Here is a 142,161-nt window from a genome sequence, read left to right as displayed (position 1 = left end):
ACAGAATGAGCACTGATGCAGCACTCTGAAATTCAGCATGCTTTTTAAAAACTGTCAGATTTAGAAGCTAATTTTTCGCAAGTACATGGCAACAAAAGCCTAGATGAAATTACATTAATTTAAAGCAGTTAAGTTTGAACTACATGACAGAGAGGCCTTGTTGGAGTAGGTGGAAGAACAGACAAGTTTCACTTATTAACCAAATTGACTGTTTGAGGGAAGTTGCAAGATGTGGGAGGCCCTGAAGGCCCTGATTTTAATAAAAGTTATACAGGACTCACAATGGCAGGGCCCTGGCTCAGGGTAAGAACAGTGAGTCCAGTTCCTCTATAATCGGGAGAAAGGGCACATTTTATCAAGATCTTGGTTTTGTCAGTAATCTACTGCAACAGAGTTGTAGGGGGAAAAAAAGAAAAAGCAGACAAGTCCAGAGTCCTTCTTAAAGGAACTTGCAGGGAGGGAGTATGGAAGAGTGAGTGTGGCTGCTACCTGTATTTGTGGCTCTAAATCAGGAGTTTCAGTTTCTTGTTCACTGATTTATTATTTTATACCCAGTCCTGTCGGCTGAAAGTAAAATTTGCATTACTGCAAAGCACAGAGCTTCATTTACAGGTAACAGTAGCTATGGGAGAAGGCAAATGGAGGGAGAAAGGCAGGGACACGATGCAGTAAAGACCATTAAAATTCTGCTATGGTCATGGTAAGGTTATTCCATACCTTGTGGAGAGAAGGTAAAAGACTGCAGAGGTCAGCTTTGTTGTAGGTGAGGCAGTAAACTAAAGCTGTGGCAAAAAGCACTGTATTTCCAGTATCAGCTCTAGGCTACAATTTCTGTATCAGCCCAGTACAACCACAGCTACCAAGTACTGCAACAGCTGAAAATACTATCTTTGCATTTCAAGGCTGTCTATATAATTAGATGGTTTAAGAGCAGGTAGAGTTGGTCATCGGCTAAGTTTAGTTTTGATCACAGGAAGACCACTACATTAGTGGTTCCAGTAATCCTGCCCTTAGGCCTGCACACAGCCCTGGAGTTCCTAAAAAGCCATGATTCATCATTTATCACTCAGGGTTCCTGCCCATTATAGAATGAAGTGCAAGACAACTTAGTCATCAATTTAAATTTATCAGGAGAACTTTCTTTACCTTTCTCCCAAAGCCACAGTTTGGCCAAATGAAAAATATTTTTATTAAAAGAAATGGATACTTTTTTCTCTATTGAGGTATTATCCCATTTCCTTTAGAGTTCGTCTCCCGTTCAATTTTACTTCTGTGTTAGAAGAATCAGGTTCATCATATACCAAAGACTCTAAGACATGCAATAAAAAAAATGTTTGAGATAAAGATCCCGCTTCAGGTCTTGTTCATCCATAAGTTTTCAACACAGAGCATTATCGCTCAATATTAAGATGTTGTAATTCCAGCTCTGATATTAGTTTCCATCTTCTGTGCCTCTCTTCCTCCTCTACCTCCTACCTCAGCACATTAGTAGGAAATAAGTGGGAGACAAATCCCCCTTGATCTGAAGAAAAGCAATCAGAGTTCAAAAGGAGCAATTTAGGAGGGTGAGTAAAAGCTGCTGCCATCCTGTTTTCCAGCTGGAGATACCAAAATTGTTTACATTCTTTCCCCACCTTGTTGGGCAGAAGAGCATCCCCCTGCTTTCCAGGGACACTGTGCTTTACCTGTTCATCAAGCACTGGCTACAGCATCGTGCTGCTAAACAATGGTAATGTGAAGTCTAAAACGAAGTGGCACAAGAACAGCAAGACCATGGAAGTCTCATTTTGCCAGCCTACTAGTCTGTAAAGATCACTGCAACATATCCTCACCAAAATCCACAAGAACAAAGCCTGTGCCACTATGCCGAACCTGAAACCATCATATGCATCAAGAAGAGAATGCAGGATTCTGAGCCTATCCTTCCACAGAGCACAGGTAGGTCAAAGCTCCTTGTGAGCCACTGAATCGTTACCAACTTAGATGCTGGGTCAACAGCTTCAGAAGCCCTAACAGGATGCAGAATGCTTATCCAAAAAAAAAAAAAAAAATTGATTTAGGGGAATCATTTTAAGCCTCTGCAACATAAGAGATAAGATGTACTTCAGCCAAAGCCACTCTGGCCTAGTGGCTGGGCAATTCTCCAATTTAAGCATTTGCGCACTTTTTGTTGAGAAGAGTGGAGTATTCCAGTTTCCATATTAAAATCTTAATCATCAGTTTCTGCTGCATGTCTTGCTTAAGAGCTTTCTGGCCAAATATCCTAGAGCAGTACCTGAAATAAGAGTCACATAGCCTTTGTTTCAGAAGGTGATTATAAGGTTACTTCCTGATTCCCTTCAGGAATGCTAGGTGTGACACAACATTGTACCAGCAGATGGTCCTACCTTGAAGGTCTCAATCCTGCCCACCCAAACGAAATAAAGGGATACCTTATTTATTTTATAGCAAAGTTTTACAGTATGAGCTAGCTCAGAAATAAGAATGGCTTGCCCTGAACATTACTTTAGAACTGTAAGAGAGAGCAGAATTGATCTATGCATTTTTTTAAATTCAAAGCTGAGCGTGTCTCAGCCTCAGCAGCCCCACTGGGCAGGTTCAGGAGGAAGCACAGACCCCGCTGTGCGGGATGCGGCTCCGTTTTCCGCGAACAGCGACATCCTGCACTGCAAGCATCGCTGCCTTCTGCCAGGAGGGGTGTCCGCAGCCTCCGCCTTGGGCACAGGGCTGAAGAGGCAGCGCATGGAAAAGGGGGATAACAGGGAGCCCTCAGACCGGTCAGAGCCCACCAATACATCACAAACCCGACTGTTGCCGAGTCCCCCCGCCAAGGGAGGCTGTAAACCAGGCCTCTACATTTTTAAACGACACCAGAGGTTTAAGGAGGGACGGGGAGAGAAAAGGGGAAAGGGGAATGAAAGAGGGTAAGGGGAAACGGGGGGAAAGGGGGAAAGGAGAAAGGGAAAAGGCAGCTCCCCCGCCCCTGTACTTTCACATCCCGCCCGGGGCTGGCCGGGACCTTTCCCGTGGCACCGGGCCGGGTCGCAGAGCCCCCCGCCCGGGGACTGGGGCCACCCCACCCCGCCCCGGCCCGCCGGCCCTGCCCGGCCGCACCGCGAGGCCGCGCACTGACCCCACGATGGAGACGAGCGCGGCGGCCACCATCAGGTAGTTGGTCTGGTAGTAGAGCAGGTTGCTGACCACGCGGTTGTTCCATTTCGAGATGTCCTTGAGGTCGGGCAGGGCGAAGCGGTCCGAGCCGGGGAAGAAATCGTCCCAGGCCCGCAGCGGGGCCACCTGCACCTCCATGGCCGCCGCCGCCGCCGCGCAGGCTCGGGAGCGCCGGGCACCGCCCCGAGGCGGCTCCGGCACCGACAGCGGCACCGACAGCGGCACCGACACCGGCCCCGCTCTGGTCCGGCGCCGCCGCTCCGCGCTGCTGAACCCGCGAGCGAACGAGCAGCAGAAGCAGCACAAGCGACCGGCGTGTGTCACCGCCCAGGGCTGGCAGCTGACAGGGGCTGCTGTCAATAATCGCTGTAAATTCATTGTTCCTTCGGCAAGAGGTGATGCACGTTGAGCATTCACGTGGCGAAGCCACTTGGCATCATCTGTGAAGCAAGGGATGGGTGGGGAGGGCGCCACGAAAAGTGTCAGCCCCAGCCAAGGAGGCACTGCGGGGCGTCCCATGGCAGGGGGCTCTGCTAGTGGGGTTGATGTCTTCGAGCTGAATTTTCTGTCTTCAGGCTGAATTTTCTCACCTTTTGAAAACGTAACTGATGTCGTCTGATAATTTCTATAAAAGAATTTGCCTAATGAAGAAAAGAACTTTGGGTTTCAGGTATTACCTAAGATTACATCACCTAAATAAATATGCATTAGGAAGGCGGAGAATATGTATTATATAGGCGTGTTCATGTAAATTTTACTATAGAATAGATGGAACATTTTACCCCTTGGGGTGCTTGATTTGTGGAAACTTCTGCCTTGCACCCTGCGCAGATTAAACAATGTCTCCTTTCTAAACCAGACTCTGTGTTCAGAGAGCTCATGAAATGGCCAACAGGATGACCATGCCTTTGGAGGGAAAGGTTGGTGCCAGCAGCTGTTGTTTTGACCCCAGTTGGAACGCTTGTGTTTTCAGGCTGTCACACTTCAACCACCATGGCTCGAGCACAGGCTGTCTGTGCATCACACAGCATCACAGGTATGATGCACTACCACGCCAAGCATCAAAATCCCTCTCAAAATGTAATATAGCAGTAAGAGGCTGGCACTTGCTTCTCGCAGCTCAGTCCATAGAGGATTTACATCCCTACTTGAGCACAATCTCTATTAGTTCTGCTCATCTGCTTCCTGGCCTGCGATCATTCTGGTTTATGCGCGGTCCCTGTCCAGCCCCTGCCCAGGGAGCGCTGATAAAGCAAAAGCCATTGTGGCTGGCAACGTCCAGCTCGAGCCTGATCACATTTGAGTTCCAGCCCTCCTGGAAGCTTTCAGGCACCATGATCTCCACACACTTTGTCCCTGAGGATGGCCTCCATGGGTCCCAGGAAGTTCTGAGTTCAGAGGAGGCCACGAAGATGATTCAAGGGATGGAGCAGCCCTGCTACGAGGAAAGGCTGAGAGAATTGGGATGGGTTGGCCTGCAGAGGAGGAGGCTCTGTGGTGACCTAATTGTGGCCTCCCAGTACCTGAAGGGAGGCTGCAGGAAAGATGGAGCAAGACTATTTACGAGGGCCTGGAGTGACAGGACAAAGGGGAATGGCTTCAAACTGATGGACGGTAGGTTTAAATATTAGGAAGAAATTTTTTCCTGTGAGGGTGGTGAGGCCTCTGCACAGGTTGCCCAGAGAAACTGCCCAGATGGCTGTCCCATCCCTGGAAGTGTCCAAGACCAGGTTGGACGGGGCTTGGAGCAACTTGGTCTAGCGGAAGGTGTCCCTGCCCATGGCAGGGGGTGGAACAAGATGAGCTTTAAGGTCCCTTCCAAGCCAAACCATTCCATGACTCTGTGATCATCAGAGAGGTGGGCGCAGGGAAATCCCTCGGGTGCGGGCAGGCAGGACGGGACGGAGCCTCTGTCTCAGAGACCGGGGGTGTCCGGAGGGGGTCCCCGCCGTGTATCCTTGGCGATTATCGCGGCTATCGCCACCCCCGGGCCGCGCTCAGCCCGGCGGGCCCGGCCCCGCCCCTCGCGGGGCACTGTGGGAAGCAGAGGGAACTATGGCGGATGGTGAGGAACCGTAAGTGCCCTGTATGTGTGTGCTCGGCCGGCCCTGCCCCGGGCCCGGGGTCCCCTCTCCCTCCTCCCCGGTCTCTGTAGCGCGATACTGACCCTTCTTTTATTCTCTCTCTTTTAGGGAGAAGAAAAGAAGGAGGCTAGAGGAGCTGCTGGCGGATGGGTTAGTGCGGGGCTGCGGGCGAGCGGGGCAGGGGCAGCGCTTGCTGGGCCGGGGGTAGGTGAGGGCGAGCCGCAGCCCCGCAGGAGCTGAGGGCTGGGAGGAGGCTGCGGGGCCCGCGGGAGGCGCGGGCAGGGAGGAGGGAGCCTCAGGAAAGGTGGCGTAGGTGGGGCAGGGCCCTTGAGCAGCGTGGGCTCGGGGAGAGAGAGGAACCTCCCGGGGAGAGGAGCAAGGGGCTGCCCCGGAGCGGGGTGGGAGTTGCGGGCTCGCAGCTTGGCATGGTGTGCTGAGGAGCTTGGTGACGAGAGGGGGAAAAGCTGCCTTGCCGGTCAGGGACCTGGGAGGGCCTCTAGGCTAGAAGCAGGTGACTTAAGTTTTGGCTGAAAATTAAAAATTCAGACTGCAGAACAGTTGTCTCTGCACATTAAAACTCTTAAAATCTACGCACCTGCCTTAAAGGCCGTGAAAACTAATGTTGAGAAATCTTTAACATCATCTGCTTACATCCCTTAATTTACTCCATTCCATGTGCTTGTGTCCCTCTTCCCCAGGATCACCAGGCAGGCCTGCCTGGGCACTGGCAGTGCATGTGTGTCGGGATGAGGGTCACAACATTGCCTGGGCATGTTGGATGGGAGGGGTGCATGCCAAGTCCCCCAAAAGCATGGAGCTTTGGACATGTGAAGCTGGCAGGGAAAAGTCTGAGCTTAAAGCAATATAAGGACTGTGGTGCTCTGATATATGAAACAAAATTTAAAATGAAAACAACTCAATGAAATAAATAAGAATTTTGTTAAACTCTTTTGATACCTGGTCATGCTGTTACAACACAAAAAATAAACACTTGAAAAAATGGTCTCTGAAATAAAACATAAAATCTCAGGTTAAGTTACTGATGTTTTTCAGATCTCCACAATGTCCAACCCTCTAAAAAGCAAACTGTAGTATAATTGCAAAAGTGAAACTAGATCTTATCGTTTTTATCACTTAGGAAGGAAGATATGTCTCTAAACAGAAATACACATCTAAACAGAAAAAGAGTGCTGCTGCTTAATGGCTGTTTATAGGGACTATATAAAAGAATGAAAAAAATTGTTATTAGTGTCACCAAACGCAGCTTCTACACTCATTTCCAGAAAAGCTAAAACCTGTAATATCCATAGAAGCAGTTTTTGTGATGTCTGTTGACCCATTTTATTTGCTCAAGTCAGTGCTTAATGCACCTCCTGAAATCTGGTGTACAACAGATGAGGGGTTCTGCAGAGGGAGTGTTGTGTTTATTTACACCATTTCCCATTATGTGGAATATGTGTATTTTCACATTATTATGAAAACTGGGGGAGGTACAAAAGTGCAGCTCAGGTCAAAAGACCATTATGAATTCAAATAATTTTTGTAGGTCTTATTTGACTGCTCATGTAGTAAGTAACTTCCCTCAACAGTTAACTAGGAAAGAGTTCAGTCTGCAATCAAAATTTCATAGAATCCTAGAATGGTTTGGGTTGGAAGGGGTCTTAAAGATCATCTCGTTCCAACCTGCTGCCATGGGCAGGGACCCCACAGGTGAATTATGATTTATTTATTCCTGCAGTTCAGAGAAGTTTTTCACTGTTAATGAAAATTTTTTGCAAAATCAGTTGCCTGTAAGTTAAGTTACTATAGGCATGCTGTGTTATCCATGTCCTGAATTCTGTGAAGATAAAGGAACTCACTCTCGATGTTTTCACCACATTTACCTTTTATTTTGAGATGAGTTACGAGGAAGTTGTAATAAATTCTAAACATTACCCAGCAGTTATCAGACAAGTGCTTTTCATAGTGTTTCATAGGAGAAAGCAGATAACACTTTATCAGTGGTGGCACATCCTTTCCTACTCATGATTTGCAGAGCTCGTTTATAACGAACTTAGTTTTATATTAACATAGAGTGTAATCATATTTATTGAGTGGAACTCCTATTTAATAGGGAAGCAAGTGTTGATCGTATAGTAGAAAATTACTTGAGAGCTGATTTTGAACTATTCCAGTAAGTCTTTTAAGAATTTAAATCTATACTTATGTACTACTAAAAGTGACCTGCAAAAGGAGAAAAAAATCTGTAAAATCTGTAAAATTCTGCATTGGAAATTTAAAGGAAGATAACTACAAACATTCCTTTTTTTCAAGTGAGACTGTTACTGCAGACAGGCTCATGGGTGACTGAAAAATGGGGCGGTTCTAATTCCATGGTACCATTTGAGGGTGAAGAACATTCAAGATTCATGTATTTTTTAAATATTTATTTAAATAAACTACCCTGAAAATTCAGAGGATGATGTTGGGGCACGTTGCTGTAATTTATTCAGAGCCTCACAATTGCAGTTACAGACTGATGAGTCTGTCAAAAAAAGATACAAGACTTGACTTATGAAAAAACCATCACCCTCAAAATCTAAAGGAACAAGCTCTCTTCCTGTGTCCTCTTCAAATATGAGGGAAATAAAAGTAATAAGACTAGACCCTTTTTTCAGTGCAGGTCAACTTTTACTAGTAACAGTTAAATTGGTGGGTTTATTGAAATGCCTGGGTTGTTTTTCCCCTCTGTGCATATTTATAGTATTGCTTTCTAGTTCCACAAATAAAACCCACTCATGCAAATGCTCATGTGCACAACTTACAGGCATAAAGAATATGCAGATGCATTTGTATGAATGGTCAATAATTTAGGTGGTCTTTGTGTAGAAAGTTGGAGGTGTGGCATTTTTCTGTCTGATTTTGCAGCTGAATTTACTGTGTTCTGTGCAGAATGGCTGTTGATGGTGGGTGTGGGGACTCTGGAGACTGGGAAGGTCGCTGGAACCATGTAAAGAAGTTCCTCGAGCGATCTGGACCATTCACACATCCCGATTTCGAGCCAGGCACTCAAGTGAGAAAGACTTAATTTCAATCAAATATCTGTAGAGTGTGTTGCAAATTAATGTGAATAGGTTCATTAATTGACCACCAGCAATGTGTGAGTACTACAGCTTCATGTAAAGCTTGTGTTGTAATCAATTGAACATTATGGTCATAGAATATGTTGTGTTCTTTTCATAACTTTGTATTTTTAAGTTGTACACTGTCAATTTCAAGCTTGCTGTCATCATATATAAATATTTAACATCATATGAATTATGCTCTTTTTGAGTTTCACATGAAAAATAGCAGCATTTATCTCTCCATTTTTAAGTAATTTTATACAGTGAGGAATTTATTGTACTTAAAGAAGAAATTAATGTTAATACGAGTACTTTGAGAACTGGGTAAGATGTGTAGTAGGGTAGACTTCTAAGTATTTCTCCTGTGTTTTTTCTTTCATTGTATATTTTGTTTCAGACCTTATGGTTGAAAGTATTTTCCTGTTACCTTTTTAATGTACTATTCAATTATTCACTAGTTGGAGGCTGGGCTCAAGTAGAACAGTTCACAGAAAGCAGTTATATGCTTAAAATTTTCAATTCTTTTTGTCCAGCAAAGTTGTCTGTGTCTGTTTAGATTTATTTTGTATTATGTATCAGTGAAATACTTGAAGATGAAAAGCATTATCACCTTAATCCAAATAATAATAAGAGTGGACCTTGCTTTTTTCATGGTCAAAAGTAATACAAAAGTAATATACTGATATCAGCAAAGGTCTTGATTTTCTCCAAGTGGGGATATAGGAACTGCATGAAGTGAACAACTGATTAAAGTCCAATATGTAATTGCTCCTGCTAATGCAAAGTTGTTTTATCTGTAACTCACTAGGCACTGAAAACTAGGCACTGAAAATTTATGGTAACACATTTGTAAGGGTCATGAAACAAAGGGCAAATTGTATTAATTTTTTGTTTCATGTTTTCTGCAGGCCCTTGATTTTTTGTTAAGCACATGTAAAATACTAGTTATTGGAGCAGGAGGATTAGGATGTGAACTCCTGAAAAATCTGGTAATTACTCTGTTTTAACCCTTTTCTTCTTAGAATCTTCTCTTTTTTTTTTTTAATTCTCTTGACAAAACTGTATTTTTTAATTGGCTAATATTGCAGTTTTGATTGTATATAGCTATTAGAATTCTAAGTACTAATCAACGTGTGTAAAATAGGTGTTGATACAGACAATAAACATGAAGAATGCACTTGAAAGGTGGTATTTTCATATGTTGCATGTTATTTATTCAGCTATCTCAGAGCTTGTCTTGAGGGACAACAGGCTGCTCTTTATGAAAAGTAGCCAAAAGTTAATGTGCAGCCTTAGATCCAGTCTGATATTGGTGATTTTCCCTAATTGCCAGATCTAGGGAAATGAAGTCAACTAAGAACAAATCATGCTCATAATGGTACAAGGAAGTGTTGTTTGGAATGCAGTAGTTTAATTTCTTTTTATTTTGGTTTTTATCCTCACAAGCACTCATATTCATCTCAGTGTATCACTGTTATGATCCCATTTGAGTTTGGTACTTTGGACTATTACTCTACTTTCCCATGTTTCTATTTAAGAACAAGGATTTCTGTCCATCCCTTACTCTGCGTGGGATAGCTCTGTTTGTTCAGAAAATGTAAAGGGAAAAATTTCAAAATCTATATATACAAAAAGATTGAGTCTTAAAGGAAAAAACATATTTTGTACATGACTCAGTTTTTTGGTCACTTCAGAATATCACAACTCATTTCTCTAAACCCTATGTTTTACAGTATTCATTTCCCTTTAACTGCAGTTCACATTGTTTCTTTGTGTGTGATAGATGTCACTACTTTTTCAGATCAGACCCACAATACAGTTTTAAGTTAACTTTTCTGTAAAGTTATTTGCCAGATGTAGTGATGGCCTGCATGCAAATGGAGATGAGGCAGAGTTTCTGTCAGAGGTTCGGTGTATTCTTAGTTAGGGAGATGATTTTGGTGTTTGCCTTCTGTTCCAGCATTGAATGCCATGAGGAATGCTGCCTTATTTTGAACTGTGATTTCTGGGTCAATATGCCAGATTCATTTATGCCAACTGTGAAAATAGTCTATGTCCAAAACCTTAAAAGGAATTTTTTAAAAGCCTTTTAAAGGAATTAAACTTCGTTTTTTTGTTCCCACCAAGCAGGGAAGTGCTTATGGTATTTGCTTAAATTCTGTGCTTTTTTTCCCTAATGGATCCTTTTGATTTATCCCAGTTGTGAGGAAATCCTGCAGTTTCCCCTTATAGATCAGCCTACTGTTGGCATCCCTGTGTTAGGATTAGGTAGGCCAAAGCAATATTGCCTTCAGGAGGACATTGTCTTTGGCTGTTGAAATGTTACTAATTCCATCTGTCTAAATGCCAGCATTAGCAGCCCAACAAAACACCTTTGAACAAAGAATGACCATGTACCTGTCTGCACAGGCAATGAGGAGCAAATACATTTGTTCCTCCAGAGGTTGCTTTTTTGGCATGTGGAGTGAATTCTGGAGCTTTGTAAGCATTTAATTTCCCATTAAATGAAGCTGACCTTCTCTTTTCCCAGGCACTGTCTGGCTTCAGACAGATCCATGTTATTGACATGGATACTATAGATGTTTCTAACCTTAATCGACAGTTTTTGTTTCGGTGAGTGATAATTTTACATTTTCACAGCTTAACTTGTTTTGAATGTACCCAAATAAAACATGTTAATATGTTCATTATTTTGGTTGGACAAGCTGTCAGTAAAGATTACTGGGCCTTCATGTCACAATAGTACTCAGAATTAACTAAATGTTGCATTTGATTCCTTCTTGTTTTGGGATCTGTGGCATGAAGAAAATCAACATATGTTCCTTGCCATTCCAGTACAGCTAATGACTAATGGAAAAGGTGACACCAAGGAATAAATGCACACAGATGGAGGTTTCAGATTTTCTGGTACCTTTTTCATCCAAGTACAGTGAAAAATCATTGGATTTTTTTTGGTGCTGATAACTGTAGTTAATTCTGAGGCTCTCATATCTGATGCTTTAAAGGGATCATGGAATGATTTGGGTTGGATGCCTTAGTATTATCCATATCAATAAATTGTCCTAAAGTAACGATTAGCCACTTAATTCGGTATTGCAATGCGCAGAGATTGGAAAGACAAAATCTGCTAAAATAATGCATTTGGAATTGCTTGGGTTTTTCCCAGACCGAAGGATGTGGGGCGACCAAAAGCAGAAGTTGCAGCGGAATTCCTGAACAGCCGCATTCCCGACTGTGCTGTTGTACCGTATCCTTTCACAGAGAAGCCCTGAGGGCTTCAATATCCTAGAAAACTCTGTAGGTGGTAAGAGTATCTGAAGTATTTTGCTGCCATCCTGTTTCTCATACAATAAAGAACACATTCATTCAGCTGGTGAGTTGAAAATTCTTTCTATGTGCCATTAGCATACAGGGAATCTGCATGGGAAAGGCTTGGAAATTATTTTGTATTTTTCCATTGAGTTTTTATTCAGGTGCAGTTTTCAATGAGGTACTGGAATTATTCACCGGTGAGTTTTGCATAAGTACTGGTAGGAGGCATTAGTTTATAAACATAGAGCAGTACTTACTGATAGAGGACTTTGTGAGAGCATGTGTTTTGAGCTTCCTAAATATTTCACCTGCTGAGCTTTCCCATTTGTGACAATTCCACTGTGCTCTTTACTAGTTTTGTGAGATGTTACAGCTCCAGCTGTGGGAATTTGACTCTCAGATCACATAGTTTTTTAGGAGGTGTTGTATAGAACTACAGTAATAAATTAGATAATATTTTGGCTTTAGGTTAGCAAATAGAAAACAGTAAACTTAACTAAAAATATATTCCTTTACTGGGTTTGCATTCAGATATTTTAAAAAGATTCAAGACATGGATGAAAGCTTCTATCGACGTAAGTGGAATTTGTTTGCCTGACAAACACCCACTTGGTGCTTTAGGGGAACCTTGCAGATGTTGCTGCTTACTGCTTTTCCTGGTAGTTTGCTTGCTAATTATTTTAGTCTTCCGCAGTATACTGGAAATAGAAGTAACACATAGACAAAATTTAAGTACATCTGTGATACAGGTAATCTAGGGGAGATAGCTAAGCTACAGTCACTGTCCCTGTTATGGACAGAATACTTTGCTTGTCTTAGGAAGTCTGCATTAGTATAGATTTTGAATAATGTTTTTTTCTCCCTAGAGTTTCATATTATTGTTTGTGGGCTGGACTCTATAATTGCAAGAAGATGGATAAATGGCATGCTGGTAAAGTCTTCAATCTTCTTAATGCCTGATTATTGCTTGAGTTTAGATAACTGAAATTAAACATACTTGTGTAGAATGTGTCATTTAAATGAATGAGGGCTGTTGAAACTCACAGCTTACTGTACCTATTTCTGTTTTCTTTCTGTGAGCTCTCTTACCTGCCCTTTTCTTGAGGTGTGTTAGCCAATATTTGTGCAGTGACTCACAGGGGTAGTTTCAAAGTTAGGTTACATTGCTTCTGCAGTCAGCTTTTGAAAATCAAGAAGGAAAGTTCCAGAGCTTCTCTGGATGCTCCCATTGTGATTTTTTTCTTCATTACCCAAACAGTATTTTTTCAATGACCAGAAAACTGGTCATTGAAAAAAAACTAGGTAGTTTTACCATTGTGAATTTGTTTATAAAACAATGATCTGGAGTATCTACCTCTATTAAAAAAAAATAAAAAGACAAAACCAAAAAATCGGGAATCAAACCCTCCAAATCCTTCAAACCAACCAATCAACCAACCAACCAACCAACCATTTGTTTTGATGAACTCTAAGAACATATATAGCAAATAATAGCATTTATTGGGGAGGAAGGGGAGGAGGTAGAGAGTGAAGGAGGTTGATAAAGTCTTGTGCACTGACAGATAAGTAGTGTTTTATATACTATGCACCCCTAAAATAAAGTCTGTATTAAAACTTCAATATTATGGTGTACCAGTAAGAATAAAATGTTAGGATTTTTTTTTCTTCCTGCAACTTGTTTAAAAAATCAAACCAAACAAAAACCAACAACCCCTTCCTTTATTCATTAGATGTCATTTTTGCATTATGAAGATGGTGTCCTGGATCCAAGCTCCATCATACCTCTAATAGATGGAGGGACAGAAGGTTTCAAAGGAAATGTTCGTGTGATTATTCCTGGTATGACAGCATGTGTTGAATGCACACTTGCGCTTTATCCACCACAGGTAATTTAGCCAGTGAATTCATTCATTTTTCATAGTCCTCTCATTTTCTGGTTTCTTTTCCTCGTGCTATGCCTAGTGTATCATGGTTTCTTCTGGTTTTCCTCCCCTGCCCAACCAGGTCAATTTTCCCATGTGCACCATTGCATCCATGCCCAGACTGCCAGAGCACTGCATTGAGTATGTCAGGATATTACAGTGGCCAAAGGAGCAGCCTTTTGGAGGTAATTAGTGTATTGTGCTGGTGCTAAATGAACATTTCTCCTTTTAATTAACTTGAGTTGGGTGTATACTTTTAATAATGCAATCCTGTCCCTTAACCTCGTGTGGTTGATGGTCATGTTGGCTTTAAGCCTCCTCTGAGCTGGAGATGGATTTTCTTTTCTTGAACTCACTTTCCAGTTCCATCTTTGCTCATGTTTCTCACACTGCAGTGTCTTTCCCGAACGAAAATGTAACCTGTAGCAGCTCTATAAATATGTGCAGTGATTATAGTTTGTGTATAGGGTGTGTTAAAACTAAAAATGTTTGTAAAAATAATACTTTGGTTATTTAAAATGTCTAGTTTCAATAGCTTCAGGGGGTATTCATTTCAAATTAAAACAAAGGGATTTTTTTAGACAAAAAGAATGCTGTGTTTCTGAAGAACTTTTGTAATTGCAATTTATCTGTAAATTCTTTACTGTAGAAGGTATTGCATTGGATGGGGATGACCCTGAACATATACAGTGGATTTACCAGAAGTCTTTAGAAAGAGCATCACAATTTAATATTAAAGGTGTTACCTACAGACTCACCCAAGGTAAGGGGGTGGCATTTTACCTAGTTGTGGCATTTGCACCTGGGCTGGATTGGCATTCTTTGTATTTGTTATGATTAAGCTGGCAGCTGTGCTGAGAAAGAGTTCTCTTCGCCCTTAAAACAGTAACAAGCAGCTTGTTTCCTGTGCCAGCACAAATATTTTTATGACGAATCAGATGTTCAGGCATTCATGATGAATCAGAGGAACTTATCTGGGACAAAACGGAACATTTTTTTTGCCATTTTATTTTTAACTTGGAGCAGATCCACAGTTTACATTACACGGTGACCACTCTTGCTGGGTCAAAGAGCAGGAACAAAAGGACTTGATTGTCTTTTTTAGGAGTAGCAACATTTTGTGCCAGTTCAGGCTGGTTAAATCTATAGCATCTGTTCTTCTGCTGTCCATGCCTCTGTTCACATGCAAGTGCAGTATGCTGTTGCTCATTTCATCAGCATTTTAAACACTAACCAAAATGAAAACTCAACTGTCTTTCCTTTATGCATTTCTCCAGTTAAACAGGAATAGAACAGAGTTTTAAATTAATTTCCAGTGCTAAATACAGAATACTTGCATTTAGAGTTTGTTCAGTAGTTCTCTTTGCTTGATAGCTGCCTTTTTTCAACGGGCTTGATCCATTCCTGAAATAAAAAAAGTGCCCAGATACTGGAGCCATTATACCCGTTTGTTACAGAAATTCCTGGACCCTTTAAAGTACCTTCAGACCCACCCTTTGAAATTATTCTATCTAAAAGTAGTCTCTCAATAGAATTTCTTGGAAAACCCAGAGCTCTATGTTTTGTCTTTACAGGGGTGGTTAAACGAATTATTCCAGCAGTAGCTTCTACAAATGCAGTAATTGCAGGTATGCTGAAAGAGCTCATTTCACTTCTGCTTTACTGACTTAAGAGTTTTGTAGGACAACACTTCAGAATTGAGAACTTGGGGAGGATAATAGTAATTTTTAAATGTGTCTGATCTATTCTTACAGTCTCATTTCTGTTTTCCATAGGGAAACTGTATGACTGGATACATGTTATGACTCTGGGAGAGAGCAAAAGCATTTGAGACTGGGGAAAAAAATAACTGAAAAACACAGCTTGACATAGTCTCAGATTAGTGCCAGATCTTTGGTGTTAATGCAGCCTGCTGCCTTCAGATGTTTATTTTTCTCTTTATAGATTGTAATACTTGATTTTTTTTTGTCACTTCTTTGGTACAGCTGTGTGCATTAATGTCTGCATGTCTGATAGAGCTAGAAGGTGAAGAAATTGTCTTGTTTTTTTTTTCTCATTCCAGCTGTTTGTGCCATGGAAGTTTTTAAAATAGCCACAAGGTATTTAATTTCTTATTAATAACAGCCATGTTTTCCAGCAGAATGCCATGTATCAACACTGACATATTTGTCATTACAGTGCATATGTTCCTCTTAACAACTACTTGGTGTTCAATGATGTGGATGGATTATACACATACAGTTTTGAAGCTGAAAGAAAGGTTAGTGCCATTAAAAGCTGGAAGGGTTGTTTCCTTGATTTGTATTTATGCAGTTGTGCGTATTTCTGAACCTCAGCATTGAATCAATTTGCCCCTAGCACTGAATGATAATATTTCTGAAGTTTTAAAAGTGGAAACTACAATGTTACTGGTCTGCTACTTCTGCAGAGTAGAACTACAAAAAAAGATCCTCAAACCTAAGACAACTCATGGGCAAATCTTACCAAAAAGAGGTTATGGCAAAAATTGATCTGAAAAATTGGTGGTATTGGATTTAGACGAAATTTGTCATTCATAAATACCTGAGTGCTATTGGGAGTCAATCAGTGACAGACTTCAGAAGGAAATGGGTTTTGTCATTAATATTTGCAACTATTAATATTTCTAGAGCTAGAACTTTTAAAAAACACAACACAAACACTTTTGAGATCTTAGTAGCAGCATTTCTAAAATCATATTTAACATAATGTGTATTCTTGTGCCGTTTTGTGATAGGAGAACTGTCCAGCCTGCAGCCAGCTTCCCCAAAACATAGAGATTTCCCCATCAGCTAAATTGCAGGAGATCCTGGATTACTTGACAAATAATGCTTCATTGTAAGTTGCAACCATTCTGACTTACTTGATAATTTGTTAGTTTAGTGTTTAAAAATCGTATTTTCTAAATGTATTTTTGAGCTGATTGCCTGGTTTGTGTTTTGTTTGTTTTTAAATGTTTTATTTATAGGCAGATGAAATCTCCTGCTATCACAGCAACTATGTATGGGGGAAATAAAACACTTTATTTACAGGTAATCTGAACACATATAATTGTCTTTAATAATCTGAATTTACATTTACTGAATTTGAAAGAAAATATTTTTCCCTTTTTTTTTTTAATTTGCAGACAGTAGCTTCAATTGAAGAACGAACCAGGCCAAATCTTTCCAAGACACTAAAAGGTATCATGGAGCTGTCAGGTGTAGATTCTCAAGTTACAGAAAGTCAGTTTCACCCCTCTGTATGGATGTTTAGCTTTATCTTGCATTATGGAGTAGAATATGCTTCATTGTCCTTTTACATTCAATACTCATTCAATTTTACTTTCATATTTCCCAGGTATATCAGTTGTTTAAAGGTGAAGTGCAGGTAGATGCAACAAAGCAACCTGATAACTGCTGTAAATTAAACATACTTCAGTAGAGTTTTACATGTATTTCTTGACGAGGTCTGTTTCCTGGTTAAATTAGATTAATATTAATTTAGCCAACGAGCTGTTTGCAGCTTTATTTCATCATACTTATGGTTGGTGGGAATAGCATTCCTAACTTTTTTGGTTTTTTTGAAATTAAAAAAAAAGGCAAAGCACATGGGTTTAATTAAATTAATTAAGCTTTTCTTTCTGTTTCAGAACTGGGGCTTGTGGATGGCCAGGAACTTGCAGTTGCTGATGTTACTACACCACAGACTATGTTGTTCAAGCTTCACTTTACCACTTAATTTATTTATAAGTTAAGTGCAAATACAGCAAGAGAAATCTGTGCCCACCTTATAAAAAAAACATACTCTGTGGGTGTTAAAGCAGCCTGAAATGTTCCTGTTAGTGCCAGCATGGTTGAAGGTTAGGAAATCTAAATGAATCACCGTATTTCAGAATTGTATGTAGAAGCCAATATTTGGTGGATTATATTTGTATAAATGCTTATTCATGTACAGATCTCTGATGTATAGAAATACACTTTTCCCTGGTTTTGTTGTCAAAATGTTCAAGCTAGTGTACTTCCAAACACATGGAACTTTAAGGTGGCTAAAAGTCTTGTTTTCAACATGTGTGTACACATATTTGCAGAGAAAAAACATTTTTTAAAGGAACCACAACAATCTGGTTTTAAGTTGTAGCAGTCCTGAGACTTGCTGAGTCACCTTAAACCAGAGCAGGCAGTAGATGAAAATGAGCATTTCCCTCTTATTGGGTATTGATTTGATCAATTTTATGAAAGGTTTTAAATATGGAAGAGATGGATTAGTTTACAAGAAAGACAAAAGGAGAAAATTATCAACTGTACATGAAAATACAGACGTGTCTCCTCATTGTCCCCAAGCAACTGCCGTGCACAGCATTGCAAGGTTATGTTCAAGTATCATTGGTGCTGTTAAGGTATTTATTAATAAAAAAATCAGAAAGACACTTGAGTTTGTAGCTTTTATGTGGGCATTCAGGAGCACTTACAACCTCGATTAAAAAACTTGGGGCATCATTTGGTTGCTTTAGTCAGAGACTAAGCAGTGCTGAGTGCCGCAACCTGAATTCTAGTCTGATGCGTTAGCTGTGTTTGAAGTTTACATTTTTTTAAACGATGAACTGCATAGTTTAGAAGGACAAGGGTTAATGGGTACAAATTGATACAGGGGAAGTAGGGGTACATGACAAGGAGTAATGGATACAAACTGGAAGAGGGGAAATTTAGGCTAGATATTAGGAAGAAATTCTCTCCTGTGAGGGTGGTGAGGGACTGGCACAAGTTGCCCAGAGAAGCTGTGGCAGCCCCACCCCTGGAAGTGTTCCAGGCCAGGTTGGGCGGGGCTCGGAGTGGAAGATGTCCCTGCCCGTGGTAGGGAGCGGACCCGGACGGTCTTTAAGGTCTCTTCCAGCCCTTGAGCTAAGGCGTTCAGCTCGCTCTCGAGGCGCTGTGAGGGAGGGTGCTCCCGGCCCCGCCTCCCGGACGTGTCGGGCCGGATGCGGCTGCGCTGGGCCCGGGTGCGACGTGGATCCGGCGGCGCCTGCGCGGGGCTGCTCTCGCTCCGCTCCGCTCCCTCAGCGCCGCGCCCGGCCCAGCCCGCCGACCCCGCCGACAGCGGGGGGAGCTGCGGGGAACGGGCGCTGCGGAGCCGCCGAGGATGAGCTGGTTCAACGCCTCGCAGCTGTCCAGCTTCGCCAAGCAGGCGCTGTCGCAGGCGCAGAAGTCCATCGACCGGGTGCTGGACATCCAGGCCGAGGAGAGCCCCTGGCCCGACGCCGTCATCCCCGACTACGGTGACGGTAAGGGCGGGCGGCCCGAGCCGCCGTGCCGAGCCTCGCGGCCCTTCCCCTCGCCCGGCCCCTCTGCTGTCTCCTCTTTACCTTGGGAGGTTTAACCGGCCCCCCTGCCCAAAGTCCCCCTGGTTAATACAATTCAAAGCCCCCCGGTTTATGTAATCCGCGCTCTGGTCCCTCCCGCGCCCCCCGTGCAGGGTGACACCGGCACGAAGTCGTCGCAGGCTGAGCTCAGAGCCTGGCTGGTGTCACCAGTGTCCTGCTTTTATCGCATGGGTCGCTCTGAGCTTCTTACACCTGCTTCTCAAGGCGTTGTTTATTTTTATATATATATATATATTTTTTTTTTTTTTTTTTGTTGAGGGGCTAATAATTAGTAAAAACCGCTCAGTAATAAAGAAGGGGGAATCATGTTTTTTTCAGAGGTGTGCATGGATTTGCTCTTTCCAGCAGGAATGGCAGAGTAGAAACTGAAAGTCTGGTCCATGTAAACCAAGTGAAGTTTCCACTTTTCGTGGCTTCCAGTTCATAATCCTGTAACATCTGTTGAAAGGAATGTGCTGGTGGAAAGGCTGTTGCGGCTATGGGGAAGTGTCTCCCCTGTACGTGTGCTAATGGAGAACCTGACAGAATGGTCAGCCCGAAGTTGCTGTTTGGAAGAGAAAGAACAAAAAGGAGACCTCTTAAAAGAAACTTCCCCCCCCCCCCCCCCCCCCCAAATAATATCTTAAGAATAAATAAAAAAAATGGTGGGAAACAAAGTCATTTCGAATCAGGGTCCCTCTATATCTAGAAGAACTGTGTGTATTTGGAGGAGGAAGTTATTTCCAGGTGAAGCCACAGCAGAGTGAGATTTCTGAAAACTGAAAGCTGTAGCAATTGAAAGTTGGTTGCTCAGCAAAGGTTAGTTTTGGATGTCTTTGTCCCTTTGTGGGCTTGGCAATCATGTAAGTAGTCTGATGTCATCTTAAAATGCAAAAATTGTTTATTGAAAACTCTGTCATGCTTAATTTCTCAGAGCTTTAGACTTGTCCAGTCATTTTCAAAATTTGATTTATATCTTAGTATTTATGGTAGTTCTGTAATTCATAGGAAGAGCAGCAAAGATCAGCCTGCATCTGGTTCTCAGGGAAAACATACTTGTTTTTAAGAGATGTCAAATGTGTTCTGAATGTTAGTTCAGAGCTTTTTCTGAAGCTGTTGAATCATGGACAAGGTAGCAATAAGTCAGATGTTTGTAACAATAAATCACACGTTTGTAGTATTTTTGGCAATGAAAACAGTAATTATCTGAATTTGAGATTTGAGGCCAACAGCTATCAACTGTTGTGAAAGTGGAAGCCAGCTTTAAATATTGTAACTCAGCGTTTTTAATAGATGCTGCGGTATAGAGTGAGTTTGTTTTTAAGTAGCCTGAAATAGTTATGTTACCCAGATTATGTTTGTAGGTACAAAATTGGATATTGTTTTTTGATTTATCTTTTTTACCTCAGATGCTTCTGAAATCTGATGCTGAAATTCTTGTTCTTGCTGTTGACAAGTCTTGGAAAACCCGTAAGAAATACAATAATAGGAATTGTTGATGTAGTTTTAGGGCAGCTTCAGAACTAAACATTTCAGTACTCCTCCACAGGAGAAGAAAATTCTCAGCTGGGCTGCTGCTGATTTTTAGTGTCAGCTCCTTGCTAATGCTTGGGTGTGTGAGGAAAAATATGAAGCCTGTCAGAAACTGGAGGGCAAGAACCCTTCTTGTAGCGTAAATTCTGAAAATACTTAAAACCTTTCCCCTCTGTTTTCTGTAATGGTGTATGAAGTGTTTATGTGCTGTTTGCAGATAACTGTTAAGACCTAGTCATTTTTCCCTCCTTTTTAAATCTGTATAGTTCTCTTAATGCCAGCTTTTCAGATTGTTTTGCCTGGACTCCTCTCACTGTAGGAAAGCAGGAGGCCACATTTGCTTTCAGAGTGGTTTTTTTGCCTATCTCTCTTTTTTCCTTTTCTTTTAGGAACAAATTCTCTCATAAGTGGAGGATGGGACACATCTTCCTGGGGCTTAAGCTCAAATACAGAAGCCCAGAAGCAGCCGATATCGCCCACAGCCATCACTAAGCCGGTGAGGAGGACGGTAGTGGATGAATCCGAAAACTTCTTCAGTGCCTTTCTCTCCCCGACAGACGTTCAGAGTATACAGAAAAATCCAGTGGTGTCCAAACCTCCAGCCAAATCACAGAGACCCAAAGAGGAGGTGAAAAGCACTTTAAAGGAGTCTCAACACTCCAGTCAGCTGGAAGGGCTGGTGACAACAGAGGCAGAAGGGAAGGATTCCTCCGTAGCTGTCCTGGACTTGAAAAGCCCTGATACTCCCAAGGAGAAATTAGAAGAGAATGCTGTGCTTAAATCTGATGTCCAGCATGAGGCAAGCACAAATGAAGTTACTGACAAAAAGGTGTCTGCTCTAAATTTGGAAGAAGCTGAAGATTCTTCTACTGAAAAATCCAGTGTAGGAGGGGATGGAACAGCAGGTGCACCCGAGGGCACTTCTCAGCCCCTCGAAGCAGCCGCAAAAGACCTGGGTTTGGAAGGGAAGGAGAGGAAGACTGAGGACAGACAAAGCAATACCCCATCCCCTCCCATCAGCACCTTCTCCTCAGGCACTTCCACAACGAGTGATATTGAAGTCCTGGACCATGAAAGTGTGATAAGTGAGAGCTCAGTAAGTTCCAGACAAGAAGCTGCAGAGTCAAAATCCAGCCTTCACCTCATGCAGACGTCGTTCCAGCTCTTATCCACGTCTGCCTGTGCGGATTATAATCGCTTGGATGACTTCCAGAAAATGACCGAGAGCTGTAGCTCCTCGGATGCTTTCGAAAGAATTGATTCATTCAGTGTGCAGTCCTTGGATAGCAGGAGTGTAAGTGAAATAAATTCAGATGATGAGTTATCAGGCAGGGCTTCTGCTTCAGCGTCTGTCGCTGTCAGTCCTTCCGTGCCGAAGACAGAAACGGTTGACACCCTGAAAAATAAGTCTGAAAACTTGAATGATGCTCCGGTGTTACATGCTGAGGAAGCTGAGATGGAAGAGAGTGGCAGAAGTGCAACCCCTGTTAATTCTGAGCAGCCAGATGTTGTTTCGGTTGGTGCTGTGCAAACGGTTGAAGATCAGGTTGTGAAGGAGGAGGCTGAGCCCCAGCAGGATGCTGGGGAACAACTGGTAGAAGAGGACACTGAAAAGCAAGAGCTTAAAAAGGTAACTAAAACATGAATTGCAAATGCACCCTTTAATTACAACTTAAACTCCTGACATTTCTTTACATTGTTCTGTATCTCTTATATCAACTTACTTGAATGAATTAATCAATGCTGAACTACCTGACCCTGTAGAAAACTCTCCTTGATATCCTGTAGTGGAACAGTTCTGGTGAAATTTCTGGTCAGATAGTTGTGGGTTTCACCTGATCCACCTGGTTGTCATTGTTGGGAATTGCGAGTAGGGGTGGCAAACAGGAAGCCTTAATAGGTCAAATGTGTTACTTTAATTCTTTGGTGTTTATATTTATATATTTTCTTGTATTTTTGTTATTTATCTATATTCAGCTTTCCAAAATCTGGCATTAAGTGATTTTGAGGATGTGAGCTAAGAGCTTTTGACCCCGAGTGAGATTTCCTCCTTCATCTGAAGCTACTCTGCTGCTCTGTGCTAATGTTTCACAGAAGAGACCTTCCCATAGAAATTATTCTGTAAAGAGTGGTCAAAGGAACACAGGCAGTTTTAATGCTTGATATAAGCCATAGTTTTATAGGCTATCAGCTCTAGTTAAGAACTTCATGCATTATTAAATATCACTGTTGATGATTTTTTTGAGGAACTTGCTTGGACCACAAGTGCTGATTTAGTAGGATTTCTACACCTGAGAAAACAGGTGTCTTTATGTTCAGCTATATGGCAGAAATATGGTAATCCTCGCTGACTCCTACCTCAAATTCCTGGAAACACTGACCAGTAAATAATCTTGTGAGGGAATGGGGTGGTGGGGGGGAAGGGAAAGCCTGCCCTTCTTGTGTTTTAATTGTCCCATTCATCTGATCTTTATCTGTAAAAACCTTGTCCAGATGATTGATTCATTAACTGAGAAGCTGGAGAAGAGGGAAATACAGTTATTAAGTACTAGTAAAGAAAGGGCTCGCCTGGAAGAAGCTTATGATAACCTCAAAGAGTAAGTATGGAAATACACTCAGTGGTGTATCTGTGACTTTGCTGTAATACAGTCTTAGACAATAGATAAAACAAGGAGCTTTATGACTAGAGCAGAGGTTACAGGGGATGTGCACTGTTCAAGAAAGGTGGAAATAATGATTGCATGTGCTGTGATGGGATTTTTTTAAAGATGTGTTATTTCTTGGGGCCAAAATCTCTTTTGGGAAGGAGCCAGGGAAAGATTTTTCAGTAAGCAAGCTGTGGGAATGACAAATGTGGAGAATCAGTCTTGGTTATTAATAAACAATAATAAAAAATATTTATTATAAGACTGGATTCAGCTATTAAGAAAGACTGCGTTTCCTGATACAGAGGGATGAACCTGATTTACTAAGTAATTTGTTGGCTAAAATGTAGGCAGTGAAAGTATGGAAGAAGGGCTGGTTGTAGGGAAAAACCTGAAATCATTATTTAATTTGGTTAAAGTTGAAAGGGGAAAAAATGGAAAGTTGTATTTACCAGCTCATTGATCAAATATTGAGTTATAAAATTTACAGATCGATGATCCTGTTGTTTAATGACTAAATTGATCCTAACTTAAATTAAGTGATTTACCCTTTATATGATACAGACTATGGTTAATTAAAAAGTGCTTTATCAAGGGGCAAAACATTTAAGATAAATCAGGCATTTAGTTGTTTTCATGGGTAAACTACTGAATTAATAAAGATCTTTGATTAGGATTTCTAATACAGATGTGAGATTTTTTGACTTTTGCTTATCATGTGTAATACAACTAAAATACTTTCTAAAACCATGTCACATAACTGTGCAACTGTTCTGGAATGTTCATTTTAAATGTAGTGAAATGTTTAGAATGAAAGAAGAGAGCAGCAGTCTTTCATCTCTTAAAGAGGAGTTTGCTCAGCGAATTGCAGATGCTGAGAAGAAGCTCCAACTAGCCTGCAAAGAGAGAGATGCAGCTAAAAAGGTAATTTGGCTTTTTTTGGTGAAATTAATATTTATTATTTTATGACACAGTTGGATTTCTTGAGGAAAATCAATAAAAATTAACCTAGGGAAAAGCATGAGGCTGAGAGGTGCTGTCATGTGCTGTTAGTAACCAGCACGAGCTGTTTCCAGCCATCCGGGCAGCTTGCTGGTCACAGCTGTGTTCTTGCAGCCATGCTGTGAACCAGCTTAGGGAACTCATTTAAGTTGGTCTGCTTTGGGAAAAAAAGAGATTTAATGTGTGCTCTCATTCACCTTGTACTAAATATGTATTTGCATTGGTGAGGGACAATGGCCTGGGGATGTGAGGAGGGGGTGAAGAATGGGAATGGCTTCTTTAGAGGATTAATGGGTAGGAAAATTAAGGGCTGATGACAGATTGATTTGGAATGAGCAAAGAAATCTACAGCAGCAAAGTTTATGAGGTTTAAATGTTCTTGATGTGGTGTCACAGTGTTTCATTTCTCTACCTTAATGCAAAAAGGAAACTCAAATCTGTAACTGGAAAACAAATATTTTTCAGCTGTTTATCCCTGTGTTGACACAGCAGTGCGTTGAACTAGTAAACTTATCCAGTATCTATGTGAGAATAGGACTGGTTGGTTTTTCTCTGTTGAAGAAGTTTCAAGAAAATTAAATGGATGGGGCAGTTGGAACAAATTGTACAGAGGATTTACAGAGTCTGTCCTTGGAGGTTTTAAAAACTTGATGCAATAAGGCTCTGAGCAATCTGTTCTGATCAGATAATCTCCAGAGTTCCCTTCCAAGCTAAATTGTTTTCCAAGCAAAGTAAGAGAGGAAAGGCAGAAGAAAAAGGTGCTCAGTGTAATTCTGCATTTTTCCCTACATGTATTTTAATAAACAGTCCTGAGTATTCTATCCTATTATTTAGGAAGTAAAGACTGTTAAAGAAGAATTGGCTACTAGACTTAATTCCAATGAAACTGCTGAATTACTGAAAGAAAAAGAAGAGCAAATCAAAGGATTAATGGAGGAAGGTGAGAATTAACTTTTTTTTTTTAGTGTACTGGCCTTGCATACAAGCCTTCTTTATGTGGGCAAAAGTGCTAAATTTGAAGCATGTTGGATGTTTCTGAACTTTTGAAGCATTTAGTGAGTAGCAAAGAGCAACAGGAGGGGTCAGGCAGGGACAGATGGCTGGAGAGGTGCTTCCTGCAAGATGCATTAAAAGGTGCTGAGAGATAAAACCAGCACGTGTGGAACAACACTCTGTGTTCCATTCAGAAGAAATCTGATGAGGGCATTGCTCATGGCATTTGTACAGTGTCTCCTTTAATACTTTTCAGTTTTGGAAGTAAAATATAGTTTCTAAACAAACATGCCATTTAATTTTTTTTTCTAACACGATGAGCTCACTTGCTTTATTTTCAAAGCCTTTTATGTCCTATCCTATCCTATCTCACTGTAGCTCAGTGTAGCAAGGGTATCTCAGGATAAGATAGATTTAAACTTAAGAACTTGCATGAAAAAACATTGTAAGAATAAGTATTTCCATAATTGCTGGAGTATTTTTTTCATGGGACTAAAGGGCAAGGAGAGGTGCTTCCTGCAAGGTGAATAGAGAGAATCCATAGAATATCACTTGTATGCACTAGCTTTATGTTCAATTTCTTCACAGGAGAAAAGCTTTCCAAACAGCAGCTGCACAATTCCAACATTATTAAGAAATTAAGAGCCAAAGAGAAAGAGAGAGAAAATATTAACACAAAACAGAGCAAAAAGATTAAGGAATTTGAAGAGGAATTGCAGCATTTAAAACAGGTGAGATATTTGGGGTTTTTGTTGGTTTTTTTTTTTTTTAAGCTCTTTATATTAGCTGCAAAGTTCCCTTTTGGGAGGGCTCTTGATAGATTGACTTTTTTTTTTTTTTTTTTTTAATTTTCTGGAGAGTTCTCTATTTCATAGAATCCCAGAATGGTTTGGGTTGGAAGGGACTCTAAAGCTCATCTTGTTTCACCCCCTGCCATGGGCAGGGACACCTTCCACTATCCCAGGTTGCTCCAAGCCCCATTCAACCTGGCCTTGGACACTTCCAGGGATGGGGTAGCTCTCTGAGCAGCCTGTGCCAGGACCTTCCCATTTCACATTATTGGAGCACTGAGCTGTGATTTGTATGTGTATTCCCTGTAAAATTGCAGTGAGGGATCTTTTCAGCTGCTTGTTTGCACTTGCGCTCCTGTTACCATGTGAGCTGGAAAACCTGTACCACCAAAATTCGAGCAGTTAGTGATTGAACCAAGACCTTACAAATTTCAGATGTGGTATGTGGAGTTGTGTGAAACTGTGGTGAAGAGCAGCTCCCTCCTCTGGGGAAGGCAGGGAAGCAAAACCCTTCTCTTCTTGCCAAGTGTTAGATGGGTTTAATCACTTTGTGTGAGTTCATCCCAAACTGGTTGCCATTGTTGTCACTGTCCTCAGAGTGTGTTGTCAGCCCCATGTCCTGGGGTTTGTTTCATGTTTCTTATTTGCATGGACAGGTGCTTGATGGCAAGGAAGACCTCGAGAAGCAGCATCGAGACAGCATTAAACAACTGAACAGTGTTGTGGAGAGACAAGAAAAGGACCTTGCTAAACTTCAGGCAGAAGTGGAAGAGCTTGAAGAAAGGAACAGGAGTGTGCAGGCAGCACTCGACAGTGCATACAAGTAAGCAAAGCAATCACACCTTCAGATTGTGGCTCTTTCTTCTGCAATGCTTGTGAAATATTTAAAATAACAAAGTTATTTGCCAAGCTGCTGTTGGCATTGTATAAATTGTAAATGCATTGGGTTTTTTGTTTGTTTTTTCCTCCCCAGGGAACTTGCAGATCTTCATAAAGCTAATGCTACGAAGGACAGTGAGGCTCAGGAAGCAGCCCTAAGTCGGGAAATGAAGGCAAAGGAGGAGCTTGGGTTAGCACTGGAAAAAGCCCAGGATGAGGCTCGGCAGCAACAAGAAGCTTTGGCAATTCAGGTGGGTCTGAAATGCAGTCAATCAACTCTTTAATTCAGCAGGTGACAGTGCTGAGGTGCTGTGTACACCTGACGTAATGAACCAGGTGGAGCTCATTTTTGTGTACTTAGCAAATACCCAGTGGATTTCTTTTCCATGGAACTTGTTAAGTATTGAGGGCTGGTAGTGCTAACCTTTAAAATACTAATTTTATTTAAAAGTACTTATAATTTTACTTGTCTAAATGAAATTACTTTGACAGGCTCTGTTCTAAGTTTGTAGTACTCCTACCTCTTAGGCAGAATTTTTAGTGATAAGGAAATCAGTGTAACTATTTGTGTACATGCAAAAATGAAGCCTTTACTTGTAAACAAAGTTATCCTGTCTAACACTGTTTGAAAATGGTGTAGGACTGTGTCAAGGAATAGGTGATGATATAACTTTTGGCAAGAGTTTAGTAATAATTTCTGGTTTATTTAGGTGGCAGACCTGAGACTGGCACTGCAACGTGCAGAGCAGCAGGCAGCAAGAAAAGAAGATTATTTACGGCAGGAAATCGGTGAACTACAACAGGTACTAAAATAAACAGATGATGCCAGCTTGTAACTGCAAGGAGGGCTTCTAAAAACCCAAAAATAAAATGGCATGAACAGCCTGAAAGAGAGGCTTTATTTTCCTGGTTACCTGCAGTGGTTATCCTTTACAGAGGAGCAATGAAATATTAATGGAAGTGTTTTTTTAATCACATAGTGGAAAAAAAGTCATAATTTGTTATGATGCCTCTTAAATAGAATGCTGTCCTTTTTAAATATGAGACAAAATACAGGCATTCATTTTCTGATAGTCATCTAAAATTGATGGCAAGTACATTTTTGAATGACTCTTTGTCTGCTTCTTAAGAATATTTGTATTGTTCTTAAGGGCCAGAATGTATTGTTCTTAAGTTGCCAGAATGTTTCAAATGATGTCCAGAAGTCTGGAATTTCTGGGCCCTTGCTCTGTTATCTATCTAAACATATTTAACTTCTCTCTTGGAATTTCACAGTTTACTGTGAGTTTGAACCACATGAATGCTAGATTGTAAAGCAATCATTTTAGAAGGTAAAGCAGCTGCTATTTATTTAGATGAATTCTGTATTAATCCTCCAATCCATCACATGATTTTAATTATATTTAATTTGTGTTTTCAGAGACTCCAGGAAGCAGAGAGCAGGAACCAAGAACTGAGCCAAAGTGTCACCTCTGCTACGCGGCCCCTTCTGCGGCAGATAGAGAACCTGCAGGCCACGCTGGGAGCACAGACCTCTGCATGGGAGAAGCTGGAAAAGAACCTTTCTGACAGGCTGAGTAAGATAGTTCGAGCTTTTACTGAACTGTGAAGCTCTGGGTGAAGATACGAGACACCTCAAGGTCAATACACAGTGCTTAACACTTGCCCAAAGTGCAGATGGTGGATCAGGAGAGATGAGCACCAAGTGCTTTCCTCCAAGGGAAGTGGTGTGGGGGGGTTTGGCCTAGGTTCTTGGACAGGTAATCCATTGATTCTCTTTAAAACACACTCTTAACATAACATTGTAAGGTGGAGGGGTTCAGGTGTACATGTCCTTACAGCATCTAAGGGTGTTGAGTATTCCAGTATGGAGCCTGGTGCTGAGATTCCAAATTGTAAAGTTTGGAGTAATTTCCTTACCTAACTGCATAGGTGATGATACATACATTGGTTGATACAGTTGTTTTAAATGAAAAATACATTAAAAGCCTAAAGGTGGACCCAAAGAAATTATTTCCTTTCTGGAGGCCATATGTAGTTGTATATTGCATTCTGAAAGAGTTTGAAGTAGCCTCAATTTCCATTGCTTTGATTCTCTGTGTGTGAAAAATATTTAATTTCCCTCACAAAAGAAATCAAGATATGTTTTTTAAGAAATATTGGTTGCATATAAAAAAAAATCTCAAATTCAGTTTTGATGCATAAATAAATGGTCCATATTATAGATGTTTGATCAAAAGAAGTTAAATTCCATGGTTTTTTTTACTATTAGGTGAGTCTCAAACTCTTCTAGCAGCAGCTGCTGAGAGAGAACGGGCTGCCACAGAAGAACTTCTTGCTAATAAAATTCAGATGTCTTCTTCTGAATCTCAGAATAGTCTTTTAAGGCAAGAAAATACCCGTCTCCAGGCTCAGCTGGAAGTGGAGAGAAACAAGTTGAAGAAAATGGAAAATGAAAAGAGCAGGTGAGTTCATTTAGGGTTGACAGCATTTCTTTGTAACTGTAGCAAAATGGAGCGTTAATATGGCTGTGCAACATGTTTGCAGAATGTTACAAAATGTTGTTAAGGATACTTTTTTTCATACTAAAGATTGAAAGTGTTACATTCATAACATTTTGTAGCCTGGCAGCTATGTTTGTTTTAAAAGCATCTGAATCTACAGAGAATGGAAGAGAGAATACTTATGTAGTGACTTTCTCTGCCTCTTTCCTTCCTCCATGTAGGTATGAGGTTGAACTAGAAGGGCTCAAAGATGAGTATGCAAAAACCTTGGAAGATGCAAAGAAAGAAAAGGTATTGCCTAGTTCAGCTTTAATCTCTGTTGTGGTTGGAATCTGAGCTGGCAGGAGGTTAACAGCTTGTATTTATCTTTACAGACACTGCTGGCTACTCAGTTAGAAATGGAGAAGATGAAAGTTGAACAGGAGAGAAAAAAGGCAATTCTTGTGCAAGAAGCAGCAAAGGACAAGGTACCAAAACCTCGTATTTCTAAGTCTTATTGATATTGTCTTTATTTAGTAGATATCTATACCTGAAAGTTTTAGTACCTGGCAATATCTTTCCAGTGAAATAGGTGTTGTGTTAGACTCACTGAAATAAGTTTTAAATATTAGTCTATTTAACCTGTGAAAAGATAAAATATGGGTTGTTGTCTTAATCATCTGTGTTCTTTGAGTGCTCTTAGGTAGTTTTTCTTCTGAAGCTACTTGTTTTCTTTGCTTAGACTACCAGCATTGCTTCCACTGAATTCCTGTTTAATTTCACATGACTGTGTGTAATGTTCCACATGCTTTCCAGCTGAAGTCACAAGTCATAGAGCAATCCTCAGTAGTCATTAAATTCATTATCTCTAATTAGCAGTTAGTATTCAAGTAAAACAATTTCTGTTATTTGTTTCTTACTGTTTCCAGTTCTAAAACCTAACTGCTTTCCCCTTCAGAGGTTAGTATGCTTGTAGACACTGCCTGGAAAAAGGGACCAGTCTGTTTTGAGGACATATCAGTAAATCATTAGCATGTGAGAAATCCTGGCATTTAATTCATACACTTTATTTAAAAAGAAGAAAAAGGCCTTAACATTGCTCATAACATTCATTCTAAGAAGAGATATCTTCTGGGTGTGAAATATTCTTTCTGTGATACATTTGGGCATACAAAACTGCCTCTGAGTCTCACTTGGATACTTGAAAGAGAACCTTTCTTGGTGTAATTTGCAGCTTTTGTCTTAATTTCCTGAAAGGTCTGAGATCTTGAAGATAGGCTGTAAGTGTTACAGCACAGAAATTCTTTGTTGTTGAGCTGTCACGTTTTTTAGTGATAGGGCAAGTAGAAAATCTGTCATATAGTGTTCTGTAGTTGTTGGTGGAAAAAAGGAGGCTATTTATAGAATCTGGTTTTTAGCATGTTGTGAACATTTTTTCTTTTTCGAACTGTGATATTGGATGTCTTTGTTTGTTTTTAAGGACCGGAAGTCATTTACAGTTGAAACTGTATCAAGTACGCCGTCAATGTCCCGCTCCAGTTCCATAAGTGGGGTGGACATGGCAGGTCTTCAGACGTCTTTCCTCTCACAGGTAGGATAGATCACCTGTAATGGCTTTTTTTTTTTCTTGACAGGCCACTTACTTTCCTCCTCAAGAATTTTTTACTAACATAGAAAATGACTCTAAGAGCGTACTGGCCTTAGACAAGGTAACGTCCTGTGCAGAAACATCTAAAACCTGTTTACATGATACCTGTGACTGTAGAACATACAAGTGATTCATTTTGACTGCACTCCTGGTTTAGGATACACCCCTGCTCCCTAGGCAGCATCACTGACTGCTCCTTCCCTGTCAGTCCAGTTCATGATGTCAGAGTTAAATGGCACCTGCATAAGAGTCAGAACTTGCCAGTAGGGAGCTATCCCAAATGTACCTATTCACCTTAAGCTTTTGTTTTGAAAACAAGCTTTAAGCATTGAAATGCTTGTCTAGCACAGTGTCATTTTAAATCTTAAATGATGTCATATTTAGGAGAGGGAAGATTCCAAAATGGACATGTTTTTCTCTTAATTTTCAGCTTCTCTAACCTTCTGTTTGTAGGATGATCCCCATGATCACTCGTTTGGACCAATAGCTACCAGTGGGAGCAATCTCTATGATGCAATAAGGATGGGATCAGGTTCAAGTATAATTGAAAATCTTCAGTCACAGCTAAAACTAAGAGAAGGAGAGATTTCACATCTACAGGTATCTTTTCAGAAATCTTGGTCAGTGTTAAGATAATTCTGTGAACCAGCACAGCTGTGTGGGGATGAGCATGAGAAGGACTTGTTGCTTCCTTTTTTATTTTGGCAAGGACCTAACCAGAAAACTTATCTGTCTGAAAAGTAAAAAACCCAAGCCATTGAGATGTGAGGAGAAAGTGAGAGTGGATCTGAAATGTGCTGTTTCACAGTCTGGCTTAAGAATAAGGCTTAATTACTGTGTATTTTGATATGGTGTTTTATAAATACAGTAAATTCTTTCCTTCTCCTACTTGTTATGTGTGTTTACCTTAGCTGGAAATTGGAAACCTGGAGAAAACTCGATCAATAATGGCAGAAGAGCTGGTTAAATTAACAAATCAAAACGATGAACTTGAAGAAAAAGTGAAGGAAATACCCAAATTACGCACACAGTTAAAGGTAAGTGTATTTCTGATGTAAATCCATTGTGAAATGTAGATAATTGCATTTCTTGAGGAATAATCCTATCAGTTTAGGAATATATTCAAATCTATCTCTAAGCATAAGTGACTGAAGAACCTGATTTTGGTTGGTTTTTTTTGTATAGTAGCATCTAAAAATGCCCACTCCATTGTTAGGGAGTCACTTCAAAACACAGTTGTTGGAAACATGTGCTGTGCATAGGACTGTGTACTAAATCAGGGAGAGACCATTTCTGTTTCTATCATCTAGGCACTTGTCTGGAGCTGGATTTTTTAGTAGAGGGAGTGTTGTGATAAATAGAATGGGTTTATGAGAGGTTGATGCAGAATCTGAATATGTGTCCAGTAGACATACAGGAAACAGGAGAAATAATTGAATCTTAATGTTTAACAATTGAAACTGAAATATTTGAAATTTTGGAATAATTTTTGACAACAGAATGTTCAATTTCCTCTTGAAACATTTCACAAATTGGTCATTCTTGTAGTAAAACAGTGTAGTCTTCTAACTGATTTTAATGCTTACAGCAATTGAACTTCAAGGTGCTTCAGTATGTCCTCTGAAGCCAGCACTAATTCTTTGTAGGATCTTTGGAATATCTTCCTTTAACATCTAGAATAGAAATCTAGCTGTATTCAAAGCACAAAGTATTTTTGAAGAGTTTACTGTGTACTTCACTGTAGTCACACTTTGATAAAGTAATGCTGCACATGTTTCCCCTGGTAGTGTAAAACTCTGTCCCAGCAGCAACTTGTCTGAAGTTGAAAAGCAGTGAGATAACAAACTGTGTCCTTGCAGGATTTGGATCAAAGGTACAACACAATTCTCCAGATGTATGGAGAGAAGGCAGAGGAGGCTGAGGAACTCCGACTGGATCTGGAAGATGTGAAAAACATGTACAAGACTCAGATAGATGAACTTTTAAAACAAAGACAAAATTAATTCCTCATGGAACTCCTAACGTTATATGGTGACAGACTGTAAAGATAATTGTTTATGTAAATGCTGAATTTAAATGTCTTGTAAAAAACCCTGTATTATAGAAAATGTGACTATATAATAGAGTTCATATGTTGACAGAAGAATCAATGCTTTAAGTGTCCTGTTCTGTCTGCAGTTAAATTATTTGTGCAATATTTAATTTTTTTTCTTCAGTCATCCCTTTATTTAAGTTTTTGCTAAATGGTGGGTCTTTTTACTTGTAAACAGCAGAAACTATGGTGGTTACCTCATGAGATGGCACTGGAAGGCATGAGTAGTATTAAAGCAGCCCTTGATTCATAATCCTTGTAAACCTATGAAAAACACTTTAGAAGTCTTTTTTAAGTGTTCTTCATATGAGTTTTCTAAAATCTCTTCAGTTAATTTTTAATAGCAAAGTAGCAGGGACTTGCTGTCTGAAGCATAACTGGTGGTTATTTTTATGACAGGAAAATCTTAGATTCGTACTTGCAACATCTGAACGTGTCAGGGTGATTATTCTTAGACAAATTAGATTAGTCTGACTACTTTACACTAAGTACTCTAAAGCAGAGTGTGAGGTTCAGATGAGACTTCAAATCACATCTTCATCTTGTATATTGCTTGTGTTCTCATGAGCAGTCTGGAGACAACAGCTCTGCTTGTAATTATGTGTTCAACTTTAAACACCAGAAATCGGAGCTATTAAAGTTCTGTTCTAGATTTAGTAGCTGATTTTTTAACGGTAGCTAAAACAGTTCAGAAGAATGCAGAAAACGGATTTTTTTTAAAATAAATTGCTGCAGATCTCATGGTTCCTTTTATATAAGAAGCAAGGGTTAGACTTCTTGCAAAATTGAACTGTGGCTTAATAATAGTTTTCAAGCAAGTCTCCAGTGGTTGCAGAGTATTTCTCATGCCATTCCTTAAGCGAGGTATTGGTCAAACAGCACTCACGTGACTTGGAGTTGAGCTGCATTTTTGGTAATGTCAGAGGAAATGTTTGAATTGGACCCTTGGGAGTGCTGAGAATCGCGGGAAGAAGCTTTCGTCTTCCTCTCGGCATTCCAGAGAGCAAATATTTTGCTGCATCTCAGAACCTACTCGTGTGAAATGCTGGGCAGTTGAAATTCTTTGCTTATCACACCAGTGCCTCTGTTGGGAGAGGGGTTTTTTTCCCAGACCAGTGCACATTGTAATTTGGGAACTCTTTCCTGCCTGGGTATTCGGTGGCCTGACAGACAAAAGATGTGAGGATGAGGAGCTGCTTCTGGAGAAATGCCTCTCGGTAATATGACTTTACTATGGGGGTTAAGGATTTATTCCTCACTGGGAGAACAGTTAGTCACTAAAGTTGCATAGGCAAGGGAATGTTCATGGAAAATGCTAGTCTAATTTGAGATTCAGGCAGTTACTCTGTGAAGATTTCATTAAAGCCATAGAGCAAGAACACTAAAATTTGTTATAACTCCCCATCTGTCATAGAAACTTTCAACTGCTTTAATAAAAATGCTTTTTTCGTTTCTTTTCTTTTTTTTTTTTTTGTCATTGGGAGGTGGTAGGGAATTACCCTCTTGCCTTCATTTCAGTTTTGGAAACTATGGTGGTACGATTTTTCTTCTAAAAACCTCAAAATTTAACGCTTTGCCTTCATATTGAAGCATGGTTGGTTGCTCTAAGTTTCAGAAAAACCCCAAACCAATCAACCCTAAACAAAATTCAGTCCATATTAAAACACTTCGTGGAATTTTACTGATTTATTTTGTGTTAGAATTATGATGTGCAAAGATTAATTCAGCCTTTTCTTAAGAAAACAACTTTTTATGATGGTTAAAGATTAGGAATTCTGTTTAGCTTTTATCTACTACAGCAAGTCAATAAATTGCTGGTTTTCACCATTTCTTTTTGCAGTCTTGGTAGACAAATGCAGCAGTAAAAAAAAATTATCCTTTGAACTTTTATTGGGATCTCTTGCTGCCAGTGCTTTTGAAGGTAACATTTCCTGTGTAATGTGAGCACATGCTCCAAAAGGACTGAGGCAGTTCTGAGTATGTCTTGGGCTATCTTGGGCTTTCAGGAAGAGCTTAGGTAAAAGGGAAATTTTAACATGCAATCAGCATTAACTGTTTTAGATGTAAAAATGCAAAAAGTATTAGATTTTTAAATTTTACTAAAGTAGATATAAATATTTGTATTGACTATTTTTGGATTCTGTATTCCATTGTAGTGCAACCTTTACTGTCACCTGAGAATCAGATGGCCTTCTGTGTCTTACTCATCAAAGCCTTAGAAAACAAAGTGGCTGTTGGAAGGTAACATGGACTTTAAAGTATCCTGGTTTGCTCATCTTTGATGTAATTGCTTGTTTTGGAGAAACATTAATGTCTGCTTAGACACAATTCATTGCTCTTACTGAGATTGCCTAGAAGAGTAACATGCAAAATGAAATGAATCAGGTTAGATTTCTAGTACTCACATTTGTCTAAATTTATTATTTTAGAACATTCCTTCTGAAAGCAACTAATTTAGCTCTCATTTTCACTGCATATGCAAGTATGAAGAAATGTTATTTAAAGGTTACTCGGTGTAGTATTCAGAGGGAACTGAATTGCTAATGGAAAGGCCTCTGTGGATCTAGGTGGGTTTGGATGAGGAATAGATTACTCTGGTACTCAATTCCTTTAGGAACTCAAGAGCCCATGTTCAAAATCCCATGTCAAAATCACATGAGAGAAGAGTTCTATTTTTTTTCCCCCTGCTACAAGTTTGTTGTACATTATGTGCTTACATTTTACTAAGGGCTATAATGATCCTTAATATGAGGTGAAATGGTTATTACAGTGAAATTAAACCCTTTGGTTTCTAGTTGTAAAATATGTATAAACTGTAAAAAGCACGGGTCAGGGTAAAATAAAATTTTCCGCTAACAGTGTGCTCTGGTTCTCTTTTAGAGAAAAGACTTAAAAATAGTTCTGGGGTGAGTGGGTGGGTGTGGACCTAGTGCTGTGAAAGGAAAATATTACTTAAGGTAGAAGATACCAGATGTAGTTGAAATTCAGAGTCACAGATGCCAGTTCAACTCTTGTGGTGCCGTGGGTACTTAGATGCGAGGGGCTGGTTTATTTCCAAATGCACCGCAGTGATGGGGTTGTGGATAATGTGAAATGTAGAATAATCCGCTTTATTCAGGTAAGCGGTGTCCCTGTGGGATCAGCACATCTGCCGGCGCCTTCTGTTCCGCGTTCTCCCGCAGGGTTCCTGGCTCCGGCTGAGCGTTTGTTCCTCGTTTTCCACCTGGGAACGAGGGGAGAAGAGGCCTGGGCTGTGCTGGAGGATTAAAAGCTCTTGAGTGTTGGCGCTTGTGCCTCCCTCGGCGCTCGTCACTGCGGGAATTGGGTCAAACCGGAGGAGGGTGCGGGGTGCCAGCCCAGGCAGGAGCGCTGCCGTGTGTCAAGGAGAGCCGGGCATCGATGAACCTCTGTCCTTGCGCCTGGGAGTGTTCGTGAGCGCGGCGGTCCCGGGCCGACCCCGGCCCCGCTGCTGCCGGCCGGGGCTCGGGGGGGGACGCCTGGAACAATGGGGTGCCGGAGCCTGCGCTTCCTGCCGGGCCGCGGCAGGAAAAGGCCCTTTTCCTCCGCATCCTGCGCTCGCCGCTCCCGGGGCGGCAGCGCTTAATTTCCGGCAGCAGAAGGAAGACGCGGCTGCTCCGCCGCTGCTCCCCCGCGGGCAGGTGCCCTTCGCCGAGGGCCCCACCTGCGCCGCGCCGCCGGACCCGACCCGCACCCGGGCGCCGCGCCGCCGCCCCGGCCCGCCGGCTCCCCCTTCCTGCCCGCCTGCCTTCCCTCCCTGCCTCCTTGCCCGCTCCCGCCGCCCAGGGCGGGGCGGTCCCGGCGGCCGCGGCTGCTCCCGGCGGCGCTCCCGGGGCGGGCACGGCGGTGCCGCCCGCCCCTCCCTCACACCCGCACGGCGCTTCCCCGCGCAGCCCGGCGGGGCCGGGCCGAGCGCTGCCCCCGGACATGAGGATTGAGACCGGCGGCGAGCGCCGAGCAGGAGCAGCGGCCGGTCCCGTGGGCCGCGGGGCTCCCCGGGGCCGGCGGGGCTGAGGTGCCGTGAGATACGCGGTGAGACGCGATGCTGTGCCGGGGCGGGGGAGCGCGGGGCGGGGCGGCTGAGCCGGGTCCAGCACGGGCATGGCCAGAGTGGGTCGGGCACCAGGTCCGGCTGGGCCAGAGGCTGGGTCCGGTTCTGGGTCTGTCGTGGAACCAAGCACGGCCTGGCACAGCGTGCCGGGCACGTTCCCGAAGCTACAGCCCCTGAGCCAGTGCCCAGGAGTGGGTAAGGGGCGCGTGTTTTGGGGATACCGCAGGGTTTGTGACGAGAGGAGAGGTGGGATCCTTGCGAGATCCCCCCCCGCCCTGCCCCAGGCAATGTGCCGGGGAAAGGGGCCTGAGTGATAGGTCAGCAGCGTGCCGGGGCAGTGAAAGCTGCTCTCAGTGCTGGGAACGTGTCTCTAGAAGCTGGACAGTGTCCTGAGGAAATCTCCTTTTGCGGGACGCATCTAACTCCATCTTCCTCCCCCGCTCTAGGTTTCTGTACCTGGGAAATCTGAAGTGGTTCTTCTCAAACCAAACAGGTAAAACTACTTGTATCGTAGGAGTTTTGCTAAAGGCTTTGGTTGAAAGCAAGCATGCAAATTTTAGCAAATTATAACGCCAAAAAAGGTGGAGTTTAGATACAGGCCGTACATTTTTTTTCCTCAGGAAGTTTAATGGTTCAAAGCAGGGGTGTTAGATGAGAAGGTTGTATTAACAGGAAGGTATGCAGTCTGCTTTAGGGTATACAGATATGTGTGGGCCTGTGTGTGTGTATATGTATATATATAAATACACTTTCATTATATATAAAATGATATATAGAATATACTCAGTAGTCAAGTTTCTTTAACATGATGTTAAGCACTAAAAGCAGGCATCCTGTAACAGACTTATCTGTGACCCTATATTTGCATCTACATAGTTTTCCTTCAGCTAATGACTAGTTGAAAGTGGAGAATGCACTATTTTTATACTTATTTTGAAACTAAAAATCCTTCTTTTCTCACCCCTCCCCCCGGTTCTTCTACTTTTTCTCCCTTCTCACTGGATATTACATGCTCTATACTTAGTTTCCACATTGAACTCTCAGGATCCCTTGGCATTTAGCTAAAGTAAACACACCCATTTTAGCTTGACTGGGAGTTTGTAGTGCGTAATAACACTCAATGACTAATGATTCAAAGATAATCCTGAGGTTGTGCAGTCTGGCCTCTCAGTGAAAGTTTGGTCTTCACAGGAAAAAGAAACCACCCCATAAATGCAAGTACAAATTCTTTGACTATGTGTCTGACTCTGACTGAATTTTGTCTTTTATCCTTGAAATACTGCAGTTAATTTCCTTTTTTTTTTTTTTCCTATTTTATTTAGAAAGTACAGAACTCACAGGTTGCCATGTTTATGTTGCTTGTGTTTGGATTGCTACTGCAAGAAATTCTGGCTAATTCCCAAGGTGAAAATCCTACTGAATTCCCAAACATTTGGGAAGAGCCATTATATAGCTACAAAGCTATCAACTTGCCAGATGAGCATATCCCCTACTTTCTGCACAATAACCAGCATGTTGCTGACATCTGTAAGCAGGATGCTCTTTGCCCATATAAAGTAAGTTTGCTTTTTCCTGTTTGTTTGTTCAAATATCCTATTGGGGTAGTTTGTTCTTGGGAGTTGTAGCAATTGAAGATGGTGAATAATTGGTCTCCTTGCCAATTAGTCAGGAAAAGGGTTTGTCTTAGAACATATTAAAGACAAGACTAACATTGCTGTGCATGTGTGTCCTCTTTGGAGCCTCTGTTGTGCATGAAGAATCTGGGTGTTGTTTCTCAAACTCTGAAAACAGACCAAACCAAAAGCCTTTTATGCAAAGATTTATGAGCAAGATGTCATTTAAGAGCTAACAACAACCTTAAGTCATTTCCCATTTGCCTGTTGCAAAACATGATCCAGTCATTCTGTGTTGCAGAAACACTTGGAGAAACTGAAATCCTGCTGGGGTTATGAGAAATCTTGCAGATCAGAGAACAGGTTCAGTTACCCAGTGTGTGATTATGTTGAAACTGGATGGTAAGTTCAATTTTAAAAGTCTACTGTAGATTATGGTAAAAAAAGAGGGTAGCGCTCACTTTGATATAACTGTGAAGTAAACATTATTTTGATATTTAGAATTTAAAGCATGATTTTTAATGGACACCTGTGTGTATATATATATATATACAATATGTGTATTCATGCATAATGAGCCTTTCAACATGATTAAAAAAATTAACTTTTTAAGGAAGAAAACACTGTTAGAAATGCTTCTTTCCAGAATGTTTTCATTATTCTGATTTCGCCTTGAATTCAGTTTCCTAAAATAGCTGTATTTCCTTTCTTAGCTTTAAAAACAGAGGAAAAAATGTTAAAAAAAATGTATACCCTTTTAGGGGAGAATAGCTTTAAATTGTGATTGATGATTTCACTAACATGCAGCTGATAAGCGCTTCCTGTTTTGGCATCTTAAATGCCAGTAAAATAACTGGCTGGTTCTTCTGTTCCACTTTCAGTGGAAAAATGTTATCTGTTGAAGTTATTACTAGAATTGAGCAACAGACCTTGATTTGTTTCCTCTTTCCTTCACACATCAGGGCAAGTGACATCGAGACAGCCCAGCAGATATTCTGGAAACAAGCTGACTTTGGGTATGTTCAAGAGAGGCTCAGTGAAATGAAAACCCATTGCAAGCCTGCAGCAACAGTAGGTATTTCTGATAGGTATGATACTTTGCACTTGGTTTTTAAAAATATTTTTCATTATTGACAGAATTCTACTTGTTCTTAACAGGGGGATTCATCTCTGACCTGTTCCCAGTACCTTCAGCATTGCAGAGCAACAAACTTGTACATTGATTTACGAGCTGTAAAGAGAAACCACGACAGGTCTCTGATTTACCTGTGTTGTAGCAAAAATGGGATCTCAGGGAAAAGGATTTGAAAATTAGTTTAACAAAGCTGGTTTGCTTGTTGCCATGGGTTTTACTGCTGATCAGAGACTTGTTGCTGAAGCCCTGTAAAAGTTTATACCTCTTCCTTGCTGGCTGCTGCTGCTGCTGCTGTCAGCAGCACAGGTTGTTTAAAAAACCAAGTCCTCAGTTTTATGGAAGTATGATGGGTGATTGAAATCCTCCCTGGTGGAAGAAAGATTTTTTTTGTGTCTTCAGTCATGTCCTTCCTTGATCAGATGATGTGCAAAATACAACTGTTTTTGTCTGAGGCACCAACGCCTTTCCTGTGCCTTTATAACAGATCCAGGAGCTGCATTTTTAAATACCGAGTGACTGAGGAGAGATCTGAACCTGGATTCTCCACATCCCAAATTAAAATGCTGCATATTGGAAAACTGGATGAAAAAACCATGCCACTGGTGCTGGCATGACCCTCTGCCTTGTCTTTGAAGTCAGTGTCTAGATCTGGTTCAGGACTGAGACTGGTATTACCCTTCAGAATGGGTTTTGTCCTCATCACAGCCTGTCCTGAAAAACGAATTTAGACAGTGCTTTTAGCTGGTAACTTGTTTTCAGAAAATCTGTTCTTGCACCTCTCTCTTCATATGTCATGTAAAATCCTTGGGTATTGAACTGGGTTGTGAAATCTGAGGTAAATTTCAGTGAGAAACTGTTAAAAACAAACAAAAACTCCAACCAGTGATGCTCCTGTTATTCAGTGATGCATCAGTGTCATGTAGAAAAATCTAATTAAATTAATAATTTGGGTATGTGTAAATAATTCTTAATAACAAGATTGTTATTAGGTGGATTAGTGCTATTTTCTAAGGTGATATCTGGACCTTCAAGGACACCACTATCTTTCTTTGGGAGTTGTGGGAAATTCTTGATTTATGCTGAGGAAAATACTCAGGTTTTAAATATGTATGAAGTGCCCTGCTGAACTAAGTAGCACTGGCTTGAGTATGTAATTGAGATTGCAGGGCACTGGTAGCCCTGTTGCACAAAAGCTGATAGACTTTTTCTAATTTGTGTTAGATTCAAAGAAGACTTTTTCCAGAAAGGAGAAATTGGCGGTCATTGCACCCTTGACGTTCAAGCATTTTTGGCTGAAGGTCAACGCAAGAGCCCTCTGCAGTCTTGGTAAGAATCTCTTGTCAAGGCTGCTTCCAAGTTCACTTGCTAATCGTTTTTGATTTTTGTCATTGACATTAGCAGCTGTGTGTAGGGGATTTCATACTGAGGAAAGACTTGCTTGTTTTAAGGTCAATTTGAGAGTTTATATTAGAAACCTCTGATAATTACATCTATGCAGAAAGTCTGAACCACACTGTGTGGAATTGTGTCCTGCCTCATTTGCAGCAGCAAAAGATGTGAAATCATCTTGCAATTGGAAGTTCTAACCTTCAGGTGTTTTCTGGCAAGGTGCTGGTGCTCTGCCTAATCTGTGTGTGGAAGGGGTAACTGCTTTGTGGTGAGATGTCTTGAAGCTGGCACTTGTGTGTGAGTTCACACAGTCCTTGGTGAGGATGATCTGGATATGTGCTCACACGGCCTTCCCAGGGAGGCTGTGCTTGGAATGTGAGGTGGGCTGAGGCTTCAGGCTGAGTAGGAAGTGCAGAGCATCACAGCTTGGATGTTAGCACTTCAAAGCTGCATTGCCAGTTAATTGATGAAGGAACAGGAGCCATTAAGGTCAATGTAATAATTCATTCTTTTGTATTTTCTTTTTCTTTCCCCATTTTGCATTGATGGTTAATTTAAGTCAATAACTGCTGCAGAGGAGAAAGACTTTTCTCCTCTACCTGCTATTGTCATCACAACTGCTCATCCTTGTTTAGATCCAGGAATGATAAATACTGCCTCTACCTTCATTATTCCAACCAAGGCATGGAAATCTCGCTTAAGTGTCTTTGGCAATGCAGATCAAGTTGGATGGACCCACAGATCCAGGCTCTGAGGTTCTTTGTTACATCCCTGCTGCCTTGATTTGGAGATCAAAGGTGCTGTTCACTCCTGAGATCAAAGGCAGTGTTTAACCTCTAGAAGCCCTGAAGAACCTTCCCATTATAATTTCAAATCATTTGAATTGTCAGACTCTCTCAGTTTTCAGCAGTCTTGTTAAATGGACTGGATGGAGAGTTACTAAACCTGAGACATATGAAGTACATTTGTTTAAATGTGTTGATGTCAAAGCATATTCTGTGTGATTGAATCTTTCTAGGTTTGCAGAACTCCAGACATTCACTGCATTAGACTTCAGGCCTCTAGAAGATGAGAAGTGTGACATTGTTATTGAAAAGCCAACATACTTCATGAAATTAGATGCAGGTAATTGGTATTTTTTTTTTTTTTGTACTGCTGTAAAAAAAGCTCATATTCAACTTGCCCATCTGCATTATGCCTTTGTGATTAAGTTCACTTGTAGTATGAAAAATGATGTGACTTTTTCATTCCTTTTTTTGGTGTAGTTCCAGTGATGAACTTGGAAGCTGAAATTTGAAAATCTTATAATTTCCCACACATGATTTAAAAAAAAAAATCAGAACGATTTCCTGTTGTTTGCCTTGCACAGTTGTTCTCTGGACTGTGGTTTGGCAGTGTCTGATTTTGTGCCAAAGTCTGTTCTGTACAGTCTCTGGCTGTGTTTCTGCATGACAGGTTTCATACCATGAAACACCAAGTATGGGTGTCTGTGTCCTGCAGTGTGTGCTCAGCAGCAGGATTCTGTGTGGGTTGGATGATAGGGAAGTGCTGTTCCAAGAGGGGCAGCACCCAGGCACCTTTAGGAATCTGACTTTTTTTGAGCTTCACCAGCCTTTTTGTTAGTGCAGCACCGTTTGCAGCCAAGTGTTGATGGAGGAGGGTGTTGAGGATGTAGACAAACCAAGCAGCTGCAGTGGGGTGAGCTGTGTTTGAGCAGGGTGCTGCTCGTGTGCTGTGTTCTGTCCCTGTGATACACAGCAGCTGTGACCCGAATTCCTCCACTTCCCCTGCCACTGCCTTACATTTTAAGCAAAGTTGTTGCAGGGAACTGGACTGTGTTTCCTCCTTTGTGTTTCCTCCTTGTTTCATGGCAGTTTGCTGTGCACCAAGAATGAACAAGAGAGAAACAAGGAGGAATGACTTGGGCTTTGGCCTGTGTGAAAGTACAGGTTCCATCTTGTAGTCCCACAGACGGAGTTTCCCTTAGCCTCACTAAAGGAGAACCAAGATCTGTGCTGAAAGCCAGTTTTCATGTTTCCTTATGCCTGTCTGGGCTGTGGTAAAGCAGGAGTTCCTTTCATATCCTTCACAAAATAGCTGCAGACTGTAAAGAGAAATAGCACATGAAGCTCATCTTATTCTTTCTTTTGGCCACTCTTCTAACTCTTTTGTACTTTTCAAAATCACATTTTACCTTCTTACCTTGATTCCTCCCTTTTAGAGGTTCCCTTTTTTAGGGTCTATTGGGAGGATTCAGTCAGAAGCAGGGGGAAGCTAATATAAAATACAAGATGCTAACAAGGAAAAAAGCATAAACCAATAAAAGTGGAGCAAGTAATGCAGTGTTTTGCTAACAATTCTTTCTTTCTCAGGTGTTAATATGTACCATCACTTCTGTGATTTTGTCAATCTTTACATTACCCAGCATATCAATAATTCCTTCGGTACTGATGTCAACATAGTCATGTGGGACACTGTAAGTCTGCTTTTAACATATTTGTGTTTCTGCTTTGTAGAGACTCTCAAGGTTTTAGTAGCCAATCCTTAGCTCTCTTGTGGGCATAGCCATGTGGAACTGATAAATTTTTGGATCCTTTTAATACAGGTACATGAGTAATAGTTAGGGAACAGATTTTCCATGATAAACCATGTGCTGTTGGAATGCTCAGCTTTGCTAATACATAGCTATGCCTTTTTTTGGTGTGACCTCAAAATAACCTGATCAGTATTTCTAACCTGTAGCATTTGAAGTTTTAACTGGGTTTTTGTAGGTTTTTTTCTCTTGGAAAATTGAAGTAGATTTGCTCAACTGTTTCTTCTATATTTACAAAGAAATGCAGTCTTGCATATTGTTTGTAAATCAGTAATGTGCAGCCTGTAGTAAAGAAAACAGTTCAATTAAATCCTTATATGTATTAAAGCAGAGTTTAATATTTAATTCCTTTGAGTAGCCTTCTTGCAGTTACTTCCCTCAACCACCTCTCACATTGCCATGATAACATATAAAACGAGTTTTTAAGTGGGGCTGTTTCTGCTGTACTGCTGAGTTGAAACCATGACTGTGTTTAAGAGTTATATTAGTTTTATTGGACAGTATTTAAGTTGTGTAGGAGGGTATTAAACTAAAGAGAAAACAACTGGGCAATTTGTAATATGCCAGCTAATGTGTATAATCAGTTCCAGAAATAACAGTTCTTAAATATGGCACTGTCCCACACCTGTTTTGTGATCAAAAAAGTGCTGAGTTTTCTTTCTGAGTATTTAGTGCTAGGACAACTAAACAATACAGAACTGCAAATATCCCCTGCTTTCTTTTTAATGAGAAACTGTTTGGCTAGAAGAAACCCTTTTTTCTAATTCTATTGCATTTTAAAGCTAAAATCAGTGCCATCTGTCAGATAGGTGAGCCTTCTAGGTGTTGTACAGGGACCTGTTAATCCAGCTCTGATGGCTTTCTGAAAAGATCAGGTGTCAGATAGCATTGTAAATTGCTTTGAAAAGCAACTCTCTGTCTTATATCAATTTGCTGAATCAAATAACTCTTTCAAATGTACCATTCAAAGTAGTGCCACACTGTTATAATTTTAAATGAGCATTACCTGCTTGGGCAGCTTGAGTTCATTGCTGTGTAAAACCAGGGGATGGCACCAGTCAACTGCTGCTGAACTGTCTGTGCTCGTCAAAAGGTGGACTTGAGGTTATTATTCATTCTCTTTTTTTTCCCTTGATATAATTAGATTTGGCCATACTTCCTAGCTAATGTTCTTATTAAAGAGCAATGCCCTTAGATGTAGGTTAAACAAAGCTGAAAATTAGTAGGAATTCTGCTGGGTGTTGGTGTGCAGATCCTCTGTGAATGCAGGGAGGCAACGTTTATAAAGCACTTTTAAGGAGAGCAGAGAGGGTTAGAAAGTGGTGCTTTCATCAGTTCTCCACTTCTAATCCGGGAGAGCAGTTCTTGTAAGACATGGCCAGAAAGGAGTCTGGATTGTAAAATTCATTAAAACTTAATGGTAGAGGAAGAGGAAGGCCTCTTGAACTGAAGGAAATCTGATGCCCTTTAGATTCTTTTACATTTCACCAGGTATCTGTTCTCTCCTGCTATCATTTGTAGTCTTATTTTCAAATTTCTTTTTGAGAATGTTCCCACATAACTTTCCAAGCTGCCTGAGCCAGCCCCAGAGCTGAAAGGCAGCTTTAGTGAGAATCTGCACCAGGGCTACTGAGGGCACATTTAATTGCATCCAAAGAGCAAGAGGTGGTGACTCAGCCCTGGGATGTGTAGGAAACGTGACAGACTGAAGGCAGGAGCCCCTGCTGCTGGGATAATGTTGTAGGGAGTAGATGGCTCTTTAAAGGTTCCCCACAGAATGTTACTGCAAAGAGGAAAGTTTTTTACTGCTCTGTCTAGAAACCTCTTAGCTGTTTCTTCCACCGAATCAGATCATTGCCTTCAATTTGTGATACATGTGCAGTATGCAAATGACAATCCCAAAACAGGCAAATGCAAAACAAGTTTGTTGTGACTTTTTACCTCAAGCTTCAGTGCTGCACTTGAATACCCAGATGTTTGTTTGGTTTTGTTTAATCTGAGGAGTCGAGGTTCAGACCTTCTACCATCCCTATGTTTGTGTTACTTCAAATTTAACTTGTGTTCTGTTGACTCTGGGAAAAGTAGTAAGTAATTCTCTCTCCTAACTCAGAAATTCTAATCTGCTACAGAAGAAATTGTCTAGTTTTCTAATGTAGAGAAATTTTTATTAAAAATTAGCAACCTGACAGGTAATTGGAGTTACCTGCCAGTGCAAACACAGAGTTTGGTGCTGTGTAATGTCTGTGTTCTGTGCTAGGCTGCCTTGGGTCCCATTAACTGTGTATTAAAACTCATATGCAGAACTTGCAAATCATGAAGAGAGGTTCTAATATGCATTTATGTAATTGTTGTACCCTTGTGTTTTCTGCTTTCCTCCTAGAGCTCATATGGCTATGGTGACCTGTTCAGTGAGACATGGAAGGCATTTACTGACTATGAAATCATTCATTTGAAAACCTTTGACTCTAAAAGGGTATGGAATTCTATATTTTGTTTTAATTCATGGTCACTAGGGAGCAAATATGACAACTTCTCAAGCTGCTTGTGGTTATGGGTGTCCCAGAGGAAAGCATTAATACTTTCCATGCATGTTTAATTTGTGTAATATGAGTGTTCCACCTTAGAAACAAGAGACAGAGCTGTAACCTAATTCTGTGGTGTGTCTATCCTTTATATAGATGGACCTAACTTTTGTGTCCTTAGAGGTGGTATTTATGAATGGGTTTTGCTTCTTCAGGACTCCTGACTGAAGTTAAGGATTATCAAATGGTCTTTCTAAAGCCTTCTGATTCCTCCTGAGGTGTTTCTTTCCCCCTGTAATTATTGGCATTCCTGCTACTTATCATTAAAAAAAAATTACACCAAAAATATATCCATTCATTCAGAGCTCATTTTAGCCTCTTAAATCTAGTTGTAAACTCACTAACTGGTTTCCTTCCCTTTAGTCCATGTTTGTTCTGTTTTGGGGTGTTTTCAACACCTCTTCCCACACTTGCATCTATATCGTCCCAATCAAGAGCTCTTTTGTGAATGAGGATTTTCTTTGTTCTGTTCATTTGCACAGCCAAGGAAGTGAGGCCGTCCTTGGCAGGAGCAGTAATTGCTGGCTCGTTAAGAGCAGGGCTGGCAGTGAATGGGCTGGGGGAAGGCAGCAGTGGGGTGTAACTCCTTGTGATCCCCTTCCCAGGTGTGCTTCAAAGAAGCTGTGTTCTCTTTGCTGCCTCGGATGCGATACGGATTGTTCTATAACACACCTCTGGTGAGTCCCTTTATCCATCCATTCTCACTAGGGGGGTGTGGCAGGATGGAATCTGAGCCAACGAATCTCTCCGATATCATGAAATGCACCGCAGTGAAGGTTCCAACTCCGAATGGAATGATCTTCCCTAAAGATTGGGATTTTAAAGTTACTCCAGCTGGCTGTGTGCAGTCTCCTGTGTCACAGCTCAGGAGGTGCATATTATTCCTCTTTAATGGGTGGGCACCGTGAACTAACTGGTGTTTTTGTGGAGCACAGGAGCTTGAACACAGTCAGGCATCCCTGAGGGTATTAGCTCACACACTCAGCTCTAACACTAGAGAGAGTTTATGTCTTTCTCAATGAAAGTGCCACTTGTGTTGCAGAGAGTAGTGACACGTGCAGCACAGTGCATGATACTGGGCTTTTGTTCCACAAAGCTCAGTTTTCTGAGGAAAATATCTTTGTGTATTAACAATTGCTTTTTAAAATTTCAGATCTCTGGCTGTCACGGTACGGGGCTGTTCCGAGCATTTTCTCAGCACGTGCTACACAGATTAAATATTACTCAGGAAGGACCCAAGGTATGGTAACTGCATAAAGCAGCTGTAAGATCGAGCTGGTGGCTCTTGCCAGGGAACAGCAGTGGCAAACTGAACCCAGTGGGGAGTGAGGGTGTATCTGTGTACTTTTTGTCCTTTCCTGTGATGTTTTGGGTTTGGTTTTTTTCCTGTAAAGGCCTTCAGGAAACATTTGTGTATGTTTGTGACAGTCGCCCATGTGTAATATTTCTATAGGACAGACTTTAGAACATTCTCCTTCCAACCTTAGGGTCTCATCCCTGTATCCATTCTCTGTGCTTGAGGCCTTTCTGTCCTTCCTAGTTAAGTCAGACCCATGTTCCATGGAGCAGCAGTGGGAATCCCACAGAGCAGTGCAGAGCTTGCCCTTTATCAATCCTCTTGGATACTTCTGAGTTCGGATCAGAGCTGGAAACAGTGGAATCTGGTCCTTCCATGCTTGCCCAGCACCATCTGTCTGGTCTGGGCTTCTCTGTTGCTCACACTGATGTTTTTTGCTCTTGGTGGCCAGGGCAGTTCTGGGCTGGTTGAGGTTGAAGTGTCTGCTGGAGACTCGCCCACATATTATTGCTGAGGGGCACATTCAGAGCTCTGCACAGGCATTTAGTTATGCTTCTCCTGCTGACACTAATGGGAGTCATGCAGCTAAATCTCTTTATTTCACTTGGAACGCTCACCCCTGTGAGTCCAATTAATTAAAAGAGGTAAAACGAGGAACTGGTATAGAAGTAAAATATTTTTTTCCCAAGGAACTTGTGCACAAGTCATCCAGCAAGGTGCTTTCCTGCTTTCAAAAACTGCATGTGTGATACAAAGGCTCTTTTGTACTGAATCAAATAAATATTTCAGAAAATATTTTTTCTTGGTTAATAATCAGACTTTCATAAAGTTTTTGATGTTTTGAATCTGTCAGAAAACACGATGTGAATTTTAAAATGGTTACATCATCTGTTTATTACATGTGGGAGGAACGTATTTAGTTGCTCAAATAATTGCCAGATGTAAATATGGAAGAGTTGGGATTGTTTTTTTGTGAGAACTGCCTCTTAGCTGATACACTGCTGCTTCTTTCTTTTTAGGATGGGAAAATCCGAGTCACCATCCTCGCACGCAGCACAGATTACCGGAAAATATTAAACCAGAATGAGGTGTGGTCCTTTTTATCTTTAAAAAAGATTTATTAGAAGTTAAGTCTTGCTCATTGGATTGGACATCTATTTTCTGGCAAATCTCAGACAAATATGTCCAATATTTTTATTAATTTGTTCTAAAATGTCTTCTAGGCAGTCTCCATTTCTGTACCCCAGACACTGAACCTTGCTGCCCTTTCTAAATATCCAGTGGAAGACTACAAATGTAATACTGAAAGTATTTCCTCTGAGCAAACAGACACTGCAGAGCTTCAGATAAAATTAAATTATTTCACTTTTGGATTATTCCTTTTATTTATACCATCTCCAGTGTTGAGGTCTAACAAAACCCTTTGTAATGCCTGCAGATTGGAATGCACAAGCCCTTGTATCAGAGTTTGTGCACTCAAAACGTAATGAATTTTCGTATTGATTTATGTTTTTCCATCATGCAACTTCATGGACTTGTGTAAAATCTTCTTTCATGGTAAAATAGTAGCATTTAATGTTTTTATGCCTATTTTCATTCTCTACTGTTAGTGCCTGACAGAAATGAATTGGGATTATCATCCCCACCTTATGCAGGGAGAAACTGAGGCTCATGTGGTGCACTAGCTCAGTGGCAGAGCAGACAGAGCAAAGGATTTGTGCTTTATCTGCTGGGCCGTCCTCACTTCATGCCTCCACTGCTGCACGTAGTTTGTGTTCTGGTAAAATGGCAAAGAGAGAAGTCGGTTTTATCTTTACCAGGTCAGGAGTGCAAGGGAGCAATTAACTGAAGGAGGACACCGAACCATTGTCTTTTTGTTATTCTCCTCAGCTTGTGAATGCCTTGAAAACGGTGTCGACGCTGGAGGTCAAAGTGGTGGACTACAAATACAAGTGAGTTGTGGGAGGAAACTGGTGTGAGCTCGTGCTGCCTGTGGCTGCTGACAGCTGTTTGCAGTCCCCAGCTCTAACCTGGGCAAAATCCAAGGACTGGGAAGGAAAAGTGTTACTGAGAGAGTGGTGGGTGAGGTAGTCGAACACACCCGTTCTGTAACGCACTACTTAGGGTTAGTAGGCTCAGGTTAAAACTACTATACAATGAGCAAGCTTTGAAATCCCTTTTGTTCCCTCTCCCAAAGCCAGCTGTGTTCCAGTCACCTTTTTGCATTGGCTAATGCTCTGCAATAACTGTGTCAACAGGGATTTCTGTTGTATGATGTTGGTGTCTTATTTTATATGAGCCTTAGTTTAGTAATCAATGATAATTCTGATTATTTGCTGCTCTGGTGGCCGCTGAAGGCACCACTTGAGGTCAGTTTGTCGTGCCAGACGTAGTAGGCACTGTGCCAGGAAGAAATGGATTGAAGGAAAAGTTCCCAAACAGAGCATGCCTGTCCCAAATGGCAGCAGCTCCACCTGGAGCTGTCATGAATCATGCAGGAAGAGTGAGAAACTGAAGCAGCACTGAGAGATCTGTGTTCTGACCAGAGACAGTGGGAGGAAGTTTATTTGTGTATTTTACATTACACTGAATGCAGTTCAGAAACAGGTCTTTTATACTGGGCTTTTAGGTGTTGTTTGGGGCATTTTGTTTGTAGTTTTTGGGTTTTTTTAAGATGGTGCATTTTTTTAAAGGCAAGTAAAAAGAAAAACCCTTAAACTTACCAAAACTTTACCCTGACAAAAAATATTTTTTAAAAAAATTCTTATGAAGTTTTGAAACCTGCCTGCATTTCTTTTAGTTCTGTGCTGAGTTATTGCTGGCTGCAGCATTTATGATTCTTAGTATTGTTCCTTGAAAAATCAGTCTCAGTATTCCCTTAGGCCAATATTGTGCTTTCCCTGTGTTCTGCTGGGGTGGATAGAGCTGCCACATCATCACCACTTTTGTTGTGTTGTCTGCAGGGAACTTGAATTTTCGGAGCAATTGAGAATTACCCACAACTCCGATATATTCATTGGGATACACGGAGCTGGACTGACCCATCTGCTCTTTCTCCCAGACTGGGCTGTTGTGTTTGAGCTGTAAGTCTGTTTGTCCCTTCTTCCCCCTCTACTACACACACAACTGCTCCTGTTGGTTCCTGTGTGTTAATGAAGCCTCTCCCTTCCTGGTATTTGACCATGAATGTTTGTCTTGTTTAGACTTCATTTTTGGCAGCCTCTTCTGGGGATCAAAACAGAGAAAGCTTTCATTCTAAAATACAGTGTAATTATGTCATACAGGCTTAGCCTGTGATTTCTTAATCTACCATGGTATTAACATAATGGCAAAATGGCAAACAATGAGAAAACCTCACTGCTCAAGCTCTGCCTGGTGAGTCTGACATCTAATGATGTTTCAGTGATTCAGGTGAATTGATTATGTGCATGTTCAGGGTGCTAGCCACCCCCTGGAAGTTTTTATATTCTCCTTTTTCTGCTCAGAATGTGAGTACCAGCTTGCTGGCCAAGGTCAGCCCCGTGTTGTGTTTTGCCTAAATTGCTCTTGTAGCTTCCTTTTAAACATATTTTGTCACAAAGTGTGGGTGTTAGCAGACACTCCAGTCCTACAGACCTAAGCAGAAATCCAGAATGCTTGTTTGAAGAGCGCTGAATCCTCCACCCTGAGAAATTCTGCTGTGGGAAGGCTGCAGAACTGGTGCTTTGCAGCACAGTCTTGGCTTGAGAATGTTTTGTCCGGTCTCCAAATAAGTTCAGAAAGCCAGAGGTTGTTTTTCACATGTCCAAGAGCTACTGCAGCTGGACAGGGATATGTTTGATGTGCAGACATGTCTCCAACTGCCTCCAAGGCCACATCTTGAGAGCAGAAGGCAACCCTTGTTGTTTCAGTGGAGCGGAATTTGTCCATGGTTTTAGAACAGGACAAAAGACATTTCAATTTTTTCCTGTTTCACCCTGGTAAACTTCAGCACAATCTCTGTAGGTAAATGTGTTTTTTCTGTCTGTCCCTAGATACAATTGTGAAGATGAACGTTGTTACCTGGATTTAGCAAGGCTGAGAGGCATTCATTACATCACTTGGAGGAAAAGGAATAAAGTATTCCCTCAAGATCAGGTAATGGTGGCCACACTGGAAGGGTGAGGTGCTGTAACTGAAGGACTTCACAGTTATCTTGCTTTACCTTCCTGTGTTCTGGTATTTGAAATATGATTTTCATTCTTTAGACCAAATTAACTTCCCTGTTGTGATTAAGAAATCATTTGATATTAATGGCTGAAGGAAGAAGAGAAATTAAATTAATTGGCCATTAACCATTCATAGAATGGCTGTTATGCAGTTACTTTGCTGATTCTTTTGCCTCAGAGCAGATCAGTGGATCAGAAATAATAAATTAAAATGGCAGATCCTCAATTTTTTTCTTGCTTTTTTGAATGGAAGATGCATTGATTTTTTTTCTGTCTAAAAATCCTTATCTTGTTTTTCTAGGGACACCACCCAACACTGGGAGAACATCCAAAATTTACAAACTACTCCTTTGATGTGGAAGAATTTATGTATTTGGTGCTTCTGGCTGCAAATCATGTTTCACAGCATTCGAAGTGGCCATTTAGGGTAAAACATGATGAATTCTAAATTAGACTTCTAACTGAAATACTGCTTTTAATTAATCACAGAATGCCCTGGATTGGAAGGGATTTTAAAGACCATCTCATTCCACCCCTGCCATGGGCAGGGACACCTTCCACTATCCCAGGTTGCTCCAAGCCTCGTTGATCCTGGGCTTGGACACTTCCAGGGATCCAGGGGCAGCCACAGCTTCTCTGGGAAGCTGTGTCAGGGTCTCACCACCCTCACAGGGAAGAATTTATTCCTAATACCAAATCTAAACCCACTCCCTCCCAGTTTGAAACCATTCCCCTTGTCCTGTCACTACATGCCCATAAATAAATAAATTTCCCCCTATGAGGGAAGTAACCCATTATTAATTTTTCAGGCTACTTCTTAGCACCATATCTTGTCTTTATAGCTCCTTTTTAATCTGGGAGGTTTTGAGATGTAAAAACTATTTTTCAAACTATTTCTGGTTTTTTGCACTGTGTTTCTACATTCCAGATTCTGAAATACTCTTTATACAAAGGTATGTCCACCCATTTCATGTAAGGTTTCCTGAGGTAGATCCAGGGTCAACAGACACTGCAAGCTTCTACTTTAAATTTAGAAACTTTTCACATTAGAGAGCACAGTCTTATGATTTTGCATTTCAATATAAACTTGAACTCTTGTCCCTGTAGTTATAAGTGCTCCAATATAAGAGGTCTGCACAGTAGGTTCAGGCAGTTTTCTGTCTCATGGCAGGTAAATATCCTCCTAAGTGTATACTTAAAATTTCAGGTAATCTGGGCATTTTCTACTTTTTTATGTGAACCAGCACTCTGCATTGGAAAACTTGAGCAAATTGGAATAAAACTTGAGTTTCTTGAGGATTCTAGAGGGAATGGCCTTCTAGTTTTTTTAATGACAAATGATAAGATGTGTAGAGTGTCTTTCAGCTGCAGCTGAAAGGAAAGGAATTGGTGAGGAACCTGGTTCTTGTAGTCACTAAAAGCCTAATTTTTAATATTCTTGTTTCCTCAAAATGTTGAAGAGTTAATCCAGAAAACTTTTAAAATGAAATCTTTCCAAAGCCAGTAGCACAGTTCACTGTTTTCAGTGAAGGGAATATTAAGCCAAAGCTGAGTTCTTTTTGAAATTTCCCCTGGAGCTGAGATGTTCTAGTGGGGAAAATAAAGGTAGTAGTTCTGTTGTCTTAAGTGGGGCCAGACAGATGTGTAGAAGAATCAAGTTCAGTGAGATAAAACCCAAGAGTTCTGTGTTAAATTATGGATTTTTGGGGAATGTATCCCCATGCTGGACTTGCAGTTCAGCCACACAGTCCCAATGGCTCAGAGCAGGCACACATTTGTATGGAAAAGCAGGAGAGTTCTGGTAAATACAAACATTTCACTGCTCTAATTGTAGATGGTATTGACTTCCCTTCCCCAGCAAGTTCACAGAGTGTGGATGCATTTACTGACCTGTCTGTACTGGTAGGGATGAGTTACTGTAAACACAATTTTCATATAGATCTCTCATGACCTTAATCAGTGCGTAGGGGAAGCTGGGTAGAGCTGAGACCTTCATATGTTTTGTGCATGTGGTGCAATTCTTCCTGCAGGGTGTTGTTTTACTGAGGGAGAAAACTGTTTCACTTTAAAGGACCATAGAAGCAAAATTGCACTTCTTAACCTGAGTGGGACAAAAGAAAAAGCCCTTGAGCAATACCATTTCCTGTATTTGTATGTGTCTGTTGGGGTTTTTACCTTGTGGGATTTTTAAAGTAAAAAAATGTATAAAACTTAACTCAGTAAAGTTGTCTGTGTTTGAATGAAACCAAGTCAAAGTAAAGAAGACATTTAATAATGAGCTGTGCACGTAATTTTTTTAATAAAAAGCTTTTTAATTAAAAAAAAAGTGTAAAATTTTTGGTCACAGTTTGCCAGGTTTTAGAGGTAAATGTTTTAAAAGCTATTAATGGCATGGAGTCACATGTCTCTGCTTTTTCCTGCCGTGGCAGCCTGATGTTCTGAGGTCCAACGTGATATTCAGGTCTATTTATTTAGGAATTGTTCAGAGGTAATGCTGCCATGCTTGCACTGCTGGCTTTAGTGCTGGGCGTTTGAGGCTTGGTTTATGAAAATCTTTGTATATATTTAACTTCCTGTGGTGCAGGTGATGCTGCTGAAGGCAGTGAGTGAGTGCTTGAGTCTGCACAGAAGCAGCTAATGAGGAGCTGCTCTTTCAAGTGATCACTAAAACAAATGGTTGAACATATGTGTGGAGGAGAGGCTGCAGGGACTTAATCCAAGGGCAAAACATCCTGCCAACATTCACCAGATTCAGCAAATTTGAGTGCACTGTCAACAGTTGATGGCCAACATGTTATTCAGCCTTTATGGCTTAATATTGCTGGGATGGAAAGACTGTTTGTGTTGATTAACTTTGCAAATAGTACACAATTTTCTTGGCAGCAGAAGGAGGTTTGGTTGGATTTTTGGGTTTTGCCAGTAAATCCTGAGGGAGTTTGGACAACAGCAAAGGTGTGGCTTGTGACTTGAAGAGCATCTGGACCATCTTGGGTCTGTCTGGAAGCTGGAATTTGAGGGAATGCATGAGACTTTTGGGCCACTTCATCTTAAGGCAGGATATAGCTCTGAGTTAAGTTTTTCTAACAGACCATGGGAATCTTGTTCCTTGCTGCTTCTGATTTGTTAAAATTTTTTTTTGGTCTCTTCATTTTATCCAAGTTTAGAGTCTAAGTGGCACATTGGCATCAGAGTGATGAATTCAGTTTGGGGACTTCATGTAATGTTGCCAATCCTGAATGTTTTTATGATTGCCTGTATTTCCTGTACAATGTAAACTGAGAGCTGGATTTGGAATAAAAAAATAATTTATGGATGCATGTTGTTTCTTTCCTTTTTACTTCAGAAGTCATCAAGATGTAATTTCAGTTTTTTTCTTTGGGAAGTTCTGTGGAAGTTGGGTAAGTGTGAGAAATGGTTTGTGATGGGGAGGTGGCAAATCGGGATTATTAATCTTAAGAGTACGATTATAAATATTAAGGCAATACATTTTTAAAAGCCATTAAGTAATAATGGAATTGTTTAACTTTTGCTGTTAATCTTACCAGTACCATTAATGAGATAAATCAGGGTTTAGCATATCTCTTAATCTTGAACTTTTTTAAGGAGAAAAACTGAAGAAAATGTTCTCCTTGGAGCTTTTCATGTGCTCAGAAGGGTAAAATGTTTGATTTCAACACTGAATAATTGTTTCAATTTGCAGCGTTTGCCTTAAGTTGAGCTCTTACTCCACTCCTCTGAACACGTTTCTCATGGATTGGGCTTTTTGCCTGAAATAAATTAACTGCTACTGCATATCCCCTGGCTCTGGCCCTGAAATGGCCACAGAAGCTTGGGGTTTTTGTTGTTCATTCATGAACTCTCCTCGTCCTTGCATTTCAGGTCCTCACCTCAGGCCTGGGTGTGAGGATGCTACTGAAGCCCTGCTCAGAATGGGAGCCCTCCTGGGCTGGTGCCAGGGCTTGGGCTCATCCCAGCCCAATCCAGCTGCCTCCCCCAAACTCTGCAGTTTGAACTGTGCCAGCAGTGCAGCTGAAAACAGCATTTTGTGTTTGGTGGGAGAGAGATGCACAGAGGGAACGAGAGAGGTGAGGAGGGAGGAACAAGTGTCAGGTTTCAGATGGGTAAAACAGACAGAGAGTCATTCTCAAGCCTGGAGCTCAGAACACCTCTGGGAACATGACTACAAATCAAATGAAATGTGTGGAAACCCTGTTGGGACAGAGCCAAAAATGAGAGGAGTGAAAATATTCCTGTCACAAACTGCAGGGAGGTACAGGACAGGAAAAGGAAAGGTCCTGAATTCCCTTGAATCTGAGCCAGGAGAGGGGAGCAGCATCCTGGAGTAGGGTGGTTGTGGGGAGAAGGGACAGAGCTGAAAAACTGGGTGGTGACCTGGGATTTGTGCTGGAGAGGTGAAGGAAAGGACAGGGCAGGTTGAAAGGGGGTGTTGCTGCAGTTGGGTAGAGCTGACAGCACATTCACAGGTGTAATTTTTTATTGGCTGCTCTCCTCTCTTAGAACACTGAAATATTTTTATAATATAGCAATATAATATAGATAAAATACAAAAATACCCTTTATATATATATAAAATAGAATAAGTAATGTATGAATATATATAATATAACATTAAGTACTTGTTATTACCATTATCTTTTGGATAGGTGAATAAAATTCAAATAACAAACTATTTCTTAATTTCATTTATGTTTTCTTGGTTCCCCTTCCCTTTCCAATCATTCCATAGCAAATCAAAAAGAAAGTAGGAAAAAAAGAGAAATTGCATTATTACTGAGAATAAATTTGTTTTGAATATGTATAACTTCTACAGTGGCATTGTTCTTTTGACTTGGATTTTTTAAAAATCAAATCTTATTTTGGCCTTTAGAAAAGTATTTATTAATGTAGTACACAAAGTGCACAAAGCTTTTGAGTAGTGGGTGAGAAATCAATTGTCTGGAGCTCAGCTCCCCATCACTTGGGAACAAAACAGTGTAAGGAATGTTAATTCTGGTTGCCAGGTGTTTGAGGGTTGGGTTTGTTGGAAACTGAACAAAAGATGACATTCAACCAAGATTTTATAAGAGAAAGTTGAGAATGCATCAGTTATTTTCTCGTTTGAGCTGATAATAAAGTCACTGTCGAATACAAATACCCTCAGTAAGGGCAACAGACAGAAAAGGAGGAAATCTTAGTAAATCAGTCATCACTGATAGAGCCTGGAGAACAGAAGGCTCTGGGGGGACCTTCTGGCTCTCCACAGCTCCCTGACAGGAGGGGGCAGCCAGGTGGGGGTTGGGCTCTGCTCCCAGGGAACAGGGACAGGACAAGAGCAAAAAGGTTTAAGTTGTGCCAGGGGAGGTTTAGATTGGATATTAGGGAAAATTTTTTCACCAAAAGGGTTGTCAAGTGTTGGGAGAGGCTGTGCAGGGAAGTGATGGAGTCCCCATCCCCGGGGGTGTTTAACAGACACAGAGCTGTGGCACTTGGGAACGTGGTTTGGTGGTGGCCTTGACCGTGCTGGGTTAGAGGTTGGTCTCGATGCAAAAGCTCTTTTCTAACGTAAAGATTCCATGATTCCATGCTGATTACCCCAGCTCAGAACTTGCAATCTGCTGTCTCTGCTCACACGCTCCCTGGCAGTGCTGTGCCTGTGTTTCAGTGCCTCGGTGCTTTCAGAAGATCACCCTGGCCCCAGTGTCGTGCTGTCAGGTGACAGCCTTAGCTCAGGAGCCTGCTGCAGGTCCGGGGGTCTCTGCAGGCTGGGAATACCCCTTGCCTTGGAGGGACATCCTATTCCAGGTAAAGCAGGAGAGCTTTCACCACCTATTGTAGCAGAGAGCAGTAGGTGTCACTAGAGCCCTTTCCAACGCTCAAAGGGAATCTCATTGCAGATGCAGAATCCGCTCACCGACGACAAAGCAACTGCTCCTGCAGTCATGATTTTGTTTTTCCTCCTTCCTGTTTGTAGAAGCAAAAAACTAATCCATGGAGATTTTAGCTTTTAGCCTGGGATGATTCAGATGCTATAATATCGGTATATTTTTCTTCAGTTTTTCTTTAAGCAAATTAGATGGTGTTGTAAACTAATTTTCAGTTAATCTTTTATAACTAAATCCTGCTTTGTGTTTTGTTCTAAAACCACTTTGTGCCAGGCTGTCACCTTTTAGTAGTTAATTCAATTCCTGTTTTGCTGCAAAGTCTTGATTTTTGCTTATGCAACACATCACCCAGCCATGCAATATATCCTGCACCTTCCACTAGGTAATTACTTCTCTACTGCAGTTCACTGGGAAGGGAATGGGTGTCCACATGCATCTGGTGTCATGGAAATATGGACCACTGACACCTCAAAAATAGTAAGAAAATACTGAAAAATGACGGAGTTGTTTTTCTGTTTATTTTTAAAAAGCATCTACCATGAAGACAGTTGTTTTTAAAGAAAAATATTTGAGCTTTGCAGACTGTCCCCTTTCCAAACTTATCCCCCAGCTGGTCACTAAAGATGGGATTGGTTGACTTTTCTTCACAGCTCTGGGAAGCTTTGAGCTGACACAGGGCTCTGGCTGCTCAGGGAGGGCTGTGGTGTCCAGCATTATCCCTTTGCACTGGGTAAAGCCAGAGGAGATGATTTGTCTGCCTGACATCTGATCCACAGCTTTCAGCAGCTGAGCAAAATAAAAATAAACTGGAAATCTTAATACAGGGTAGGAATTGTTTGAGTTACTGTAAGAGAAGGGTGGAAAGCAGGTGAGGTTTGTAATATGATGGAAACATTGAAATAAGGCTGATGTGATGCAGGAGCAAGGTGTCCCTCATCAGCTTTGGTGGTTGAATCAGGGCTATTTGGTGTCCCCATATGTGAGGAAACACTTAAACTCTCATTTTGCTTTTACTGATGCACTGCCAGGTTAATGGTTGGACTCAGTGATGTAAAAGGTCTTCCCTAACCTAAATGATTCCATGCTGACTAACACCAGTTCGGAACTGTCTGGTGGGCGGATCCTGTGAGAAGAGGAAGGCTGCCATGGACAGTGAAGGTCAGTAAATGACTGGTACAATTCATCATCTCTCGGCCGTTCTCCATGGATCGGTGTCAGGTGAGGAACGTGGACAGGTCCTGAATGTGCAGTGAAGTGTGGGCAGCTCTGGTGGAGCCTGCAGCAGGCGTTATTCCTGTTTTGCATTTGATTTGTTTTGCATCTTGCAGGTAATTAAACTCCTCATCATGTTCACCTGTCAGGTGTAGGAGTCTGCTCTGGCCCTTGGGACAGGCAGGAGGGGACTGAAGGGGCTGTGTCCAGCGTAGGGAAGAATGGCTGTGCTGGTGAGGGCTCTGGGAGGATCCTGGCACCAGCAGGAGGGCAGTGGTGACCACACTGGCCATCATTCATTACCCATCAAGGGCTCTGCACAGCAGTCAGCACCAAGGCGTGTGTTTCGAGCTGACAGCTCCCAATTGTTTCCTCACCAATTACCGCGCCCAGGCCTTGATAGCACAATGAAATGTGCCTCCTACCCATCGCTTCATCTCTGTCAGACTGACTGGGTGTTCTTAGTTTGTTATGACTGGGAGAACTTCAGTGGCGTCAGAAAAATAAGTGAGCCTGTCTCTGGTGTGAAAGGCAGGGTGGATGCTGTTAAATAAAAATGCCTCAGTCCAGATGAAAATGTACATGGAAAGAAAACCTCATGGACCAGATGAGCCCTCTCAGCTCTGTGTTCGTTTGGGACCCAGTGGGGGATGAAAAGAATAAGAACTTTTCTTTTGCTAGATGTCTTTATACTTAGTATTCAGCCTTTCTTATAATTTATTCATTGTGGTCTAGCATAGTCTAAAATATCAGCCCTTCCCTCTCTGTCCTTTTACATACGCATTTTTGATGCCTCTTAATTCATTATTTAAGCAGCCTGCGTTCTGCTTTACACAACACCCTCCTCCCTGGTACCTTAATGCTATCAGTTATTTGTGTATCCATGTCAGCAGCTTTCCAGCAGGGAAAGGGAAGGGGCAGGGTGGGATGCTGATCCCCCAGCCCTCTCCTCCTGCACCCACCGCAGCTCCCCTGCTTGGGGAGGAGCAGAGGGCTTGGCAGGGGAAGGAGCTGGGCAGGGAAAGGAGCTGAGCAGCCAGAGTTCGACTGCTGCAGCTCCAGCAAAGCACTCGAGGACGTGCTGAAGTGGTGCTCCAACACGTGCTGTTCTGAAGCCTCAGAGGTCTCTTGAGAGAGAAAGTGGCTCAGTGGCACTTTAGGGGGAGTGGGACAATGGGACACCGCAGCTCTTGGTGCGGTGGAATCCCCGCTCCTGCTGGGACCTCGGGTTCCCCTCCTGGGACTGTGAAAATCCATTTCAGCGGCACATCCTACCCAGCAGCAGTGTCTGAGTTAGCGCTGGTGAGAGGCAGGGGATCCCTTTGATGGAGGTGCACCTGGAATGCAAAGTATTCCCTGTCTTGTCACTAATTACAAAGTTGGATAGCTGTCAACAGGAACATTTGCAGCTGAAAAACGAGCCTGTACATTGTGAAGTGTGAGAGATGCTTTGATTGGAATTCTTGCGGCAATCTGTTTGCTCCCTGGGTGCGGTGTTTGAAATGCTGCCAAATGTGCCATTCCCCCCAGATTCCGCGGGTAATGTCTGCATCCGGGAATGGTGGGTCTGGAAGGTGTCACGTTCCTAGCACTGCCTTTCCCTAACAGAAGAAAACTGGGTAGTTAGTTCAGTGCAGAGTATTATAACACTCCCTTAAGAGCAAGGAATAAAGGTTAAGTAAATTGAGAGGAACACAGATGTTCCAAACCTCCTTCTTATGCCCTTGATGGCAAAAATGCCCCAGATATTAACTATTCAGTGTTTTTAACATTCCAGCCAAAGAAAAAGTTGGGAATATTTGACCTGTTAGTGCACCTTTCAAAGAAAACACTTTCGAATGCTGTGTGATAAATCAAGCTTTACTGACTCAGTAGTCTCAATGTTTTCTTTTTGAGTCAGGAACTCATGAGAAAGTCTAGGACTGAAAAACAGAACTGACAACGTTCTGGCCATTTAATGTAAGTTCTATTTTATTGATCAGATTTGAAAGCATTTAATATTAGTTTTGTGCAATGACATCAGCTGAGGATGCTGCTGTCACTTTGAGGACAGCAGGAGGAAGAACAATCCCTGCATGGCAGGAGCTTGTTCTCAGCAGGAGGGACTTGGCTGAGGACATCACAGATCCCACTGACTCAGTGCTTGGCTAAACACTTTTACCTTATGTTTTGCAAATAATAAACAATGTTGCTTATTTCTATGGCTTTGGGGGTTTGCCCCCTCCTGACAAAACAGTATTTACTTATTCTCATATTTACTTTGTCCCAACTCTGTGTTAATATCATATTTACACAGTCAATACTCTTCTGCTGGCAGATTATTTTTAATAGAGCTCTTTATTAAAGCGTCTTTCAGGAGAATATTTGCACTGCAATGCACGTCAGAGCACTGCTGTGTGAGAAGGGCTTTTCCTGAATGCACCAGTACAGTCACTTGCTTATCAAATTTTGTGCTTGGAACATTTAGATGGAAGAGGATAAAAAGGAATGTGACTGCAGATCCTGTGTAGATCCTTGTGCAAATCCCACCATGGGCGAAGTCTTGCTGGACACGGACATGGTGTGAAGTAAGTGCAGAATATTCTGTGCAGCTTTTTTGTCCCCCAGATTATCTTTCCATCACTTGTAAATTCCTGATGCCCAAATTAATTTTTAAAATTTTTAAAATTTTCCTTTTTCTCATTACTGAGAAGAAATCCCAAGCTTCTCTCCTTTGGGACAAGTGTCAATTAACCTCCAGTATATTCTGTTACTCTTGGAGTTAACCAGACCCCAACTGCTCCTTTTTTGATGTTATTTTTCGGTTATCCTTTGGACTTCTGCTATCAGTCTGAGATGGAGGGTGGTGGCTGGCACTGCCCCTGCTGAAATCCACAACTCATCTCTCCTGGGACTTCAATGGCACTAGGATTACATCAGAGGAAGGATCTGATGGCACTGGAGATGGGGACACTTCTGCTGACCCCACTCCCAGCCAGCACTCCACAGAGAAAAGTTTAGGCAGGGCTGCTGTAGGCAGCTCCATTTAATTTTGTTCTTTTTCACTATCAATTATGAAGCAGTATCCAGTGAATTAAAATCTGCATGTCTGTTGAAGAGTAGGGCTGCATCATGCTCTGAGTGTGTTTATTTTTCTGTCTGTCTGCTCGTGCTGATTTCCTGAGCCCCTGCAATTTTCCTAGCTTCTCTCTGCTATTTGACATTTATTCTCTGTGTATGTTTCCAGCTCATTAATTTATTAAACATCAATGGTGATGCAGGTCTTTCATGCACTTAAAAATTAACCACCTACGCTTGTCTCCTAACCAGTTCTTGAGCCATGGCAATATTCCCTCTCTGCTGGATATTTTGGCTCATCAACAGACCCTTGCCAATGTCTGTGCATGAGAAGATTTCAAAGATTATGTGATTTTTAATGAGTTTCCCATATTATTTTCAGATTTGCTCGCAGAAAGATGCAGTTTTGCTCTACAGAAATGTGTTGTTCAGCAAAGTGTGTGTAACTTTTGCTGACTTCCCAAATCATCAACTTCTTTGGCAAGGAAAAAGAATCGTGGCTGGGAAATGGATTTGTCTTGAGCATTTCTCAAAGAAGGGGGTTAATGGGAAGGGACCCCCATGCTAGCAGCTCTGTTGCTCTCTCCTTGCAGAGCTTTTGGGTGAAACCATCTGGCCCTGAGAATCTGCACTTTTCTCTGTGCTGCTGACTCAGGTGATGCTGCACCCCACCTCTGCCAGAAACTCCTGGGTGTCCCTCGTGCCAAATCCATGACTTGACCATCCTCCCTTACAGGGCTGCTTGGTTCCTGTGCACATTCCCAGATCTTTTTTGTGATGCCTGCTCCCTTCCTTTGGGAGGTAAAATACATCACTACAATATACCACAGCCCCTAAAACCTAACGGTGCAGTCAGAGTTTGCTGCTGAACTTTGGTCCCCAGAAGGTGGGAGCTTCCCTCCTCAGAAGGAGCCCTTCCAAAAGCTGCCTCTGAGTTGCTAAGAAGCAGCCTGTCACTGTGGCACGGGCTGTAGGCAGTTGTGTACAGGTAATTACAAGTCACTCTTGCTTTATTATTAACTATTTGTTGACTTTTTTTTCTTTTAAATAATTTCCCTCCCTGTCCCCAGAGCGTTCAGCACTCCTGGTGCATCTGCATCAATTATGCATCGTCTGTGTGATTTTTCTTCCTGTGGAAACTTGGCTTCCAGAGGCTCTTTGTGATGCTCTAGCCATGACCTAACCCTCCTTTGCTGAATAATTCCTACCGAGACAACACAGTTTCCCCGCTGTGTTTTCCACGCTGCCGTGTCTCAGCAAGGCAAATAAATCAGGCTGTCTCCCACCACCAGGCAGCCTTGTTTGCTCAATTTTGCCGTTCCATTTCTTGCTTTATTGAATAAGCATGTATTTATGTACCTTGTGTCCTTTCTGTGCCTGCTCATTTTTTATTGAACTCCTCTATCGGCCGCACGGTTGGATTTTCCTGACAGAGTTTTGGATCTTAAAATGCTATTTCTTCAGACCAGCTGTCACTTCTGTCCTAACCTTGTCCCATGAGGTCTCTGTGCACCGCTTAAGTGTCTAGCTCTGCCTGCCCCTTCACCTTCTCCTCAGCTCTTTTAGTTTTAATACCTTGTACACAAAATCTGGTTGGGATTTTCCCCCTTTCTCTTTAATTAAGGTGACTCTCTTATTTTTGGCATTCCCCAAAAACCAGCACCCTTACAATGAGAGCCCCTCCACAGCTTTATGTTCTTCACGACCCCTGTTTGTGCTGGTGCAGCACCAAGCCTGTGTCTCTCTGGGAATTAGCAGGGAGATGCTGCTGCACCAGCCCCAGTCTTAAATATCTTCCCCAGCGATAAAAGCAGTCTCCAGCCAGACTTTATTTTAGCTCACCTCAGCCTGCAGTGGAGCCTTGGTGTGCAGCTCCTGGGGCAGCTCACGGCCCGCTGGTTCCGAGGGCTCCGCTTGGCTGGAGCCAACGCCCGGCGGCAGCTGGGGAGAGCTGTGGGAGAGCAGCCCCACCGTGGGGATCTGCTCTCACCCCATGGCCTCTCATCCCCCACCTAACGAGTTCAGGCTTTAGGACTGGAGAGGGAGGTTTTTGTGCTGAATCACCCGTTTGGGAACATGTCACTTGGTGGGATTTCCCTCCCCCCACCCCAAATCCCCATTTCTCTCAGGAGAGCACAATGGAGCTTTGGGGATGTGGGGGAACAGAAAAACCTTTTCCCTAATGGCTCATATTTCTGCTCAGTAACTGCCTGCCAAATTTGATGTTGGGAGATGCCGAGATCTGTAGGGCTGGGAGTCGGTGCCTAATGAAGGGACGTCAGGCTGGGAATGAGGTTTTTATACCCCGCACAGCAGAACTCCGGGATGTTATTTATAGCTGCTCACTTGCACCACAAGCACCTGTAGAGACTTTATTCTCCAGCCCCTCAGTGGAATCACAAATGACAGAAAGAGCTGAAGATGTAATGACCCTTGAAGTAGGAGAAATTATTTACCAAACTGTAGATAAGGCGACAGATCTCTCCTGCACTGTGTTTAGGGCATCCAATCTATTGCAGATGTTACCATAGTCATGCTGCTTAATTTAAAATTGCCCTGCCTTCCTTGTGTCTCAAATTCTTTTCTTGGGAAACTAAATCCTTTCATAACCTAAATGCAGCAGAGGAGATGAAAGCGGCTGGTCTGGGGATGGATATGGCCATTCCAAGGGAGCTCTGTGTAATTGTTTTTTAAATGGACATGCTTGCTCTATTTTTTTTGGTCTGGTTCATCCTGGTTTTGTTGTTTGTGATATGTCTTCTAACATGTGCTCCTTGTCTAGCAATAAAAAGCTACCAAGATTAAAAACCTTTGTTAATTTATAACTGGCATAGTAAGAGCTCTTCCCATTTTACTGACTTTGTGACCACCGTAGCAGATATAATGCAGGGATTAAAAAGGAATGGTTACTATTGGTTTCCTGGAGTAATTTTCTTTGTGCGTGGGTCAAAAGAATAAGGATTAACAAAATTATTAGGTATTGGAGACAATAGCCCAATCTGCTTGCCTTTAGCTTTTAAAATCTGTCTCTTACCAGGGCAGGTGACTGGAATAGAAACCTTGCCACTCTCTTGAACTGAACATGTTGTTCAGACCAATCTCTCAATACTAAATACCCAACAGGTCTTTCTCCACTGCAATCAGACAAGGATCTCAGCTTCATCTACATAGGACGAGACTGATTTACATTTGCAAGACATAATATGGTTGGTCCCAATTTTTCATGAGTGCTTTCATGCAGTGCTAAGCAGCGAGTTGTGTAAATCTCTCCAGTGTGAGCTTTGCTTATCACTTTTCAGTCACGTGTGAGCCCTGATTTTAGTTTTCCTCCTACTGAGACAAGGCTTTGGAAGCACTCAATGAATGTCCAACACACGCAAGTGGAGATAACCCTGGGGATTCATTTCACCCATGGCTTGGTCAGGGCTCAGTGAGACCCAGGGTAAAAGAGAGGCCTTTTGCCCACAGCTCCTGGATTGTTGCTCTTCCCGGTGGTGTTGCAATCAAAGCTGTCAAGGAAAATGATCTACAGGCAGTAGCTTGATTATATTTGTCCTGAACTACTACTACACAAAAGGATTTTCAAGTTTTAATCAGTCTGCATTAACTATGGTGCTCTTGTAGTTGATCATGGAAAGAAAGCAACTGTTGATTGCACTAAAAGCATTAAGTGACCTCTGCTAATTAAAAGATAATGTCAGTGCAACTGAGTGGAGTGCCTGGGTCTTTAGCCTTTTAGATAGACATTAAATGAAAATCAAAGAGTTTGGAGGAAATATTTGTGGTAAAGTTAAGAGACTTGTTTGTGGAAATAGCAAGTCATGTTTCATAAAAGTTATTTAATCCATTAATGATACCTAGTATGCCATAGAACCAGCAATTTGCTGGAAAAGAACAAGCTTCCTCCCCAGCTGTGGGATGTCTTCACTTACTCTGCCTTGACTGGAGCATTTTGCTTGGGAAGCCTATGATATAGTGAATCCAGTGTGTCCCTCTGTTGTCCATAAATAAACCAAATGCTTTTTCTCACAAATGCATATCACCTTTTAAGTGACCCAGACATTCAGTGTTAAGTTCTGGGTTCAGTAATAGTGTAGTCAGTGTCTACAAATGCAGCCTTGCCTTTTTTTCATTAATCTTGATGTCTGGGAGAGAAAACAAAAGAGGTGCAATAACTATGTACAAGCACATCCCTTGCTCCTTGGAGACAATTGCTGGTAAACATTATCTTCTGCTTTCTGTATTTATATAAATGCAGAATGGAAGCCCTTTGGACAGAGAAGCAATGGCACAAACTCTGTATGAAATCACCTGGAGATGCTGTTGTGTCCTCCGAGGAGCACCAGTGGGCAGAGAGCTCTTGGAGGAGGTGCCAAAGCAGTTGGTAAAAGTGTGGGATAATTTTTCAGGTTTGTGCCTCACTCTGACTCCTTCCTCTGTGAGAAGAAACAGAAAGAAGGAAAGTTAAAATATTTTTTTTCCATGTGGAAGAAGGTAAATCCCACGTGGGAATAGAGAAGGGAACATAATGGTTCAAGCTGTGGTGTTGGGAATGAGGTTGACTCCGTGCATAAAGCAGAGGCTTCATGGGGAGGAGAGGGGAGGTGTCTGCTTCTCTTCAGATTAAAAGAAATGTTCTGGAAGATGAAGGTAATCTCTTCCCAGGCATTTGTAACCGAGCTTCACAGCTGCCAGATTGCATTTGATCACATCCAGCAGCCCTGGCTGAGGAGGCTGCAGGGTGAGGAGCAGCACAGCACCGGGTGTGAGGGCATCCGAGCCAGCCCTGGCTGAGCTCTGTCAGAGGCACCATCCAAAGGGTCTCTCCAGGCAGAATGTGCCAGATTTGCCACCATCCTAAAAGCTACAGGAGGAGGTGGGCTGAACATCCAGAGTATCAAGATGAGGGGGGAATTTTTGGACAGGAAATACTGGTTTTTCTCAATGGCAGCCACCTACCTGACAAAAAATATTGTTCATCAAGGGAAATGTAAATGTAAGCCTTTGACAAAAATATCCCCTTTAAAGAAGCCTTTCTGTCCCCCATCCCTCTGGAAATAGAAAGTTACATTTGCTTATGTGAAACCTGAAGAATTTTCACTTTGAAAACTTTAAACTTTGAAAAAATGCCCTTTATATTTGCCCTTAGCACTGAACTTTGTGGAATCCACCCTTTGCTGTACTGAGGTCTCAGCAGTGCCTGCTGCCTCATTTCTCTTTTCTGTTTTACAATTAACTCTTATTTTCAGTGTTTTTTTAAGAGCAATATGCACACCTGAAGATATTTTAAAGAAACTATTTTAAAAGGTTATGAAGAAATAAATACTTGGCATCGAGATTCTTGGAGTGCATGATGAATATTTTAACAGTTAAAAATCTAGCCAGAGAGAAACGAAAGGATTTAGTGCTCTAAATAAAACTCTTTGTGGGTTTTAATGTGCAAAAATGGACAACAATGGCTTTAAAGCCTCTCCACAGATACTTACATCTCTGCCCTGGTATACCCTGTATATGTTATATGCGTAGCCAGTAATGGTCTGTTATGTCTTTTTAGATGCTGAGGGAAGGTGTTACACCAGTTTTCTGCTCTAGGACTTTGCATAATAACCTTTAGGCTTTGAGCAGAGGGTTTGGACCCTTGGGAAGACAGTTGTGGATGCAAAGCTCTATTTTTGTATCCTGTGATGGAAAGCGGAAACCAGAGAGAGGGGAGGGAAAGGGAGATTTGGGAGGTGATCATTCCCCACAGAGGGGCTCAGCCAGCATAAATTGCAGAAAGCTCTGTGCTCACATAACTTCTGATTGTCTTGTGACTGCAGGGAGGTTTCACACCAACAGTGGGATAAGGTTTGGTTGTGTCACTGCTTAATATTTCCATTTCTTTCTCTCCCTTACACACATGCCCACACAGCTGCAAAAGACAAGTTTTCTGTAATAGCAGCTGTTTCAGAGGTGGAACATTACTTGAGTTTTTATTTGTGTAATTGATCAATTCACTAGCTAAGAAAGCCTTTTTTTTTTTTAATTAACCAAATCCATGAAATATGTATTTCTGTAAAGTAACATCTTTGGCCTAAGCAAGAGCCCTTCAGTCCTGCTGTAAGGTTGCCTTTCTGCAAATCCTCCTGCTAATCGACTCTTAAGTATTTTCTTCCTTGCTGTTACAGAAATTCTTATTGCTAAATGTAGTGAATGCAATTTCTAAAGTGATGGTGCCAGTATAAATTATTAAAATTACATAGAGTAATAAAAATGTGTTGTGTATAAAAAGATACTGAACAAGGCAGTAGGACTCAAGCTTTTAAGTTACCTCAGAAAATTCTCCGTATCTGTAATCAGGACAAGTGGTACAGTAACTACAGTTGGCTTTTTTCTTTACATGTTTTCTAAAGCAAAATGTTTGGATGCCATAGTTTTCAGGCTTCCAGCTTTCCTTGAAGAAAGTGAGATGCTCACTTTCAGCTCTCAGGATTTTGATAATTTTTGGAAGCATTTTTGGCTTGGAACATTAAAAACATAATGTCCAAAATCGTAAGTTACTTTTGAAAATCTATGTGGTTTGTTTGCAACAAGGATAACTGATAAGATTTAACTGTGAGAAGATCACTTTGTATCAAATATATAAATTCATTAATTTAGTACATAATATCTGTTTTCTTATTATTAAAACAGAGAAGTTTTTGAGAAACAGGAGAAACCAATTCACCCCTTCACTATAAATTAATAAAAATCATCCCTTCGAGTTTTTTCTTCCTTGTAGTAGGCACTCAGAAAATGGACATGGGAACTTCTATGGAAAGTTGGAAAGAGACATTAAACAGCACAGATGCAAGGTTAGTGTTATACAAAAAAAAAGAGTTCAGTGCATAATCTCAGCCCTTGATGGAGAAGATATAGTGAAATGTTGACTTTAATTGCCATGGGACATAGATTAGCAGATGGTCCCATGGATAGACTGCTCTCCATGTCTATAAATAGCATAAGTTAATTTATGCAAGATCTTCCTTTTCTTTTATAGCTATCTCCCAATGTGTCGATATCTTCTTGGCAAGGAAGTATCCAGCCCCAGAGCTGGAATAGAGGCCCTGTCTCAAACCCTGGTATCGTGTGATTATGTTACAGCAAAAAAGCATCTGATCAAGTAACTCCTGATTGAAAAGACAGGCCGTGACAGTCTGATCTGAACACACCTTCATTTCAGAAATAACTATCAGGTATCTGCAAGTCAGCTGGAATAATGTCTGGGAGAAGTGGGGGAGGCAGCACGGCTGCGAGCGGGGTCAGGGAGCTTCTGCTGATTCCCATCTCAGGCTGCTGATGCTGTTTTGCTTTGCACATCTTTTCTGCCTTCATCTTCCACCTCCCCAATGCTGGGTGAACTCCTTTGCTTGTGGTCTTACTGCCACAGTCACAGCTAAGTGGCAAATGGATTTTGGGACCTGGCATTGCTGCGTGCAGCCAGCCAGCCTCCAGCCTGGCCCCTCTGTATCAGGTTTGGCCTCCCCAATGTGCAGACCCTCGGTGCTACAGCTGCCCCTCAGCTCCTTATCACTGGAGTTGTTTTCCCTCTTTACTGGGCTTTCCCAGCCCTCCTATTCTGTGTCTCTCTGTCCATAATTTCTGTAATACAAACCTCACTTTTTGGTTCACAGCTTTGCCTTCTCTGTTGTTCAGGAAGCCTCATGTTTGGAACTGTCACTGAGTAACTGGGTACCAGAATCCCACAGATATTTCTGCTTCTGGGCTTGTTAAGCCATTTGTGCCTTGTCCAAAGAACTCCTAGAAACTCCCACTTTTAAGCTCGTCATCCATCACTGTGCAAATGTTGGCATTATAAATCAGGGTCCAAGCAATCTTTTGGCCCAGTTCTCCCTTGCTATTACATTGAATTAAAGAGGTGCCAGTAAATACGAAATAGGCAAAGAATTTTCTAAGCTGCCTGTGTAAATACAGGCAGTATTTTAAGCCAGAGCACTTTCTTCTCCCAACAGTGGCACAGTATCTCCCAGCCCCACAGAAGGGCTGAGCCATCCCTCTTCACCACCTGGGCAGGTAAATGAAAATGTAACAGAGGACCTGCAGTAACTGACTTTGTGCCATTTTGAACCTGATATCCATCAAGATCAGCCACCAGAAATATGTATTGATAGATCAAGGACCACAACCTGCTCCATGACAAATCTGAACCCCCTTTGGTTCAGTAGGGATATTCTGGATTTACCTACATGTAATTTAGAGCAGATTTTGGACCCTGCCCATGAGCATTATGCCTTTCCCTACAGGAAGGAAGATTGATTCTGACCTTACTTAAACTAAGCAGCTTTAATCGTTCGGCATAGAAACACCAAGACTGGGCTGGGGGCTGGGGACACAGACATGGGAATCCTATAATCTTTGGTTAAGTTGTAATGAAATTGTCCAGGATGAGAAGGAAACAGATGGATTCTGATTAATTTCTCACAAGTGTAGACCTCAGCATCCGATGTAACATATGTGGTGAGCAAATGTCACTCATGCCTCCAAAGTGCAGAAAAAATCACTATTGTCAGGATATATTCATTGGCATATTGGCTGCTGAACTCCCAAGGGTGCAAGGATGCTGTGCATTACATTTAGTCCTGAATTAAATATTCAGAGGCAGAGATACCTAACCCTTTCCTGTATGCCTCACTGGTTATCACAGTTGAGCTTAATGAATTGGAAGAGGGAGGGGAAGGGAGATTTCCCTCCCTCCTTTGTAAATCGTTATTTACTGTGGAAGGAATATCAAGATGAGTTGGTATTTCTGCTTTAGAGTGTTCAGTTGACTACCAATAGAGCCTGAGTTAGGGAAAATAATGCAGCTTTGAGCTGTAAATGAGCAACTACACGGCTTTCATCTCGTATTGATAGAAATCAGAGCCCAGGTCTGTGTTTGTGGAGTTGTTCTGGGTTTTGTCACTTCTATAATCTATTCCACATAATTGCATATTTAAAGAAAATGTAGTTCATTTATTGATTGCCACTATATTGTTCCAGGCAGGTAAGATAAGAGGCCAGAGCTACTTTCTCTTGTCTCCACGTATACTTAGGAAGTGGAAGGAGCAATGCATGTAAGTAAAGCGAGGCCCCATCTGTGCTGAGGAAACAGATTCATTACAGCTGACTTGTCCTGTCAGAATTACTGCCCCAGACTGTTTCTCGGAAAAGGATGTCACTAAGATATCTATTAGAGTATTTCAACCACAAACTTGAGAAGCGAATATTGAGCAGTGGGGCTTCTCCGTGGCTCGGGCTCTGCCCTTGGATGCAGCTCCCCACTTCCAGTCACTCCCTCTGCAAAATCAACCAACATGTCAGTCAGTGTCTTCTCTTCTAAAAATTAATTCCTCATTAGAAAAATGGAGGAAAATGGATATTTTGCTCTCTACCTCACTGTGTGTTGAAATTTAATGTCTGTCTTAACTTGCACATTTCCCTCTCCACCTGTGGCAAGCACTGCTCCACTCACATTATGGGCGGGTTTGTTTGTCTTAACAATTTGACAAGAGTGTGCATCTTTTTTGGGGGAAGCTGAATCCTCTCAAAAAGAGCTTTATTTCTGACTGAAGAAGATGTGGCTGATAAGGCTGGGGAAATCTTGAGACAACCACATTAGCTGCTGTCATACACTGGTGGAAGTTGGCTCTTCACGTGCAGCCTTTTGTTTTTTCCTGAATGGAAGATGAAGCAAAGCTCAATAACAGCTGGAACTACACGAAACAGCCCCCATCTGCTGCAGTCATAACCTTCATTTTGAAACCCCTAGGTTTTGGAAAACCTGACCTGAACTTCTTGTTTCCCTTTTTCACTGCTCCAGCTTGTGACCTGTGCTGGTCTCCGGGCTCCTCTGGCCTCGTGAAGCACAGCACTGTTTGGTTTGGCCCCATTGCTCATTAGAGACAGCTCATAGTCTCTATGCTTAAATTTTTAAAATTCTGGTGAGACAATCAGACCCTGATTTCTCAGGAAGCTGTACGCAATTGAGTGTTGGTTTTGCTAAAATTCCTGATTTTTTCTTTTCTGGGTTGTCTCCAACATTTTTATGGTGTTGTTGACTTAATTGTGTACCAAAATGGAGCTAACAATTTATGCATCTGCAAAGCACTTGAACACAGTGCTCCCCTTTGTCAGCTGGAACTCCAGCTCACTTTTTCTGTTTTTTCCATGGTTCCTGACAATGCATCACTTAGAGTTCCCTCCTTTAAGCTGTGGTCAGTGCAATGAGCCTAAGTTTGATAATTGCTTGTTGCATCAAGACTGCACAAGGCAAAATCACTTAAATCCTCTGTTGATCTCCAAAGTCACTGAACAAGACCAAACTGCCTCATTTTTCCTTGTTTTATCACATGCCACTGGAATTCCCTGTAAGTGTTGCAGTCTGCTTTGCTGTCCTGGAGACTAGGAGCTGTGCTGGGATTCCTTGGCCCATAAAAGTGACATTGCAAAGCTACATCAAGACTTTTTGACCCAGCTTGTGTTGCGTGAAAGCTTCAGTCTCACGATGCCTCCCCAGCTAAATACACGGTTTTCTGGACAAACCTACCCACTGCTTTGCTTGGCAGAGGTCTTTGTGGATAACCAGGCAAGCCTGAAGCCATGAGAATAGGTGAAGCCAAGGAGAGTGGTGGGAGATGGATTTATAGGGAAGATAAATTGGTGGGCACGGACATTTGTGTTAATTAATTGCAAAGCTACAGAGAAAAGGAATATAGAACCGATGCAGAATTATCTTGTGACCAAAAATATTTCCTTGAATCAGATAAGTGAGAATCTACTCACTCAAGTGAAGCCATTTTCAAGGAGCAGTGATGAGGATGGGACCTGAGTGCACATTGCCTTTGTCTCTCCAGCTGAGGAATCACACATGAAAGTCCCAATCACTGCTTCCTGTATACAGCAAACCAGCAGAGATATAAAATTGGGGCATAATGATGAATGAAACTGTGGGATGTGTCTTGATTATCCCAGGTTTCTAATGTATAATTGAATTATTTTCATAAGTGTATTTCAAGCCCTTTGATTTCTGGCCTCTGTTTTTAATTACTCAGCCCCCTCTTGCCCTTGTGCATTATTATGCTGCTCATTAGCATTCAGTGAGACTACAGAAGTTTGACTTCTGAATAAAGTAGCGTACAAAAGAGAAGGGATGCTTTTTATCTTACCACTTAATAATTTAAATGGAACCCTTTTCTTTAATCAATGTTTAATAGTACAATAGTTGTTTATTTAAACTGTGTTTTGCCTAATTTTGCAAACAAAAAAGAGAGGCAGGATAAACATGTTTAGAAATAATAAGCTTTGTAACCATTTTAATCTTCAGAAGACTTAAAATATCTCCAGCACTTCTAATGTTGGTTCATCTCAACAAGGCAGGAATGTGGGCCTTGAATGTCTCTGTATCATTTATGCAGTGTTAAGAAGCACCAGCCTATTTTTTATTTGAGGGAAGCAGAAAACCTTGCTAATTGCAAAACTGAAAGCTACTCAGCAGTGTTAATATTGTTGGCATGACCACCAGCTGTGATGATTAGGATGTGTGACAGAGGGAGAGATAATTTGATCACAGGCCTGGGGACCAGAAGCTCCTGTGTCCTGCTCCTTCCCAGTGCACCTGCAAAGGCAAGGAAAATACAGGGGAGATTTAGTTCAGCCCCACAGCACCCAAGCTTTCTGGGAGGGTCCTGCAGGGCACAGTGGATGCCAGAAATATGGGTGTAACTCCAGGGTGAGGGAGAGGATGAGAGCTTAAGCCTGGGCATTGGCTTGTCAGAGGAAATAGCTTTAGGGGGGGTTAGTAATCTATTACTAATTGGGTAGTAATTAATAATCAGATGTAGAGGCTCTGCATGTATGAAGCTTGTTCTGTGTCACCAGAAAAACATGGCTGTGGATGGGGTCAGACTCTGTGGGACAAAACTGGGAGCCTGAGCCATGGCAAGGTCAGGGGGACCCTCAGAACACAACATAAAAGAGACGGACTAAAGCCTCTGTCCCTCTGCTTGGCTTCCTCATATGCAAAACAGGAATTGATCAGGGATATCTTGAGGATTTAGAGATATCTGGAGACCGCTTTGGAGACATTAAAACCAGCGAGCACAATATCTGCATTTCAAAGTACTCTTTGGACCTCTTAATTCACTTTGACAGCAACCCTGCGCTAGAAATGGGGTTGGCTCTGTTGTCTGGATGGGAAAACTGAGGCTGAGAGATGGGAAGGAATTGTGAGCACAGGATAGCACCAGGCCAGGGAGAGCTGTGAACTGTCTCCTGTGCCTCAGCAGCCCAGTAAAAGCCCCCACAGCTGGTAAACTGCTCCATCCACACATATCAGGGGGTTGCTGATCCTACATAATCCCTGTCTGATGTCCTGACCAGCCTACTTTCAACAAACTGTACTCCAGGCAGCAAGATGTGACCTTGTTTCCTGCTAATTTGCGTCTCCCATCCTCTAAATCTTTCCCTTTCCCATCAGTACACCCAGTTCCCTCCCTTTTGCCCAGATCTACTTCTCACATTTCTTTATGCAACCTTGGAGCTCCTTCCTGCTTCTGCCTTTTCTCTCTCCCTTTTTCTAGGCTCGCTAGAGGTCTGGAGGGGTGTTAAGTGTCAGGAACAGTAGGCAAGAAGGTGACAGCTCCTCAGGTAAGGAATCAGATGGAGAGATGTGATCTCATGCTGTGGGCTTGTTCCCTCCTACTTTGACTATATTGTAACTCCTGATTAAAAGAGCGTAGCTGAGTTGTGCTAACATGAGATGAGGGAGAGCTAAGGCTGGGGACTTGGAGCCTTTCTTTTAGGCTAAGTGAATTTGTCCAGGATGTGAGAGTCTGCTTCTGGGTTATTAATTTACCATGAATGGTGGTGTGGAAGCTGCTGAGATTTTTACTGTTTTTCACATGTGCACAAGAGAACTTGCACAAAGAAAACTCAAAAGGCAATTTGCAATTCCACAACAGTAGCCAGAGTGTTTTCCCGTGATAAAAGTAGTCCGCTCTGTTCCACAAGGCATTTTTTCACTGATTCTTCCAACTGAAGGAGTGTTTGTCCAGGAGGATGACGATTTGTATCACAACAGGATTTAGGTAATATAGCTGAAATCAACCTACTGTTGCACTGAGCCCTCTGGTTACCTACGGTGAGACACTGCCCTCTCTCACAGAAATGAGACTAGATTCTACACATATTTAAATGCCTGACACCCACTGAAGCATTTATTTGGACGTCACTGTTTAGGCGAGCAGCAGAGCTCCGAGAATCTGAGGGTGTAAAGTGAGGTGATAAAGGTTGTACAGAGAGTCAGTGGCAGCACAACGAGGCGACTCTGTTTCCCAGTGGCTGCTGCAAAGGCTGTCAAAGTGACCCCCACTTTGTAGCCAGGGAAACACCAGCTTTCATTTTGAACATTTAAACCAAATTTGTGAAGATGATGATTTATTGATAAGCCGCACGACTGTGGACATGCGGTAAGAGGCGCGGGGAGGTTACGGCCTGAGCCCCACACCCTTCTCAAGTTGCAGATGTTTCCGAAAGATGCTGCGAACTCCGGCCCGGCTGCGAGCTAGGAAACATCTCCCGTGCCTTCCCTCGGCTGAGCAGCCAGCACTCGGATGCTGAAATAAGGTCAGGACTCCGTCAGGCGGCTAAAAGCCCGGGCTGAGCGAAGGCTGTGCCTCCGGAAAGCAGCGCGGTGTTCCCCCGCAGCAGCATCCCGCTGCCCGGGGCGGAGGGAGGGAGGGAGGAGAGGGCACCTCGCCCGAGCAGCTCCAGCTCTGCGCTCCCCGGGCGCGGTGGGGTCAGGGACCGGCGCGAACGAAGGGAGGATGCTCCGCGGAGGTGGGAAAGACGCCGAAGCCGTAACACCGTGCTTCCTCCCCAGGCTCTGAGGAGGAGGAGGAGGAGTGGGAGGGGAGTTCCAAAGCCACTTTGGGCGCTGCGCCGCTACGTGCAGGAGTGTATGCGGAGCATCCTCCTCGCAGCCCGAACGCAGGGTGCTCTCCCCGCTCCCCCGTGGGTGATTCCCCGTTCCCCGACGCTGCTCCTGCTTCCACAGCCGCTCCCCGGGCGAGACGGCGGCCAGGTGAGCGGGACCGGGCAGCGGAGCTGGGGCACCGCGGGGTGCGGGGCCGGGTCGGGCTGCGGCCGGGGCTCCCCTCCGGCTGCCCAGGCTGGTGCTCGAAGCCGGGAGGAGCGGGACGGGCCGGAGCTGCGGCTCCCCTCCGGGAGGTGCCGGGCCGGGCTGGAGCCGGGGGTCTCCGCCGGCTTCCAGGGCCGGTGCTGGGCGCTGCGCGTCCCGGGAGGGGGTGGGTGATGTGCGCCGGGGGGAGGCAGCCGGGAGAGAAGCATCGTTTCAGCTGCGGTGTAACTTGTATTTCGGAGCGCAGTTACCGGGAGTGTGATGGCTAACAGTGACTTATTTATTCTCTAAGAGGCCACGGGAGCTGCCCGGCCAGGGGCAGCGGGATCCCCCGAACTGGGCACCCCGGGATCCCCCGCACCGGGCATCCCCCGTGCCGGCAGTGTTCGCGCTTCCCAGAATGTCTGTAGCGAACCCCGCGGGCTGGGCAGGCTCCGGGAGAGCGGCTGCGCGAGTGTCAGTCCGGAACACTCCAAGTGTTGGTCCTGGAGTTAAATCTATCTCTGCACTGGGGTGTGTGCGTGTAATTCATTTACTGCCCCCGTTACTCCAGTGATGAAGGTGTTGATAGCAAAGGGTCAAGCTTGCTCCCTAAATATCACTCTTCCCCCCCCTCCCCTTCTTTTTCTTTTAGAAAGTGCTTATAATTTCAGCTACCGATTTTATAGCTCCTGAAATACTTTCACTTCCCAGAGCAGTTGGTTTCCCACTACTGGCACTTTCACCTTTTTGAGTGGGAGGATTTACTTTCTTTAAAACAGAGCTCTAACAATACCCACTCCTTTCAGCGAGGCACGTGTCATCTCCTGACCCCAGCAACTTCACTTTGACAAAATAAAAGCTGGAAATAATCACTTAAGAGATGCGACTTTGCTTGTTTCAACAAGTTGCTTTGTTCTCTGGTCGAGTAATTTCCTCCAAGGCCCGTGGTCATTGTCGTTAGCAGAGGATGTGGTGATACGTGTGATGTTAAACCTGCAGTCACCGGGGATTAATGCACGGGCATGACATCACCGACAGCCAATGAGGGGATGGGTTTGGACACACACGGACCCAAACTGTCTTCCAAACTGGTGATCCTGCCATGCTCCTGAGGAATAAGGCCAGTTCGGGCAAACGCCGTGATTTCCTAGCACGCTGTCACTGTGTTTCTCAGCCCTGTGTCCTCCTCTGAGACAGTCACAATTCATTAAGCAGCCACACGTGTGTGGTCAGTCTGGTTGGTTAAAGGTTTCACTTCTTGGGAAGAGATTATTGAAAATGGGCATATCAGTGCCCTGGCAGAGAGAGAGCTGACGCGACTGAGCTGGTTGCTGGCAGAGTGTAAACAGCCAAAGAGTTCTCAGCCCTTGTGGCAGGAGAGCTGCCTAAGCAGCGTGTTTGAGCACACAGAGCTTTCACCTGTAGTAAATTGCTTTCCTTTGCCTGATTGCTCGGAGCAGAGCTGCTCCCGTGGAGATGGGCACAGACTCCGTGCCAGGGGAGTGAGGAGGGACCCCGTGCTGCCAGGTGGATGTTGCTGTGGCTGGTGAGGCAGAAAAGCGCCTTGCCCTGCTCTGCCAATGGCTCCTGCTGTGCTGTCACCCTCACCTTGGTGCCTCCGTGCTGCCAAGGTCCATCAGGTTTGAAGCCCTTGGCCTCAGTTCCTGTCACTTTGCTCTAGGATTGCTCAACAAGTCAGGGTGGCTTTTGGAGAATCACAACAGATGTTGCCTGGCATGGTCTGGCTCCTGAAATGTGCATTTTGGAGTTCAGCTGCCTCTTCTGTCTAATGTTTCTTTCACCTTCATCATTTGCTGCAGACTCATCCAATTCCCCTGCAGGTCAGGCAGGGGCTTCCCCATAGGCTGTGCAAGACCCTTTTTGTCACAATCACAAAATATTTTCACTCAAATCACTTATATTTCCCTTTGCTAGAATTCTCAATGCTAAAACATAAATTTTTGTGTCCAGACTTCATTCCTAAAGTCTTTTAATATTTTTGGTTGTGATTTATACGTAGGTACACACACAGAGTCCCTTATCAGTGCCATTGCATCGATAGCCCTTTGCACTGAGGGACCCACACAGAATATTAGCAATATGACTGATGTGCCTCAGAGCTGTGTGTAAGATCCTTATGCCTTCATTGCCAATAAGACGTGACAGGATACATCTAATGAATTACCTTTAAATTAGAAAGCAGTAAACAAGCCATTATTGGATTAGAGGCATATTAAAATTAGAAGAACGTTACCATCTTTTGATATCCTGTGGCACATTTTTACCAGCTAGGAAATGACATGGGGAGCTGCAGAGAGAGACAGTGGGTCTCTAGAGAACTGTAATGATTTTCATCTGTGTGAAATAGATTTTTTTTTAAATGCTATTACTTAGTGTCTTATGTTTAGATGATGCTGTAGCAGATTTCTTCCTGTTTTTTCCCTTCTAGTTTCATATTGATGTTTGATATATTTTGTCTGAGCGACTTCAGTGCTTGTGGAAGGTACCAGTTTGATGTACTCTGAAAGCTAAAAGCTGCCAATTATTGAAGAAAAACACAGGCAAAAGGAAACAAGAGTCTTGTTGATAGGTTTTAGTTCAATATTGAAGAGCTTTCTCCCTTGCCAGGGTGCAGAGATTGCCTGGGTTCATGCCACTTATTCCATGGCTCTTTTCCTCAGCTGTTTAGTAGGCTGCACCAGCTCTGGTGATTGTGGAATATTATTTAAATTGCATAAAAGAATTCACACTGACTTCCCTGAGTTTTATATAAATTCCTAAGAATCCACCAGTTCTCCTGGTCATACAGCTCAGGTGCAGGTGTTACCTGGTGTGGCCTTCCAGATGTGACTACTCTGGATTGGATCTGAATTGGTGGAACTTGAGAGCAGCCACTGATCTCTCCATGCCAATCTCCTATTAATTGAAGGCCATCACCTGCTGTCCTCTCTCTGGCAAACCTTCCCAATTAAGGACTGGGCTGAGAGTGAAAAGGGCAGAATTTGGCCAGTACTCCTCAAGCATTAGAAAAAAATATACATGGAGAAGTAAATAGTAAAATATATGATGAAAAGCAATTAATTCTCAGGCTTGTGTAAAATAAAGTTTCTTACGAAATCTTGAAATCATTGTGGTTTTGTAATGTCACCTACCTCTGTTAGCCATTGAAAAAATAAGATCTTAATCTAGAACTAAACTTGAATTTGTGGGTCCAAAAAGTTTGTTTGGACTACCAATATTTTATAACTCTCTAAGACCAAACTTTTATTCTTTTAAACACTCTATCAATATGAATATGGAGCAGCAATAGACCTTTGAGTCCTAAGCCTCATTCCAGTCTCCGGAGGAAAATCTTGAGCATGACGTTTTGTGCTGGATTTTGGAAGCACACTCAGAATAAAGATCTCTCCTATATAAATACTTTTCACCCAAGGTATTGGATTTTCCTTGTCTCACTCTCAGAGTTTATGGCCCTGGGACTCCTTTTCTCAAGGTCTAGTAGAACTCCTTCAGCATCTCTTTTCCCCTTTGAAAATGTGATAACCATCACGCAAGCAGCAGCTTTGAAGCTGGTGCCAGCCCTGCAGATCAGGAGATCACAGCACACTTTCACCTGGGGTCAGGCAGCTTGAGCTGAGCTGCTTTGCAGTGCCAGAGCATCCTGACTACTTGCAAGGACGGGGATTTCTATCAGACTGTGGCACCGAAGCCTCTTTGCTATTCTGAAGGGGCTTGTAAGGAGGAACAAAGGACTGTGGATTTCACCTATTTTGCTCTATTTTATGTTTTCCAGCAGTTATTTTGGAAAGGCTGTGAGCTGAAAGGCTGATTTTCTCAGACTCGGTACAACTATGCCAGAGTAAAGCTCAAATGAGGGAAAGTAGTACTGGGTATCTCCGTGACTCCAAAGGTGACCCGTTGTTTTTATTCCCCTTTCTGTTGTGTTTCAATTTCAGTTACACTTTACAGGGAACATCTGTGGAATAAAAACTCTGGTGGGGTCAGGTCTTTCTCCTAGAAGGATATTTCCCTCTGCACAGCATCAGTGCAAGTTTTCCCTCTCCTCCCACAGCAGCTGTGCTACACGTGCTGTGAGGTATAACAAGGATAAATATATTAAGGGACAGAAATCCCACCCTTGGTGTTACAGGATGGTAAAAGATAGTTAAAGAACTTCTTCCCCAACCCTCACTGCAGAGCTCTTGCCCCTTTCTGTTCTCCAGCCACTTGCCAAGCACAACTCACTCGTGCTACATCCCTTTGAGCTGAAGAGCATGGAATCAGCTTGGACTTACTGGTTCTTACTGGTTTCTTTTCCTTATAGAGGAGAGAGCAGAACTCAGGTGCTTGAGCTCTTAAAGCATTTGTAGGCTTTTTTTCTGAGTCTGCAAGAGGCTGCTAACTGCTAAACCAGAACCACTTGAGTAATGCCTAGACATGGATAAACCAATTAAGAGGAGTTCTTTCAGCTTTTTAAAACAAATTGCAAATTTCAGGTTCGTATTTGCATAATTCAGGTTATTAATTCATGTGTTTGCATTTCCTAAACTGTGTGCCAAATTCCCATTTGGCGTAAGTTTCAGAGTGTTGATCTCAGTGTAAAGGGGAAAAGGTGGAAATTGAGTTGTTGTAGGAAGCACTAAATGGTTAGTGATTTTTCTTTTCAACAAAATTAAATGAGCTTCTTTTTTTTCAGAGTCAATTCAGTATCACCTTAAGTATTCAGTGAGAAATTCAGAAATTCTTAATTGATAGGGTACCCAACCTCTCCTTTGTGCATCTCTGGGATTTATATACATCACAAGTTAATAAAGCTTCCAGCATTCATTCTGTGCATGTGTAATTAAGGAGCGACTGTACCTCGATGTCATTTGCTGTGTTATGTGGATTCCAGTGGTGAGGACGATGGTATTTTATGCTATCGAACACAAGCAGGAACATCCCTGCATGAGTGAATCTGTTTGAAGGACTAGGCTGTGGCTGCTTTAGTCTGGAGAGCAGTTACCCTCAGATTTTCTTGCTGCTTCCATTATTCACTGAGAGTTATGTGTGTTTATGATAGTCTGATCAGCAAACACAAGTGTGTTGCAGATGCAGATATACTGTGAAGTACAGCGGTTTACATTAATGGGAAGGATTTATCTTGTTGCAGTGTTGAATTTATGATGCCAAGCTGTGATATTTCCCTGTTTCAAAAATGTTATATTGCAGCGGGCTGATATCAGGGTGATAAAATAAATGTTTCTTTTTTAATTCAAGCCACTGTAAGATGCTAATAATGTTGGAGACAGGAAGAGAAATGCCATGTTTCAGAATTTAATGTAATGCATCCATATTACAATTTCCTGGCTAAACTAACTTAGCTTGGACTCCTAAATGAAACTTCTTGTTCAGTTTAAACTATTAAACAGGTGTGGTTGAGTTCTTTAATGGAAGTATGGCTTCTATGACAGAAGCAGGGGAGTTATAGCACCCTGCTTAAATCAGTCTTTGAGACTGTTCCCTATAATTTACAAGGGCTTGTAGTGACAGGAAAAGGGGGAATGGCTTTAAACTGAAAGAGAACACATTTAGATTGGATATTGGGATGAAATTCTTCACAGTGAGGGTGGTGAGGCCCTGGCACAGGCTGCCCAGAGAAGCTGTGGCTGCCCCATCCCTGGAAGTGTTTAAGGCCAGGTTGGATGGAACTTGAAGCCACCTGGTCTAGTGGAAGGTGTGTGTCCCTGCCCACAGCAGGAGGAGGGATTTGGAACTCTAAGGTCCCTTTCAGCCCATACCATTCTGTGATTCTAGGATAATTCTGAAAATAGAGAAGCTCTGGTTGCTGGTGATGGTCTCTTCACTGGGCATTCAGGAAGCCCATGTTCCCTGCAGGTTTCCTTCCAGCTTCCTGGTGAATGCTCAGCAGACAGGGTTAGTAGGGAGGAAGAAGGGATCATCTCTTCCCCTTTGCTGTTACCTCCTCCTCTGGCCAATGCCAGGGTCTGTGGCAATGCCAGGGCTGTACTCAGGATACCCATTTGTTTTATTCCTGGAGGAAGTAAGATAGTGTGAAGGAACTCTTCATAACCTTAATGACAGAAGGTGTTGTGGCTGCCCTGCTCTGCGGCATTCCTTCTTCCCTGAAGAAAATTGGGATGCAACTGGAATTGGCCCAGTGTGGATCCAGGCAGGTGTAAAAGCCTGATCCTGGCTGTCTGGCAGGCTTGTGTTGACTGTGTTACTATTTCTGCTGAGCACTGCCAGTTTAATGGCTCTGAAGCACCATGGTTAGAAGTCAAGTGCTATGAAAATTTCCCCAAACACAGATCTACAGCAGCGAATGCACCTGCACATAAAACAGGCCACTGAATCTCAAAAAAGGATTTTTAGTCATTCTGTGGAACACAGAGAGATTGTCATGTGTGCATGTTCCTGTTACATTACTCCGTTAAACAGTGCCTCTGAACTTCGGAGTTAATATCCTTTATTGTGGAAGCACATCACAGAGTAATTGAAATTGGGTTATTTAACTGCAAAGTATACTGGAGTAACAATTTAATTGTGGAAATACCTGCCAGTGATGTGGTGTATGGGCTTAACTGGGGCTAAGGGAGGAAAAAAGCGAAATAATTATTTTAGTACAAAACTATCCCCTATTTTTGGTGTGCTGCTGAAATGATTAATTCTGATTTTGTTTAAGAATAGATCTGTTTCTGTTCAGGGACCACTGAAAGAACAAAAATTTGTTAGATCAAATACCTATTAAAAACCTGTGCTTATTGTCTTAAGAGAGAAGCAGGTAAAAAGGATTATCCCTCCTTTTCTACACCGAATGGTCATGGAGAGTTGGATCTGGGGTGAAGTGGGACAACTTCTGGCAGAATGACTGTAACCTTCCACCTGAGAATGACACTTCGTTAAGTGTTAGAAATTAATTGGTATATTGAGCTCATCCACACACGTAAGAGCATTTCCCTCCAGAACATTTCCTCCTTGCAATGCTTCTCATATATTTTTGTGACATATATTTCAGTTTAACAATAGAAGAATAGTCACAGAAGCTGTAAACATTTAAGAATAATTACTGTTTATAACTCTGAAAAAGGGGCACCCACTTTAAATACAATTAGTGCAGCCACTTTAAATACAATTACTCACCTTGCCAGTGGGTATCATTCACCTGTGAAATGCTCCAGGTGCGCTTTCCTCACTGGTTGCACCCCAGACTGAGGTGGGTGGTGGTTTTGGGTGGATGAACAGGAAGCTGCTTTCTCCCAGTGTCTTTGCAGACAGCTCCAGGAATGAGAAGGAAAACATAATTCAAGCAAAAACTCCTGGGTTTTGCATGTGTTAAACATTCTTTTTCTTGAACATGCTCTTCAGAAATGGATAAACGATTACTGCTAAATCTTGCTTGGAAATGTAGGGGAGACGGTCTGCTATTTGTAATTCGCATATTTGGAATATACATAATTGCATTATGGCTAGAGATCTGATCTGCCTTCTGTGTTTTCCTCATGTAAGAGGAAAAATAAAGCCTGAATAAAGCCAAATTAGTCTTATTTTAAATGCTTTTATTTTTTTTCCCTTACAGAAGAAACATCTTCTGTTACAGTTAATGAGCACTGTTGTCTTTTGTTAAAGTCTTTGTTACAGAGGCTTAGAGCAAAAGGGCTTTAATAATAAAAAGGCCTTCTTCTCTGGAATGTCTGTCTGATAATAGTCTGTACGATTTAAGAATAATGCTGTAAAATAATTGCTTTTCAAAAGAATAATTTTATATAACTAATTGGAGGGCAAGTGGAAAATCTGCATCCTCCAAATAAATGTATTGTGTCTCTTTAAATATCCAAACAATTTTTCCTCCTGTTTTTCCACCCTCAAGACAAAAATAATATCAAATCTCATTCAGGTTGTACTTAAATATGACCAAACTGATAATTACATTATTACAGAGAAGGGCAGGATAGCTGAAGGATATGTACAAGGTGCATTAGTACTGCAAATAGAAGCTGATTTACTTATTGATAGTGGAGACACGTTTTAGTCACTTTATAGAATTAACAATTGATCAGCTTGTTAGGTTCTAGTTCTTCATAAGCACAGCATGTTTATTCATTATTGTCATTACATGGTGCAGGCAGCCGAGGTCATGATTAGCAAGGCAAAATCTAAAAAAAATTCAGCTTCATTAAATATAACTTCTGCAATGGGCAGTTTCTGAGCAATGCACCAATTCTCACTCCTCTGACATAAATAAAACTTATACCTGCCTGGCTAATTTGCATTTCATTAACATTTTTCAGAACCATCAGAACTATTTGTTTTGCCAAATGCCAGCGATTCAGGCTTGTAAAATTGTAATAAGATGGGCAACATCAAAGCATTACTTTCAAATTGCCTTGGTCACTGTAAATATCCCCCAATCTGCAGCACTGCAACTGATAAACGAAACACGCCGCTGGAGGAGAATGGAAAGATGTTATTCCAATAAATATACCCCTGATTGTTTGTTACTATGGGTAAGTTATGTTTTCTAAATCAGCATTGACTTAGGCTTGAGCGAACCCGATAGCAAAAATTCCCACAGAGGCTTCTCCTGCTGTATATGACTAATATATTAAAGAAGATAAGTAGTCATTTTTAAAACTTATTACACAGTAGGATTGAACACAAGAGGAAACCATTTTACAAATCTGAAACTTAAGGTCACCTTGAGAAGAAAAGGACACTTTAGATGGCTAGAAAAAGTCTGTTTCCTCCAGAAATTGAGATTCAAAGTTTACTCTTTTCCCAGTGTCTTTTATAAAGCTTTAGACTCCCAAGTGTAAAACTAGAGTCTGTTTTGATGTGCAAATATTTCAAAACTATGTGGTGGATAGGCATTTAGACACTCGCATCCAACCAGTGCTACAGATGAGCTTCCAGTCTCTTAGTAATAAATAAAATGCAGAGTAATAATTAATAAATAGTAAAAACCAGAATATAAAGCTATTCTGCTAGTGGTTTTTATAATATAATCCAGAATTAGGGCTGACTTTTCTAAAACATTTTATTAGACTGTTTTAATAATTTTCTACCTTTTCCTTTTTTACTTCTAAGCATTTAAAAAAAACCATGATGCATATTTTAGTGATACTGAACACTATTAAACTTTTGGTTCATAATTCAAACTTTTATGAGTATGAAAATGTGCTCAATAGCATTTCCTTAGGGCTTGTTAATAAAGTTAATGAACTTTTTTTCTATTAGTCAGTCCTAGCATAGATAATACTGCTCCCTTGTTTGAGCTGTAGCAAATCAGGACAACATTGATTTTCTTTAAGAGATGAATAATGAAAGATCTACATTCTTAAATATGTAGATAAAGATAAGTAACTTAATTAAAAAATTATCAGTGGAAGCTAATAAGATGAATTAACTGTTTCAATTTGTTGTATATGTCAATAAGCTGTACGATAACCTGGATTTTTACATAAAGGCCATTTATGATTTTTTTTTTTCAATTTTCAGTGTAATTTCATGGTGTCTTTGGCCACCAATTCTTTTGGAAATTGCTCATGTCTTGGGAATGTTAAATTCTTGGAGCTATCTCCCCTAACTTCAGCTGTGTAGGCGTTGACTCTGCAGATGTTTAACGTCCAGAGCAGAGCAGCCTGATGAAAATAGTTCTGCCCTGATCAATAGGGATGTTTACAGGCTCTGTCCTCGGTGGTGAAGTCAGGTTACAGAGCCTGATTGTTTTTCCAGTGACTGGCAAATTCTTCTGTTTGATCACATGTGCTATGAATATCTGAGCTGGCAAACTTCCAGGCTAAATTGCTTGCTATTTTTTGACTAGCTTTACAAATTATACATGATGAAAAAAAGGATGTCTTGGGGCCTCCGTCTTTCATCCGATGCTGCTTTTAATATCGAGGAGGCATCATCAGGGTACACAGGGTGGAGGAGGAGCTGTGAGGAGGAGCTGCTCTATTAAGATGTGGTAGCTGATGTTATTAAAGGAGGAGACAAACAGCCTTGTGCTGGAAGGGCTCCTCTGTGTCGCACACACGGGGGTTTTTGGTCTCACATTAACAGAGCAGGCACGCACACCAGTCCCACGGGCGGATTCGCTGGTGGGAATAATGATGTGTATGGTGTTGCACCTGCAGTAAGGCTTTCACAGTCCTCATGCTTCAATTCTAAGGGACTCCTGAGTCATGCTGGTTTTCAAGCTTGAATCTCAAATCTCAGTGCAGCTACAAATGCATCATTGGACAAGCATGCCTGAGCTGCTGCTTCAGGCCCTTGGGTCACAGCCTTTCTGTGGCAAACGTACTGCCCAGTGGCTGGGCTGGAGTTTAGTTATTCCTGTCTTTTTTAGCCATCTCTGTTTGGTTTCCAGGGTAGGACAGAGATGCTTCACCAAGATCTGCAGATTTTGTCTTCTTCTAACTCAGGGCTGTCCTGTTTGAAGTAACTCAGCTGGGCGCTGAGAAAAGGGGCAGCTTGTAGGTGGGCCATACCTGTAATGGGAAGGCGTGGGGGACACTTTGTAAAACCTCTGGATAAGGCATTGCTTGGCAGACAGGGCATGATTTGAGCAGGATGTCTCTGTAGAGCTCCCAAAGGATGGTTTGACAATAGAATGTGATTTGGGAAGCAAATTTCACTCTGTCTGCTCCACCCAGCAATGCCCTGCCAAACTGCAAAGTGTTGAGGATACTCTGGTGCTTCAGACTTTACTTTAACTTGTTTTACTCATTTAGTCTTACTTCAGCTCTTGATTAAACATAATATTTGTGTCCCTGAGATGAGTAACAAACCCGTGCCATACTATGGATCTTGCTCTGTTAATATGGATGGGAGCCAGTGTTTCTTGTCCAGAACAGGACTGTCAGAATCAGAGGTGTAAATAAGAGCCAAGGGAAATTGCAAACCTCTCAAGTCCAGTCTGTCTGTATTTTTATTACATGGTGCTCAGCAGATCTTTCTTAGAGACTTTTTTTAAAAAAAAATCCTGTTCCAAGTTCAGCTGAAATTTACCCACTTAGAGCAGAGATTGTTCTTGGTCCTCTGTGCCAGGGTAGCAACCTCTGGATTTTTCCTTTCATTCATGGTTTTTGTCAACACTGTTCAACACACAGACAGGACCTGGCTGTGGTTCTGTGTTTTGGGGTATGCACCTCAGGACATGAGTGGCCAGAGGTCGGTGGTGGGTGAGAGCTCCAGAGGGGTCCCAAACAACCTCCAGCTGTGTCCAGCGTGTTGGAATGGAGCTTAAGCTGGGCTTGAGCTCTGTATTCAAAGAGCTCTGCTGACTTCTCCTGAGAAGAGAACAGGAAACTTCAGAAAGCAATACTTTCCAGTTAGGGTGACCATCATAGGAATATTCCATTATTCAATTAGAAATTTTTCATATTCTTGAAGACTAAATGCTGAGACCTTCAGGTTAAAAAGGCAATAGATTATTTATGCTATGCTGCTATGCTCAGGTGATAAATTGGATGGTGCTATTGCAAGCAGAGAAATAATTAAGAATTCTGGTACAATTGAGAAGTCAAATTAGAAAGGATAAAATCATGATTTAAGAAACCAACTGTCTTTGGCTGGAGAGCAAAAATAATTTAAAATGATAAACCATACCCTCCACTGGCCATTTATTCTGGTTTGTGCAGCAGTATCAGTGTTCCAAGTGGGTTCTTCTGTCTTTCTGACACACAGCTGCTACAAGACACTTTGTACTCACAAGTACCTGCTCAAAATCATGCAATCTGAATGAAGCTGAAATACCCAGGTATTTATTCTATTTGCACAAAACCATCCGCCTAGAAAAAGGACCAGGAAGGTAAAATAAAGGTGGGTGCACTCGCTGGAAAATGTTCTTTGGGTTTGGCTCACCAAACAATTTCTGTGAGCAGAGAAGTGAATTTTTGGCATTGTCTGTCAATTTTAAGGGAGGATAGAGGTGGACAGGACTTCATCCATGGTATAAAAATGATGTATTAGACTAAATTGGCAGTATATAACTATGTGAAAACGTGGGGTTTGCTTAGTGTAAGGCACAACTCTAAATTAAAAATCTGTATCTTCCTTTTTGGGTGGGGGGGTACCCTCTGGTGAGTGAAGGTTTGGCTGCCTGCAGCCTCTCTTGCCAATCTTAGCCAAACATTAGTCATTTGCAAGGAGGGGTTTCAGTTAGTGAGGGGAAAATATAAATTCAGTAAGCAATTTTTTTCAATTTTTTTTTTAATTAGTGGTGCCATTTCTCATTTAATTAGTGACCAGTACTAAAGCAGCAGACTTAAATTCCTGCTCTGGTCCTGAGATGTAGCACATTTTTAATGAAAGCAGTTTTTAATGTAAACCAGTTCTGTGACTGTCTTTGCTGTCTTGCCTCTTGCCAGGCCATGGAAGTGCTGTGTGCAATAACCCTGGAATTTGAACCAATGGTGCAACCACTCCATGGGCGTCTATAAAAATGTGTCTCACAGTGCAGGAAACTCAGGTGGGAACAGTTAAACTGAGAGAGTTCCACTTTTGTGTTCCAGTTCATCAATCTTTAAAGAGACACTAGTAGGTCAAATGGGTACAACACTGATCGATGGACAAGAAGAATCCCTTTTTAAAGTCATTGCAATTCACCTCCAATGGGCAATAGAGAAAATAAAATAAAAAGATACAGCCACTGGGGTCCTGGTGGGGGAGAAGTTAATTAGCTGAGCACTCACATGCTCTTTAGAGAGCTGTCCCTTAGAGTCCATAAGGGATTTGCAGTCCATTACTTTTTTTGGAGGGCAGGTTCCCTGCAATGTGACAGTGACAAAACCTGTCTGTCTCCCAGTCTCTTACCAAAGGCTCCTCGTGGTGTAACTGCACCTCAGGAACAGCCAGGACACCACCTGGTCATCACCTGAAAGACAAATACCTGCTGGGCAGGACAGCAGCAGTTGTCTCAGGACCCAGCAAAGTGCTCATGATTGAACTAATTTGAGTTACACTTGAGTTACAAGCAGTGTACTATTAAAGTCTATGTGGCAGTAGTAAACGAGGCACATTGGCATTTTTTGTAGGGAAAGCTTCTGGAAAGCTGTATGTGAGCTGAAATATCTATTCAGTTGCCCATCTGAAACCACAAAAGGTGATATGTGAGGTGTTTTATACCTGTTGCTAATTCCAACATAATTGAAATTTGGAGGTTGCTCTCTTTACTGTAGTTAAGTTTGAGTACTGTTTCCCCCAGGACAGAAATTCACAGACTATTTACTCAAAAATGGAAAAAAACGTGTACTGTGGGAATCTGAAAGCCAGGCTTCTGTGAATAGTCAGAAATCAGAGGAACAGAAGACTCGTGCAATCCATTTCCTTAAAAAACTGTTCAGCAAAAATATCTGAGCGTCTGCCCAAGGTGACTGAAGATACTGTTTCTTATTCAAGTGCCAATATCCATAACCTCATACAAACTCAGGAAGCACAATCCAACCTCTGGCAAACAATATCTCATTGCTAAAAGAGAGAACTTAACGTGTCACCATATAAAGTTTTTTTTTCCTGTGAATCTTAAGGTGGTTTTTTGGTTGTTTTGTTTTTTTTTTCCCCCATAAAATCTCAGTTTCCTGGATGAAAATAATTGGATAAGATTTTTCTTTTCTGTTTTCTAATTATTTTTAAGAGACTTAATAGCTCTCTAGCGGTGATGAGAAGCTGATTAAAAGCTGATTGTTGTCTACCCTGAAAATAAACAATCAACGATTTGTTACTTTCAACAGATCTCACATCTTTAAGGCAATCATAATTGCCTTCAAGAGAGGCAGGAGAAGTGGGGGGAATCTCATACTTCATTTCCAACCCTGAGCATTTCAAAGCATAATCAAAATTATACCACTTACCCTCCCCCTTGCTCTTCCCATCAATCATGCACATGGTTACATGAGCATGAAGTGGGTTTTGCATGAATGAAGAACAGGAAAAGAAAAATCCATTGTAGGCAGATTGGGAAGTGAAAGCCTGATGTTCAGGCTTCTCTGAGCTTTGTGGAAATGAAAATTATTATTATTATTATTAGGAAAAAAAAGAAAAAAAGAGAGACCAAAAAAACCCAAATAAAAAAGAAAGTTTCTAGCCTTAGCCATGAAGAGGACGTGGCATAACTCATTCAAAGCTTGGCTGGGTTCATACTTCAGTCAGAGGCACTGGCTGAGCCTCCTGTATTGAAACATGTTGTTCCCTCAGCTGTGACAGGTGCTGGAAGGAAGACCCTCTGACAATTCACATGCTCGAGGGGGAATACCATGTTAACACCTCTCTTACTGTTTCTGAAGAGCAGTTACCAGCTTTTTGTGGCTATTGCTCTCCTGTCCTGGTAGTGCAGCCACAGGAAGGTGTTTGAGACCTTTAGAGGTTTGCTCCTTTTCCACTGCAACAGTGCCAGAGCTCTGTGTGGCTTCCTCGTGCCTGTGAAGGGATGAAAACAGCATCCAGCAGATGATTAACCTGCCATGGGACATCTTTTTCTCTTCCCCTGCCTCCCAGACCTTTTGTTGGGGGTTCACACGTGGTCTGCTGCCAAGCAGGACAACTTGCCATGGGAGGCAGGGAGAGGTGCTGTGCAAGCAAGAAACACAGAGGGCTGAGACTCACAGAGAAGAAGGCATGAAGGATTGGGCAGGAAGAGGAAAGGAAGGAAAGGATGGAGGAAATTCCTTCTGGATGTGAGGAGCAAAATGTAATTTATGGGACTTCTGAAATTCTCTTGCATCAGCGAATGCAGTTCCTGGTGCTGCTGGAAATGAAAAGAGCTGAGTGTTGCTTCATGCATTCCTAGTGGGATTTGGAATTTTTCTGGTTACAAGGAGAAAGGCAGAGCCTGCTGGAGGCACACAGAGCAGTGCATGCACAGACAGGGCAGGTGCACTGGATGTGATGGGCAGGGCTTCCATCCAGCCAGAGTTGTCAAATAACAGAAAAGAAAATAAAACTCTGAGATTGGTTCTAAATATGCTTTTGCTGAGTTAACGAGAATCCAGACTGAACAAGTTTGGGTTCTTCTTTAAACGCAGTTGTTTATTCACCCATGTACAAATCTCCATGCCACATAATTGCCTCATTTTTGTCAGTGTCATATGACACTTTTTACTTTTGAGTAACAATTCCTGAACTGGTGGGTCAGGAATCTTATTCTGGAATCCTCCTGCTCAGTAGAGCAATGTTTTTCCAAAGTAACTTGAGGAAGTTACTGAGAAGCAAACAATGTTTTCTAACATTGATTAAAAAGCTGATCCCATAGCATCAAAGTCAAGTGACAAAACCAGATCAATAATCTGGGTTATGGCTGTTTGGTCTGTGCCTCCCTCACCCTGTGCAAGTTTTATCCTTCGTTATTGAGATTCTGTATGTTAGGGGCAGAATTTAAAATCACCCTGAGCTGTGTTGTTGTTGCTACCAAAGAGGGAATATAAAAAATGTTACCTTTCAATTTCCTAGTAGTTATCCTGTCCTGCCCCAAGCCTGACAGAGAGCAGGGAGAGCACTCCACAAGGTACTTTGCTATTCGCTTATGTAGTGAATAACACAGGTGCTAAAAAATGTGTGTTCAGCCTGTAATTACACTTCTGGAAATTTAGTGCTGTATTTATGAAATGCTTTTCCTTAGAATCTTTAAATAATTAGCTAATGAGTCCCAAGTGGAACAATTATCCCATATACCCAGACAGTTGGGATTCTTCATCAGCCAACGTGCATCCAGTGCTCATAAAACATGCTTGTGTTCTAAAAGCAAAACTGGCTGCTCTGTGCTTGCCTCTCGGAGTGTTTTGGGAATTGAAACAAAAGCAGGGACCAGGTTACATTGGTAACAAGTCCTGTTACTGTCAGGGCCTAATACAGCTTAGGGAAGTGTGAGTGGACACACTGTAACTGTGAGTGAGGTGCTTTTGGGAATAACAAGTGAATAAAATATTCTAATGCAGTAGAACCAGAAAGAACCAAATTTGGTTGCATGAGGACCTTAAGAACCACCAGAAGGATATCTAAATACAACACATCCTGACTCTGCCTGCACAAAAAACCCAACATGTGTAGGAAGAATTTCCAGTTTGTTTCTGCCATGATTTTCCTCCAGTAACCTCTGACTTGATTCAGGGTATTGAGGCTGACACTGAACAGTGACTGACTATCTCACATTTATATCCCAGTGGTTTTTTGCTCCAGGGCATAAAGGATATGTAGTCCTGCTACATGCTCTGAGCAAACATGTAATCCAACCCTGTGGATGGAGAGGGGAGCCTCGACCACCCCACAGGTGTTCATCCAATTTAAAGAAATCTCCACAAACCAGGCTCCACAAGATTTTGAGCAGTTTGTACCACTAGTTTCCCCCACTTAGACACAGAAAGTTCCTCTTCATGCACACACCAATTAATCTTTGCAGGACACTGAATTTATTTTTATGCTGCTTGCAGTAGCTACAGAGAACCACTTTAAATCCAGCCCTTCTTTAAACCAAGCCTCTTCAAGGAGACAGTTGACATGTCTCCAACAAACTCTCTTTTCTTGACTAAACAGACACAGTCACTTCTACCTTTCCTTACCACCTGCTTGCACTTGCTGACTCTTAATTTTCATGTTATTTCCCTTGGATTGCCTCTTGCTCTTAATTTGAATGGCCACCCCTAGTCAGGAATTACCTGCTTCTTGCATGTGAGCCCTGGACTGGCCACCACACACCCAGAATAGGTCTGGGACCTCCCAGTGCATTGTCCAGAGGCACAAATGGACATGAGTTTTCCTCCTTCATCTCTTCCATCCATTCCTCCCTCCTCTGAGTGACCTCTGCAAAATAACCCACCAGCTCAGCTGGCTCCCTGGTGAGAGGGAAGGAAGGTGAGCGACCTATTCTATAACAGGTCAGTTACCTCTGCCTTCCATGGGAGAAATTAAATTCCTCCATCAGTTCAGGGTAGAGAAAATAGTGTTTTATGGCTCAAGACAACCTGTGCAACAACTTTAATGCTTTGCTACCTGGCAGGCAAAGTTTACAGTAGGGGAAAATGGTTTTTTGCTGTGTCTGAAGCATCCTGCTGAAGAGATTTCCTTTAAAGACGTTTCTCTCCATGTTTTTTTTGGTGTGCTGCCTGCTTTAGATGAGAGCTGCTCTGCTTCTGGGAGGGCAGCTGGGAGTGGAGCAGGGCACTGGCTCTGCTCTGTGTCCTCTTTGAACAGGGTTGGAGTCATTCCTGCTCTCCCTTGAACAAAGTGCCTGAAACCTGCACATCTCTTGAGCAGGGCTTGCACAGGGGGGTGGAGAAGATTTCGAGCTGCAGTGAGGGACTGAAAGAACCTGGATCATCACAAGGAAAAATTCTTTCTGATAAAGGTAATTGAAGGAGTTGAAATGCTGGGCTGTAATGAGATCTCCTGTGTTGTCTGTCCACACTGGTAAGTCTGTGCAACCTTTAAAATGAAATCTTGATGGTGATACATGCCTTTTCATGAGTTTGGCAGAACGGTTCCTAGTGGGGTGGTGATGAATAATAAATAATGCTGTATGGAGAAAAGAGTCTATTCTGCCTCCATTTGACAGTCAGAATAGCTGCACTTTGCTCTCTGAGCCGTCCCTTGGACTTGGTGGTCTTTATCCTGGAGGAAAGATGAGAACTCACTTTGTGTTGAGAGAGCAGAGGAAGCAACAGCTTTGATTTCAAACTCCTCCTTACTCTGTGTGGACTTTGGGTTTTCTGGCAGTCAGTCCTCTGTTCCCTGCCCTCAGTCCCTTGCTCAAATTTGTTTCCTGATCCTGTGCACTGCTCTTTCTGCTTCTGTGTGACCTGAGCTCTGCTGGCTCAAATTTGGAGGCCACAGACTCTCACTTAAAATGGGTCCAACTGAAAAGCCTTTTTAAGAGATTATCCACCCAAGTCACTATTGAGACTCTGGCATTACCAACTAAGGAAGTCTGTGGTGTCTGGGCCAGAAAATTAGGGTGATTTCAGCATGTTTTGCAGGATAACCTCCCAGGACATCTTCTTTACATGCTCACAACAGACAAAAGGTTTGTTCTCATGTTTAAAGGAGGTGGTGAGGACAGATATACCCTAGAGAACTCCAAATGCTGTGAAGACAGACCCAGTTCCCCCTCCAGCCCGTGGCACAGAGGATGTCTGTCAGTGTGTGGATGGTCTCTGGCTGCTGGTGTGGTCGATACCTCCTGTTATGTGGATATAACAGCAGTTCAGTTCTCCCTCCTCAGGAGGTTGTGGGGTTTATTTCCTCTAGCTCTCACTGGCATTGTTCTCTTTTCCTCCCCACCTCCCCCACTTGCTGTTAAGTGAGATTTTGAAATATTCCTGTGGAAAGGGCTAACTTGTGGTGACAGACTGAGCTGCTGCCAGCAGAGACTGATGTCGCAAATGGAACGTGATGTCATAAAAAACAATTCAAAAATTGCCCATGAAGTGTGTAAGGAGTCTGCTGGGGTCTGAGAGGGCTGGGCACTGCTGCAGTGCCCCTGTGGTTTTTTGGATACCTGCCTGGCTGATTTTTGTGCAGTTCAAAGAGCTTTCTCACTTCACTTTGCCATGGGGAGCTCGATGTGACCAGACCTCCATCCCTCAGAGATTCCTGTAGAGAAGCAGAAGAGCTGATGCCAGCTCTGGGAGTAAAGGGAAGACGGAATGGACCCAATAAAAGTTTTACTTTCTTGCACTGTGAGCTTAGTCTTGTGCTACCATCCAATACCCGAAGGAAACCTACAGGAAAGATGGAGAGGGACTTTTTACAAGTGCCTGAAGTGAAAGGACAAGGGAGGATGGATTCAAACTAACAAAGAGTATGTTCAGGTTAGATATTACGAAAAAATCCTTTACTGTGAGGGTGGGGGGGCCCTGGCACAGCGTGCCCAGAGAAGCTGTGGCTGCCCCATCGCTGAAAGTGTTCGAGGCTGGGTTGGCTGGGGTTGGAGCAACCCGGGATACTGGAAGGTGTTCCTGTAGTGGAACAGGATGGTATTTAAGGTCTCTTCCAACCCAAATCATTCTGTGACTCCATGATTCTGTGATTGTACTACATGGGTAACTTTATGTCCTCTCTCAGTTTGCACAGTGCCTTCCTACTTGGTGTAACCCTTACTTGGTGTAAGGACTGGCAGAGCCGAGGCCTTTAAAGACCTGACACATCCCTGTGGGTTGTGCCAGCTGGGAAAACAACCAGCATGTATCAGGAGGTACGAGCTGGAAGGTGCAGTGTTTAAAGTGAGGTTAATTAACTGTTGGAATAACTCGGCCGAGGTGGATTTACCGACACTCAAAGCCTTCAGATCAAGCCGCAGTTACGTGAACTGATGCAGAGATTTCTGGGTCAGGGTTAAGGGACCAAATCCAGAATGTGAGACGCGTTATTTCCCTGTATCCGCCCACTCTGGGGCTGATGGGGCACCTGGACGACACGGCGGTCACTGTGAGGTGAAGGTCAGCACGTCCCTGCGCTGCCCCCGCTCCGAGGACAGGCTGAACGCACGAACCCTGCGACAGCGACGCGTTAATGTGGTTAATGACAGGCGCTAATTGTCATGGGCAGCGGCGCCAGCACAGAGGAGCGCTGCTGCCGGGAGGGCCGGGAGCCCTCGGGGCCGGGGTGGCTCCGGCGGGGCGCAGGGAGCGGGGCTGGCGGCGCAGCCGTGCGGCTGAGGCTGGGTGAGGCCGGGTAAGGCTGGACGAGGCCGGGTGAGGCCGGATGAGGCTGGACGGGGCTGGACAGGGCTGGACGAGGCAGTGTGAGGCTGTGTGAGGCCGGATGAGGCCGGGTGAGGCTGGGTGAGGCCGGATGAGGCTCCCGAGCGCTGCCAGGAGCTGGGAGTGGTGAAGCTCCTCATGGAGACAGGCTGCGGCGGCGGCGCGCGGCCGCCAGGGGGCAGCACCGCCTCGATGGATCCCCCGGAAGCGCCGGGATCCTTTGGGAAGCACCGGGATCCTTTGGGAAGCGCCGGGATCCTTTGGGAAGCGCCGGGATCCTTTGGGAAGCACCCGGGTCTTTTGGGAAGCACCGGGGTCCTTCGGGAAGCGCCGGGGTCCCTTGGGAAGCACCCGGGTCTTTTGGGAAGCACCGGGGTCCTTCGGGAAGCACCGGGATCCCTTGAGAAGCTCCAGGGTCGGCCTCCGCACCGCGATTTTGACCAGCGCTCACCCGCCCGCCGTCCTGGAACCGCCCCGTGCCGGGGAGCGATATCAGCGCACAGCCGGGAATGGTTTGGGCTGGAAGGGGCCTTAAGGAGCCGTGGGCAGGGACACCTTCCGCTATCCCAGGTTGCTCCAAGCCCCGTCCAGCCTGACCTTGGACACTTCCAGGGATCCAGGGGCAGCCCCAGCTTCTCTGGGCACCCTGTGCCAGGTCCTCGCCGCCCTCAAGGGGAAAATCTTTTATACAACATCTAGTATAAATCTCTGCTTTCTTCATGTCCCCCTTGTCCTATCACTGCCTGCCTGCCTGTGTAAAAAGTTGCTTTCTCTTTATTATAAGCCCCCTTCAAGTACTGTCACTGAATTGCTCCCCTGTTTATAGTGATTTAGCCCCAAAATGGGGCTCTGGGTTTGTCAGCCAGTGTGTAGGTGTTTGCTTTAGCTCTCTCTTTTGTCTCTAGCTCCCCTCACACAGCAGCAATTTTCAAATACACACAGTGACCTGACTAGATCTTTTTCCCCCTCTTCTAAGAAATGTCAGATATTGCTCTATTTCCTCTTTGTTTCCCTTTGTCCTTTATTCAGTAGGAGATAAGAGTTTAACCAGGCTGACAATGGGGTTAAAGTCAGGCTGGCAAACCCCCTGAACAGGATATGGCCCCCAAATTTCTTTCCTTCTCACCCTTACTTCACACAAGAGGAGTCTTTAAGGGATGCACAGCTGTATTTTAAGTGAGGAATTATTTAGAATAGAGAAATTAAGGCCTTTTAAATATTTAATGAAAGGAGGTTTTGTAAATTATTTAATAGCTTATTATAAAAGATGGCATAAAATGGTTTAGTAATTTATTCTTTGCAGAAAGTAGCCATAAGAAGCATTTTACAACATGTAAATATTGGTAGGAAATGCACCTAATTTAAAATGTTATCTTATTCAATCTGTCAAAGGAATTACACAGTGCCTATACAGTTTTCAAATAACTTTAGACCTTTATTATTTCTGTTCTTGACACACTTCCCTGGTACAGGGAAATGCTGTTTATACCCATTTTCCTGGAGTGCAGAGGCACAGAGAACAGACTGTGCTGGGACTGAGGCACAGCAGACCTGACCATTGCAATTCCCTGCAGATCCCAGAACCCACAATCTTCATTTGCCCTATATACTGACACAGGGGAGTGGTGTAGCCTCTGGGGAACTCGTGCAAAGCAGGAGTTGCTCATGGCCAGTCCATGCATAAATACTGAAAATTGAGCCCTTCCCCTCTCCCATTCCCTCTTCCTTCTTTTCTGTACCTTCGCTGGAGATGGAGGTGGGGTTCAGCTGCTCACTGGCTAGAGCTCATTGCATAAAAATAAACAAGCAGCTCTGTTTTCCAAAGTCGTGTGTCACCCTGAGCCAAGACAGGGGCCAGCAGTTAAACCCACTGTTCACAAAACACACACAAAGCATGCTTTTGCCATGAAAAGGCTGGAATTCCTTTTACAGTTATTAACGAGGTGAGCCTCTTGTTTCTGTTCTGATCTGCCTCCTTTATTGACATAAACCAGCTGAAGCTGGTTTCACGAGTGTGCCTTAATGTCACCTCACACAACTCTATTTTTTAAAGAAATATCACTGCCTGGAAGGCATCAGAAGACCTGGAGATATGCAGGTGGATGTATCATCTGTCACTTTTGCTGCATCCACTTAATTAGAATGAGTTGGGCTAATCAATACTCCCTTGCCTTTTACCAGTGTTTAACACGTGTTTACAGAACAGGTTGCACTGATGTTTGTATTTACCTGTAGATGCATCTGCACAGGGTTTTATTTTCCTCTCTAATAAAAATTATGGAACAGATAAGCACTAAAACCCAAGTTAGTGTATTGCAGTATTGATTTCTACAGGAGCACTGTAAGAATATATTTATCTACCTGTCCTATTATGAAATGGGTAAAAATGTAGCACATAACCATTTCAGTCAGTCAATGCTATATTGAAAATCCTGTTTGTTTGCTTCTTCTTAATAGGCCTTTTGAGGCACACTGTTTTTTTATTTTTTATTTTATGTGTATTTGTGGAAGGAAGGATTAATACAGGATGGTAGTGCTTTTTCTTAAGACAACTCTTTGCCTACATTTTGTTTTGATTTTCACTGCTGATTTGATAGAACCGCTGATTTTGGCTCATCCTAGAACTCCACCTTGGAAAGCAAAGAGAGTAAAATGTGATTAATTATAGATTGCTGGCCTGGTGCCTCTTTAATTCCAGCAATTACTCTATTTTCTCATGACATTCTGAACAAAAAGGAGCTGTTAAGGCCAGGTTGGATGGGGCTTTGAGCAACCTGGTCTAGTGGAAGGTGTCCTTGCCCATGGCAGTGGTTTGGAACAAGATGAGCTTTAAGGTCCCTTCCAGCCTGTGATTGGAAGGTTCTGTGATTCTGCAAGTGTGTTGAGCCAGGGGCTTTCCTGTCCTGAGCTGCTGAAAGGTGTCTGCCTGTGTACTTTTATGACCCCAGACATGCTCTGCCCTCCAGTGTGGTGGTGTAATTTTGTGTTCCTTAAAAGCAAATTTCTAATTGATCCAAGGAAGAGTGAAATGAAAAGAATGGTGGATGAGAAAGGTTATTGTGATCACTCTGTAGGTGAAGACCACATTGTTATTACTCTCACAAATTCCTCTGTGTCATGTTTTCAATAGCAGAAGGTCAAGTTGTGCCCAGGGATGGAAGTGAGAGAACAAATATAAACAGCAAAAGCAAAGAAGCTTGAATGTCTATAAAATGGAGATTTTGAGCTCGTTTTTCTGTGGAATGTGTGTCAGCGCTGCTGCAAAAGTGTTTCCATGTGGAGATTTCAAAGTGTAACTCCTGGCTGTAGGTGGGCTGGGTGTGAGAGGTGGTGCTGGAAGCGAGGAGAGGCAGCAGGGTCAGAGGGTGCAATAATGCATAATCCCAGACACGCTCCTGTGGATGTGGCCCTCTGCTCCTGAGGCAGGCTCCAGGGCCTGGGCCAAATCTTTACGAAGACAATGACAGATTTTTCCCACTCTCTGTAATAATCTCTGGTTCAAACTGTTGGAGGCTTCATGGAACCATGTGGCAATGTGTTTGCACTATGGTGCAGTCTTAGACCTTCCAGCTTTCCCAGCTGGGTGGTGAGAGGGCACGTGGTGATAGGGCCCCAGTGAGCTGCACACACTCTGTTTGCAACTCCTAGTACAGCAAACTCTGCCTTTGCTTAATGCACTGATATCTCAGAGCTGCCTCACCACAGCTTCTCTGTGTTCTCAGAAAGAAAAGAGCACTACAACTGCTGCCTTTTGCCCCAGATTGCCCTGTAGATGGCACTGTGAAACTAAGATTTTGGTAACACAGACGTATTTTACAGCACCATTCCAGATGTTAATTGCAGTGTAATGTGGCTTTCTTTCTAGGTCCCCGAAGTGAAGGAAAAATTTTGAGATGCAGAAAGGTTTATTTGCTGCCGCAAATGGGAATCTGGAATAACTATGAAAAACACACTGAAATAATTGTGTTTGACTGGAACAAAATTCTTGCAAAGTCCCCAAGGTAAGAGCACTTTTTATCTTTCAAATGACACTGAAGATTCACTGTTCTGGTTAGCAACAATATCCACTTGAATCCAATAGAGAGTGAAGGCTTGACATTTCTGAAAGCGGCAGCCCACTGACGCTGAAGGGCTCAGCACCCCTTGCTGCATCTGTCTGCCAAATTTCATTTTTTCCCTGCCTTTTCAAAGATCCTCTTGTAGTTCTTTACATCAGCAGGCTGAAAACTTGCATCCTGTCTACCTGCAAGGCAGACTGAAGTCTGCAAATGTGTCACCTGGATGGTACTGGATGCTTTTAGCAGCCTTTCAGTTTGGATATGACCAAGTGGATGCTTTGTTGTGATACACTCATTCCTGGATTTGAACATTCTTACACTGGACTAAGGTTACCCTGTTAATCTGATGAGCCCTGGTTTCACATTGCTTGTTTAATATCTCAAAAGAGTCAAACTCAGCTGGGGAAAACTTTTGAAAATAGGTCAGTACACGACCCTTTCCACCGAGACCAGTTTTGCTCTTGCAGTGGGAACAGTGGGAACACCTGGGTCCACTTAAGAGCTGAAATAGCAGCTGTTGAGCACGTGATGCATGATTTGGGACCTGTCTGTCATCACACCTGCCCCTTCAATCAACTCCTACGAGAAACAACATGCTGAAAATGCCTGGTCTGGGATATTTAATTCTATGGGTTAAATCCAGCTTTCTGCCACACCTCAGGAAGCCTGGAGGAAGGTTTCTGCCTTCCTGGTGATATATCAGAGCGACACCAGAGCTGGGATCTCCACTGATACTTGGGTTAGATCCAAGTGTTTGCATTTGGAGCAATAGAGGGGTGGGATTGGAAGCTGAGCAGATGATGACATCGTATTCGGTGATAACTGGTGCATGAGCTGTAAACTGCGTGTTTCTCATGGAGAGACCAAGAAAACTAAGGTTAAATTCAGCTCTCTCCGGAAAAAAAAAAAGGGTTCAGTTATGTGGGAAAGATTTGGATGACCAAAATCTGAAATTCTGATACACTGATTTCAGAACTTACCAGGCAGTTAGGCTAATGCTGGATCAACAGCAATAATAACATTTATGCTGGTTTCACAGTGACTCAATCCCATTAGCTGCAGGGGCATTGTGTGGTTCAGCTGGATGCAAGAGGTGAATTAGGTTCAGCTGCTCTGAATTAACCTGGGAGCACTCCAGAAGAGCGTACTCATAGGGTAGGTGAGGAGCAGTGATGTCTTTATCTTCTAGGCTTGATGCATGCTCACAGAAGGCTCCTATATACAGCTGTAAAAGGCCATCAGGGTGATTGTTCCTGTATCCAGGGTGGTAACATACTGTGTACAAACCAGAGCATCTTCTTAAAGCTAGAAAAGGTACTATTTTACCAAAACAGCCCTTAAATGGTGGCTTCTTTTACATATAATTTTCATTTTCTGAAATCTGTGGATGTGGTGACCTATTTTTTTTCCACAATATTTGTGTAATTTTTAATAAAGTTTGTGGGCTGAAGGTGCTGGGCTTTACACCAATGTATTTCTTTCTCAAACGTAAACCAGTATTTGTTGCTAAAATATATTTACATGCAGCAAGCTTCTCATCTCTTAACTTTTGATATTAATAAGTATATATTTTTTTTTAGGCTCTATCAACATTTACAAGTAGAGAAAAAATATTGTTCTGCAAAGTGTAAAAAGGGAAATTATGGAAGCAATTTAAAATGGGAAAACATGGCCTCTGTTTTGGTTTAGTTTGTAGATGTTTATCAAATTTAAACAACATCCAAGTGTGTCACCTGGTTGTGACAGTAGAGCTGTCTAAGGCACATGTTGTTTGGGATTTTTTTGTTTTAAACTTATCTCTTCAGCACTTGAACATTGGGTTAGCTGAGTAGTCTTAGGTATTTTCAAGATATATAGGTAATTTTTTTTTAGAAAATTCTTGGAAGACTCAGAACTAGAATCTGCAGAGGGGAGTAGTTCCCAAAGGACCTTTTGGTGCAAATAAACTCGTGATAGGATTGCCCAAATTCCAGCGTGCTGATTAACTGCAGACTAACGTCACTGCCATGAAAACAGTATTTGATTCAATTTATGCAAATCTATAAATTGCCTTTAATTAATTTGATGTATTCCTGCTTGCAGAATTTGCTGAAAGCATGGAACATGGTATCTAAGGGTTCAGCTACATAACACCCATTTATGTATCATGCAAGCAATAAATCATCATAACTGAGTTTAAAAAGATGATTAGATTCCCTTTCTATATGATGAATGGCATAACATAAGCTGTTGAGGGATTTAATTGTAGATATTTGCAGAAAAATTACTGAGGATTTGCGATCTTAGTTCTAAGAATCACATGAATAAGAGTTATAACACCTTCTTTAGAGCAAATGTTTTCTGAGATGCAGTTTCCAACATCCTAGCAGAGAAGTGAGTCCTTGCATATTTGACTGAGGTGCTGTTTCATGAGTGTTTTATCCTCAGCAAACCTGCTGATCTCCAGGAAATCTCCCAGATATTGTGTGTTTGGGAGACCCAGCCAATTTCTGTGCATGGCTGCAGGGGAGTTGGTAGCTTTAGTAAATATGTCCTGAGAAGTGTTAAGTAAAGATTACATTTATTTTCTATCATTGGGGGAGGTGCAGTTTAAAAATAGTAGCACAACTCATAAATATGTATATTTAAATTTGACAGTGGCTGGCTCTTAATAATAGACAAAAGAACCCATGCTTTATCTCTCATTCATAGAACTGTATTGCACTCATAATGTGTTATTATAAATATGTGTTTGTGGGTAATGTGATGTGTGACAGACATTGCTTCTAATTATAAAATTATATTATATTATATATATTATCTAATTATAAAAACTCTTTACAAAGAGTTGATCCCAACCAAATCATGAAGTTGATTTTGTGAATGTTGCCTTGTAATAAATGCATTAGTTATTCTTCAGCGTCCTTTCAGCTTTTCCTTCCCCACATCGTTTTTGTGTTATTCCCTACTCACATTGTTCTTTCACTCAACTGCTTCCTTTTCTGCCTCCAGGATGAGATTCTGTGCCAAATCAATGCTTCTGTCTGACTGGCTCTTTCTGGTCTATGTGTTAATGGTCTGCTGTAAATTGTTGTCCGCCTCTAGTCACCATCCCCGGGGGCACACAGGTAGGAGCTTTTAAACTCATTATGTGCTACTGAGACCAATTAATACCACTTGCAGCATGTTAGAGCCCACTTTCTAGCAATGGATAATTGATGAGGCTGTTGACAGCATGTTATAATCAGTGCAATAGGTTAAAAATACACTGCCACCAAGAAAAAAAAGAGTTATTGTAAATTTTCATGGCTTTTCTCTAGTAATTTTATGTACTGAAGCTCACCAGGGGGTTTTTGGAGTGACTTCATGACCGCTAGGACTTTGGGATTTGTTTGTGTCATTTTGCTTTATCCTTATCCAAAGACATTCTGAGATGTATCTTTATCTTCACCCTCTTAATCCTGTCATTATCAACTGACTTTGCAATGGTATCATTTGCTTTGGTGGGCAATAAATCGAAGCCCTCAGACTCATGTTAGCCAGTTCTTTCACTGACTAACACAAATTCTGACCTGTGCTTTAGATCATCTGCTGATACCCCCCTTCTTTTCCTAACTGGCATAATGAAGTAAACAAAGATCCTGCATTTGAGGGGATGTACTATTGTAGTAGGGAAATATCTACCAGGCACGATGTGCTATCATATTATAAATGATAGAAAAAGCCCAGAACAAAGCTGGGTTGACTTCCAGACTGGATCTCTGTAGCAACATCTCTGGTAGGATCATGCAGACAAAGCAGAAAGAAATAAAGACGTACCAGTGCTAATGCAAAGGTATTTGTGCAAGTCCTAAATAAAATGGGATAGCTGTGCCATCTTTGATCCCACTAGAGAGCGAGCTAAGGTAACAAAATGCCACCTGTCAGTGCTGCTTTCAGGAGAGGCCAAAAGTGTGGCTGCAAGCTCCATGATGGGTCTGTGTTGTCAGCACCATAGTCAGCTTCATGCTGGCTTGGGGATTTCTGCAAGTGTTGCTCTTTGTGATGTGGCCTTATTCTTAAATTAGGTGTTAGGCCTCAAATCCATATGCAATGTTCTTAGCTCTGAGTCAGACTCTTGTGGGTCCAGGTCTAATGTTAGCATCCACTCCCCTCAGGGCTGGGAAGTGGGGATGCATTTGGTAGAGGCTCCATCCTCCAGAAGAGACAAACTATTGATCTCTTTCTGGACTGCTTCCAGTGGTTGTCTAGATAGGAGCTGAAGGCTCCTCCTGTGCTCACCAAAATATCTTCAGAACTGGCAAGCAGGACTGACTGACTTGCAGGTAGCTGCTGTGTCTCTGAGAGCTACAAACCCTCCTCCTTGCCTTCCCCATACCGTCTGGAATGGTGCTGCTCTGCTTTCCCTGGCTGTGCAACACTCATGTTTGCTGTAAAATACAGTCAGTGTTTATGGAGAAAAACTGCACTTTGAAGCAAAAGCCTGTGGAGTGATTCCAGTGAATGCAGTGTTGGAGGATGAACCATGTTGCTGCTTTGTTCTGGGAATCAGTTTTATCACTTCAATGAGGAAGAAGGGGGTCTATGCACAATCACAAGTTAATAGCAGAGCATTTTAGAGCCTACTCTGAAGAAAAACCTGGAGAACAGCCTTCTGCAGCTTTTGCCATTTGGGGAGCAATCTTGTCAGAAGAAATGTTGTTTTTGTCCTTTCGAGATGCACTTTGCCTGTGTACCTAAGGGAAATACCTGTAATAAGGCAGCAGTGATCTTGTGTTGTGGGCTTGTGTGATGAACACAGTGTATTATGTAAATTAGGACAATACTTTTTACATAAAATTTCGCAATGCTTGAGGACATACCTCAAATTGACACCAGGAATTCTTTCCACCCTATCAAAGAGGTACCACAAAAACAGTCAAGTTGCTTGACTTGAAGCATATTTGTGCACTGTGATTTCTCTGGTGAGTGAAAAGAAGGTTCTGTTCCTCATGAATAGTTTGGTCTGACTGTGGAGCTGTTTTTCAAATGGACACCCTTGAAGCTGGAGCCTCCATGTACATTTTTAGACTGTGGTGTCTTGTTCTTCCCCAAATGTGAGTTTTCTTGCATGTACACTGAAGTGACCCCCATCCCACTTTGATTCCATGTGGTAGATGAAGCAGCCACCCCATCTTTGATTCTGCATCCCTACATCAGACTCTTGGCACCACAGAGGATATAGAGGGTTTGGGGGGTTCTCCTCCAGGGGCCTGCATTTCCCAGCCTCATCTTATCTTTGCTGTTTAACACAACATATAGATTGACCTTCTAATGGATAATCAAACCTCAGATGGAATCTATTGTGTGAGCAAGGTGCTGCCTTGTTCATCAGGAAAGCAGATAATTCAGAGCTTTAAGCAGAGCCTGTTTTGTGGAAAGCAAATAATTAGTCTCATTTATTTCATACAAATCAGCATGTTCTTGGATAGCAATTGAGATAAAATTTTTGCAGTCAATAGGCAACATTCACATTTTTCAAAGTAAAATGTCCTGAAGCACATTAGAGGGATGAATCCAAGCTTTGGGTTCAGCAAAGGCTTTGTCCTGTGTCCCTTAGGTCCTGCATCTGTAACCTGACAGGTACCTGCTGAGCTGGGAGGCATGAGGTGCCCAGCCTGGGATGCTTTGAGAGGAGCTGGTTTTTAAGAACAGGTTGTGTCTGCTCCTGACAACCAGTGTGTTTCAAATGATGTACTTGACATGATTAGCACCTTTAAATATATGTGTATTCACTACAGCTAAGGAACTTTATTAACTAAGAGCAGACAAGAGAATTTAAGATGAAAAGTGGGAATCGACTTTTTCTTTTCAAATTACTGCCATTTTTAAGGAGCCTAATCTGGGAAGAGACAATTATTGACCTAGGTTATGCTAGATGGTGCCTGAAAGAATGACATTTGGCAGCTGTCTGCCCTATTCAGGCAGGAACAGAGACTGGATCTTACAGACTCAATAGCCATCCTGCTCCTGAAAAGTGGGAGAGAATGGCATTGAGCAGTCCCTTTGACAATGGAGGGCTCTTTGCTGTAATAAAGCGTAGGACAGACCTGGTTCTTTCTTTTGCTCTGTGAAATATTCACCACCATCAAATACCTGTCAGGGGAGAGACTGTTCAATCCTGAAAGCCAATCCTGCTATTGCTTTGGAGCAATTTGAATCCAGCCTGGAGGCTGCAGCCTCCTTTTTCACTGGACCACTGTAATGGCTTTGACTGCCAGTGTCAAAAGGTAGGGGAGAAATGTTCCTTCTCATCACCATTAGATCACTGAAGATGCTGCTTGTGCAGATTATTTCAGTATCCTCTTTGTATATCTGTGTGGAGAAGACACGTGAGAAAGTTCATAGGACTTTGTTGCTGTGAACACCCTTCTGAAGAGTTTCTCTTTTGCCCTGACAATAGCTAAGGGAAGCATAAGCACCAATTTTACTTTTTTTTTTTAAAAAAAAAAACCTGGGCAGTATTTCAGGCTCTTGAGTACCTAATACCGATATAATGATCAATTCCATGCTGTGCTGGATGAAGCAGCATACATTTAGTACCAGAAAAGATTTGTTTCCACCTCACTGCTCTAAGTCACAAATGAAGAAGCATTGACAAGACACTTTGTCAGGTCAGCTCGTGTGAGGGCTGGCCCTGCAGACCCTGAGCTGGTACAGCCAGCTGAGCAGCTTCTGCCATGAATTACTGGTGCAGCTCAGCTTTTTCAGACTCTTTTATGTGATGATCCTCACCTGAAATGCTTCCAGCTTTGCTGAAGGGTCTAAATTTTTGAGCAGAATGTTCCACATCACTTTCAGTTTTTCACAACTTTAAGGAATTTTTTTCTCTACTTTCAGGGCTTTATGGACAGGCTCTGTCCCCACTGGAGTCAGAGGAAAAATTCTTTACTTACACAGGCTTCAGGATTTAATCTTCTTATAGGAGAGCTGAAAAATGCAGCTTTGTATTAGAAACATTGCTGCTTTCAAGAAAACAGTGAAAACCCAGTCTTCTTGTTCTCCCCTTATTTTGGGGTCAAATCATAATTTTTCCTGGTAGTGCTGTCGGGCAGCCATGGGATGGATTCCCATTTCCACCAGAGGGCCCTGCAAGGCTGTGGAAGGGAATCCAGCACTCAGCCACCGCCGGCTTCCTCCTGATCTAAATCCCAACTCTGCATTTTGCTAACTAGAATTATGAGTCCTTTGTATTTCAATGGGTCAGACATGGTTACTGCACAATAAGCTTTAGCCCTTTGTTCTATTTAACTCCTTTTATGTCTTAATGTTTTATTCAGTGTGCTATTTATGTGGTTTATTACCCAGCTTCTAAATATAGGGGAGCTACAATATACAGCCCTGACTGTAATCTCTTCGAGTAATAAGGTAGGAAAAGCAATTCAGTTGAGAAATAGGTTTTCTTTAAGACTAAAAGGATCAGAATTCTCTGTGTGAAGTTTGCTGGTATATTTATTTTTGAGGAGAAAAAAGCATAAGAAGTATTTCTTACTTTCCTTCTTTAATTTTTTCCTTAAATAACAATGAGAACTTTTAATACATGTGACAGATTTTGACAATGACTTCAAATTAGATGCATAGCTATGTTACCAATAAGTAACAATTCGGTGTTGATTTACTCTTTTATAGGGTAAAAGGTAGCTCCTGGTGTCATTTTCCATGAAGGTAGCTTTAACTGTGTGGAATGTGGTTGCATATGAAAAGATTTGTGTATTCCTGCACTTGAGGGGTGGGAGGAGGAGAATTACAGACAAACTGGTAAATGTGCAGGTTTATGTATCAAATGCCATTGTTTCAAAAGTGTGGGGGGAAATTCTGTAATAAAAAGAAGACAGAGTCTCAGTTAATACAAATGGCCAAACCCAGTGTGTCAAACTGTAGAGCAGGAGGCTGAAACCAAGCTCTTTCCTGCAGTATCAAAGTGATCTTATTTTAAAGCCATTGGGGAAAGCTTGTGAAAATACTGTCTTTATTTTATTAATTTTACATTGACAGCATAATGTTTTTTACATAGCTGCCATCTGCAGTAAATGATAATCTTTATATTCCATTGACCAAAATTCTAACCAGGAAAGCTTTCTTCACTCTGTGTCTTTTCTTTTAAATCTACTTCTGCCATACTTAGAACTGATAACAGAAAAAAAAGTTGCATTTTAAATGGATAGTCTTGTGCTAATGTGAGAAATAAATGGTTGGATAAGTGTAAATCCACAAATAGATTGGAAAAGATCTTGTCCTTGGTGTTCATTGAGTGAAGTGATGCAACAAAAAGCGGCACGTGCTCTGTTCTGGGTTTACATGGAGGTCAACTTGCTGAGTCCTTGGGAGGATGGATGCCAGAGTGATAAAGGCAAAAGATTGAGATGTAAAGGACTTGCATCAAGTCCCTTGCTCTCAAATGATTAAAAGACCTGCCTAAGATGAAGTTGTGACCCCACTGAAGTGGGAGTTTGTGATTCTTCTGTGATTTAGTTTCCAGCCTACTCCGGATATGTCTCAGCAGAAAAGGTAAACTTCATAGTTATGATTTTATTAAAGCTTAAACCAGTCATTCTCACAGAATTCACCATTCAGTGCTTGGCAAGCACTGCCATTTTGAAGGATGGAAACTGTTTTAGGGCCTGTTCTGCTATTGATCCCCAGGTCTGTGCTCACTGGCTGGGGCACACTGCCACAGCCTTTCTGTTACATTAATTGTGATAGCAGTGCAGAGCCTGTCCCAAACTTAAAGTCCCATTACAACATAATTGTAAGGCCTTTCATCCCAAATGAGTGGCTGCAGAGGCTTGAATAAACATCCATGGAAATGGACAGCAGTTTCTGTTGATTTGGTGATTTAGGCTGTCTGGTTTTGTCTGTGCTACTGGTGAAGGGTGGTTCAGAGGCAGGCTGATCCTGCATGTTGGCTTTCGTTTGCCCACTTGGCTGTGGGTGGGTACGAAATACTCGCCTTGTACTTAAGAGCAGGAGGTCTGTTGTCATCCTTGGCTGTAGCATCAAACATGCCCCACCTGTGCCTGGTCCACTCAGACTCCAAGAAGCGCCCAGCTCTGCTCTTGTGCCAAGCGCAGTGTTCTCTCCTCCAGAGAGCTGCCCCTTGACTTTAACTTTGAAAGTTTGTGGTGTTGATGTACCTGGCTTCAAGGACATGTTTGAGCAAGCATTTCTTCTTGGAAACGAGAAAATGTTTAATTAATAATGGAAGAACCTGGAGATGGAATTTTTTTTTTTACTAACATTTAAGTGTTTTGTTGGCAGAGCACCTCGGGATTGCTGCTGGTAGCCCTTTGCTGCAGCTGTCTGTTTTTCAGTGTTTGGCAGCATTCTTGCATTCCTTCAGGAGAGTGACAACTGATAGCGGACAATGGATTCTAAATCAGGAGATTAAAGATGTCTTGTAGGCTTCAGCAGGGTAATCTCTCCTCATCACACTGGAGATGGAAGTTACACCTGACATTCATTATCTTCCAGGGTGGCAATCTTTAACAATACCTCCAGAAATGCCAGAAGTTATGAGTGGAAAATTCTAGGATCAACAGTTCTGTTGCTTAAATGTTTGGTTTGCCTTTATTTATTTATTTATTTCCTTTCATTATTTCCACCTTCCCCCTCCCCCCCCCCCTTATGGACATCATCCATATGCCTTGCAGTCCAATGGTCTCTGGTGTTTTCATTTATGTTGTTGTTTTGAGAAGTAATGACCAGGTAAGTGGGAGGTAGGATTTCACTTAGCTTTGTTTCCTGCTTGCATCTTCCTGATACCAGTTCTGTTTTATAGCTGTGTTTCCTTCAAGTAGCATCTTAAGATGCAGTGAATATTTTGGAATAAGCAGATTTCTTTAGGTGTCTTTTTTTGCACAACCTGTTGCAAATTAGCTGGGGTGAAATGGCAGGATCTGTGTTTAGTAGACCAGGGGTGAGTTAACAGCTGTTTGTAGGGTGTTGCATCATGTTGGCTGGTTTTGCCTGATAGCAAAAATGAAATTGTAAGTGATTGTAAAGCAAAAATCTAAATGTACCAAGGTAGTTTTTGGGTTCATTTTATTTTCAGATTGGATGTAAAACCTTAAAGCATCTTTTGTGCTCTGTATATCTCTTCTTCTACAGCTTCCTTTATTTTCTCAGGAGATTTCCTTCTACATAACAGGAAATAAGGCTGATAGAGAGCAGACACTGACCTTCCTGCCTTATGGTGTCCCTGGATTGTCTCTGGCTGGCACATGAAGTCTCTCCTGACTTGCCATGTTGAGGAGATGCCTTTTTCAGAGGAGATCAAACAGGAAGATGTTAAGACTGTGTCATCACTGACAGTTGCTACTCCTAAGTTTTCTCAGATTTGTCTGTAGAAAATATCATTTACTGAAAATACTAAAATTGAGTCCGAGTATAATTTGAGAAAAGAGCAAGTGATGTCAGTGGGCTTAACTCACCCCAGGAACACAAGTGTTTGGCATGAATTGTGGCTATGCTAATGATTTCTGTCTGCTGAGTCCTTTCAGCAGATGCTGGTATTCTTCCAACTGGAAAAAATAAAGCAAAACAAAAAAACTCCAACAAAACTAAGTCAACTGAAATTTGTCATCTAAGAGTTTGAATGTAGAAAGAGGTCCTTGCTGTTCTATACGTGCACCCTGTTGGAGTTAGTACTCTTGTGTCACTGAGGCAAAAAATGTAGCTGATAATTTTATTTTCAGTGTTTCTAAATGCATGTTGTTTAAAAAGAAGCCTGATTGCTCCGCAAGTTGCCCTTTAGGATTTTCACTTGCTTGGCTGGGTGTCCAGTGCTGTTGTCTGTTTTTAGGAATGGCTGCTGATAATAGAGTTTAATAATTTACTAGCATAGAGTTAATTTTTCAGCTTTTGTTCTGCTTCCAAGTTTCAGAAATATGGAGGCAATATAGTGGATTTTATTATCAGACCTATGTTCAATGTTGTTTGTACTACATAGAAAAAGGCAATATTTTGACATTTCATTCAGAAATACTGTGACAGATGGGCTGTTTTTCTCTTCCCCCCTTCCCCCCCCCCCCCCCCCCCTATTTTTAATATTTTATTTGGAAGTACAAAAGACCCCACAACTTTGTGTTGACATTCTCTAGAAATGGAGTAAAATTGCTGCCCTCAGCAAAATGCAATTTGCTGCAAGGGATGACACAGTCCCCAAACAAGGAGCCTAGATAATTAGTCTACAACTGACAAATAAGTCTGCTATGCTAATGTAATGAAACATCCTTTTATCAGACTGTATCACATGGTAGTTTGTGCCAAGCTAGAGAAAGGAGAGTTTACTCTGAAAACATGTCCTCTTCTGGGGCAACAAATCTAATCCAGCACTGACTGTGAAAGAATTTTCCTGACCCTGCCCCACTATCAAGGGATTTAGATTGACTGAATTCTGGATCAAACCCAAAACCTGTGTCGGGTTTTTTGCAAAAAGCATTTCCATTTTTCTTTTGGCTGTAGCACGACCAGCGTCAAAGCAGCATTAAAAAGAACTGTGGCTGCAGAAGGCCCAGTTTATCAGGGGGATAAAGGTGATTCAGCATTTTCTCTGTATTGTCTCTCCATAAAAAAGGAGGTCTTTGCACCAAATTCTGCAGCCTAAATAAAAAGGGATCTGCTGGAGTAACTCCTCTGGCAGCCAAATAAAAGCAATAAGGTGTTTGTCAGCAACAAGAACTGCTTTACAAAGGAAGTGTGATTATTCTCTTCTAAGAGATTGGGGTTGAAGCACTTGTGTGCATGGTGAACACTTCCGTGTCCTGGAAGCAAACAGGTCTCAGCTGCAGAACAGAGCCAGAGGTCAGGTTTAGATTGCCTTGCCTGGGACTTGGTGGCTGGGCTGCAATTTATGCAAACAAGACACTGAAATACCATCACTGCACTGTGCTGGCCAGCAAAGGTTCACACCTGTCAGAGCTGGCAAGGGACTGGTGAGCTCCTTCCCAAAATTATTTCCAGCATTTCTTGGTCCAGAGTCTGTTAGCTGAGTTGGTCAAAAGGCACTGCAAAGAAAGGACATTTATTCTTATTTATTAGGTTTTGCTCACTACATTTTTTTGTGAAATATGACATGACCTTTCAGTCTGAGATCTGTTAGATAATAAATATTATTAGCAGGGTCATTCCTTGACCGAGAGAAAACTGCCTGTTGTGAAATGATGAATTCAGTCAGGGGACAAGCCATGGAAAGATGTTTGGTTTGTGGCAGCCTCAGCAGCTGATTGTACTGAGGGAGTGGATATTGCTAATTGCCACTGCTCTTATGTTAGCGTGGTGAGTAGGAACTGGTTTGGTACTTGGCTGTGGGGATAGGGAGAGAAGAAATGAGGTCCTTCTGTCTGAGGTGAGAGCACAGGCATTGTGTACCCATTGGCTGACTCTTGTTTCATGCAGTGCAAAGCACAGGTAACATAAAGGTACCAGGAGTTGAGGGGCAGCAGGTACTGACCTCCAGCAGAGAAGGGGTCATTGACATTATCACACTCTGTAAATAAAGCATTAAACAGAGAAATTCTGAGTATAAAAAGAAATCAGTATGAAAATCACAAGGATACACACTGTGCTTCAGTAAGAGTGTGTGTAAAACAGCATCCAATTGCAAAGTGCTCTCTGGGGCAATGAGTGCTACTTAGTCTTTTTTGCATAAATCTGATTACTTAAGCTATCTGCTTTATGAAAGGGCTGGATGATAGAGTGAACAGGACATGAGTCTTCAAGGAAGAAGAAAGGCAGAAATCCCTTTCAGTGGAGACAGGATCTCATGATGTCACTGAGCACTTGATAAGCCAATTGAAATTCAAGAATCACATTTAAATTTCTGTATGATGAAATGAGAGGGAGAGAAATAGGTTTGCACTAATGATTATGTAACCTCTTGACTAGAATCAAATAATATATTGCACATTTTCATTAAAATCTGCTGTCCTGTGTCCAAGCAAGTGCTAAAGTTTAAAATGCAGTTAAGAAGTAACATGTTAGAAATGTGCAAAGGCTGAGATTACTCTTCATGTTATGTACTGTACAAGCCTTGTCTCTGCAATGTTTGTATGGGTGTGTGAATTACTAGGGTTTTAATGCTCCAGTTAACTTTTTTAACAGGTAAGTGGGCTTGTTGTGTTTTGGTGTAGAGGCAAATCAAGGACATCTGTTTACTGTCAGAACACAACTATCCTAAATGAGTCCTCCTGAAATTAAGCACTGAGAGGTTCCTGGGTTGGGTGTCTCACTCAGACTGAACTGAACATACGGCAGCAAATAAATGCGGATACACTTGCAGATTCTCTGTAAAAGCTGCTTTGATGCCTGGTGCAATGTACAGCCTGTGATCACAGGGGAGCTCTGGCTTTTGCCTGTGACTCCAGTAGAGTGTTATTTACAGCACCCAGGACTTTCTGGAGAGTGGAGGGATTCTGGTTGTACCCCTGCTTTTCTGGGAGGTTCACTGTACAGGGAGGACAACCTGTCAGGCTTTCCAACTGCTACACAAACCCCCCCAAGATAGTCAAAGGTAGGCTCAGCAGTCAAACCAGATGACACATGGATTATGATTCTCCTGTTCTGTCAATGGTATAGTTGAATAGCAAGTACTGGTAAGTGATGTTTATCACAGTTCACCTGTTTCCTCCCATACACCAAAAATAAAGCATCATCCCATTCTTTGTTGACTGCTACACCACTGGTGCTCTTTGGAAGAAGTCTGTGTTGTGGAACTTAATTATGGGTTAAATTAAAAGTGAATTAAATTATAATTTTATGTTTCTTGTAGCAATTTTACAGGAAATATGAAGATATGAAAAATACAGGGACTGACACTTGTTTCTCTGTCTCAGCTGCATCTCTCAGAGCAGAGTATTCATTGTTCAGCTAAACTGCTGAGGAAAGCTTTGTCCTTTCCTCTCTCCTGGTCCCAAGTCAGACTACTTGCCCTCTGCCTCCCTCCCATTCTCCTTGATTTGGAGGAGTTTGTGCCACTGATGTCTTGCTGTAGAGTCCTATAAGCATCAGAAATTTATCTTCTTCATAAATTGTCCTGTAGACGGTACCCTGACAATTTGAGTTGGCTTTAAATTGTTGTCACTGTCTCTGCTTCATCATCCACGAGTAATGATGTTGGTAATGAAAATGTTATGCTATCATTTACAAATTCTGAGCCCCTTTGTTATCTATGAGATGATAAGTAGATAGCAGAATATCAAAGTCTCATTTTGCTCTACTTATGTTCTGAGCTCCTGAGTGCCGAAACAAGGCAGATACAGGCTTTTAAGGCCAGATTTAACAAGATATGTAGATACCTATCACAGCAGATTAGCTGCCAGTATGATTTTTCAAATGGGTTTATTCAAGGTAGGTGCTGAACTTCCATTTTTAACTGCAATGAAATTCTAGATTTGAAGACTTTAAATTTGTGCTGGTATAAGATAGATAAGATCCAGCACATTACAAAGCTCCGTGTAACCATTCCTCTGTCAGCTCCAGCATCTTAAAACAGCTAAACAGCTGCAGGGTCAAGGTGGATCAAGTCCATGGAGTGGTTTTCCCAGGCAGCACAGGAACGAGTCAGGGCAGAAGGAGCAGACTCTTACAGCGGCTTCTAATTCAGCGCCTGCTTTATTTTACTTTCTCTGCAAACTTTAGCCTTGTTCGGCACTGGCAGCGAGGTGCAGAAGGAGCGTCCCTGTGTCGGTGGCTCAGCTGAGCGCTGTCCGTCCGTGCCTCTGCCCGCCGTGCGTCCGTGCCTCTGCCCGCTGTCCGTCCGTGCCTCTGCCCGCTGTCCGTCCGTGCCTCTGCCCGCCGTGCGTCCGTGCCTCTGCCCGCCGTGCGTCCGTGCCTCTGCCCGCTGTCCGTCCGTGCCTCTGCCCGCTGTCCGTCCGTGGCTCTGCCCGCTGTCCGTCCGTGGCTCTGCCCGCTGTCCGTGCTGAGCCGCCCCGCTGGATGGCGGCAGCGCTGCAGCCGCAGGCTCCTGTCCGAGCAGCGCCACGCTCCCGCTCAGAGCGCATTCTCCCGATTTCCACGGGATTTTCTCCCTACTTAATCTTTTATTTGCCTCTGTGTATCCAGCGGAGGCACAGCTCGGTCTTTACGTTCCTCAGTGTCCGAGCGCGGGTGTTCCAGATTTTCCAAGAGCGGGGGCCAGGTCAGCCGGCGAGGAGCGGACACGTCCCTGGTGCGGGTCACACCGCAGCCGGGACCAGCTCAGCCCGCTGCTTGTCAGGCAGAACTTGACCTGGGAAGGGAAATGAAATTGAGCCTGAGCGTTTCCTTTCTAAGTTTTATTAGGCTGTATCAACAGCAATTAAAGCAGGCAGGTATTTACTGCCTGATGGCACTGACAAATAATTTAATTTCCCACTGCTAAAAAAATGATCTTCATCTTAGCAGGCTTTGTAATTAGGTTTGACCTTGAGCAGTCCCACATTCCTCATGTTGGTATGCTCATGTTAGAAGGAGTATCTGAATTTTGGAGTCTATTTAAAATGTAAATTATGTTTCTTAAAAATTGTAGCACATCTTGCATAGCATCGAGACGTTTAGCATTTATGTTATAAAGGTACATAATAACTAAATGTGTCATAACCAAATGTCATGATTTTATGCTGAGTGCTTGGACCTGCAATACTTTATGTGTGTGCCAGTATTTAAATGAGATCCAGCTCACCTTCAAGGCTAACAATCTATTAGGATGAAAGTGTGGGCAGTTCACCTCAGTGTCAGTGCTGTAATTTCTAGCTATTTGTGTGTGGACTCTGTACTGTGAGAGAAAAGATATTTGTACAGTTAAGACTCTCTTCAACATGATAAAGTCCCACAAAAATTAAAATTCAAATTATAGTAACATTTTGGGTATCTAGGTAGAGCCTGAACTTCAGTCAACAGAACAGAGCTTTTTAATTTTTAACGTTGGATGTCTTGCAACTAAATGCTGAAAGTCAATGCATTTTTTTAGTTGTTCTTGGTGAATTAGTGATACTGTAGATGACAGTGAGGTATATTTTAGGAAATATCACACCTGCTTTCTTTGGAGGTGGTTCTCAGTTTAAGAGAAAATACTTGCATTTATTAGGGTGTGAATATGGCATTAAGTGGTTGCAATAAGGATAGTGTTGTTTGTTGCAAACAGGAGATATGAGATCAGAACAGACTATTTCCCTAGAACAGCAGGGCTATAAATGCTGGATTATTAACAGTAAATCCACAGTATTTCCTTTTGGATATGTAGAAGAGACTTAATCCCAGCCACAGGTCCTTGTGATGGTTCTGGGCAAGAATATGGAGATAATGAAGTAAGGAAAATTGCTATATAGAGAAAAATGCAAGCTTGGAGCTGGTACAGACTTGACCTCTGTTATAGCCCTTAATCTTGGAATGAAACAAGATTTTGCAACTTGTTCACCTCCTGAAGTTGCTTGCAGATACAGTGACACAAAACTGTTTCAAACTTATCAACACCAGCACTGGCTGAATGTATTATCTGATGCTGCAGTATGGAAATTGAGGCTGTTTGATTTACAGGACTCTCTGAGCTGTTGGATTTATCTGGTTGGCTTAAAAGCCTAAAGGAAAAAATTGCTTTGAAGGAGAATTTTTTAAAAATAAAGATGTCCCTTAGTTAGGGTTAATTGTGGCATCCAGGGAAGATATTTCATTAGCATTATTAATCTAGGTCTGTGTCTGACCCTGTGGGAGAGTTCTGTGTATGCTCCAGGTGACAGAAGATGGAATATCCATGGAGAGGACAGAACAGCTCTAGCTGGCAGACATATAAAATAATCCATATGAAATTGGAGAGTTTTAGGGGAGTTTGGAAGTTTTAAGGGCACAGCTTTGAAGTGTACAGGGATTTGCTCCTGTACATTCATTAAGAAATGATACAGTATAATCAAGAGATGATTTATGCAGTTGTAACAGTGGTGTAGACAGGCTGCTGTTAAGTATATCCTGATGCTGGTGTCTTGTTCCAAGTGTTGGGATTAGCTACAGGTGATAAGAACAATACTTTGTTTTCTGTCCTGAGCAAGTTATTTCTTTAGTTGGTTCCTTTTTAGTTTGTTCTTTTTTATTATGATGTCAATCTGGCAGTCCAGCATGTTCTGAATTAATTATTAAATGCTTCAGAGTAAATGGAAGTGGGACTGCTGCAGAGAACAGGAGATTGTTGTGATTTGCTGAATTTAGGGACTCTTTTATTTCACAGTGCTTTCCTAAAGGGGAACCATGTGTGCACCTTGAATTTCACACACCTCTTAATCCTGAAGGACTGAAAGTTCTAAAGGAGGAGGACAGATGTTATTTTACAGTTCCTCCACCTGTCACTGACTCCCCAATAATTTTTGAGAGTGCTGGGCCAGCAGAGGCTGTTGTCAGTGCAGACTGTGATCCCAACGCTGGGGTCCCTCCCTCCCAGAACAATCTGTGCTGTTCTCATGTGTGTGTCCAACTCACACTTGGTTTCAGTTCTATTAGATTTTGATTATTAGATGTCATCCCTTTGAGATATCATGCATTAGACATCATCCATTGAGTTAAATATCATCCATTAGGTATCATCAGCAAGTGCTGAACAGGGAAGGTCATTGTTTCCAGTGCTCCCTTTAGACACTTCTGAAAATCCCACCTGGAAAGTCTCTTATTAGCCACTTTTGTTATATGAAAAATGTCATTCCTCATCCTCAAATGACAGGGAAACACCAATAATAGTTCACCTTTAATCATTTTAAAGTTTAGTTTTGTGCTCAGTGACAAAGCTGTAAGATACATTTAGCAGGATCCCATAAATAATTGCAAGCTGAGAACAGAATAATGATGGAAAGCAACTAGTTAGCCAGATCGTGTAACTGCAATGCTTTATGTTGCCAGGAAGGACTTATGCCAGGTTGCTTGCAGAGTTGCTGTTTTGAACCTTCTTGAATCCTGGAAGGTTTGTGATTCGAGAACTTTTATGGATTTCTTTATATAATAGTTCGAAGAAGCCTTGCCCCCAGTGACCTAATTATGTCACCTGCATGCTGCACAATTTTGTACTCAAGCAAGACTGCCACGGGCATGCGAGCTTTGTACTGGAATTTTTTTTTGAATTGGACTTAATCTTTTCTTCCCCCCTCTCCCAGTACAAGCTGCTGACTTCAACATTTTACCTTAGATTGGAAGCTCCACTGATTTTTTTTCTTTTGGGTTTTATGGTTTTTGTTGTGTGTGTTTTTGTGTGTGTGTGGTTTTTTTTTTTTCCCCCAAGAGGCCGAGGATGCAATGATAAAACTAATTTGTATTTTTAATCTGTACCTTGTAATTAGAGCTAGGAGGGGCTGGAAGGGGATGCCAAGCAAGCAAGTGCTTTTCCTTTAAAAGCTCTCCGGGCACATAACTGAGTCCTGGGAGAGCTTTAAAGGAAAGCACTAATGAAATTCCCGCAGAAAAGGAAAAATAAGCCAACAAAATTAAGACTTAAGCATGCTATTTTTATTCAGGACTGGGGTTAAAAAAGACTCTGGTACCCTCTGGGTTCATTCTCAGATAAAACATTTGAATCACTAATTATTATGTTCTTTTTGTGTAGATGCGTTTCTGCCCCACTGATTTCCCCAGTACTGAGATTTTTAGGTGATTGAAGATGATGTTGGTGTTACTTGGAGGTTTTGCAATCATTTTACCTCAGCTCTGTTAGAAAATCAGGTTGTTTTTACTCTGAGATCAGTAATTTTAATGAAGTTTTGTTTTTCTAGAGGGCAAAGCTCCAAAGCACAAACCCCAGCTTATTTAAGTCTTAGAAATGGAATAGCTGTCGAATTTAGGCACCTGGATCTCGTGAAGTTTAAAAATACCTCACCTTTCACTCAAGCAGAGCAATGAGTTAGAAACAAAGCTCAGTCATGGTCACCCATGTTTATAACTTCGAAGAAGATGATGGTGGTGAGAAAGGGTTGAGGTGCCAGTGCTGAGTTGAGAAGCTGAAATAGATGCTTATTGTCCTTTTGGGCAGGATTCTGCAGTTTTAAGCCAGTAGATCTCCAGTGGTAGAGCGGCACAGAGCTTTGTGCATGGATATGCTGATAGAATTGTTCTAGCACAGAGGATTCTTTGTTTCTAGGAAACACATATGCAAAATTTTCATTACATGTTGCCTTCTGAATGCATATGACTTCATTAGCACAGTGAACTCCCATGCCTTCCTTCTGCCAGCTGATCCTCTAAGGGTCCCCTGACTTCTGCTCTCAGTGGCTTTTCTCCTTAGTGTGTAACAACCTTTATTTTTTAAATACCAGTTTATAGAATTAAAATGATAGCTCTGAAACAGAGATGTTGCAGAGCTAAACCATGTTGTTCATTGGCACATTGTGCTGTGCATGAGATGGATGATTTTGCATTTCATGTGCAAGAAGGAACATAAGCCTCAGCTTGTGCTGGCATTCCCAAGGACAAATGAAAACAAATGTCAAACAAGATTTCTTTTGATAAACACTATACCCAGTTAAAATGAAGCTCAAGCCCTTTTTCCTTATGCAAGACTAGCTTTTGTTCTTTCTAAAGAAGAGATGTCCAGGTGAATACACTGGGTCTTAGCTGGCATTGCTTGAAACTGGATTATTCCCCCCCTTCCCTGGTGGGGGCCATGAATGGTTGGCTTTGCCTCATTTCCTTCTTTTTGAATGGATGTGGAAGACTGCAAAGCTGGCTTCCTCTTCCTATTATTTAGTAACTATCCTCTATCCCTTGAATTTTTTGGGATGGCTTGAGTTATTTCTTTTTAGTGGCTTAATGAAGGCAGCTTTCTCTCCTGTATTAGCTGGAGGACCAGGCTGAAGATCCAAGTGAAGTATCATCCATAGTCTGAGGAAAGAGAAGGACCACTAGCAATTAGGATTTGTGAACTGAAGAGTAAATGATGGGGATTTTTGTATTTCTAAAACTTAGTTTTGGAAATGAAAAATATCCCTCATCATCAAGGGCATTCTCAGCTATACCTCTGACTTAAGTATATTAGTTTTCCAAGTGATGTAAATAAAATTAATGGGCCTGACTTTGTTTATGGGCTGTGCCTCCACACAGCCACGGCCCTGGTGCAAACACTCTCATCCTGGTGTTAGCAGGCAGCTGTAAACCTCTATTTCTTATGGCTCCCTTGTAGCTCTGTGCTCTGATGCAGCTCAGCATGCAGATTTTTGAGTAAGGAGAGGCAATAGTTTTCAACATAAACAAGTCCACTGGGTCACATTAACCTCCTTCAGTCTCTGTGTTAAATAATTAAAATAAACTAGGTAATGTTTAACTATACGTATTTAGAGGCTTACTGGAGGAGCTTATTAGTTCAATATTCTAACACAGTGTCTTAAACCTTCCTGAGCTCCAGGATCCCTTATTAAATATTTAGTGCATATTGCTGAAAAAGTCAAGATTTGCTTTATTTTTTAGAGGAAATGTCTATTCTCAAAACTCACTCAGCCTTTAAAATACTGGCCATCTATAAATACTATTTTTCTCCAGCTGTCATTTCTTGCTACCAAGGAGTATTTTTCATTTGTACCAATCTTAATAGTGCCCCAAGAATTAATACTTGCAGAAGGCTCTGCAGTGCATCCTTGCTGTATTCTATAGAACCACCTCAAATACCTTTTTAAGCAGTTCATTTGACAGCAGCTCCTTTGGATAGAAAGAAGATGTGTGTCAGCTGCTGACTGTGCTTCGGAGACATCAATATTTCTCCTTTTCTGCTTCTAAAACTGTCAAAATGAAATTAGTTAATTGGTGGGTACTTTAGTTTAGTTGCTGTGGGATAGTAATTATTGGTGACAAGAGCTGCTGGATGTGCACTAATACAGTACAGCAAAACCTAAAATTTTTAAATACAAGGCATTATCTTGCACTGCTGTTAAGACTAGTCTTTTTGCCACAGTCTCACTTACTAGAGATTCAAACCTTCAAGTTCAAGGACTTCTTGCCAGGAGAGAGAAGATTTTGCTTTCTGCAGAGCAGAGTTTTAGAAGACTTGCTACATAGCTAAGCAACAGCAGCTTAGTGGATTAAAATAGCATCAGTGATATCTCCAGTCTCTGGGGTAATGAGTTCTAAGCAAGGCAAAGACCTCCAGGAAGGGATTTTGTTTCTGTGGAGTCTCTATCTGATGTTAGTGAATAATAAACAAATAACAAATTGTTTCACTGAATTCATTCTCATTTTACCTAATTGCCTGTCTTGGTCCAGTACTTCTGCAGACAAGACACAAACCATGTTGCATTTACCTTTACACCCAGGGACTGATTGCTTACTGAAAGCAACACAGGTCCTGTGTTTTTTCTCTGCCTGTAGCCAGAAACTGGTCACTCCCTGCTGCAGGATTGTCTTTCAGTATTTTATTATCACTTTCCATGTTGTTGTGTGATCTGAGATGTCAGCTGAGAGAAAAGGGTCCCTCCTCAGCCCCCATGACAGCAGCACCTTTTAGTATGAAGGTATTCTGCAAAGAAAACTGTTTTCCATCTCTAACAGAGACTCCCCATAAAGGGTCTGTGTGCCATAAGACATAAAACTACCTAATAATCCACCTCTATACCGATGCTTAAAATTACTCAGAAGCTGACAAAGGATAATGTGTTGGACTGGCAGCATGTTGGATCTCTAATACAGGCTCTATTCATCCTGATAATTGCCATCCACCTCTCATCTGAAACTCACCTGTGCTTTAAGCATTGAATCATGATCAGTCATAGCTCTGTTCTCATAATGCTAGGAAGGAGAAATACAAGGTGAGAAACTCTTTTAAAGAGGGTAGTCCCAATTTTGACAAGGTGTTTCATGCACAAACATATCTGTTTCTTCACTTGCAATGTTTTCAGGTTTTATGGGGTCTAGATTAACAGGTTTTTCTTCTCTACTGGATTTTTTTCTGAAATTTGATGGATATGTAAAAAGTTAACTTAAAAAAATATCTGTGCTTTGAACTGACAGGAATGTTAGAAGAAATAGAAATCTATTCTCTCTTACCCAACTTCAGTGTTTTTTGAATAACAATATATTACTGAAGTTCCTGATAAAATGTCAATGATTTTAAATAAATAAAAGGAGAAATTACTTATGATTTTCAAAAGATGGCATCTTTTAATCTTAGAGTGCAAAATGCATTCCTGAAGGAGAAATAATGCTGTTTTTTTTCTAGACCATTGCAAATAGATGTCAGGTTTGTTGCCAAATAACGTCTGATTTCATGTCTAATAGCTAGTGGAATTTAATGAGTACAAACTGAAAAATGGAATAGTTCTCAGTAGGAAGGGAGCTGAGTTCTTTTGACACACCCTGCTGTTCATTCGATTGTAAAAGATACCCACAGGTGGCAATTCAGTGCTTTCAGTGCCTTGCCTGTGTGAAAGAATAAATGTGAAGCCTGGGCACACTGGGAACAAATCCACCCTGGCTCACAGGCTCAGTGGGAACTTTCAAAAGGAGTGAAAAACGGCAGCCTTTGTAGCTAAAGGAGGGTGTTGGTGGTCTGAGATTTTGCTATAGATATCTAAGGTACTTGATATTTAAGGTAATTACACCTAAAACTTATGTAGGGAGTGAAATTTATACTAAATTCAGTGGTTCAGGCCTTCAGGTGGCCCACTGCTGCAGTTAGTTTGGAAGACATACTTAACACCTCCTCCACGTTTTTTTCTGGGAATCATTTGCCAGCTGGGTCCACAGCTGGTGCTGTGGCCTAAATGGGCTCTGTGGAGAGACAGCAGAGAAATCCTTGTGAGGACTGAAGGGAGCCTATGAGAAAGATGGAGAGAGACTGTTTACAAGGGCTTGTAGTGACAGGACAAGGGGGAATGGCTTCACACTGAAATAGAGCAGGTTTAGATGGGATGTTGGAAAGAAATTCTTGACTGTGGGGGTGGTTGGCCAGAGAAGCTGTGGCTGCCGCATCCCTGGAAGTGTTCAAGGCCAGGTTGGATTGCACTTGGAGCAACCTGGGATAGAGAAAGGAGTCCCTGCCCATGGCAGGCAGGTTGGAACTAGGTGGTTTTTCAGGTCCCTTCTAATCCAAACCTATCTATGATTTGATGATTTTATGATTATCACATTTCAGCTGTCCCATTCATCACCAGTGCAGAATGTGTGGCTCAGGGACTCATGTGGATGTTCCCTTCCTTGAAGCTGTCATAGTACATGGGGGATTCATATCTTTGTGATGGTTTAGTTGCCCAGCTCTTGTCTCTAGGATATGTTAGAGTTAAAATAGTCCCTGAGGAAAAGGTGATGCTGAAATGTGCCTTTTACTCACCCCATGGGGAACTGTAGGTGCTGGCAATGGATGTGTGTCCTGCTGCTTCCCTACTTTTTTAGGAAACTTGCATGGCAAATTTCCTTCAGGTAAATGTTGGGTACTCTTAAGTGAAGTGTCAGATGTTTTTAATACCTGAAGGTCTAATTCTGTCTGGTGCTGAGCCTTGTAAACCAGTGCTTTGTATAACCTGGATTTAGGAGCACTCTGTACATGGCCAGGTCAAATCACGAGCATGTTTACTGTCAGCTCGTGGGTCTGGTTTGCTGTGTAGTTTTGAACTGTGATTAAATGGAGATCATTATTTTGCAGGCTCACAGAACACAGAGTGCTTGGAATAGGGTAGTGAGAAACCTATTTTCTTGTATGTAAGTGAACTCTTCTGGGGCTACATTGCTGAAGCTGGATCCCTTCTCAGCTAAGGCTACTTCCAAAGTGTACATATTTATGATAACCTCAGGCCATCTGCCACTGATTTCAGAATGAAGTAAAATATTCATTCTGGATGTATCCTGCTTTATCACAGCCAGTGATTCACAGTGGAATGTATCTTTTGCCATATTTTCTTGTCTTAAACCCAGTAAGTTTTTTGTACACAATTTAGAATCTTTTAAGTCTTCCACATTTTGTCTCTCCCTTAATCTTTGCCCAAAAATAAAGGGGAAATTTTACCTTAGATTCTGTACTGCCATTTTTGCAGTCTGAGAAGCAGCTTGTTGGAGACTGCAATCAAAATTATTACATATTTTACCCATAATTCAAGAAGAAAAAGTAAATGACGTTGTTAGAAGTGTTTAAACAGAAAGCTTTCAGTCGCTTAATCACATATGAAATAACAAAAGGCTTTTGAAAAGCCATTTATATTTCTGTATTGCCGTATTGAATACCACCATGCCTGCTCCCTAACAATAAAATTTTACAATATTTGTTGAGCAAACCCCATATTTTTCTTAATGCAGCAATGTAGGTATTTTTACATTACAGGACTGTTTCATTAAAGAAAAGTCATGGCAGTTCAAGTGGGTGAGTTATTTTCCTTGAAAGTTCTGTTTGTCAAGGTAGAATTAAATTGGACTAGCCAGGACTGTCAGTGTGCTGAAAATTGAGTTCTCTTTGGGGAAGTGGCAGTGCAGAAACCAATTGGTTAATTATATTGTTTAATCTCAGCTGGTCAGGATTGCATGGTCTGAAGGTGGATAGTCACTATAAAGAAAGTCTTGTAATTTCTTGTGCTCAAAAGAGGCACTTGCAAATCATTACAAGATGCGATCACATAAGATCAGGAAGCCTCAATGGATTAGTAATGAGACACAGAGCCTTTTAGCTCAAGGTCGATGTTCCTAATCCAGATCTGCCTGTGGTGTTGGGAAGTGACCTCAGGCAGGTTCTTTGTTTGTGGTGAGCTGGAGTTTTCAGGGTTGTTGATAAGTACAAATTCACTGAAGAAAAATTGCCGTGGCGGTGGTTTTCTCTCTGGCTGTCTCCTTCCCTCTTATATAGAGACAGAATTTCTGCTGTTTTCTTGAATTGTGCTGACTGAGGGAGATTAATGTGATTCTGGCCAGGTTCCTGCTGCTGGGAGCTGCCTGCTGGGCAGTGATGATGCTGCCGGACACGAGTGCTCTGACATGGGCAGTGGAGGGAACTCAGCAGCAGGAGGCAGGACAGGAGTTTGTGTTTAAAGGAGAGACTGCTAGAAGTTCACGTTTAAAGCCTCAAAGAACAGTGTGAGGGAGGCAGTCCAACCCCACATAGTGTCCTTAGAAGCTTTGAAAATAACAGGAGTTGAGCAGGTGTGCATGGAAGGGAAGACTTTTTCAATGGGCTATCCAGCAAGTGTTGTACAGGGCTGTGGAGGACCTGGCAGCTCATTACAGACAGTGGCACTAATGCAGCTGTCACTGTCTCCTGCTGCTGAGGTTCACTACGGATGGAACTGACCTTTTCTTGGGTTCTAAGGACCTTCAAGCAAGGGATCTGGCAGAGGAATGTGCCTTTATGGAACTGCTGCTGCTCTGTAGGAACAGCTATTGCAAACAATAGCTCCTTCCCACCCTGTCCCTGCTGAGACATTGAGTTGAAGGAAGTATCAAATGGACACTGTATATAATCTCACAATGTCCATGGATTTTCAAAGCTATCTACTATTCTGACAATTTATATTGCAAGGCAATGTGTGTTTTGAGACCAAGAAAAGCCAACCACACTAGAAACTGTTTTCTAGTGAGTAAAAAGTCAACACAATTTTTAAGGGTTAAAAACCTCCATATAAACTGTGGGTTGAAATTTTTTTTTCGAGAATACAATCAGAAGAAACCTGTTAATAGTTTCCTTTTGTAATGTGCTGACTTCAAGAGGAAAACCCAACTGCTTTATTTGGAGTACCATCCTTGTGGAAAGAGTGGAACTGATGACAACTGTACCAGGTCACCTTTAACTTTCTCAGATGGGAGATGGTGGAGCACTGCTGTTAAAGTCAATGGCTCTTGGGGGAACCTAACCAGCACTGTAGAAGGTAATGACATGTCCTCTCCTGCCACCTATGGCTGCTCCATTATCCTTGAAAGCAGCCATGAAATTTGCACAGCTTTAACGGGAACATCTGCTTCTCTCCCTTGGTTGTTTCCCCTCACATCTGCAGCGGTGGCGACAGGGCACACACTCTTCCTCATTCACCCTCGTTGCTCTGACCTTTCCTGTGGCTCATTTTTTATGCTCTGTCTCCTTAATGACTATTCTAATTCATCTCTGCATTTGCTGATAGTCTTATTAGGGCCAAGGGAAAATTCACCAGGTGAGGAAGCCTGTTGTTTCCTGGTAAGAATGAAACTTTGTCAAATCTGACAAGCTGGCTGGGATACTTTTGAGGGACAATTTCACTACAGTTTCTGCAACTTGCCCAGTTGGGGACTAGTGTTCCTGCTAAAAAGAGCAATCCATCTCTTCTGTGGTGAATGAAGTAAGTCTCCTTTTCTGACTGACATGGATGATTTATTTTTTTCTGGCCAACATCTAGAAAAATATCCAATTGTCCTCCTGCTATTTAAACATCTAATTTCCATTGATTTCAAATAGATTTCATGGCCAACATGAGAATGGGACATTTAAAAGCCCTTGGGAATTTGAGACTTCCCCTTCAATTTTAACTCCTTTGAGCTTCCAATCCAAATGTGCTTTGTCAAGTGTCCTGGAGCAAAGCCAGTGTCTGTCTGGTTTCCTACAGGCACAGGGAAATGCTATCATTGCATCTGCTGCATCACAAAATAAAAGTGCTCGGTTATTGGGGGGAATTTCCATCTCATAGTCTAAAACCCCCTTCCAAATACAACAATCTCTAAGAGTCAAGGGCTGTCTTAGTCCTTTGAGTGATGGCAGTGAGGATTGAATTTGATTCAAGGATCAAACTCTTGGACTTTCTCCCAGAGTTGTGGTCTCTTTCTGTCAAACATATGACGTGGTGTGGAGGGAGGCTTTTGATGCTAGTCTTCATTTTGTTCCTGTTGTACATATTATGGGATATAGTGGCTTCCGTACCATTTTAAAGTTATATTTTAACTTTTCACTTCAAGCTGAATGGCTTAATTAAAATGGAAAATCTACCTAATCATTGTCAAGGACTGTCAATTTTAATAAGAATGGAAGAAGAGCTGGATTCTTGGGTACTTGGAAGGGGATGTGTGGAACAAGAAAATAATGTTTTAACCTATAGTTCTTCCATTTCTGAGAAGGGTCTGTTAACACTCTGTCTTTACTGATTCAAGCAGCTTTTTTGTAGCAATTCACATTTTAAGCCTGAGAGAAATATCTTTATTGATGCTAGTTGCCAAATGAAAAAAAAGCTGAATTTGTGTCGAACAAGCTGTATATTGACTTCAAAAACACCTTCTTCTGCATAAAAGAATAGGCTTAGTTATATAAATGACATGGAAGAAATAAGGTGGGAGATCAGCACAGTTTGTGTGTTGTGGCAGCATCCACTTGTGCACACCCAGTTACTGAGCAGAGATCTCCACATTTGGCTCTTTGAACTGCACCTTTCTGGGATATTCTTGGGTTACAGCCTGTGACTGGAATGTTAAAATTTTAGTCTTCCACCTTTATTCTTGGATAAAGAAGATTAAAAAGTGAAAGTTGAGAGGCTCAAGAGGACTGAAGAAGCTTGAAAAGAAAAAGAAATATTAATGGTGATGCTTTGACTGAGAGTCATCTGTATGAAATAGGAAATGTACAGACCTCCACAGCTTTTGAATTCTGACCTTTTAAATTATTATTCTGTCATTAGCAGTGTAGGTTGGGGTCAGCAGTTTAAATGTGAGCCTATGGGAAACAGTTACCAGGTATTCTCACTTTATTTCATTGTATCTGTATTTTATTGTGGAGATGTTGCAGTGCAGCATGAAGTGGTGGGCAGTCTGCAGTTTTGTTTTTTTTCCATAAAAGAAAACCCTCCCTATTTTAACAACACTGACTAAAAAAATGTCTGTTGACATTCTGAAAACCTCACTTATGCTTTGTACTTATGGATATAGCAGTTAAAATAACTTAAGTTCAATTAGCTGTTCAGCCAGGTTGGATAAATTCTGCACGTGCTGAAACCACTTACAAGTCCTCATGCCACTCAGAGTTACAAATGCATTTTTTCAATTTAGTTTTATGACCTGTTATTGCTTAACTGGCAGCTGGATCTTATACTTGGATTGCTGTGATGCTTTCCTTACCTATTCCATTGGATAAACCCAAGGTAATCATTACAGCTGTATAAAACCTGGTATCAAATGAGACAAACTTTGAAAATAATTGATCAGTGGTGATCAAGACATAGGGCTTTTCCCAGAGATTAAAGACCAGCTGAGGAGCTGATAGCCTGGTGCCCAGTGCCTTGACTGATCTGATTGCTCTTAATGTCCCTCAGAATTCCATTTGCCTGATTTGCCTATCACATGAAAACTTCATCCCACTTCAGCAGTGAAATCTATCATTCAAATTCAGTCTTATCTGCTGGTTCTGGTTTTTGCAAAAGACAGTTCTTCCAGTGGCAACAAATGCTGCTGTATGAGTTTAATAAACACAGAGCAATTAGTAGAAAGTGGGATTCAGTGCCATCCTTTAAATTAAGAACATCAAACAGGATGACCAGAAGAGCTTTCATAAACCACACCATCCAATGATAGCAGTTATGTGTGGATCTTTCTGGAGCAGACCCTCAAATGAGGGTTAAAGAATGAATAATTATTTATTTACTTACCTTTAACTGTCAAATTCAGGCACATTCCTATTATTCTATAGTCCCATAAAAGTAATTCAAGGAGGGAAATACACCTTTGCATTATAAAAATAAACCCCAGAAAGCAGAAGTTCTTTATGCCTTGTAAGTGTGAGCTGTTTTGAGCCCTGAAATGGAGTACAGTACATGTTTCCTTGGTTGATCTCCCCAGTTTTACTGATTCTATTTGGACATGAGACTAAAGATTCAATTTTCACTTGAAATGAAGAGAATGCTTCTTTCCCAAACATCTACTTTGCTTTCTGGCAGCTTCCATTTACTTAATCTGCAGAGCTTAATGACTTAGATGACAATTAGTGCTTCGTATTCTCTAAACAAATATCATTCTTGTCTGATGAATGACCTTGAACTGGGTTAAAAATACCTCTGGTATTCAGTAGATTACAAATGTTTGTTTTACACAAGTAAGCCCAAAATGATCATTAGATATTTCAGGTGATGGAGGAATGCTCAGAAAGGCACAAGACTTAATCCTCAAAATATATTTTGTTGCATGCATGAGACAGACTTAAAAGGGTTTTGTTGGGGATTTTTTTTTTTTTAATTTCTTAAAGATTATGATGCTATTAAATGAACTTCTGTCATGCCATAAATGAGCAGTAATAAGCTGTACAAGCACAGCCCTGAGACTGGGTGTGGAGAGCAGCTGCAGATGGCAGTGAGCTCCTGGTGCCTACAAGGGCTGTGTTAGTGACACTTTGATCAGGATGGCTTCATCACTGATGTGGATGGGACAGCCTTTCCTAGTTTGTGGTCCCAAATATGCTATTTTTGCTTTCCTATGGCAAGAACAACCCTGGTTTGAGAGGAAAACAGCTTTCAAAATTGAGGCAGAAAATTTAATTTTTGCTCACCAAGTGGTGAGTAACCATAAGCCTGCCCTGTATGGATGTGTGTACCTGCTTTCTTCAGGCAAGCAGAAATCTCTCTAGGGAACTGGTTTCATTCTCTTTCCCTTTCTCTCATGATAAATTCGTGAAGGAAGGGACAAATGAGAGAAAAATAGTGGTCTGCATGTAATAGCGAGAGTGAATGTTAATGGGACACCTGGGAAATACTTCTATATTTCAGAGCACAATGTTGCTCATTTTCTACAAGTTATGATTGAAAACCAAATCTTTCCTTTGCATTTTCTCCTCTGTGTCACCTAAAATAGCCCCACAGCAGGAAGCTCCCTGCAGGAAATGATTAGCCCTGCTTTACTCCGAGGTGCCTTATGAGGTTTTACGTTCCTGGATTCCGTCTGTACCAGTGATGTGTGTGCTTGAACAAGGATGAATATTGGTGCCCAGCTGAAAGGCAGCAGTCCTTATTGATTGACTCCAGCGAGCACCCTGGCAGACAGAGACACTCATGTTTTAATTTGTTTTTGCTTCCAGGTCACCCTTCATCCACCTTTCCATTTGCAGCAGCTTTTCCCTCCTGCCCCCACATTTACAGCACCTTCTCAGTTGTTTTGATTTATTGACAACTCAGATTTAATGCTTTGTTCCTTAGAGAAGTCTCTGTGCTTGTGTCTGATCTAATGTCACCTGTGCTACTTATTCCAGAGGACTTTAATCTCCATATGGATGTGACCTCTGACAATCACCACAGAATTCACACTCTTACGTGATTCTCTACAGCTGTGTCAGCAGATTCCTCCACCTGCTCTGAAGGGTTATGCTTTTGATTTCATTAACTCTTTGGGTCTCATTGTCAGGGTTTGAGGTCACTCACCTATTCTCAAATATACAGCTACACCTACATGGTGTTCCTCCCTACTCAGTTGCTTGTTTTGAGAGCTGCTTTTTTTACCCCAGGTGTCACATCTCACCTGAAACGAGTTAAAGTGGTTCAGGACTGGTTCCCTGGTTCCCCAGATAAAATCCTGATTGTGATTTTGCATATAGCACACTTCTGTTTTCCACAAGGAGAAAAGCATAAATGTCTTGATTGGAACAAAGTCTGTAACTTTATGGGCTGTGGGAAAATCTTTGTTGTTTGAAGTCTACACGTTGTGGAAGCTCCAACCTCTATTCCTACACCTGGAAGATGGTTGTATCTTTGCTTCCTTTTTTTCTTAGAGATATTAGCACTAGGAATCACAATCCTGCCGTGTGTTTGAGTATTGTAAGAGTAATGGCTAGCAAAAAAGGGTTCCTTTTTCCCTTTTTGTTTATGTTTGGGTTTTTTTGTGTGTGTTACATCTTACTTTGCCTACTATCATGGGCAGGTGATTATGGGAAGATATTTCTTGTCTATTTATTCCTAGAACAGCTGAACTGGGCTTTTGTGGCAGTTCTGGACTCTCTCTGAACACTCCCTTACTGCCCATAAGTGAAAAGATTGAACTTAAAAGTGGAACTGGACTGATTTGTATATTCAGAGACAATTTCTGAGAAAGTGGGGGATATATATATATATATACATATATGTATGTGTGTATGTTTGTGTGTATATATATAAAAAAAATATACTGTATATCCTCGAGGGAGGAGAGTATCTAAGACAGAGCCTTGTGACATGAATGTGAAATTATGAAAAAAATCTGATCCAAATGGAATGGTAGTAGAGAAAAAGCTCTGCTGTTATTCTCAGCCTCTAACATGGTGTGTACATTTTACTTTCCAAATGACTTTTATCTTCTTTTCTTGAGAAGAATTCCCATCTTTAGAAATACCCCTTTTCTGCTTTTACTCCTCAAAACTCCTGCCCTGTGAGCTGGATTGCTTCTTGTAAATATGTGTGACAAAGAATATGAAAAATAGCAAGAGTTGTTTCCTCTAATATTTGTGTTTTTCTAACAATATTTGCCTTTCGGTGTGTGCTTCCCATGCTCATGTATTTGTAAGCAAAAGTCAGCATGACATGAAGGCAGATGATGAACTGGCACCAAGCTTCTTAAAGTGCTTTCCTCTTCCAAATACCATCAGTGCCGACTTCTAAACTCATTTGTTTCTCTTAATGTTGTCTGTAATATTTAGTTCCATAGCTGTTCATCCTCCTATTGACATCCATCCTCTCACCCTTTAAATAAATGATGCAGTTGATTTTGTGCAGACCAAGCTCGCTGGTTTTGAGGCTTTCTGAGGAATGTGCTGAGCTGGACTCATCCTACTCCAGATTTGCTGCTCTCCACAGCATAGTAGCTCTCTTCGTCAGAGGTGGCAGCTTACGAAACAGAGATAAAAACTCTCTTCACATTTGTCTTTTCCTTATGTTTCTTAGCTAAGAAATTAGAAAAAAGAGGAGGTTGTTCAGGATTTCTGATAGAGGCATGCTGCCTGCATGTATATTGCATTGTGACAGCACTCCCTGGGAGTGATCAGAATTAGTCACAGAGATGAAATGGATGTGGACAAAATTGGTTAGCAACCTTCTGAAAGCCTCCTTCTTTCTTTGATATGTTCCTTCTGGTTTTGAAGTGCATCACTATGATGTTTGATATTTTATTAACAATAATTATATTTCCCTCTTTTCTTTTGAGCATTTCAAAGAGTTTTAGAAGTATTAATTGAGTATCTGCCCTCTGACTCCTATTAAGAATGTGAAAATAAGGTCTAGTCAAATATTTTTGTTGAAAAAAGTATTAAGAATAATACTGAGAATATTAAGAATACTACTGAGAATAAACAGTTCAATGGTGATTATTGAGTCAACTCCATTTACAACACTTGTGCTGGCTTGTAATGTCCAAGCCTAATAACTTCCTGGTTAGTACTTTCTTGTTCTTCAGAGATGGTGTCTGTGTTCTCTGAAATCCCTGGGGGCTGTCTTGCAGCTCTGCACAGCACCTTTTTCTGGGATGAAAATCCTACAGATAACAAATAAGTGGTCACAGAATCTTCATGTGGCCATTTCTTGAGGTCTTTAAGAAGCATTCTGGGCTTGGGCACCTGAGGGCTGTTGTTATCTGTAGGTGTCTCATTTTGGAAGGCAGCAAAATTCATAGCAGGGAGTATCCTGGAGGTTGCTTCCATTAGGGAGCCCTGTCCCATTGTGTCTGTGCCCTGTACTGAGAGATAGAGTCCTTAGTGAGCTAGAACAGCACTGGTGCTTCCAGGGAAGCAGAGCTCTAAGGAAATTAGGATATGGATAACAACACACGTGCCAAACTCCTGACCAGAGGAAACACAGAACCACAAGGTTTTCAACACTCATCCCCTGTCCTCCACTGTCCCTGGCTGACCCATGCTCTCCCTTCAATATGCAGAAGGATTTCTGTGACAGAGACCTTTCTGTGGTGGTGTTGCTGATAAAATGTTTCTTCCTTTGGAGAGTTTTCTTATTTAAAAGTGACGATGTAACTGAATTTCAACTGCAAATACTGGCAGCCCTTAAGCTGTAGATCTGAATAGGTTTACAGGTGATGAGCTATGAATTTATGGGCTTTGCTCTTCACAGCCTTTCTCCCTCTTTCTCACTGCATTTCTCCCTGAAATGGTTTTCCTGATGTGTCCAGCATAGAATTCACTTACTGTGGTCTTCACATTTTAAAAACACTTCAGTCCCTGCTCCTCTAATGATTTGGCTTCCAGAGAATCCATCGATTATAAAATATTTTAAGGTGTGTTTCTTGAGTGATTATGTCAGTATAATCTCAGCTGCACGTTAAGTGTACTTTAAACCTGAGATGAAGGTTTATTTAGTGCAAGATGAATGTTAAAACATGAAGGAGAGAATTCTTATATTCTTTCTTTTTGCTGCTGTTGGGCACCTGAATGCAGATACAACAGGTTTCAATAGATCTAGGGAGGAATAGACTGAGTTAGGGTTGATTAAGATTTTCTGTGAGTTTTCTTAAATCTGAAAGCTGCTCTGCAAATGAGTGTTTATCCTCTAGATTGCTGAACACTGGCAAAAACAGGACCAAAAGGCACCATGTTAGCCCTCAGCATTTGTTCAGCACCTGCTCACAGATGTGTCTGAATATTAAGGAGAAATTCATACGGTGTTCAACAGCATAAAAAGTGTCAGGATGTGTGTGAACAAGCAGGAGGAAATATCAACGTGAACGTGTAGGAGGGGAAAGACTATTACCAGGGCAATCCAATTAATACAAATGATGCATGCAGATGTCTGTGGCTTTTTAGTGCCTCCACTGTTGTACTCCATGAGGGAGTACATGCATTAGGGACAAGGGAGGCGAGTGCTGCCTTTCCTTGTGTGCCAGTGGTGCTTTCAAACCTGGGCATCCCACTCCTCCCAGGAGATGAAGAAGGGACACCTTCCCTTACCTGCTTGTGGAGGAAAACCAGGAATGTGACAGTAAAACAGCTCCTAAACCAAGGGCTTCTTTCATGAGGTAACTTAATTTTGCCTTCTGCAAACAGCAGTGTGTCTGTTGACTCCTGGCACTTCAGGGCAGCACTGTCACTGCTTTAAAAGTCAAACAAGATAATTGAAAGAGCCCAAGGTTTTTGGGGCTGTATGCTCAGGGCCAGCGTGTTTGATTTCCTTTGGTATTGGCTTAACAGGACTGTTCACCTAAAGGAAGTAGGATTTGAACTGGAAAATAGACATTCCTGAAGCTACATATTGATAATTGGAGCTGGATCCTTATGATGTACCTTCTGGAAAAAAGGTTCTCTTATCTCAGCATCTGATGTCTGGTGAATAGTGACTTTAACTAAAGACAAGACCTGGCCACTTGGTCTTTCAGATGAGATACATGGCAAACACAAATATGTGGCCTGAGCAGTTCAAAATTTTTGCTTTTTATTGCTTCCCTTATAAAACCTCATTCTCAAGAGACAAACCAGACTCTGACCTTGCTCTCCTGAAGTGAATAGAAACTTTGCTGTTGATTCCAGTGAATGCAGGACCACCACAGTGGACACTGTAGGAAACCAATGGAAATTTTCTCCTATTTATCCCAAAGAGTTTTGATTCAGGCTGTAGCACTAATAAACAGATAATTAAATAAATATTGAATTTATTTAATAAATAAAATTAGCAACCTCATTAAATTAACAGCCTCTCTTAAATTAACAATCTCATTTTACAAAATCTTTTCTGTCAGAACTTTTGCCATCTTACTATCTCCAAGCATTTTCAGGAACAATACTTTGGGATGAAGTGGCAAATTTACTTTCTCTTTTGTGTGTTTGTTTTCCATATTGACTTACAGAGAAGCTGCTGTCCTCCTGACTAGTAGCTGTTTTCTTTTTTTTCCATGTTTATTACTGTATGGGTATTAGGTACTTCATGAAAAGTCACAGTCTGCCAATAAACTTATTACAGTGGCTCTGTAAGGTACTTTTATGTTATCTTCAGCATTTTGCCAACTTGTTGTAAAATACCTTATGCATTTTTCTGCTGTAGCACATTTTGCTTAAAAGTAGTGTAGCTTTGTCCTCAGGGAAAAAAAAAAAAAAAAAAAAAAGTCTGCATATATAATTTTTTAAAAAGTTGAGTGCTCAAGTAGAACACTACATTTCCACTCCAAGATTGAATATGCATAGTTTCTTGTCCACTGAGGTTGTTAGGAATACAAATTTGGCAACAAAACTCAGGCAGTCAAGTGTTTTCACAAGTATTTCAGCTGTGCTTGAAATACTTGTGAAACCAAAACACACAGAGCAAGGAACATTGCCAAGCAAACTTTTTTAAAAAGTTATATGTATGTATTTAATACTCTTTTTTTTAAGTCCCCCCACAGGATCTTAAATAGCATTGCTAACTCTTTTTGAAGTCTAAGATTTCACATCTAATCAAATCATAACATTTTCCACACAAAAATACAGTGATGTTAATCCCTCAATAAGATTTCATTTGTAAAAGTGTGCCCGATGTTAGTTAGCAGCAGATACTGTAAAAAACCAAAAAAAAAAAACCCAAAGCAGCCCAAAATATCCAAACAAAACCCCACAAACAGGGCAAACATGGAGTGAGGAGGAAGCAGGATAATTCTCAGGTTTGCCACTTGGAGGATTGTCTGCTTGTGGAGCGTTCTCACCCCTCCCCCTACATTTCTTTATTCTCTGTGCCTTTGATATCAGCCACACCTAGACCAATATCTGTGCTGTCTCTCTTCTCGTACCAGGAGCCTGTGCTGCTTTGATGGTGACTATTTTTATTACTCTCAGTGTTGTCTCTCTGTCTTGCTCACTTATGAAATAACTCACCCTGCTCTGTAGTGCTGTTAATTTACAAGGTGCTTTACAGACACAGATAAGAGCCATCCAAGGCTCTACTCTAAATAAGACAAGAAAAATGCACGATGAAGCACTTGAAGGCTGTTCAGGAAAGTGAGGACATGGAAATGACTTATGCAAAGAGGTGAGGGGCTTGAGAAATGGAGTTTCTGAGAAAAGGTTTAGGTAGGATGGAGAGGAAGTTTGGCAGCAGAGGAAAATGATCAGCTGCAAGGAGCAGTGAGGCAAGATGTGAAGGCAAGAGGGAAGAAGGGAAAGGGAGGGGAAAATAAACTTGGGGAAATAGGGGAGAGAGAACTTTGAGGAAGACAAGAGGACAGAATATTTACCAGAGGTTTGTTCAGAATGGTCTGGGAGGGAACTGAAGAAATCCACACAGTTTGGGTGTGGGTTTTTTCTTTTGGACAAAACTTGACTATCCATGACAGCTTCTCAGCCCACCTTGTTCTCAGCCTGCCTGCAATGACAGACAGCAAGCAGTGCTTACACGTTGTTGTGTTAAAAAGTTTCCCTGCTATTTAAGATGTTTCTCTTGTATTAAATATTATCCTGTCCGTTGTGTCCATTTATGAAGGGAAAGAATCAAATAAAACCTAATGGAAGACAGGAAGGCAAAGGAAGAGGGCTGTGCTCTGTCTGCCTTTTTGCCCTCATCATCTAACTGAATACTCCAACCTGCTCTTCTCCCTATGGCTTTGTAAGGGTGAGGGAAGAAAAATTGAAAAACTTACTTATGATAACTAATTTTATTAGTAAGAATAGTATATAAACTTAGGGAATGAGCCAGATCCTACAAGATGCTTTGCTTCTTTGCATTCCTGGGATTTAAGCTGGCTTGGGGAGATTCAGTATCCTGTAGTAGGACCGCACAAACCAGCTCTTACTTAAGAATTTTTCTTAAAGAAAGGCTTTCTGATGTGTTTTTCTCTCCACCCCTTACCTCTGGAATTATTAGGCCAGCACCAAGTGAAGCAAGGGACGTGTGAAGTCGTGGCCGTGCACCGGTGCTGCAACAAGAACCGGATTGAGGAACGCTCCCAGACAGTGAAGTGCTCCTGCTTCCCGGGGCAGGTGGCCGGCACCACACGGGCACAGCCCTCGTGCGTGGAAGGTGAGAGGCTCTGCTCGCTCGTGGCTCATTAAGATTGTTTGAGAAGTTGAGTCTCCTTGATGTTTGACTTCCCACTGCCTCAAAAGCGTAATCCTGCTTTTTGTTAATTTTGGAAACATCTCTGTGCATTGATGATAATGATTCTGTGCATAAATCTTGGTGTAATTAATCCTCTTAATATATGTACTCGTCCATTTCATGTCTGTGCCAATAAAACTTCTTAATTTTTTCACGCAAGAATTCTCCTCTAAAACTAGTTTGAAAACAGTGTAAGCCAAGAGATTCAGGCTTATGATATTAACTCTTCCAGATGTCTTAAGACTTAGTAGCTTGCCTAAAAATTCACTGGATAATAAATGCACCCTTAAGAGTGGAGGCCAGTTCTCTAGATCAATGTTTCACCATTTAATGTGCCTATTTCTTGTAGAGGTTGCTGCTCTTGTTAAATTAGTACATCTACTCCAAGACAGACTTTTTTTTAATCTTAAAGTTACCAAAAATCCCTAATTTCATTAATTCATAAGCAAGATTCTGTTTTCATTGTTTTGCATCTAAAATTGCAACAGGTTCACTCTAATATAAAACAAAAACTTCAAAGTCCAGTTCTAATCTAATATTCAGAAATATTTAGTGTCAGACATAAATCTCTAAATAGACGTGAATCTGTTTTTTGAGGTTATTTTACCTATTATGAAGCTGTCAAAACAGATATTTAAGAAAGTAGATTTTTATTTTTAATTTTTTAGATGCCTAGTGTTTTTATGCTTTGTAATTCAGGAATATGGTCAAATTTAACTGTGCAATTTCTTAGGGAGTTTTGTTACATCAGAAGTATCTTCTGTATTTTTCAGTGACACATCAAACAGCTGAAGTACTTTTACATATAGCAGATAATAGAAGTCAGGCAGAATTTTAAACTCACTTAGAGACTGCAAAGGTGACACTGTTATTCCATGGCAGAAATATATAAATACTGTAGAAGCTTGATTCAGTCAATAGTTGCTGAAGGAATTTAATAGCTGCTTTTTCTTCAAGTATAGTTGAATTAAGTGCAACAAAATATTATGAATGTAAGATTTTGACTTTTAAAGTGGAAGCCTTTGATTCCCCCTCAATCCTTAGGGTAATGCTTTAGCAGGCTTTGCTTATTTTTGCAAGCATTTGAGACTACAGTGAGTTGCTGTAGCACAGAAACTGTAACTCTCTTTCCTTAGCCTCAGGATTAGATGTGTTTTCTCCTACTCTATACACACCCTTCAGTAGACTCCTACACTGTGAAAGCAAGAAACAGTTTGAGTTTTGAATTGCATGTTACAGACTGATACAGACATTTAGGGTCTTTTTCCAGCACCTTTGTCCTGAATGCAGGCTTGTTTAATTTGCCTGTAATTTGTCCTGAGTTTAAAGGGAAGGATACACCCAAAGCATAGAGTTACTTTTCCAAATAAAATAAAAAAAGATTTTATAAAGCAATTGGCTTGTAGCTGTTTTTTATTGTCATTGAACTTCAGACCTTGTCCAGTAGTGGTGATCATTTGCATCAGGGCAGCAATTCTCTCTGCTGTTGATCACTGCTGTGGTTGGTAACTGGTGTTTTTTCTTGAATCACCCAGCCCTACTTGGCCCAGCAGACCTGTAGCTTGCCATTGTTCATTCCCACTCCTCCAGGAAGGGTCATGATGCCTCCTTTCATCCCATACTCCCTTATTTTGCTTGTTTTCCTCTGTGCCAGGACCCCTATTGGGTGCTGTCATCTCCTCTGCATGTTTTTCACCCCATCCTTAGTGATCTCATCAGAAATGATCTCTCACCTCCCAGGAAGCCCTGTCAGGTTTCATCCATTTTTTGTCCACACTCTGATGTCCACCATCAATCAGTACCAATGCAAATGATCTGAGACCCATATGGCTGGTGAAAGTTCATACATTTATTTTGCAATGTTGTAAGACTGAAAGATTAGATTATAAAAGCCAAACTGATGTTCCAGAAGTGTATTTTTTCACAATGTTTTTCAGTAAAAGTACAAAACAAAAGTAATTGAATGAACATTTCAGCAATATCCTGATGTCAGCTTGCCTGCTTGACACCCTAATTTAAAGGTTGCAGAAGAACAAATATATCTTGAAATTAAAAGGAAAAAAGTGTTTTGCAAGAAGTAGACTCCATTATTTTTGTTCATCTCTTCTGAATGTGTTATCTTTTAAAGCATGCAATTCAATAGTTTGTGCATAATGCAGACTAGCTGAATCAACATTTTAAGCCATATTTTTTTTTGAAATCCAATATAGATTATGTAGGATTGTGTACTGATATATTTCATTATCATTTTCTGGGATTTGATGAGTGCCATGAACAATGTAAAACTGAGAAATGCATGCAGATGTTTGTGCTGTTGTTAACAGCAGGTTTATAAAGCCATGACTACATTTCTAAAAATAATAGTCATGGTCTTAATAGAAATTGGCTTAAGGGTAGAAAATGAATAAATTTGCCCAGTTAGGGTGTACGACTGTGGTTTTCCAAAACATATTGTGAAAGTGGCACTATAACTGCAAGAAGATTTTTAGTTGATATTCTAATGCTTGCCAGAGGTCTCCCCACTCTTACCTGCAGTATTTGCTGACAGACCTCACGGGTTTACATCTCTGTGCAATTCTATTTTCTCACCCAGTGAAGGAAGGAACTGTCATTTCTCTGTCCAGTCTCCCATATGCATATCTGGGCTAAACAAGAAGCCTCAGCTTCATTCCACCTTACAGCAGGTACTTGACTGAAGCATGCAAATGAAGTAGGCAAGTCATTTTTGTAGTCAGTGGAGATGGAAAGGCCCTTCCAGAGGTCAATTGAAATGTCGGAGTCAGTCTCTGGTGGTGCCTGCCTGTCTTCACTATTTGCATGCGGCATTTACCCTTCTGAGGGCTGGTGAAGTGTTTAGCCACGTTTTACCTCAAACATACTCCATGTAATTCACTATTAAACCAGCAATTGCTGGTTTTATGTTTTTGAAATCAGCCAATCGAACATGGCGCAGACAACTTCCCTGCAAAAAACCAACAGTCATAAAAAAGGTATTTTATGGTTTGTCTTTCCCGTTTCTATTCTCTAGCTTCCATTGTCCTGCAGAAGTGGTGGTGTCATATGAACCCCTGTTTGGATGGAGAGGACTGTAAAGTACTACCAGACTATTCAGGTTGGTCTTGCAGCAGTGGAAATAAAGTCAAAACCACAAAGGCAAGTACAGAGATCACCTATATTTAAAGGTGCCAGTCTGCTGATTGTTCTTATTGCACTGTGTCTGTGGGTGTGAGCACCAGTCCTGGCCTTCTCAATGTTTAGGAAAGCTGTGATTAATGTAGTTGTTCTCAGAGGGGAAAACATTGGGTCAGAACTGCCCCTTCACTCCTGCAGTCAAACTGAAAATGGTCCTGATTCAGTCCTCAGTGACCCAAAGAAACTATCCTTGTGCTCAGTGCTAGAGGGATAATCATGTTCCAGGACCAATTCTTCAATTTGCAGAGTGAGTACAGGGATCCGAGATCTTTACCAGTGTCACATAAAGTTAGATTCCTATGCTAGAAAGCCCTTTTAACTTTTGAAAGTACCAGCCTGGCTTGGGAGTTGTTGGGAACCTGCACTGATGCCACTGTGCCACACTGAACATCACTGGAAATCAGGTTGGTTCAGAATATTTCTAATTATAGACCACTCTGTAGCTGGCCTGATTTTTTTTAAACCAAAACTTTGCTATTCCATTCAATTTCTTAATTAATGGAGAGAAAATATCATGTCCTCTGTCTGCTTGGCAATTTAAAATGAGTTGAGTGCATTGAAGTTCAACAAGTCACAGCAAACTGCATGTCTAAATGCATCATAAACCAGGAGTCTTTAGCAGGCAATAGCAAGGGGAGACATATGCTCAGCTTTTCCCTTTACAGCCTCTTCTAGCTGGGAAAGAATGTTGTTCATTAGGTTACAGTCTACGTTAATAAGCAATACTGTCACCAAATGTTGTTTAGTAAAGGCTGTTCTGAGGAGTGAAAACTGCACTAACTTCTGGATGGATGAGAGGAAATTGGACGTTTTGGGAAGCTGTGGTGTGATACTGGTGGTCTGTAGACATTGCATAGTGGCACAGAGGAAGTGGCAGAGGGGTTGGAAGTAGAAGACCTTTAAGAACATTTTCAGCCCAAACCTTTCTATGATTCTATGGCCAGTGTTATTTAAGTGCCAAAGATGCAGTCTGTAACGTGCCTGGGTCCTGCTGTTCTCCTGTGGTGGACACTACGCCTGGAATTTGGCCTGCAAACTCTGGAATCAATGTGGATAACTGGGACTCAGTTATTGCAAGATAAAGATTACCCTCAGCCTTTCAATTTTTTCCTGGTGTTGACTTTTAACTACTCATTTGTGGATAAGGAGTAGCATCACACTGAAGGGTGAGACTGGTGAATTAGGAGTTCTAGAAATTGTATAAGACAGCTTCATCTCTGGACATACCAGGAGAGAGCTGGCAACTTATACCACAAGGACCTTATTGGAGAAGAGTGAGTCAGGTTAATTATTCTTGAGGGTTAATTATCCTCGATGCTTTCGACAGATACTCAAAGGATGGGGGGCAGAACAAAGACTTTTATGTTGGCACTAATGACTGAAGGCTGGAGGTGTCAAATTCTCATTCATGCAGCTGCCTCCTTCCTATGAACAGTTGTAAGGAAAATAGAATGGAAAGACAATTTCCTTTGTCACAGGGAAAAAGGAAGTATGATGTAACTTATATTTTTATTTTGCGAGTGAGCCAAAGATTTGTTTCAGATCAATAAACAAAATATTTCTTAAGTGTGTTATTAAAATCTTACACAAAGAGAACTATTTGAACTGTCAGACCAGTAGCCCAAACTGCTCAGCCACCTGTGAGTCTCAGCACTGGGATGCTCAAATCAGGCACAGCAAACCCCTTTGGGACTATTACAGAAAGTGTACACATCCGTGAATTTTTTCCAATTTAATAGTTGCCTTATGTCTAAAACACAATAAGTTGGGATCCATTCCATACCAGTTTTTTTCTGTGTTATGCACCAGAGATGATCTTATTACCATTTTAATTTGTAATCAATTTTTAAAGCTTTTTAAGACCCTGGGATCAGTGCTACGTGGGACAGCAGCTTCCACAGGTTAATTACACACTGAAAGAGGAAATGCCATTTAATCAACTTTAAGTCCTCTATCTTTTCACTCCATGAAAATAAGTAAAAACAGTGTAGCTAAAATATCTGAAGCACAGGAGACTGCTGACGCTACTCAGTATTTAGATGAATAGTTAGTGGCTGAGTGGGACTGTTAAAATGTGCAAAGCTGAGGAGTTTGCATCTTCCATCAGTTCCCTCAGGAAAAGAAATAAAAACTTCTCTATGCTGAGTGTCTGTTTAGTTTTG

The 142,161-nt window shown here is 41.9% G+C and overlaps 5 protein-coding genes across 9 annotated transcripts in view; 4 read left to right on the top strand and 1 right to left on the bottom strand.

Annotated features, from left to right (window-relative positions):
* The window catches only part of ARL6IP5 (ARF like GTPase 6 interacting protein 5), a 10,043-nt gene extending 6,642 nt beyond the window's left edge, over positions 1-3,401 (bottom strand). The window contains exon 1 of the mRNA XM_082288869.1: positions 3,134-3,401. Within this exon, the coding sequence (XP_082144995.1) occupies positions 3,134-3,309 (176 nt within the window). The 5' untranslated portion in view covers positions 3,310-3,401. The remainder of the gene's footprint in view (positions 1-3,133) is intronic.
* Positions 3,402-5,202: 1,801 nt separating this feature from the next.
* Positions 5,203-18,015, top strand: UBA3 (ubiquitin like modifier activating enzyme 3). 3 transcript variants are annotated; one of them, XM_082288765.1, is made up of 18 exons: positions 5,203-5,246; positions 5,364-5,405; positions 8,187-8,307; positions 9,268-9,348; positions 10,890-10,972; positions 11,526-11,606; positions 12,203-12,246; positions 12,538-12,602; positions 13,402-13,557; positions 13,676-13,778; positions 14,243-14,356; positions 15,168-15,221; positions 15,656-15,692; positions 15,772-15,853; positions 16,349-16,449; positions 16,580-16,643; positions 16,739-16,793; positions 17,243-18,015. In XM_082288765.1, exons 1-18 carry the CDS (start codon positions 5,227-5,229, stop codon positions 17,329-17,331), a joined length of 1,392 nt encoding a protein of 463 aa, XP_082144891.1. In that variant the 5' UTR covers positions 5,203-5,226; the 3' UTR covers positions 17,332-18,015. The 3 variants fall into 3 exon arrangements, with proteins under 3 accessions (XP_082144891.1, XP_082144893.1, XP_082144892.1); XM_082288767.1 differs by having other exon boundaries at positions 5,214-5,257; XM_082288766.1 differs by lacking the exon at positions 5,364-5,405 and having other exon boundaries at positions 5,224-5,246.
* Positions 18,016-18,630: 615 nt separating this feature from the next.
* Positions 18,631-35,838, top strand: TMF1 (TATA element modulatory factor 1). 2 transcript variants are annotated; one of them, XR_014226728.1, is made up of 18 exons: positions 18,631-18,871; positions 20,872-22,112; positions 22,976-23,079; positions 23,925-24,051; positions 24,964-25,069; positions 25,711-25,853; positions 26,570-26,736; positions 26,887-27,043; positions 27,503-27,595; positions 28,213-28,369; positions 29,065-29,257; positions 29,518-29,587; positions 29,671-29,763; positions 30,756-30,866; positions 31,377-31,523; positions 31,835-31,960; positions 32,783-34,232; positions 35,172-35,838. XR_014226728.1 is itself a non-coding variant. In XM_082288599.1 (17 exons), exons 1-17 carry the CDS (start codon positions 18,730-18,732, stop codon positions 32,924-32,926), a joined length of 3,321 nt encoding a protein of 1,106 aa, XP_082144725.1. In that variant the 5' UTR covers positions 18,631-18,729; the 3' UTR covers positions 32,927-34,469. The 2 variants fall into 2 exon arrangements, 1 of the variants encoding a protein (XP_082144725.1); XM_082288599.1 differs by lacking the exon at positions 35,172-35,838 and having other exon boundaries at positions 32,783-34,469.
* Positions 35,839-36,078: 240 nt separating this feature from the next.
* On the top strand, positions 36,079-54,155 carry EOGT (EGF domain specific O-linked N-acetylglucosamine transferase). Of its 2 annotated transcripts, none has more exons than XM_082288494.1 (17): positions 36,079-36,133; positions 37,531-37,577; positions 38,407-38,640; positions 38,999-39,099; positions 39,660-39,768; positions 39,856-39,950; positions 41,054-41,158; positions 42,240-42,346; positions 43,594-43,697; positions 46,195-46,287; positions 47,002-47,073; positions 47,550-47,636; positions 48,713-48,781; positions 49,584-49,645; positions 50,657-50,776; positions 51,707-51,809; positions 52,182-54,155. In XM_082288494.1, the coding sequence occupies exons 3-17, from the start codon at positions 38,431-38,433 to the stop codon at positions 52,326-52,328; spliced, it is 1,584 nt and encodes a 527-aa protein (XP_082144620.1). In that variant the 5' UTR covers positions 36,079-36,133; positions 37,531-37,577; positions 38,407-38,430; the 3' UTR covers positions 52,329-54,155. The 2 variants fall into 2 exon arrangements, with proteins under 2 accessions (XP_082144620.1, XP_082144619.1); XM_082288493.1 differs by lacking the exon at positions 36,079-36,133 and adding an exon at positions 36,672-37,065.
* A 45,628-nt stretch (positions 54,156-99,783) lies between these two features.
* TAFA4 (TAFA chemokine like family member 4) lies at positions 99,784-139,987 on the top strand (the record flags this gene model as incomplete). The annotated part of the gene is made up of 4 exons (XM_082288798.1): positions 99,784-99,863; positions 102,912-103,027; positions 136,574-136,729; positions 139,836-139,987. The coding sequence occupies 4 exons, from the start codon at positions 99,784-99,786 to the stop codon at positions 139,985-139,987; spliced, it is 504 nt and encodes a 167-aa protein (XP_082144924.1).
* Between the last annotated feature and the right edge of the window lie 2,174 nt (positions 139,988-142,161).

This window comes from Coloeus monedula, assembly GCF_965178545.1.
Source record: "Coloeus monedula genome assembly, chromosome: 11".
NCBI lineage: Eukaryota > Metazoa > Chordata > Aves > Passeriformes > Corvidae > Coloeus > Coloeus monedula.
Note: the sequence above shows the minus strand (reverse complement) of the source record. Positions and strands in the feature narration are given on the sequence as shown.

What these genes read in the sequence shown, in the direction of transcription:
- UBA3 (XM_082288765.1), top strand. Translation starts at nt 5,227, where the DNA reads ATGGCGGATGGTGAGGAACC. An exon ending in AATCGACAGTTTTTGTTTCG is followed by an intron (nt 10,973 to 11,525) that starts GTGAGTGATAAT and finishes GGTTTTTCCCAG; the next exon opens with ACCGAAGGATGTGGGGCGAC. An exon ending in TACAAATGCAGTAATTGCAG is followed by an intron (nt 15,222 to 15,655) that starts GTATGCTGAAAG and finishes TTCTCATTCCAG; the next exon opens with CTGTTTGTGCCATGGAAGTT.
- TMF1 (XM_082288599.1), top strand. Translation starts at nt 18,730, where the DNA reads ATGAGCTGGTTCAACGCCTCGCAGCTGTCCAGCTTCGCCAAGCAGGCG. An exon ending in AAATCGGTGAACTACAACAG is followed by an intron (nt 27,596 to 28,212) that starts GTACTAAAATAA and finishes TTGTGTTTTCAG; the next exon opens with AGACTCCAGGAAGCAGAGAG. An exon ending in GAACCTTTCTGACAGGCTGA is followed by an intron (nt 28,370 to 29,064) that starts GTAAGATAGTTC and finishes TTTTACTATTAG; the next exon opens with GTGAGTCTCAAACTCTTCTA.
- EOGT (XM_082288494.1), top strand. Translation starts at nt 38,431, where the DNA reads ATGTTTATGTTGCTTGTGTTTGGATTGCTACTGCAAGAAATTCTGGCT. An exon ending in AAACCTTTGACTCTAAAAGG is followed by an intron (nt 46,288 to 47,001) that starts GTATGGAATTCT and finishes TCCCCTTCCCAG; the next exon opens with GTGTGCTTCAAAGAAGCTGT. An exon ending in AAGTATTCCCTCAAGATCAG is followed by an intron (nt 51,810 to 52,181) that starts GTAATGGTGGCC and finishes TTGTTTTTCTAG; the next exon opens with GGACACCACCCAACACTGGG.